Consider the following 125957-nt stretch of genomic DNA (forward strand, 5'->3'; position numbering starts at 1 on the left):
CTGCATCCCCCATGCTGCGCACTCCCAAACGTGCTCCATCTGCAATGCTGCGCACTCCCAAACGTGCTCCATCCGCCATGCTGCGCACTCCCAAACGTGCTCCATCTGCAATGCTGCGCACTCCCAAACGTGCTCCATCCGCCATGCTGCGCACTCCCAAACGTGCTCCATCCGCCATGCTGCGCACTCCCAAACGTGCTCCATCCGCCATACTGCGCACTCCCAAACGTGCTCCATCCGCCATGCTGCGCACTCCAAAACGTGCTCCATCCGCCATGCTGCGCACTCCCAAACGAGCTCCATCCGCCATGCTGCGCACTCCGCCATGCTGCGCACTCCCAAACGTGGTTCATCCGCCATGCTGCGCACTCCCAAACATGCTCCATCCGCCATGCTGCGCACTCCCAAACGTGCTCCATCCGCCATGCTGCGTACTCCCAAACGTGCTCCATCCGCGATGCTGCGCACTCCCAAACGTGGTCCATCCGCCATGCTGCGCACATCCCAAACTTACTCCATCCGCCATGCTGCGCACTCCCAAACGTGGTTCATCCGCCATGCTGCGCACTCCCAAATGTGCTCCATCCCCCATGCTGCGCACTCCCAAACGTGGGTCCATCCGCCATGCTGCGCACTCCCAAACGTGGTTCATCCGCCATGCTGCGCACTCCCAAATGTGCTCCATGCCCCATGCTGCGCACTCCCAAACGTGGTCATCCCCCATGTTGCGCACTCCACATCGTGCTCCATCCCCCATGCTGCGCACCCCCCATCGTGCTCCATCCCCCATGCTGCGCACCCCCCATCGTGCTCCATCCCCCATGCTGCGCACCCCCCATCGTGCTCCATCCCCCATGCTGCACCAGCATCAGCCTCTCTGCCCGCAGCATCAGCCTCTCTGCCCGCAGCATCAGCCTCTCTCCTTCCAGCCTACCCGAGCCTCAGCCTCCCCCAGCCTCTCTTCTCTCAGCCTCCCCCCTCCCCCTCCCAGCCTTCCCTAGGATCAGCCTCTCTCCTCCCAGCATCAGCCTTTTCTGTCCCCAGCATCAGCCTCTCTCCTTCCAGCCTCCCCCAGCCTCAGCCTCCCCCAGCCTCTCTTCTCTCATCCTCCCCCCTCCCAGCCTCCCCCTCCCAGCCTTCCCCAGGATCAGCCTAGCCTACCCCAGCCTCAGCCTCCCCCAGCATCAGCCTCTCTTCTCTCAGCCTCCCCCCTCCCCCTCCCAGCCTTCCCCAGGATCAGCCTCTCTCCTCCCAGCCTCCTCCAGCACGCCGTGCTCCTCTGCCGACACTCACAGATCCGATCGCATACACACACACACACACACGATCGCATACACTCACACACCCGATCGCATACACTCACACATACCCGATCGCATACACGCACACACGCGATCGCATACACTCACGCACACACACATTGACGATATCGCACATACGCGCTCATACTCACAACATCCGGAGATACCACATGCTTCTGGCCATGTGATCCTCTGGCAGGTCCTGGAAGCTCACAGCACAGTATCGGCGCAGAGAAGCAAGCGATATCCCAGGATGTTGTGAGTGTGTGGATGCGATGTGATGTGTGTGTGAGGTGTGTGTGAGAGTGAGTGTGATCTGATGTGTGTGTGTGTGTGCGCGTGTGTGTATGTTACGCCGCTGCAGTACCTTGATGCGCTGGTAACTATGCTAGCATGGTTACCAGCGTATCTCGTCCCCCGCTCGCACGGGAGCCCACACCAGCATACGCCGGCCAGGCCCAGCAATGCGAGGGTGTCGGCTGGTTTGGCGGCGTATGCTGATGTGGGCTCCCGGGGGTACAGTACTCACCTGGCTCCGTGACCGTGTCGGTTCGGGGAATGCGCGGGAGGGGGGGGGGCGGGGCCAGAGCTAGCGTGCATTGCGTGAGGGGGGCGGGGCGTGGCGTGGCCGAGTTGCCAATGCCTGCAGGGTGCCGGGGCGAGAGGCCAATCTGTGGGGGGGGGCGGAGCCTGGGCGAGCGGCTGGCCAATCCGTGTGGGGGCGCAGCCTGGGCGAGCGGCCAATCAGTGTGGGGGGGCGGGGCCATGGCGAGCCCAGCGGCCAATCAGCTTTGTGTCACCGTAAGGACACAATTTTGGAGCATGACAGACAGACAGACAGACAGACAGAATAAGGCAATTATATATATAGATATATATTTTTGTAGTTCATTTCTTTCTGACTGAGCACTCTGCCCTATAACCAGGGTGTATCAATCCTCCTTTATAGCTGGGTCCTTTCTACCCAGACATGTACAGTACAGTAGATTTTTAACCCAGATAGCAGCATTTCAAGTTAGGGTCCCGATATATATGAGATCACCTTGTCGTGGTTATCGGGCTCACATGCATTGGCCAATAGATAAGATAAGTATCTCTTTTTTTTCAAATGTTGCTATAGCAGTAATGCAATATCAGAGTTCCCTTATTCATTGTTAGCATTCTAGAGTGCAGCTGTATGTATCTTTGTAGTTATATTGTGTTTTCAGCTGGCAGCTCTTCACACCTTTTGGATGTGCGGGTCAGTCTTTTTTGATATATCATCAAAACACAGGACATATTTCCAGTAATCCATGTCTTTAGTCTGCTTGTCTTCAGCAAACTGTTTGCGGGTTTTTAGAAGAGGCTTCCTTCTGGGGCGACGACAGCCATGCAGACCAATCTGATGCAGTGTGCGGCGTATGGTCTGAGCACTGACAGGCTGACTGTACCACTGGCGTCTCTGCACTCTCCTCTCTCCTCCCCACAGGGACGCATCATGACTCACTTCCGCGGCCGGCTCTCACCATGTGTCCCGGCATCTCTGCGCTCCCTGCTTCCTCCTCCCGGGGCCTGTGCATGAGGCACAGGTCCTCCGAGAGTGTTTCTTGGACGCGCGTCGCTGCTCTTTTCTTAAAGGGACAGCACATCACTCCCAGAAAATGCTTCTCAGCTAATCACTGACGGTACTGAGTACAAAAGGCAGTCTCCCACTAGAGGACTTGCCTGGTGCTTGATCAACGTGTTTAGTTGGGGATTCTGTGCCCTAGCCAGCTAGTTGTCAGGTCCACGTGTCCGCTCTGCTTTTGTTTATACGTCCAGCCTTAGCTACCCTGCTATATTAGAGGCTGTGCCTGTCCAACCAGGCCGTGCCTCCAGCCTCAGCTACCCTGGTGGTCCTTGCTATACCAGAGACTGTGCCTGTCCATTCCGGCAGTGCATCCAGCCTTAGCTACCCCAATAGTCCTTGTATTCTGTCTCTTCCTGGTAGCAATGAATCCAACCACTCTAAGGGTATGTGCGCACGTTGCTTTTTACCTGCTTTTTTGCTGCTTTTTCTTCTGCGCTGTTTAATGCCAAAATGCATGTGTTCTTCTATTCAAGCAAAGTCTATGGGAATTTGGGTTTCTTGTTCACACTATGTTGTTCAAAATGCTGCCTTTTTGTGGCAGAACTTTGGTCAAAAACTCAGCTTTTCAAAGAAGCAACATGTCAATTGTTTTTGCCATTTGGGTTTTGCACTGCAAAGCTGAGTTTTTGACCAAAGTTCTGCCTCAAAAAGGCAGAATGTTGAACAACATAGTGTGAACAAGAAACCCAAATTCCCATAGACTTTGCTTGAATAGAAGAACACATCCATTTTGGCATTAAACAGCGCAGAAGAAAAAGCAGCAAAAAAGCAGGTAAAAAGCAGGTAAAAAGCAACGTGCGCACATACCCTCATTATCAGTCCCTTAGATAACTGTATGATTTTACTCACTCTACCGGCTTCCACAGATAGTGTTAGCTCAGCCCAACGATGACTTGTAGAAAGACAAGGAGAAACGCTGTAGTTTTCTTCTAGAATCTTGTATTAAGTACAAAGTAAAAGCAGGTGAAAAGGAATAATCTGTACAGGGTTGCATACAATGGTTCCTCTCTAGACTAAACTGAAGGAGAAGGGAGGAGCTTTCTATACAGAAGCCAACTAAGGGAGGTACATAGGGACAAACTTCATACAGTCTAAATCTACCTAGTAACAATAAAGGAATTTCCTGATAGGAGGAAAAATATGCAATGCAAGAATTATATACAACACGTTGTTCCCATTCATGGGACACAACACCTTGCTATACCAGAGACTGTGCCTGTCCATCCTGACAATGCCTCATCTATCCTGGTGGCTCATGCTACAGCAGAGACTGTCCCTGTCTATCCGGCCGTGCCTCCAGACTTAGCAACCCCGGTGGTTCTTGCAATACCAGAGACTGTGCCTGTCCAATGCACCCATGCCTCCAGCCTCAGCTACCTCGGTAATCCTTGCTATACCAGAGACTGTGCCTGTACATCCCAGCTGTGTGCCTCCAGCTTCAGCTACCCCGGTAGTCCTTGCTATACCAGAGATTGTGCCTGTCCATCCCGTCTGTGCCTCCAGCCTCAGCTACTCCGGTAGTCCTTGCTATACCAGAGACTGTGCCTGTCTATCCCGGCTGTGCCTCCAGCCTCAGCTACTCCAGTAGTCCTTGCGATACCAGAGATTGTGCCAGTCCATTCTGGCCGTGTCTCCAGCCTCAGCTATCCCGGTGGCTCTTGCTATAGCAGAGACTGTGCTTGTTCATTCCGGCGGTGCATCCAGCCTCAACCTGTCTGCTCCTGTACTCGTCCTTGCCCTGGGGGTCAACTGTCACAGTGCCGGTCACTGCCCTGAGAGTAGCACTTGACATCCGCCTCATGGTCAAGCCCCTCCCACTAAAGGGTCTGCAGGGTCCACCTTAGCTCGCTGTTTCACCATCTCCAGCGGCAAGCTTTACACTGACCCCATCCATACTCCTATAACATCTGCAGCAATGCTGGGAGCACTCATAGGTCTATTTTGAAAGATAACCTCTTAATGTCACTCTAAATGGGCACAATGTGGCCATTATCACTTAGGGCTGTACTGATTTTTGTTGCCAGTCTTTTTGACATTAATGGCTGTATATTGAGTTATTTAGAGGGCACCGAATTTACTCTGTTATACAAGCTGTACACTGACACTTCTTTTCATTGTATCAAAGTGTCAGATCTTCAGTGTTGTCCCATGGAAAGATTTAAGAAAATATTTACAGAAATGTGAGGGGTGTACTCACTTTTGTGATATACGGTATGTTTCCTTCCTTTTAAGTCCACACCTTTAGACTCTTCAAACGCTTCTCCCTACGAGTTGTGGTTGTGTATCGTCCTCAGGCCACACCAACCAGTTGCTTAATCACTATGCCAGCCCGCTTCCACACTTTCTATCCTGAGATATTATCACTTTCATCATCCCCATTAATAATCCACTCTCCCCATCTGTCGCTCATCTTCTGTCTCAATCCTCCTCTTTCGCCCTTACAAAGTTTACTAACTCTCTTACACATGAAGACTTGCCTACACAGTACATGGTCTTCTCCTGGCTCTACTGAGTGTATGACTTTACGAACTCCCCTCTCTTTTTCTCACAACTTTTTTGCTTTTTTTCTCCAAAACTATCTTCCCACTAAGAACATCTCCACTGACAGTGTGACGCCCTGGCCGGGCCAGGTAGTCACTGATAGGGCCCCGCATTACACCGCATAGTCACCCCCCTCAGTGCTGGAAGGACACACCAGGGGGCGGAGCCAGGCTGTTGGACACGCCCTCCGAGGAGTTCAGAGGGCCTGGGGCGGGAAAAGTAGTCAGTGTAGTCTGAGAGATCAGTTTTGGAGCTGAAGTAGAGTGGAAGCAGGCCTGTGTCTCAGGTCTGCATCTAACTGACAGGTGCCAGGGTTGGAGCCAGGACATTTTTGGCTAGGAGGCATACGGAGGCCTCTGTCTGCAGGAGTCGGGAAGAGGGCTCGGTGGAACCGTGGTGGACCGGGACAGGGTAGTGGCCCGCCGGTACAGACCCGGGGAACCGACTCGGAAACCGGAGCACAAAGGGGGTTACTCAGACCCTGAAGCTAGGTCCAGAAGCTATTGGGGGCTAGCTAATTAATTGATTGCGGCCAGGACTATAGGTTCTGTCCCACCCAAAGTCCCGACTGAAGACAACAGCCCAACGAGGGGGATAGAAAGCCACCGCCATGGCAGAGAGATCCCACGGGCCAGCGTCTGCAGGCAAAGGGCTCCTTGGGTGACCACAAGCCGGGGAGCGGACTCCTGACGTTGCAGGCACAGGTAGTCCACCATCACACAAACGGTGCCGGAGAAAGGCAGAGACCACCAACCGGGTGAGGGACAAGACTGCAGCCGGCTGCGGGCACCGACCACCATCACCTTGGTTTATCAGAGACTTGTGTGTGTTACTAATCGTGAGTACATCAGTGCCCTCCGGCCGCCCATCTCCCTGCACCGTCCAAATTTCCCCAACGGGTCCCGGGGCCACCATCCCTACCCACGGAGGGGTTAACAACATCTTCCCCGGATGCCCCATAACTGCAGCGGTGGTGTCCACCTTCACCACAACCAGTGGGTGGCGTCACAAACTCAAACACGGCTCCGGCCATACACCTACGTCCCCCCAAATCACCAACTCCTTTTAGATTGGAGTGACCGTGGACCCCCGAGTCCGGAGACTCTCGAGCCACCCACTGAAGGTCCGGACCCGAGCGGCTTGGCTGCCACTGAGCACGGGGGCGGCACAACCACACATACAGAATCTACATGGCATCAATGCAGAGCGGCTGATGAGCAATCTTTAGTCGGCCTTAGCTCCGATCTCTCCTGTCCATGCTCAGCATTGTCATATTATAATAATAAATTGTAGAGCGTCCTGAATGAAGCAGCTTTTGCTACACACAGAACAAGCTGCCACTGATGACAGCCCTGGCACATGTTGCAAACACATTTTCTCCAGTGGTGCTCTTAAGGGCGCTTTACACGCTACAATATATCTTATGATGTGTCGGTGGGGTCACGTGGTAAGTGACGCACATCCGGCATCGTAAGTTACATTGCAGTGTGTAACAGCTACGTGCGATTGAACGGTAAAACGTTCATCGCATATGTGACGCCCTGGACTAGCCAGGTAGTCACAAACATACCAACATACAGACCCCCACCTTAGGCAGATACACCAGCCAAACACAAAACCCTTGTTGCCTTCCTCCAGGGTTTGATATCCACACCAGGTGGGGCGGAGCCAGGCGGTTGGCCCCACCCACCGAGGAGATCACAGGCCTGGAGGCGGGAAAGGTGTCAGTTAGAGTTTAGTTTTGGAGGAGGAAGTGAGAGGAGTAAACACTTGGGTGTCTGGGTTGGAGCCCAGACACTAACAGCAAGGTTGGCAGATGGTGGTGGCCGTCTGCAGGAGTTAGTGGAACTCCACTGAGTCGTAAGGACCAGGGTCGGGCGACTGCCTGCCGGTACCGGACCGGGGAACGGAGTGAAGCTAAGCACACAGGCAAGGCCATCGGACCCCGACCAGGCTTGGAGCTGCCGTCAATAGTCAAATCTGAATGTGACAGGAACCCCAGAGGTTTCCCAACTACCAAGTCCCGATTGAAGGCAACCATCCACCCAGAGAGGATATACAGCCACCGCCACAGGCTAGAGATCCAAGGGCCAGCGCCTGCGGGCAACACAGGCTCCTACGGCACCTATACGCCGGGGAGCGGACTACCGGTGGGCAACCACAGGAGTCAAGAACTTACTAAAAGGTGCAGGGAAAGACAGCCACCATCAGCCGTCCGGGGAGAGCACAACAACAACACTGCAGCCGGCTGCGGGACCCGTCCATCCAGCCGTTTGGTTTACCAGAGACTCTGTCATTGTCTATCTGAGTGAGTACACCAGAGCCATCTGGCACCGCGCTACCCCTGCACCCTGCACCCCAGCCATCCGGCCTCCCCGTTACTACCACCGGGCCCCGGGATCACTAACCCCCTACCCACGGAGGGGACAACATCTCAGCTGCACCCTACCATCTCTCCCAGGATCCCCGTTATCAGCAGCGGTGGTGCCATCATCACCACGTCCCGTGGGTGGCGTCACGAACAATCTCCCTAAACAAACTACCCCTTTTCACTCACGGGTGAGGAGCACTGCTCGAGTTCCCGGGTCCAGTCCACCGCTCGAGCCACCGAGCAGTAACAGCAGAAGCCCCGGACCCGAGCATGGCGAGCGCATCCCCTCCGCCCGCAACAACTTGGCGTCTGCGAACAGGACAGAACTGATCTACCTACCGGTAGAAGTGCGCCTTGCAGTCTCCGGCGGCGGTGTCCGGCCGAAAAATTGAAAGCGCCGCCTTCTTTGGCGCGAAAATCTCCTGCTCGAGCGTCTTCCCTGAGTAGGGAAGGCACGAAAGCGAAGCCCCACCACCAACAAGCGGAAGTGCTAGAAAGAACCAAGGGGGGCGGGTGAAAGCCTGCCTAATGTAGCCGAGGGCATAAAAAGCGGGGACGCCAGGACTCTGCAACATATCCGGTTCCTGGAAGTCTGCCAATAAGCATGTCCGTCCCATCCGGTGATGCCGATATTCCCGAGCCCACGCCAGGAACGGCGGCGTGGGTGGAAGCCCGGACCGCACAAATGTGCTGTCACTTCCAAACCCAGGTCCGGTTCTTGATGGAGCGCTGGGTGGCCGAGATGGAGGAAGTGGCCTTGGCCGTGCGGAGACGCGAGGTGGAGGCAGTGTTGGAGGAGCGGGTAAGCGACCCACGCCCCTGTGTCCGAGAAGGACCGGCCGCTGCGGCTGAGGGGCCCAGCCTGCGTCCGCTCACCCTCCTGCCTCCCCCGCCATCCGTACCGGTTGCTGTTGCCCCTCCGCTCGGTCCGCTACCCCCAACATCGGTAGCGGAATCTAGCCCGTCCGCCCTAGGGGACCGGCCTGGGGGCATTGTCCGGGAACGGCCAGTATCCCTCCCGCTGCCATGGAAGATCCCGCGGGAAGTGGCCGACCGCGACGAGAAGCCGTCGGCCCCGGAAGTGGCCGCACCCGAGACCGTCCCGGCCCCGGCAGTCCGCCCGGCCGTGGAAGAACTGACCGCTGCGGGCCCGAAGGCCCAACCGGTGAGGTCAGCTGTCCCTGAGTCCCACGCCTCGGCTGAGGCTGCGCCGGGCCGCCACTGCAAAGCAGCAGTCCAGGCCACGTCACCGCAGGACCCCCACAAAAGAATACCGGTCGTGGCCAGTGTGGGTGCGGTTCAGCGGGGCCCGACCCGAGCGCAGGGGTCTGCCAACGCCCCTTATTGGGATAGCGAACCAAGCCAGTTGGGCCGGGAGTTTGCCGCCAGGGAACAGCAGAGGACCGAAGTGATGGCGCGAGTGATTAAGGAGAAGGATGCACTCCGCCATGCCACCTTTCAGGTGCGGGGCCCGGTGTATGAGGGCCAAGTCCGGCAGTTTGACACGCGGAGGGGGTTCGGATTCATCTACGAGCCGGGCCTGGAGGCCGAGGTGTTTGTGGCCCGCCGCGACGTAAACTCGCAACTTCCCACAGGCCACCCAGGTCGTGATCTGTTGCCTGGCGACCTGGTAACTTACTCCCGCGACTGCGGGGAGAGGGGCTGGTTCGCCCCGGACGTCAAACAAAGGGAGAGCCGCGGTATGCAGATGCGGCCCCAGTCCCCTCCTCCACCGTGCCGTCCGGATATCGAGCTGGAGGAGGTCCTGGACGAGTGTGACCTCAAATAGGGGCAGCGGCCCTCCGTTGCAACCAAGTTGTCCCCGTTGGGACCCTCAGCAGTTCAAATGAATGAATCAAAATCAACCGAAGTTTCACCTGATTATCTACATGATTATCCCGGCCGTTGCCGGCAAATTGTCCCTGGAGGGACTCTATGTGTTCACCACCCACATGAGAAACTGCTCATGGACATGGCCGAGAACTGGCAGGCCACCCACGAACTTGTGGGCATGTAAATAGTGTTGTGGGCTGGTTTCCGTCCGTGCCACCTCCGGAGAGGCAGATTGGAGGAAGGGCCCGCAGCAGAGCAGGCTGGGGCCCGGCCACCACCAGGACCGGTGGCCATCCTCCGGGGGTCAGGGGTCCCCCTGGACGTGGGGTCCCCTGAAGTGACAGTCGGGTGCAAGACACCGTACCCGTTCCTGCTCGGGTAACCTGGACCAGGACTGGGGTAAAGGGGTGCTGCCCGTTTCTTAGGGGCAGCATCAAGGATCAAGTTATTTGGGTGGGGGAGCGGATGACCACGAACCCGTCCGTTTGAATAAAGTTGTTCAATATTTGAAACGTTAAAGCAATGCACCTCCCATAAGGGAAGACCTGAATATACATATGTTGAATGTTTTAAATGTTATTTATCTTTTTCAGTTGAGAAAAATAAAACCGGTGATGGACGTGCAGCCCGCGGATGGTCTGCATTTTACCAAGGGGGAATGTGACGCCCTGGACTAGCCAGGTAGTCACAAACATACCAACATACACACCCCCACCCTAGGCAGATACACCAGCCAAACACAAAACCCTTGTTGCCTCCCTCCAGGGTCTGATGTCCACACCAGGTGGGGCGGAGCCAGGCGGTTGGCCCCTCCCACCGAGGAGTTCACAGGCCTGGAGGCAGGAAAGGTGTCAGTTAGAGTTTAGTTTTGGAGGAGGAAGTGAGAGGAGTAAACACTTGGGTGTCTGGGTTGGAGCCCAGACACTAACAGCAAGGTTGGCAGACGGTGGTGGCCATCTGCAGGAGTTAGTGGAACTCCACTGAGCCGTAAGGACCGGGGTCGGGCGACGGCCCGCCGGTACTGGACCGGGAAACGGAGTGAAGCTAAGCACACAGGCAGGGTCATCGGACCCCGACCAGGCTTGGAGCCGCCGTCAATAGTCAAATCTGAATGTGACAGGAACCCCAGGGGTTTCCCAACTACCAATTGAAGGCAACCGTCCACCCAGAGAGGATATACAGCCACCGCCACAGACTAGAGATCCAAGGGCCAGCGCCTGCGGGCAACACGGGCTCCTACGGCACCTATACGCAGGGGAGCGGACTACCGGTGGGCAACCACAGGAGTCAAGAACTTACTAAAAGGTGCAGGGAAAGACAGCCACCATCAGCCGTCTGGGGAGAGCACAACAACAACACTGTAGCCGGCTGCGGGACCCGTCCATCCAGCCGTTTGGTTTACCAGAGACTCTGTCATTGTCTATCTGAGTGAGTACACCAGAGCAGTCCAGCACCGCGCTGCTCCTGCACCCTGCACCCCAGCCATCCGGCCTCCCCGTTACTACCACCGGGCCCCGGGATCACCAACCCCCCCCCCCCACCGAGGGGACAACATCTCAGCTGCACCCTACCATCTCTCCCGGGATCCCCGTTATCAGCAGCGGTGGTGCCATCATCACCACGTCCCGTGGGTGGCGTCACGAACAATCTCCCTAAACAAACTACCCCTTTTCACTCACGGGTGAGGAGCGCTGCTCGAGTTCCTGGGTCCGGTCCACCGCTCGAGCCACCGAGCAGTAACAGCAGAAGCCCCGGACCCGAGCGTGGCGAGCGCGTCCCCTCCGCCCGTGGGGTGCAGATCCTCTGCGTCGTCACGGGATGGCCTGGCACGGTTTCGTGACCCCGAGGCGTACAGGAGGGAGGGAAGGCGGTGGACGGGAGGGAGGATGGAGGATGGGGGTGGTAGTGATGGTGAGGAAAGTCTTTTTAGATCGTGATGCCACCTGTGGTCTACGGCCAGAGATGGACCACCGCTCGGGTGCTGCTCTCCGGGGCTTATGGTGAAGTTCCCAGCCTGAATGGTGTCGCTCCCCACAGGTGGAGTGGGGTTACCCCGGGAGGATGATGGAGGACGGACGGGGGTGGTGGTAGTCCCCGTTGGCGCTGCAGTGCTGGGCAACGGCGACGACAAATGAGAGGCAGAGGCAGGGGCTGCTGTTCCAGGTCTTTTACTCATTGGTAGTTCAGGCGCTGCTCCATAGTACCGGTCTCTGCCACGATGGGCTCCAGCCTATCCCAGATAGTTGGCGGTCACCGCCAGTGCTCATGAAAGTCTTTCTAGTGATGTGTCCCTTGGTTGCTATCCGGAACCCGGGCTGAGCCTCCAGCTCCAAGCCAGGGGCCCACGAACAAAGAGAAACACTCGACTCCTGTTGTCTGTGTGAGATGTTATCCCAAGCTGTGCCTGGGAAAGTCTGCTCTAGTGAGATGATTGCTCCGACTTCTTACCCCAAGTGGTGCCCGCCCCCAGTGGTTGTCCTAGCGACCGGGGAAGTCCCATGCTTCGTGATGGCTAACCACCCTGTCTGCCCTAGTCCACCCCCCCTGTGGGAAAGCACCTTATTGTTTTATGTGTGTGGTTTTGTGAAGGCACTTGTAGTTAACCCCCTCCTAATACGGGATGGATATTACCCCTTAAAAGAGGTGCAATATCCTGTGGCGCCTGAAGCCCAGGGGCGCCACACGCACTTTATACCTATTGTGTCCCGCTATTTTCTTATAGATTATAAAATTGCGATGGGGACCTTCACTCCTCCTGTAACTGTTGAACTATTGTAATGTCTTCATTGTCTGTACATGTCCCCTCTCAATTGTAAAGTGCTATATGTTGACGCTATATAAATAAAACATTTAGGTTGAACTGTGAAATCCGCTTGAAGGAATGTACTTCTCAGGCCTAATGAGCATTAAAATCATTAAACAGGTTTCAATTCAAACATAATAAAACTTTTACAGTCTCTAAATAGCTACAATATTAACTACTGCAAATGTTTACTACCCTCCTCATATTAGGGTCCTGCTTCCCATCACTGTTTTATTCACCTCACTATTCCTATGTCCTTCTATGTATAATCAATATGACTCTTCAGGTTTTGCTGGAAGAAGGTGCCTAGGCAGTTGCAGAAATGTAGAAATGTGCCCCTTAGTAAGAGGCAGAAACCTGACCCCTCTGCCGAACTATTTCTCGGTTTGTTTGACCTCTGCTTGGAGGGCATTGCTGTGGGATGTCTCTGTCATCTCCTTACTGTAGCTTCCACTTTCCTTACTCTTTCTTCGGTCTCTGTTATTTCCTTTTTCCCTTGAGTGGTAAATTTTTAATTTGTGGTTTATGTCTAGAAAAAACAATACAGATTAATCTGCAAATTTCTATTTTAATGAAACTAATTTCAAACTCCGCATTGATTATTTTTTTTTATTTTTACTGCCGCAGATCAGTTTACAGAGTGTCTAAAAGAAGCACAGTGGGCATGCAATTTCTAAAAATCCCATCCACTGTGCTTGTACTGTACAACTTCATACGTACCGAGTCTCTGTCGCAGCTGTAACTGCTCCCGCGGCCGCTCATTCACTTCTGGGGCCGATCATTTACCTTCATGAATATGCACTTCTTCCCCCAACCACTGACTGTTACGCTCACCGAGGAGCGGCGAGCGTCCGGAGGTGGACCCACTGGACCGTGCACCGGACTCCCCTAAGAAGACGACCAGCAGCGAACCCCTATACAGGGACTGTGCGGTGCCTCCTCAAAGGGCCTAGATGCACGGCAGCCAGGAACCGGTAGTAGGAGTCTCTGTACGGCCAGGTGTAGTACGGGTGTGACGTCCGCAGCAAGCAGAACATGGTTGTGGCACCGGAGATGTTCACAGCAGGTGGCACGGAGACGTTCACTGTAGGTATGGCACGGTGACGTCCACTGCAGGTATGGCCGGTGACGTCCACAGTAGGTATGGCATGGTGACGTCCACAGCCGGAAAGGTACAGATGGCACTACGGCGAGACAGAAGATTAGCAACAGGTAGATGATGCATAGATACACACGGTAGTACACAGGGGCCTGGACACAAGCAATGCACTAGTAGGAGCGTTGCTCGGGCGCCTGCTGCCAGGGGAGGTGAACCTAAATACCCATATGATAACAGGTGACCTCTGAGGTCACTTCCAGATAATGGGGAGCTACCGCTTTAAGAAAGGGGGCGTGGCCTTGCGCGCAGCCTAGAATCACTTACTGCAGATCTGTGTGTGGACGGGAGACAGGAAGAGGCTGCAGCAGCTCCTGGAGCAGGGCGCCCGACCCGGGAGTGAGTAGGACGCACAGCAGGACTCGAACCAGGAGCAGAGCCTGCAGAGCCATGGGACCGGTAAGAGGAAGGACATTGCTGCCGGGGGCTGGGACCGGGAGTGCACGTGGGGACCATGCTGGGGCTGGGCAGATGTGAGGGAGAGCGCCCCCCTCGGGATCTGGCGGGACCAGGCGCTACACCGACGTCTGTGATTGGTTGCAGTCAGACACATCCTCACCCCGAGTGACAATGTGTCAGCTGTCCACTATGGTCGTCTATCGTGGTATAAAATTGAATTAATTAAAAAATTGGCGTAGGGTCCCCTCATATTATGATACCCAGCACAGATAAAGCATATGGATACAGGCTGCAGCCCCCAGCCATGCGCTTATCTTGGCTGTGTATCAAAACAGGAGGAAATGCATGGGGATTTAAATAAATCATTTAAAAAAACAGCATGCGGCCCCCCCCCCAATTTTGATACTCAGCCATGATTAAGCTGACAGATGGGGACTGGTATTCTCAGATTGGGGAGACCCATGGTTATTGAGCCCCCCAGCCTAAAAATAGCAGCCTGCAGACACCCAGAATTGTCTCATCCATTAGATGTGACAATACCAGCACTTTACCTGTCTCTTCCAGATTGTCCTGGTGCGGTGGAAATCGGGGTAATAAGGGGTTAATGCAACTCACAGCTGCCACTAAGCCCTAGATTAGTAATGGGAAGCATTTGAGCCCCCCTTCCATTACTAATCTGTAAGTGAAAGTAAATTAACACAAACACTGGAAAAAAATTTTTTTAAATAAAATATAAAAAAACACCCTATTTCACCACTTTATTAACCCCCCCAAACTCCCCTGCAGGTCCGACGTAATCCACATGAGGTTCCATGACGATTCCAGCTCTGCTACATCTGAATTTACAGTGAGCGCCATAGCACATGACTGCCCGCTGTGAGGTTCAGGCAGAGACTCAGTGAGCCACGCAATTAGTGGTGACATCACTCAGGTTAGTTGTGGTGACAGCTGGAGCTTCCCATGGCGCTCCACCTGTATCCGCAGGTAACCTGACCTCAAGTGATTTCAGTAAAGTCAGTGACCTCACCTGCATGGGGCTAATAAGCAGCCCTGGAAGTGAATGAGTGGCCGTGCGAGTATTTACAGCTGCCCCGAAGCTTCTGTAAGTATGAAGCACTTGTTTCATTCTTATTTTCTTTATTTTTCCTTTATCGGGTATGTTTGAAACCACGCAGATCCGGACTTTTACAGTCTGGGTCCGCCCATCACTAGTCCTGTCCTTTCCTGCATTAAGCAGACAACCAATTCAAATGAATTTACACTATGTCATGCCTAATTTACCCTGTTGTGGTGTTGCAGGGTAATCAAAGATTTACTTCCAGGTTCTTCCACAGATCACAGATGATCTCTGGGGTGATTCTTTCATCAAGAGTGTGTCCCCCTTTAATGGGGGTCAAAACTACTGTAACGGGGTGCCAGGGGTGCCTCCGGCCTTGTAGTCGTGGCCCTCGGTATCAGGCTTACCCCTGGTTCCACCGTCACTATGGGGACAGGAGCTAACTTGGTGGGGCAGAGTGTGGTCGTGGTGCAGATGTTGTCCGGCGCACAAACACTCTTCAGGCAGGGTACAATGCGATGAACAAACATTCTTTTATTCTTCACAGTTAAAAGTCCAGACAAAGCAATCCGGTCAGCAATAAATCTGGCAGATGACAATTCCTGTGGAGCTGGGGACACCCTGACCAAACGTCACCTCGGGTGGGGATATGCCCTCCGTACTCTACTTCCTTCGGGCACCCACTATTCAGCCAAGCATACACCGGACCCACACCGGCAGAATAGGCTCTGAGGTTACGTCCACCTCCTTATCTCCGGTGTCCCCTGCTGTTCTGCTCACACACTCTGCCCGACGTGCACACACTGCTGCCCCGGATGCTACTTCTCACAAAGTCCCGAACAAAGCCATAAAGGTGCTGAGACGCTTTCTTAGCTGGGGGAAGCCTGTCCTTGCGTCCCCTCCAGTGGTGATGTGCCTGACTACTCCACTTCGCCCGGCTCCCACTGCTGGCTACCCAGTCCGGACCCACACCGGACTGCTTCACACTATGAGGTTCCGCTCGCTCCTTTTCTCACCGGCTTCCCTGATTTCCAGCTCCCTTCTTTCTTTCTTGCTTTCTGCCCACTCAGCTCCACACTCTGCCCCGGCTCTGCTGCTCCGCTCCTGTCCCCGAGACAACTGCTTGTCTTACACACTTCCTTTTTTCCTCCTAAGCTGCCAGCTCCTCCCCCTTCCCTGTCACTGTTACCAGGGGAACCACTCACTACACTGGCACCTAGGGAGTACCCTGACTCAGCATACATGCATACAACATAAAACATTTTTATTAATAACATTTCCGGGTTAACTATGCTCCCTTTTGCAGAGGGGTCTGCTCACCCACTGCATACCTCCCCTCTTAAAACCCGAGCCTCCCGGCACGGCTCTTACTTAAAACACACAGAAGCACGTAAAAGTCTGCAATACCGTCCACAATAGGCGCAGCCCCCACACAGAGGGTACCAGTGTGCCCAGTTCTGCCCCTCCGGACGGCCACCAGTGTGCGCAACTCTCCTCCTCTGGACGGCCACCAGTCCCGCGCCCGGCGGTTTCTGCAGCGCTCCCGGTCCTTCTTTCAACTAGCGCCCGGAGGCTCAACAGCGCTCCCGGTCTTAGATGGGCGCCCGGAGGCTTGGCAACAGCGCTCCCGGTCTTAGATGGGGCGACTGCCCGTACAAACACACAGAAGGGAGCTCGTCCCGTGAAACTTTAAAAGAACTTCTGCCGGCTAAACGGCGCCGGACTTAAACAACAGATCAGCAGTGGTGACTTACTCTGGGGGCCAGGCCCTCTTCCATTCCTCCGCTTGGGCCTGGATGTATGCCCCCAGGGATTGTCCCGGCTGCCGACGGATCCTCTGGAAGGACGCAGGGGCGTAGGGTGGCTCCACAGGCGCAGCTGCTGCAGCTCCTCTCGGTGGTGAAGGCGTCGCTGCCCCTGACAATCTTGCTGGTAACGGCGGCGGTGTCAATGCTGAGACTGGGTAGAGTGGAGGCAGGTCTTCGTTTCCCGCTCTTGAACAGACTCCACCCCCACGCATCATCTTGACTCCTCCGCTGAGGTACTTCTTTTTCTTCTTCCGTGCCCTGGAGCTGGCGCCTCCCCTCTTTGGGCGGAGTACTCCATGCTTTCTCTTCGGCACCGGCCAGCCCCAGGCTCTTCTTTTGGCGCCAATTCTGCGCGCGCCTTCTGTGTCTTCCCAGACAATGGCCATCTTGCCGCCATCTTGTGCCCGGTCCTTCACCTCAGGCACCGTCTCCTCTTCCCACCATGGGACTGCAAATCTTCGCTGAGAGTCCGGATCAGGGGCCCTCGGCACCACTTGGTCTCCATCTTCTTGGAGCGGGTCCCCTGGCATACGATCCGGATCCTGCCGACTACGCCACATGTAACGGGGTGCCAGGGGTGCCTCCGGCCTTGTAGTCGTGGCCCTCGGTATCAGGCTTACCCCTGGTTCCACCGTCACTATGGGGACAGGAGCTAACTTGGTGGGGCAGAGTGTGGTCGTGGTGCAGATGTTGTCCGGCGCACAAACACTCTTCAGGCAGGGTACAATGCGATGAACAAACATTCTTTTATTCTTCACAGTTAAAAGTCCAGACAAAGCAATCCGGTCAGCAATAAATCTGGCAGATGACAATTCCTGTGGAGCTGGGGACACCCTGACCAAACGTCACCTCGGGTGGGGATATGCCCTCCGTACTCTACTTCCTTCGGGCACCCACTATTCAGCCAAGCATACACCGGACCCACACCGGCAGAATAGGCTCTGAGGTTACGTCCACCTCCTTATCTCCGGTGTCCCCTGCTGTTCTGCTCACACACTCTGCCCGACGTGCACACACTGCTGCCCCGGATGCTACTTCTCACAAAGTCCCGAACAAAGCCATAAAGGTGCTGAGACGCTTTCTTAGCTGGGGGAAGCCTGTCCTTGCGTCCCCTCCAGTGGTGATGTGCCTGACTACTCCACTTCGCCCGGCTCCCACTGCTGGCTACCCACAGTCCGGACCCACACCGGACTGCTTCACACTATGAGGTTCCGCTCGCTCCTTTTCTCACCGGCTTCCCTGATTTCCAGCTCCCTTCTTTCTTTCTTGCTTTCTGCCCACTCAGCTCCACACTCTGCCCCGGCTCTGCTGCTCCGCTCCTGTCCCCGAGACAACTGCTTGTCTTACACACTTCCTTTTTTCCTCCTAAGCTGCCAGCTCCTCCCCCTTCCCTGTCACTGTTACCAGGGGAACCACTCACTACACTGGCACCTAGGGAGTACCCTGACTCAGCATACATGCATACAACATAAAACATTTTTATTAATAACATTTCCGGGTTAACTATGCTCCCTTTTGCAGAGGGGTCTGCTCACCCACTGCACTACTATGATATTTTTCACTTTAAGGGATGTATGGACTACATTTATTTAAATGCACTGATTAAAATTGTTTCTACTGGTATTGGGTTCTGCATAAAGTTTAGATTTCTCCATTCTTAAGAACACTGGGCCTGACTAAAGGCCCCGTGACACGCAGCGACGTATCTAACAATATATCACCGGGGTCACGGATTCCGTGACGCACATCCGGCATCGTTAGCGACGTCTTTGCATGTGACACCAACGAACGGCCGTTAACAAAAATACTCATCTTATCGTTGATCGTTGACACGTCGTTCATTTTCATAAAATCGTTGATTGTTGAGGACCCAGGCTGTTCGTCGTTCCCGAGGCAGCACACCTCGCTACGTGTGACACCTCGGGAACGATGAACAGCAGTTTAACTGCAGCCGCCGGCAATGAGGAAGGAAGGAGGTGGGCGGGATGTTATGGCCGCTCATCTCCGTCCCTGCGCTTCTATTGGGTGGCCGCTTAGTGACGCCGCTGTGACGCCGCACGAACCACCCCCTTAGAAATGAGGCAGTTTGCCGGCAACAGCGACGCCGCTAGGCAGGTAAGTCCGTGTGACGGCTCCTAACGATTTTGTGCGCCACAGGCAGCGATTTGCCCGTGACGCACATATGACAGGGGCAGGTATGCTCGCTAGTGATATCGTTATCGATATCACTGCGTGTGACGAGGCCTTTAGTGCTAATATGCTTCTCTCAGACACCTCATACAGCGACTTATCCCCGGGAGAACAGAAGGATCAGGGGCTGAAATTCAAAAGGCTGGATCCTTCTCTTTTGGGTAGATTAAGGGGTACTTTGCACATTGCGACATTGCTACTGTGATGTTGTCGGGGTCAAATCGAAAGTGACGCACATCTGGCGCGAGAAACGACTTCGCAACGTGTAAAGCCTAGATGCACCGATAAACGATCGCAAAAGCGTTGTAAATCGGTGATCTGTGTAGTGTCGGTCATTTTCATAATTTCGCTGCAGCGACAGGTACGATGTTGTTCCTCGTTCTTGCGACAGCACACATCTCTGTGTATGAAGCCGCAGGAGCGAGGAACTTTTCCTTACCTGCCTCCACCAGCTATGCGGAAGGAAGCAGGTGGGCGGGATGTTTACGTCCCGCTCATCTCCGCCCCTCCGCTTCTATTGGCCGCCTGCCATGTGATGTCGCTGTGATGCCGCACGACCCGCCCCCTTAGGAAGGAGGCGAGTCGCAGGCCAGAGCGACGTCGCAGGGCAGGTAAGTGCGTGTGAAGCTGTCGTAGTGATAATGTTCGCTATGGCAGCTATCACAAGATATCGCATGTGCGACGGGGGCAGGGACTATCGCGATGTCACAGCGTGCAAAGTGCCCCAAGGAGTCCCCCATAAACGTTAGGCTGCTTTCACACTTGCGTTGTTTGGCATAAGTCACAATGTGTTGTGTGACGCATGTGACTGATGCGTTGTTAATAGTGTGATAATAAAGGCAACGGATTCCTGTGAAATAACGTTTTGCGTTTGTGTTTTTTTTGTTTTCTTGAGAGAAAGAGAGAGAGAGAGACTAGGATTGCTTTTACACGATTTGCTGGAAATGCTGGGCATGCGCAGTAAAACGTGACGGAATCCTGCACTGGAATCCATCGCCAGTCGCATGACGACGGAATCCAGCACCATAGACATTCATTAAGCCTCTTAACGGATCCCGATGGAATCCTGCGGAGTGCGTTTTTTTCACAGCATCAAAAACACTACATTGCGCGTTCAGCTGCTTTCACATTAGCGTTTATTTGAAGGACGTCTAGAAAACGCTAACCGCATGTGACTGGATCCTGTTGATTAAGTGTTTAACGCATGCAAATGCAAGTGTTATTTTACAGGATCCTTTCACTTGCAGTTTATGGGCGGGCATTGGAGTCTTATGATCGGGAGTCAGTGGAACTCGACGACGAGAGAGATAGAGAGCGCACTTCAGATGGTTTCTGGGCATGCTCACTAGAGGAAACAGGATCCTTTCTATCTCCAAACCACCGTTCACATGCGCTTGCGTGCAGTACAGTCAGGATCCAGTGAGATGCAGTATTTGGACACAGGTAAAAAACACTACAAGTCACGTGTTTGAAAGAAGGTAAAAAAAACGCAAAAGAACGGATCTGGTATATAACGCATGCAAGCGCATGTGAACGCATCCTAATACGATTCCATTGAAAATGCATTGCAATGCAAACGCATTTGTCAAGGATCCAGTCAGATGCGTTTTGCGTTTTTTTGACGTCCTTCAAAAAAACACTGATGTGGAAGCAGCCTTCCTCCCGCCCGATGGTCAGTCACTAAACGACTGATGCACCGCGGGGCGGATGCAACGCAAGACCATTAGTTGCAATCCACCCTTAATAGACGTCTATGAGGAATAAATGGATTCCTGCAACGGTTACCGTAAGGCTGAGGCCACACGGGGCACTAGTGCGATGCTCGCATGACACTCGGCTCGCCCTGGCAGCACAGCAGGAGCCGAGTGTCATGCTAGTATCCCTGTGACTGAGGTCCAACTGTGCGAGCGGACCTCAGCTGCGGAGGGGCGGGCCGGCACGGAGGTGAGAAGGGAGGGATTTCTCTCCCTCTCTCCTCCGTAGTCGGCTATTGCGATTCTCGCTCTGCACTCACAGTACACCGATGTACCGCGAGTGCAGTGCGATTTTTCTCTCGCCCCATTCACTTGAATGGGTGCGAGAGAAAAGAGTCTCGCATTACAATCGCAGCATGCTGCGATTGTTTTCTCGGTCCAATTAGGGCTGAGAAAATAATCGCTCATGTGCGCTGACACACAGGGTAAAATTGGTCCGACTGGAATGCGATGTCTTATCGCACTCCACTCGCACCGATTTTCTCGCCGTGTGGCTTAGGCCTAATTCCTCAAAGCGGCGGATTGCAACGTATGGAAAAAAACGCAAGTGTGAATGCCACAAAAAATGCAGCAAAAACGTCTAGTGCGCACAGGGCCTTAAACTGTTAGCTGATCCCGTTGTTATCAGCAGGTTCATCCAACTTTAGTCTAATGTTTTGGGGCCATCACCCTTCACACTTGTTCTAGACTGTGGTGAATTGACCACTTTAAAAACAAAAAAAAAGTTTTTTTGTTAGAAGAGTCTCCTGAAAATAAGCCGAAACCAGAGCTGCTGGAAACCAAAACGCTCCCTTATAGAGGAGACCAGCAAAGTGTTTTTAGTTCCCCTTCAGTGCCACCAGAGGTCAAATGAAGCATTAAATGGAGACCAGGGAGATTGTCTTGCTTCAAACTGCATGAGGATGGGGCTACAGATTGTAAAGGCGAAGGAGAGGTGGTGGTGGGGGGTTGTTTACATGATTACATGAACTAATCAATCAACATAGTTGATTTGAATAATGTATAGGATGTAAAGCATGTGGGAGAATATATTTTGGGTGGTAAAGGGCGGCCGAGGGGTTCCATACCTTCAGCCATTTTAGTTAAGATCATTCCCCCTAAAAATGTGCATTGCGTTTGGGTATAGGTAATGCGTAAGGGCATTGTTTTTGTTTATATCGTTGTTGTTCTCATTGAAGATGTCCCAGTTGGCAGTCTTTCTTTTCATCTATGAACTTTTACAAATGGTTGGTCCACAGACTCACTATCTCTTCAGACAACAAATTGTTTGACCTCATCAAGATATTGGACATGGATAAGAATGATTTTTAAGTTGTTGCTTATGTGCTAAATAAAGCTGTGGCCAACCCAATAAACTGACTAAAATTGTACACAGTTTTCTGTCTCGAATTTGGGAGGATGAAATCATTATGACAGTATAGGGGGTTGTCTGCGTAATGACAAAAACTCCCATGGCACCTATTTTCTAGTGCCAATAAATGGGGCAACCTATAAAAGTATGCCACTATATGGCCATGCATTCACTCATATGGAGTAAATGAAAACTCTTTGGTTGACATTTGCAGATTTTTACAGTTTTTAGGTTTAATTTTACACACTATTTAACAAGTCCCTTTAATAAACTAGTCTTAGTGGCCAAGTTAGGTCATGGAATATTCCTGGCTGTCCCGTGATTAATGAGTATATCAAGGCCCAGATCAGTGACTGTCATTCTCCATTAGAAGGTGTCATCTCACTACTTTATCCGATCTGATCCCTGAATATAGCATGTCTCTTCTGCTCTGGCCGTGAACATCTCATTGTGTCAGTAAGTTTGGCAGCTTCATCTCTGAAGGACAGACTAATTTCCCCTTGGTTTGACCTCCCAGGAATTCACACCCGCCATGTCAGAAGCTCTCCAGAATGTCTTGCACCTCCCTCCCCTTCCTGAGCTACCTTCAGGACTCTGTCACGACAGAGCAGTAACCAGATCCATTCAGGGGTGACTGGAGTGCCCTCATTTTTTACTTTTAGACACCGTGAAGGACACAGGTAGCATTACACTTTCATTAAGATCCTCAGTCAAACAATTAAAGGGGCATTTCCATGTCAGTAAATAATGGAATATTGCCAGAATATGGTCCAACTGACGGGACACCCACCGATATGAAGAATAAAGATTCAAAGCTGCATTCCTTCACAGTTCTTTCTCTTCACAGGAGCGACCACCAGCAGCACACTTCCATTTTACTGTAGTTGAACGGGGCTGGTGGTGTGGCGCCCTGGACTAGCCAGGTCGTCACAGGGACTACAACACAACACCCCCACCCCGAGATAGGCACATCAGTCAGACACAGATCCTTGTTGCCTCCCTCCAGGGGCTGATGTCCACACCAGGTGGGGTGGAGCCAGGCGGTTGGCCCCACCCACTGAGCAGTTCACAGTCCTGGAGGCGGGAAAGGAAGTTAGTTCAGTTTAGGGAAGGGAAAGAGTGAGAAGTAAAGTGGTAGTAGAGGAGCAAACTGACTATGTCCGGGTACGTGGCCCGGGCACCGAGAGCAAAGTTGGCAGACGGTGGTGGCCGTCTGCAGGAGAGGCAGATCAACGCGGAACCGTAGGACCGGGGACGGGCGGTGGCCCGCCGGTACCGAACTGGGGAGCGAAGTGAAGCCAGCACAAACCGGCAGGGCCTGCGGACCCCGACCAGGCTTGGAGTCGCCGTTAATAAAGTCAAATCCGTTAGTGACCGGAACCTCAGGGGTTTCCAAACAGCCAAGACACAATTGAAGGCAACCGTCCAAACAGCACAAGGGAAATACAGCTACCGCCACAGCTAGAGTTCCCAGGGCCAGAGCCTGCGGGCAAAAGGGCTCCTCCGGCCCATATACACGCTGGGGATCGGGTTACCGGTGGGAAACCATCGGGACCGAAGATACACAACAGGTACAGGGAAAGGCAGCCACCACCAACCGTCCGGGAGAAACCACAGCAGCCGGCTGCGGGACCCGTCCATCCAGCCGTTTGTTTTACCAGAGACTGTGCCTCCATTTGTGGCTGAGTGAATACTACCGTGCCGTCTGGCACCGCGCTGCGCAGTACAAGCGCCCCCCTGCACCTTGCCAACCCTGCTTCCCCGTCGCCTCACCGGGCCCCGGGACCACCAACCCCCTACCCACGGAGGGGGAAACAACATCCCAGCTGCTCCCTGCCATCGCTCCCGGGATCCCCGTCAACAGCAGCGGTGGTGTCCAACCTCACCACAACCCGTGGGTGGCGTCACGGACCAAATCCCCAAACCAAATCACCCCTTTCACTGACGGGCGAGGAGCGCCGCTCGAGTCCCCGGATCCGGCCCACCGCTCGAGCCACCGAGCAGCAGCAGCAGCGCCGGACCCGAGCGCCAGCGAGAGCGCAGCAGCGATGGCTCCCTCCCCGCCCGCGACAGTGGCACTTCACTGCACAGCCCACCCCCTCCACCCACTTCACCCCATACCTCATCTTCCACTCGGCACACACCCACCCACTTTCCCAGATGGGAGTTTCTATTAAAATTATGATTCTGTCTTATGTTGGGGGAAATCAAAATTTACTGGAAGACCAAATGTAGCTAGCAATAATACCACTATATAATGTTAAACAATACCACCAAACTGCGGCCACATAATACCACCACAAAGTGAAGAATGCCAATATTACCATGGCATTAGTATTCCAATATAAAATACAAATATTACTGCCAGACCTTAAACACATGTTACTACCATATATATATATATATATATATATATATATATATATATATATACCGACTGTGCCACCCCCGTGCCAGCAGCCGGGCTGCTTGGATCCGGATCCGCAGTGTGGCTCGAGGGATTCTACCGGACCCGGGGGTCGCACGGACATTTCAAATAAAAGTGGACGTATTTGTATGGGATTTGCCGTAAGCAGTCTGTGACGCCACCCACGGTGTGTGGTGAAGTGTGGCACCACTGCTGCTGTTGTGGGGCTCCCGGGGGTTATGGGATGGCAGCTGGAAGTTAACCCCTCCGTGGGTAGGGATGGATGCCCCGGGGCCCAGTGTCTCTGTGCCAAGGGTGGTGATTGCAGGGGCCGGCGCGCCCGGTCAGACCGGGGAATGTTAGTTTACTCACGATTGAATGAATCACACAAGTCCAATGGTAAACCAAGGTGCTGGTGGCCGGCTGCCGCGGCCGGGTGTATTCTGTTCCCACACCTGGGCTAATGGTCTGTGTCACTTTCCTCTGCACTGTGTTTTTGGTGTGGTGGACTTCCCGGTGTGAAACATGGGAGTCCGCTCCCGGTACTTTGGTTGGGAGCCATGCCCGCTGACGCTGGCCCTTGAGATCTACCGGGCCCTGGCGGATGCCCTATCCCCCGCGGTGGGCTGTTGTCTGCTTTTGGGACTTTAGTTGGGACAGGACCTAAAATCCTGCCCTCAATTGGTTAATTAGCTAGGCCGTTGGTTCCGGTCCTGGCTTCAGGGTCCTAGTACCCCCTCTGTGCACGGTTTCCGGGTCAGTTCTCTGGGTGTCGGTACCGGCGGGCTCCAACCCTGCCCCGGTCCACCTTGGATCTCCGGCAGCCGTATTCCTGTCTCCTGACAGACACGGACCACCGTCTGCCACCTAGTCAGTACGCCAGGGCTCCAACCCCAATGCCTTTCCTTTCTAACTCCACACTTCACTTTCTCCTCTCAACTCCTCCACTCCACTAGTCTGACTCCTCTCCACTTGAACTACCACCTTCAACTACTGATTTTCCCACCCCAGGTTCTCCAGACCCCAAGGTGGGCGTTCTCCATCGGCCTGGTCCTGCCCACTGGTGTGCCTTTCCTACCCTGGGGGGGGTGACTAGGGTTTTGTTGGCTGGTGTGACCCTGTGTGGGAAGGTGTTATGCGGGGGTCTATTTTGTGTGACCACCTGGCGGTGCCAGGGCGTCACATTCCCACTTGGTTAAATACAGACCGTCCGCGGGCTGTCCTATCATCAACATTTATTGTAACCGGAACCGTGGAATAAAATGGGTAACAAGTATAATAACATTTCAACAATTCTTCCCTTTACGGGAGGCACAATTTTTAAACGTTGCAATAACAAAGTAATGATCCCTTTAAGATTTTTATTCTATATGTAGCAGCTGAACCACTGGTATATAACAAAGAGTTTTATACAGCTTACACTGGATGATAATTTGTGAATTGAAGTTTATGTAACACAAAACCAATAATTTTGTGCACAAACTTCAAATTTTAAGAAATTAAAAATACTTGAGTCATAAAACAATTTTATTTTATAACCAAACATATAGCATTTGTATTACAAAATGACTTACATACACAGGAACATTTTGTAGAATGTGTTTCTGTATGATCAATTGGATATAAAAATACCTTGTTAAAAGGCAGAACATTCATTAAATCTTTATATGTGTTTCTAACTGGTAATGGTGTGCTAAATTGGAAAAACGTATTCAAGAACCAGCGCCACACCTGTGCATAGGTTGTTTCTGGTATTGCAGCTAAGCCCCATTGAAGTGAATAAGGTTAAGATGCAATAGCACGCACAATCTTTGGATGTGGGGCTTTTTTTGTTGTCTATTTAGTCTATATTCATCTAGAGTTAGGCCGGTGTCACACTTGCGATTGCCTCACGTGTATCTCGCGCGAGTCTCACGGTGCATCACCCGGCACGGACTCACACTCTCCTCACAGGAGCGGGTCGGCTGCATGTATATCTATGCAGCTGAGGCGCTCCTGAGAGGAGAGTGTGAGTCCATGCTGGGTGGTGCACCTCGAGACTCACGCGACATACACGCGAGGCAATCGCAAGTGTGACACCGGCTTTATGGTTATTCTCCCCACAATACTGTAAATGATGAGAACCAATCACTTAAAACAATGTTTCTTAACATAAAGTTTACTGTATTTTTAACATAACATGTAAAACATTATAGATCTTTATGTGATCTGAGAGGACAAGTAGTGGGAGACAATAGTTGTGTCGTGTTACAGGAATGGAGTAAGATCTCACATTTTCATTAAGAGATTGTCCACTACTTTCACATTGATGGCCTATCCTTAGGGGTACTTTGCACACTACGACATCGCAGCTGTGATGTCGGTGGGGTCAAATCGAAAGTGACGCACATCCGGCATCGCTGTCGATATCGGAGTGTGTAAATCGGTTTTGATACGATTAGCGAGCCCAAAAGCGTTGAAATCGTATCATCGGTGTAGCGTCGGTCATTTCCATAATTTCGGAAGGACCGATGTTACAATGTTGTTCCTCGTTCCTGCGGCAGCACACATCGCCTTGTGTGAAGCCGCGGGAGCGAGGAACATCTCCTACCTGCGACCTGCGGCTCACACCGGCTATGAGGAAGGAAGGAGGTGGGCGGGATGTTTACGTCCCGCTCATCTCCGCCCCTCCGCTTCTATTAGCTGCCTGCCGTGTGACGTCGCTGTGACGCCGCATGACCCGCCCCCTTAGTAAGGAGGCGGTTCGCCGGCCAGAGCAACATCGCAGGGCAGGTAAGTCCATGTGAAGCGATAATGTTCGCTACGGCAGCTATAACACAATATCGTATGTGCGACGGGGGCGGGTACTATCGCGCTCGGCATCGCAAGCATCGACTTGCGATGTCGTAGTGTGCAAAGTACCCCTAAGGATAAGGTCATCAATGTCTGATCGGCTGACACCCCACACCCCGCCGATCAGCTGTTCTCTGACCTGGCCGCAGCAGCAGGCAGCCGGAAATACTCAGTTCCAGGGCTGCTCCGTATTCTGATAGTGGCTGTGGCTGGGTACTGTACATCCACCTCCCTTTCTAATCAATAGGAGGCGGATGTACAGTACCCGGCAACGGCCACTATCAGAAGACGGAGCAGTGCCGAAAATGAGTATTTCCGGTTACCTGCTACCGCCGCCGACACTGAGAACAGTTAATCGGCGGGGTTGTGGGGTGTCGGACCACGGCCGATCAGACATCCTAAGGATAGGCCATCAATGTAAAAGTAGATGATAACCCCTATGTATCCTTAGGAAATTCCTTTTTTATATTCCATAGTCTGTTCTGTTATGTAGTGTCGGACTGGGGTACCAAAGACCCACCAGCAACAATAACTCCAGGGACCCCCTCTTAAGCTACGTTCAAGTATTACATTACTGTCATTTAGAAGTTTGCCTCTGCTTCTATATAATAATACATTTGGTAGTTTGTTGAATGATTGATGACATACTACTTCTCTCTATACATAGTGAATCCAGTGTGTGTGTGCTCCCTAATGAACAATGGCCCACCAGGAGATTCTCCTGCCCCCCCGGTGGGCCAGTCCAATCCTGTTGTAATGTGTTTCTTTGGAAAACTGAAGAATGAGAGCATCATGCAGAACAGACACAAAATGAAACCCAGACAGACCCGTATTAGTCTGTGTGGTTCTTTTGCTGGCATTTTCATCAATTATGCAACAAATCTCTTTTTTTCTTAATTATACCTTTTGTCTGTATATCAAAAAGGAGAAAAGAAAATGTAAAAACGTAAATGTGAACATAGTCAAACATGTCTCTGCAAGTGGTGCATAAACATCTGAAGTGTCTATATCCAATGAGTGCATATCCATACCTGTGTAGAAAGCATGTACGTATTTATAGGATTGCGCGCCTGTCTGCATGTATGTAAGTAGTATGTGTGTATATATGTAGTATGAATATGTTGTGCGCATATGTGTGTGTACTAGGTTTAAGTTCATGTTTGTATATAGTAATATGTGTGTGCCTTTATGCAGTGTGAACTGACTGTATGTCTGACTGTGTACACTCATTTTTAATTTGATGTTCTGGGCACAGCATAGCAGTTTAATTTGAGCTGTATATTGCAGCATTAATTAAAGGGATTATCCAGCTTGTTTTGACTTTTTTTTTATGACACTATGGGGCTACATTGGTGCAGGTAAGTAGATAATGACTACTTACCTGCCCTGCTGTCAGCCCCTCTCCCCGGCTCAAAGTGGTCATGTGACCACTCCTGCCGGGATTTTGCAGTTTCCTGTGATGTCACGACGACTGGGCATGAGCTTATGCTGCCTTATCGACGGGCATCCAGCCGATATCATGTAGCTGTCCTGCTGGGCGGGTACATGGCACCAGAGTCACCGCCCCCCCTCCCCACATTCCATAGTGCAGGGGTCTCGCTGCCTGTACGCTGCATGCAGCCCTTGATGCTGCTGGCGGCGTGCAGGCAGTGCCCCCTTGCTGAACGCTGCCTGTGCAGGAGCCCGTGCAGTCAGCGCTGTATAGCAGATGACTGATTCCCGGGCGCTTTGCAGATGGGAGCACTGTATACAGCGATGATCAGCGGCCGGTCAATCAGAGGCCAGCAGCGGATCATTGCACTAGCTGTATAGAGAGTTCGGCTCTGCAGAGTGCCCTGGAATCTGCATCTGATATAAAGCGCTGTCAGCGGCCTCTGCAGGGGGCTGTGCAGTCAGCGCTTTATAACAGATGACAGATTCCCGGGCGCTCTGCAGAGCCGAGCTCTGTATACCGCTATGATCAGCCGCCGGGCTATCAGAGGCCAGCAGCAGATCACTGGAGAAGCTGCATAGGAGCATGTCCTGCACAGCACCTGGAAATCAGTCCTCTGACTGCACGGCCCCTGCACCAACAGCGATCAGCAAGGTGGGGGCTGCGGCCGCAATAGGTAGAACACAGGGTACCGAGGGAACAGGACAGGTGATACAAATGTGTTTGTTTTTTTGTGTGTGAAGACTGGCAGACTAGAGGGCAATTCTACAGGAGAGAGCACTACTACAAGAAGAGGAGCCCAAAGGGACATTACTACAGGATGGGCACAAGAAAAGGGGACATTACTATACTGTAGTATGGGGACAGGGATGGGCACAGTACTATGGTATGGGGACAGGGATGGGCACAGTACTATAGTATATGGACAGGGATGGGCACAGTACTATAGTATGGGGACAGGGATGGGCACAGTACTACATTATATGTGCGGTGGATGTGAGGATCACTGCTCTGTACTATCAATGATTGGATATACAGAGCAGTGATATCTCATCTGTGACAGCACAATCACCGCACATATAATGTAGTAATGGTCAGTGCTGGGGCAGAATACTAACGGAATGTTTGTGCAGGGGGCGGGCAGAGGGCGGAGATGGACAGCGAGGCCGGGCGGTGCCAGCTCTGACTGTGTGGTTTGGCACAGGAAGATGTCATGTTAGGTTGAGCTGAAAGTAAACAAAGAGCTGCAAAGAATAAAGGGATAATTCAAGAGGAACAAAAGTTAGAAAACCAAAAAAAATGTAGGGGTGTTTTATATGACAATACAGCCTGGATTAGCTTAAACATTTTTTTGGAGTTTATGTCGGACAACTCCTTTAAGCACTTTACAATTTACCTCACTAATGTTTATTCAAGTATCTTTATGAAATCTGCAAATATACCGAATACAGCATGAAGGGGTTCAGTGAAAGTGGTATAGAAGGTGTAAATGTGTCTTTGATGTTCACACAACTCATAAAAGGAGATCTGTCCAGAATCGTAATCCAGGTATATTCTCAGTCTATCACAGGACACATTTCCAGGTAATGTAATTTCATTCTCGTTGTGTATCACTGTATATTGATGATTATTATTCTGACTGAGCAAACCCCAGGACTTTTTATTATTTCCAATGTATGACTGCTTTCCAATCCTGTCCATACTAGGGTAACAAACTCCCACCACCCACCTTGCAGATTTACTGGCCTCCACATCCCAATAATGTTGTCCTGAAGAAAAACTCACTGTGCTCAGAAGCTGAAAATCCCGAAACCTCTCTGTCCTGATTGGCCGATTCTGTATGATTCCGGTCACTGACGCTGTTTTCAGGTCCTCTGTTACATGGACATTATTAGCAGCTGAATTTATATCTAGAAATAAATCTGTTTTCTGCAAATCAATTCTTTTAAACAAACATGTTATAAAAGATAAATCTCGGTTTAACATTTCAGAGATCAGACCTTCATGAGGATCACCTAAATCAATGGCTGATCCCTCACTTTCTTCCTCATACTCCTCCTTATCATCTTGCAAGTCAATGGCATCTGACTCCTCCAGGACAGATACTGGATCCGTCATCCTACAGAGCTCCTCAATTTCACAAATATTGCTAGACAGCTCATCCGTCTTTATTTCTAACTCCTGTATCCGTTCACGGAGTGAGAGTGACACTTGCTCTTCGCGTCTGGAGAACACATTCATAATTCTGTGCTCTAGGTCTTCTAGTAGTCTTTTAATGTCTTGGAACAAGGAAGCCACTCTCTCCTTTTCATCAGTAACTCTTTTCTCTTTTTCTCTCTTGAGCTCCTTTAATTTCCAGATTCGATCCTCTGTCTCCTCTCTTCTCAGGTTTAGCTTATGAAGAACTTGCCTAAGTTCATCCTTTTTTATCTTCGCAGTCTCTTCCAGCTTGGTCACTTGGTGTCCCCGATGCTCTCCAACTGAGCAGTAAACACAGACACAGGTTGCGTCATCCATACAGTAATATTCAAGGACCTTCTTATGGATAAGGCATTTTCTTTTTGGAAGGAAGGTGGTGGGTTCCGTCAGGACATGTTCTGCTGACTTGTTGTGCACTTTCACATGATTAAAGCATAGGAAAGCTTCACAAAGTAGACAACACTTCGCTGCCGGTTCAGGTGAATGGATACAGTATGTACAGCAGATGCCAGACTCTTGCTGATCTGAATTTGTTGCTTGAAAACTCCCCACTATGTTGCATAGAGTTACATTCTTCTTTAATGCAGAACACTTTTTGAATTGTGCTCTGCATTGAGGGCAGTGATAAACTCCAGATCCTTCTTGGGTGTCCAGCACTTGGGTAATACAGTCCAGACAGAAGTTGTGTCCACACTTTAGTGTCACAGGATCTTTATAAATGTTGAGACAAATGGAGCAGCTCAGCTCATCCCTCAGATTTGAAGATGCCATTTCTCAAAAGCAGCAGTTCACAAATGAGAAAGAACAAAACTCCAAAGGTCATAAGTATCACACCTTGTATGAGCTTGGGAGAGCCTGAAGGTGAGGGTGAGGCCAGGGGCGGACGTATCAAGGGTGGACTAATTAAGGGTGAGGCTAAGAGCGAACGTTTTGAGGGTGAGGCCAGGGGCGGATGTATCGATTGTGCAAGCGGTTCAACTGCACAAAAGCAGTGGGGGGAGAGTGGCCCAGTCTCACTGCAGGTATCTCAGCCAGGACACTTTTGTTATTGTTGTGTTTTCCCCAGGTGTAGATTTCTTCTGCTCCGACTCAGGTCATTTTCCAGAGGCCCCACAGTATATGTCTGTCCTCAGTAAATTACTTCATACACTCACTCCTCAACATTGAGAATGCAATACTAGGAAGAAAAGTTGATGAATTATGGAAATCACATGACTTTGGTATAGTCGATGTTACGGTGACTTCTCCCCCAATATAAATCGACTTCAGAACCCCCTCCCCACCAAACCCCCCGCTAATTAACGCAAAATAATACACTGACACCAAGTTGGATGAAATGGCCGCAGCAGCCTTTTATTTAACAACATAAAAAACATTCATAAATAACTTGGATAGGGGTGGGGTCCTCAAAGCTAATAAATCTGGTGATTACATATAACAATAATAATAATAATAACAGTAGCCTCCCCCTGAACCACACTTACTCCCAGCCGTAACCACCAGCTCTGGACTATCCACGAACACCAAATAACGGGACCCAGCATTCCATTGCCGGAGGTTCAACCCAAAGCACCAGATCACCACCAAACCAGTAAATTAAGGGATCCATAACTTCATGAAATCCCTAAAACCAATTTAAACCATCTCCGAGGACCCACCCCAACTGCCACAATGAGAGCACTTTGAAACCTCAAATGCTCGAGACCCCCAAAATAGAAAAGCCATGGCCCTCTCTACCCCTTCCTGTATCCTCAATAACCATAGATCGATGGCCACCGCATTAAGGTGAACACCATCTGCCAACCAAAAATCCTCCTCCAATTCCTCCAGGTCAAAATGGTGAACAGTCACCCCCCCATTCCTCACCACAAATTTGGAAATCGCCCTGTTAACCTTAATCTGGGCTTTGTTAATCCTGTCAACCAAATGAGCCCTTAGCTACGTGCGCAGCGGGACAATCTCCGACCAGACCGTGTTAAGACCTGGAAACAACACCCAAAGTCTCAACAGGTCGGCTTCATATCCCTGATCAGCTCCCTGACCGGGGAAACCCCTAAATCATTTCCCCCAACATGCAGTGCCAAGATATCCGGCTCCCTATCCAAACAGGCGGCCCGGTGCACCTCTTGCAACACTCAGCCCCAACCCATATCAAGAAACCCAACCACCTGATTATCGCCGCACTCCTTGAAAAAACGATCTGCCTGCCCTCCACATGAACGTCAGCGCGGACCGCTGCCCAATGCACGGAGTGTCCGAAAATCCATACTAATCGAGGATCCCGACCTGAAATAAATACAAAGAAACACAAAACAATCAGGAGGGCACAGTACTCAGCAAAAATCCCCTAAGGCTGAATATAACTCTTGTAACGTGAGGACTCCCACCGGCCAATCCACTGCTACAATCCTAAAAGAATGGGTTGCGCAAAATGTAGTATCCAGGCCAAGGCCCTCCACACACCTACGGAAAACTGCCCCAAACTGGTGTTTGGACAGAAAGGAGCCATCCTCGTGGCACAGCAAAGCCCCATCTGCACGCGGCCCCCACAATCGAAAACTCCGCAAACACAACAGGCACATTGAAGAATCAGCAACACCCCCCCAATACCACCCACTTGCCCTTGTGTGTTTGATTAGTCTTTGACCTCCTGATCCAAAACTCCATTCTCTGCCTATTAGCCACCACGTCCCAAGCCAACACCCCAACGGAGGTTCGCCTGCTGGGAGATACAAGCTCCCCTATCCTTAATACACCAAAAAAGAAAGGGGAAAAAGTCAAACGAAACAATGTTACCTCAAACCGAGACTCACAATCCAACTCCAACTGCAAACCCAACTGTTCCAACAAGACAAAAGAAACTGGCCTCCTTCTATCCTGCTGCACTTTACCTTGGCGGAAACCCTTCAGGGCCTGCTTCACCAAAACATTCTTCGTTAAATCCCGCATGTTCAGCAGCTTGAAACCAAACTCCAGACCCGCCACCAATTGACTCACCTTTGACGGTGACCACCCTTCCACCGACCACTGACTAACTCACAACAACAGTACTCCTACCTGATCCTCCTCAGATAGACTAGGATTAAAAGAAGCCACCAAGCACTCCCATTGCCGCCACGTCTGATGATAAGAAGTCCACGTCGCATTGGCCAAAGATGCCCTGATCAAATGCCCAACGGCGTTGATACCACACTCCAAAGTTTGGGAGGGCATTCCACGCCCACTGCCTCTGCCTCCGGAACAAGGGTCCGAAAACGCTTCCAGTGAAAACGAGAGAACGCAACAGCTATGGCATTCTGGACACCTGGTACATGCGTAGCAGTAATAAAATAGTTAATCAACAAACACGCCAACAGCAGCCACCACAGAACATCTTCCACCGGGGGCAAAGAGGCTGAAACGTTATTTACTGCAAGGACCACACCCATATTGTCACATTGAAAACGAACACTCCTATTGTGGAGCTGATCCCCCCCACAACATCATGGCCCCCAAACCTCTGGCCAACGTGCCACACACCACTGCTCACCAAAGTAAGCTACAAAACAGAAACCAACAGCCGCATCCGTAATCAAATTAATTTCCGAATTCTCCACCAAGGGGTCCATCAACAAAGACCGATCATTATAATCCTCCAGGAAAGATCCCCAAACCGCCAAATCAGCCTTTAATTCCGCCGACAGGCGAGCGTAATGATGCGGAGCTGCCACGCCGGCCGTAGCGCCGGCGAGCCGCCGAGAAAAAAACTCTGCCCATGGGCATAATCCAGCGCGTGAAGATAAGCTTTCCCAGCAAGGACTGAACCTTCCACAAGGTAAACTTCCTGACCCTCCGCGCTCCAGCAACTTCGTCCCTCAATGCCACTACTTTATCATCGGGGAGTCAGAACTCCCAATGTACTGAATCAATAACAATCCCAAAAAAAGAAATGTACATCGAGGGGCCTTTCGTCTTTCTCGGGGCTAGCAGGATGCCAAACTGTTCCGCCACCCACTCCAAAGCCGCCACAGTACTATGACAAATACTAGAATCTGCAGGACCAACACAGAAAAAATCATCCAGATAATGAATAACAGATTCACACCTGTAAACGTACCTCACAACCCATTACAAAAAGGTGCTAAAAGCGTCAAATAGCGATCAAGACAATGAACAACCCACAGGAAGGCAACTAGGCACAAAATATGCACCATTCCAGTAACAACAGGACACTGTCCAGATGAACCGGCAACAACCGAAAACCCGATTCAAAGTCGGTTTTGGCCATCAGTGCCCCCTTACCATACCCCAGCACCCACCGCGCCACCTCGTCAAAAGACATAAACCACCAAACAAAGCTTGGGATCGATATTGTCATTCACCGCCCTGCGGATAAAATAAGTGCTGAATAAGCCGAAACTTGTTCGGCACCTTCTTAGGCACCATCCCCAGGGGAGAGACCACCAAGTTCGAAAAAGGTGGTGAGACAAAAGGCCCCACCGTACAGACCAGCGAAACCTACTTCAACAATTTTTCCTTCACAACCCCAGGGTACTGGTATGCAGATTTAAGATTCCTGAGGCTTGGCGGGATCACAAAACCCAGGGGGAATCTGAAAACAAACATCAAAACCGGCGAGCAACAACTCAGCCTTCCCCCGATCCGGAAACCTATTTAGATACAGGAGCATCGCGTGAAGTCTCACTGGTGTCACCCCCTTGGCTTCGCCTGGGTTTTTCTGAAGCATTTTGAAGCACCATGCAAGGTACCGCTGAAGTGTGAGCAAAGATGCTTGAACCTGCAACTGGCGCCGAACTTATGTGACACCCTGGCCTATCAGGTCGTCACAAGGGTTCCGTGCAATCTGCCCTTCTGCATGGTACCCGCTCCTCCTTGGTTACGGGTCCTGTCAATTTGGTGTTGCTACCAACAGGTGTACATAAATCCTGAGGAACACTCTGTAGCACACCCACCAACCACCCATTGGGCAGCCTGAGGGGAATAGGGCCACCCAGATGGGGGAATGGAAGAGGGAGGGCAGAGATATCAGTAGTGGAGTTGAGTAGAGTTGAGCAGTGAGACAGCGGTGACAGGAAAGGTCACGCTGTGGAGCTGGGCTCCTGTACCCGTCCTAGGTGCCAGACGTTGACCTGGCCAGAAGGAGCTGGAACCCCGGTCGCAGGGGGTAGTGACAGGGGGTACGGTGCTGCTACAGAGAGCAGGCTGGCTGCCTTGTGCTGCAACCGGGCAGGGGCCAGGGCATGACTGGGTACACAGACCCCATGCTGGGAAGTAGCTTCACGCAGCCCAGTAATTCACCCGATGGGAACAGAGTCTTCAGGAACCGTTCCCCACATGCTCCAGAATCTGGGTACTAGTGCAATGAAAGGGATAGGACTTCCCAAAATCGCCCAGAAAATCCCAAGCGTGAACCCTGAAAGCAGGCTCACCTTGCTAGCCATGCAGGTGAGCGGGACCCGAGTAGTCTTAGGCGAAAGGGATCCACCAAGTTACACACAGTGACAAGGGACAAGGCTTCAGAACAACCAGCAACACCAAAGGGCACGGACCCAGCGTGCTCAACCAAGAGAAACAGAGCATTCAAGAGTTTGGTTTACCTGGTGTCAGCGTCAGTGTCTTTGGACTGTGTGAGTACCCGATATCCCTTCACCTCCGACTGGTTCCCCACTCCATCCCATCACCGGGCCCCGGGACACCAGGCACCTACCCACGGAGGGGTTAAAGGGAACCTGTCAGCAGAAATTTCGACTTAAACCTAACAGATTCCCCCTCTGCAGCTCCTGGGCTGCATTCTAGCAAGGTCCCTGTTAGTATTGTGGCCCCTTTCTGACCCAAAAAAAGAGTTTATATCGAGGTACCTTTTTGGCTTCTGATTCTCTAAATGTGTCACGGGGGCGGGCTGCCTGATGGCCGTTATTCTGCCCCCTGTTCCTGTATGCCGCCCCCATCGCCGATTTCTATACTTCTGGACGCCGCCCACTGCTCCAGCCATCCCCGCGCATGCCCAGTGCTCATCTCTCGTGGATGAGCACTGTGCCCAGTGTCACCGGTGGTGACGTGCGCGCAGGGTTTAGATTATGGGCGGTGCTGTGATGTTAATTACCAAGCAACCGCCCATAATCGCGGGACTGCGCATTCCCCCTCGGCCTGCTTTCTGCGCAAGCGCGCTGCAGCTGAACTCACGTCACCTCCTTCCCATCTTGCCCTGAGGCAGGAAATAGATGGGAGGAGCGTGGAGCAGTGACTACACCGATCAGGAGGAGTTCAGCTGCAGCGCGCTTGCGCAGAAAGAAGCAGGCCGAGGGGGAATGCGCGGTCCCGCGATTATGGGCGGTTGCTTGGTAATTAACATCACAGCACCGCCCATAATCTAAACCCTGCGCGCACGTCACCACCGGTGACACTGGGCACAGTGCTCATCCACGAGAGATGAGCACTGGGCATGTGCGGGGATGGCTGGAGCAGTGGGCGGCGTCCAGAAGTATAGAAATCGGCGATGGGGGCGGCATACAGGAACAGGGGGCAGAATAACGGCCATCAGGCAGCCCGCCCCCGTGACACATTTAGAGAATCAAAAGCCAAAAAGGTACCTCGATATAAACTCTTTTTTTGGGTCAGAAAGGGGCCACAATACTAACAGGGACCTTGCTAGAATGCAGCCCAGGAGCTGCAGAGGGGGAATCTGTTAGGTTTAAGTCGAAATTTCTGCTGACAGGTTCCCTTTAAACATCCTGCTGCTTCAACATCGTCACCGGGCTCCCCAACAGCAGCGGTGGTCTCTCACATTACCACACACCGTGGGTGGCGTCACGAACATTATCCCATTCACCACCCAAAACACATATCCCCCTTGTTATTTCCGAGGTAGCCGCGCGACCCTGCCTCGGATCCGGAGACCCCTCGAGCCACTACGGATCCTGGTCCGAGCAGCCCGTCGGCTGTCGCGGGGGCGGCACACCTTAGGAAAACTTGGCGTCACGAACAGGATGCGAGCAGGACCCACTAACCTGGGTGACGTGTGCCTTGAGAAGTGAAGATCGCAATCCAAAAAAAACGTTTTCCAAGATGTCCGCCATTTTTCCGCTATTTCGCACCAAAAACGCCATCTTCTTGGAAAAGGGCGCGAATACGAAGCCCCACCCTTCGTTTTCAGCCTGAAACAGGAACCGGAAGTTCCTAGAGGGCCACAGCGCGTGAAAGAGTGCTGGGAGAAAACCGAGGGGGCGTGCCTGAATGTAGCGAAAGCGGAAAAAAAGCAGGGACGCCAGGACTCTGCAATACTGTTCCTGGATGTCGCAAAGGCAAGATGGCGGAGAAGTGGGACCACGATATCAAGGGTCTGGCGCCCAGCATGGCCTGGCGGAGGAGAGTGCAGCAAGCGACCGCGGCAGTGTGAGCACGCGAGGGGGAAGACCCGCGTGTGGAGCAGGTAAGCGGCGACCCAGTCCCTGATGATTTCACTGATCCGGACGATGCAGCTGAGGGATCTGGACCGCCCTCGCTCCTGGCCAGCACCTGCTCGCCGCTGCCTCCGCCTTCTTCCCCCGGCTGAACTGGGGATGCCGCCCGCTCCCTCGACAGTGGACCCCAAGGCCCCCGAGAGGGGTGATCAGTCTGAGGTCCCCGATCAAGCAGGTCCAGTTCCCGTGGATTTGGAACTGGAGGGGATAATCAAAGGAGACTCCAGATCCAGCACCCCAGAGGCCGCGTGGGTGCCACGTTATGGAGGCAATGGCTACAGAATGAGATTGACGTCATGAGCTCAAATGGAGTTAGAAATCATGGAGATGGAAATGGAGTCCACTTCCGATGAGGAAACTTCCTCTGGAGACATGGAAGTTGAAGTAGTGCCTAGTTGCCGTCGCTGTGGCCTACCGGGGCACTATGCAAGGATGTGCCCCAGAGGCATGTGGCGCTAAGGGGGCCAGAGCCTGTACGTCTAAAGTTACCAGATTACCACTTTTGTTAAACGTCCTCAGTGTTCAGATGAGTAGGCTGTCAGGAGGTCAACACCAGGGTCCCCGATGGAAGGTGGTAGTCAAAAAGTTCCTGCAAGTAGGTTGTGCCACCCTTGTTGAACCTCTCCCCGCTCTTTGTTCCAGGGGAGAGGCCATCGGGTCCTTGAGAGGTGCATGCTTGCAGATGGCACCAGGAGGTCCCGGTGGGGCAAGGCGCAGAGGGCGACCGCTGCCAGGTTGCTCAGGGCAAAAATGTGGTACCGTAACATTGTTAGGTATCTGTGTTTTCCGTTTGATATTTTCCCCAGTTTGTTATTTTTCATGTAGAAAAATGTTAGAAAGTGAGCGAATTAATGAAAGCTAATTGCATGGGAAAGTAACCTGATTTTCTCCTAGATTGACAGCAGTTGTACTACGGTACAGGGACTCTTATTGTGTTTTTCCAAAGACTTCCATGGTTTTATAGTTAAAAATGTACCACGGTCACAGGACTGGGTGTGACCAACACAAACTTGTGTCTTGTAAAAAGACTCCACCTGTTGTGCCAACCAGAGTCGTCTGGCACACCCCGGGACCCATCTAGGTTTCCAGGGAAACCAGGTTTTTTGGGAGGGGGGTTATTGGGATCTGGGACGTTGGGACTGGACTGTCGCAGGCAGGGACCGCAACGTGGAAGGTTGGGTCCCCGCTGTCACTATATCCGGTGGCGGTCCCTGTTGCCAGGCGAACTCATAATGTTAGTAATGGTTTAAGAAAGTGCCTCCCTAATGTGGGATGAATCTGTTAAATAAATGTTTATGTTAACCCCTTATCCTTCCTTTAAAAAAAATAAATAAATAAATAAATGCTTGGTGTTCTGTAGCTCGCGGACGAGCTACGTTTAAGCAAGGGAGAATGTGACGCCCTGGTTTATCAGGTCATCACAAGGGTTCCGTGCAATCTGCCCTTCTGCATGGTACCCACTCTTCCTTGGTTACGGGTCCTGTCAATTTGGTGTTGCTACCAACAGGTGTACATAAATCCTGAGGAACACTCTGTACCACACCCATCAACCACCCATTGGGCAGCCTGAGGGGAATAGGGCCACCCAGATGGGGGGATGGAAGAGGGAGGGCAGAGATGTCAGTAGTGGAGTTGAGTGGAGTTGAGCAGTGAGACAGCGGTGACAGTGCAGCTCACGCTGTGGAGCTGGGCTCCTGTACCTGTCCCAGGTGTCAGACGTTGGCCTGGCCAGAAGGAGCTGGAACCCCGGTCGCAGGGGGTAGTGAATCATAGAATCATAGAATATTAGAGTTGGAATGGACCTCCTGGGTCATCTAGTCCAACCCCCTGCTCAAAGTAGGATTCACTAAATCATCCCAGACAGATGTCCATCCAACCTCTTTTCAAAAACTTCCATTGAAGGAGAACTCACAACCTCTCGCGGCAGCCTGTTCCACTCATTGATCACCTTCACTGTCAAAAGGTTTTTTCTAATATCTAATCTGTGTCTCCTCCCCATCAGTTTCATCCCATTGCTTCTAGTCTTTCCTTGTGAAAATGAGAATAAAACTGATCCTTCTACAGTGTGACAGCCTTTAAGATATTTGTAGACAGCTATTAAGTCTCTCAGTCTTCTCTTTTGCAAGCTAAGCAATCCTAAATCCTGTAACCATTCCTCATAGGACATGGTTTGCAGACCAGTCACTATTCTGGTCACTCTTCTCTGAACTTGCTCCAGTTTGTTGATGTCTTTTTTAAAATGTGGTGCCCAGAACTGGACACAATATTCCAGATGAGGTCTGACCAAACAGGAGTAAAGGGGGATAATGACTTCACGTGATCTAGACTGTATGCTTCTGTTAATACATCCTAGAATAGTGTTTGCCTTTTTTGCTGCTGCGTCACACTGTTGACTCATGTTCAGTCTGTGATCTATTAGTATACCTAAGTCTTTTTCACACATGCTTTTGGATAGCTCTATTCCTCCCATGCTGTATATGCTCTTTTCATTATTCTTGCAAAGATGTATGACTTTGCATTTCTCCCTGTTAAAAACCATTCTATTAGTTGCTGCCCATTGTTCCAGCTTGTTAGATCTTGTTGAATCCTCCCTCTCTCTTCTCTAGTATTAGCTATTCCTCCTAGCTTTGTGTCATCAGCAAATTTAATCAGTTTACCCTTAATACCTTCATCTAAATCATTGATAAAGATGTTGAAAAACACAGGGCCCAGGACAGAGCCCTGTGGTACCCCACTTGAGACAGTCTTCCAACTGGATGTGCAGCCATTTATGACCACTCTTTGACTCCGATCACTAATCCAGTTACGAATTCATCTAACAGTTGCCTTGTCCATTCCACACTTGGTCATTTTTTCAATAAGGATTGTATGACATACTTTGTCAAATGCTTTACTGAAGTCAAGATATACTATGTCGACTGCATTTCCCTGATCCACCCAGTCAGTGATTTTGTCATAGAAGGAAATTAAGTTAGTTTGACATGACTTATTAGTTACAAAGCCATGCTGGCTCTGGTTAATCACTTCATTTTCATCCAGGTACTTGCATAAATGTTGTCTAATAATTTGTTCAAAGATTTTTCCTGGTATGGAAGTCAGGCTCACAGGTCTGTAGCCTGACAGGTTCCCCACTCCATCTCATCACCGGGCCCGGGACACCAGGCCCCTACCCACAGAGGGGTTAAACATCCTGCTGCTTCAACATCGTCACCGGGCTCCCCAACAGCAGCGGTGGTCTCTCACATTACTACACACCGTGGGCGGCGTCACGAACATTATCTCATTCACTACCCAAAACACATTTCCCCCTTGTTGTTGCCGAGGTAGCCGCGCGACCCCGCCTCGGATCCGGAGACCCCTCGAGCCACTGCGGATCCGGGTCCGAGCAGCCCGTCGGCTGTCGCGGCGGCACACTTACACTGGCCTTCGTTATATCGCCAGCACAGCCCCGGCTTCTGGGAATCGGCCTGCCCGGATGCACGCCCGAATACCTGTTGTCCAGATGTACTGGCTAGAAGAACCGCCCCCCCCCCCCCCCCCATGAAAGGGTTGCCCGTAACACGTCAGAGCCATAACCCGCAGTCAGAGACCAATGTCCTTTTGGTCCCACCGGATACAGGGGCAAATGGCCTTCCGCTGACGAAACTGTTCGTCGTACTGTAATCAAGCCTGCCCCCTGTAAACTCTATAGGCATCCCCAATGGAGTCCATATAACAAAACAGATGCGAGCAATTCTCTGGTGCCTTCTCTTCCTATAATGCTTGCCAATTTCGCAAATACCTGTAACCAGTTAGTAAACGTTTATGGGATCAAGCGCCACCGACGCTTTTCCTCATCCTCCGTCTTTCTTGTGCTTATCCAAATAAAACTTCTGTAAAGGCAACATTGAAAAAAATTTGACGTATTCATCTTTCCAAATTTTTTCCCTGACCTCCTTTTTAAGGTGAGACCCAAGCGGACCCTCAAAACAGACGTACACCTCACCCGGAGCCTTATCATCTAAATGAATCCTGTCCTCTTTTTCAGTCTGAACCAACACTGAAATCTGTTCCCCTGCCCCACGCAGGCCCACCGGGCCACCAACCACCACCCCTGACCCAGAGCCACTAGGACCCAGCCACGCAGACACGTGTCCAGGCCCTGGCCCACTCCCCTCTAAGCGAGTTAGCAACTCCTAAACTCGCAACAAAACTTCCGCCACTCGGCCCCAAGGGAATCCTCCTGCACTAACAAACTAGAACCACAGCCAAATCCAGCCAACCCCTGACTAAATATTCTACCCTGCACACCACCAGTAGATGGAGACAGACAAAACATAGAACTATAGTCACTGGGCTGCCCAGAATCCTGATGACCGTCTGCCATATCCTGGAATCCAACATTCGATGGCTGAGGGGCGAGCAGTTCCGTGAACAGTGATGAGGACCTTGGATCGGCCACACATAGGCCCGATTGCGGCGACACCAGCCTGGGCAATGTGGAGCCAGGACCAGCGGGCTGTGTGTGGAAGGAAGGGCCCGCAGAGGCAAGCCCCCTGTCTGCGGTGAGGGATCCCTGTGACCTCCAAGGGACCTCTGACGTGGGAGAACCAGGCCGCCCGACAGGCAAATCGCCGGAGCCGCCCATCACAAATCCTGGGACTTGTGGTTGAAAAGCAGTGGTAGGCCACACTCACTGGTGAGGTTGAGGCCTACCTACCGTCACAGGCCTCAGGTGGGTGCATGAATTCCTTCCAGGCTGGGACCGATCTGCATGGCCATGCTGCGGCCCTGTGCCTGAAGGGTCCCCGGAGGGGCTTCTGCACCACCGCTGAAGCTGTGCAGGTATCTCTGGAGAGAGCAGCGCCGGCGTCCCGGTCCTGCATGCAGGCCGCCGCACGCCGGGGAGAGGAGGATTAGGCACCTGTGCTGTAGCACCGCTCCCCAGGATCACATGGAGATGCTCGTCCAGCCACCCAGGAGGGCAACATTCAGCTTCAGCCCGCAAGCGCTCCAGAAGGCCATTGATAGAGGACATAATGCTGGTAACTGGAGGGGGGAACTTCACTATCCCTGGTAGCGAAAGGCTAAAAGGATGTCCCTACCCCCAAACTCCCCTATATAAGCCCAACGGTCCCTAACTCTCCACCCCTTATCAACTGTCAACTACCTCCCTAACCAAAGTCATGCCCAGCCTCCACCCACTCCAGGGGTGAGCTTCTGGCCTCAGACTGGATGGCTATGATGAAGAAAATGAAGACAACATTTTCTAAATATCTCAACTTATCCAGTATTGTAGATGAGCACCACATGCAGAAATACAAGCACCTACACACCTCAGCATGCTATCAATGGTTGTGTGAGGGTTGTTCTGCCATGCTGAGTGCACCTGCGCTTCTATAGGTCAATAGCAATGGCCTTAGACCCGCTGTTTATGCACCTTTTTATGCACCAGATTTTTATGTCTAAGTGAGTACCGCTGTTTTCATCTTTCACCTGGACTTCACCTGGACTTGTATTCTCCTTACAGCGAGCACCACTGGACAGGGTCCACAGGGAGCCTATACTTCCTTCCAGACAGCCGTGGCACAAGAACAGGTAATACGGTGGTGTAGTCCTTCATCTGCTTTCTTTGGTAATTATCTTGTAGCCCGGGGTCGGCAGGGATGGGCTGCATCCTCCCTCACTCACCATACTGAGTCTGCACCTATCCCTCCTCGCTCCCCATACTGTCCACACTCATCCCCCCTCCCACTCCAGGGGTGAGGTTCTGGCCTCAGACTGGATGGCTATGATGAAAAAAATGAAGACAATATTTTCTAAATATCTCAACTTATTCAGTATTGTAGATGAGCGCCACATGCAGAAATACAAGCACCTACACACCTCAGCATGCTATCAATAGTTGTGTGAGGGTTGTTCTGCCATGCTGAGTGCACTTGGGAATGCAAACCATCAAAAACAGCTGCTGGCAGGTCCCTTTGCAATAGCCAACCAATGACGTCCTAAATATGCTCAATTAGCGACAAGTCTGGACATGCTGCAGGCCATAGTGGCATGTTTAGACCATTCGGGTTTCTCACAGTAGCATGAGCAACATGCAGTTTGGCATTGACATATTAAAAAAAACAGCACCTGGGACTCTTTAAAGAAATGAGGAGAAGCAAGTATACGCATACCTCCCAACTTTTCAAGAAAGGAAAGAGGGACAAAGTATGCGGCGCACACAGCGCGCCGCGGCAAATTTTGACCACGCCCCTAGCCACACCCCTAGCCACACCCATTTGGAAGTAAGGGTCATTCAGCAGATGCCCCGGACTGTTCATTCATATTTATAGCAGTCAGAATTTTTTTATATTTCTGTGTCACTATATGACATGTTGCTTATTTGTGCCTATCAATCTGTGTTCACACGTTGCATAAATTCTGTTTCTTTTTGTTTCTGTCTGCACCAAACTACACAATAACAATCTTCTCTGTTTTTTCCATTTTTGCTGCATTTTGTCTGCCTTTTCTCCATTATTTAATGCGTTTTTGGTTCACATGTGAATCTGCGTTTTTAAGTGTTTTTATGTACAGAGAAGCTTTTTCCTGCATTTTTTTAAGCTCCACATAGAAACCTCCAGAGAAACCCCCCCCCCAAACACCGCAGAATTCAGCAGCGTCTTTTCATGGAATCACATCCACTTTACTTGGACAATTAAACACAGCAGAATAAATGTGCAAAGAAACAGCAGAAAAAAATGCAGCATTTACACTACATGTGAATATGGACTAATTGTCCAAGCAAAGTGGATGAGACGTCCTGAAATCTCCGCCCCTAGTGCGTGGAAAGACGCCGCTGAACTGTGCGCATTTGGTGTTTCTTTCTTTATAAGCTTCAGGATTCACATCAGCAACAAACATGTATCAAATAAGGCGACAATGTATAAAAAATACCGCAAACACGCAATAATCAGAGAACATTGTTATTGCACTCGTGGCGCGGACACCTGCAGAAAAAATGCCGCATTTACGCTATGTGTGAACACGGCCTCAGTGATCCATTTTAATTACATTTTTTATGGGTTTTAATAAAGAAAAATAATAAATTGCGCCTTTTTTTTCCCGCCATTTACCGATCCCCATAAATAATCTGATCGCTGTGTTGTTCAGGTCATTACGATTACAGGGACACCAAATATGTCCATGTTATTTGCTGATTTGTGATGTTTATTATTTTATAAAAAAGTGCAATAAAATTACATTATTCTATTTTTTTTTATTATTTTTAGTAACTTTATTAGAAGAAAAAAATCCTCTTTTCCTCTCCCTCTAGAATACAGGAGATAGAGATGCTGCTCTGTACAATGTAGCTGTGTCCTGTGTAATCTGCTGTGTAAGAGGCTGCATTGTAGGTTCATTTATGTGAAATCCTCCCTCTGACATCATCAATCCTAGTGGCTCAACAGCTAGAGCAGCTAGGAAAGCTAGGAGAGGCTGCTGGACACAAGTTTTGAACGTTGCTGGTTTGAATCCAAGGTGGTGAAGATAAAAAAAAAATTGTATTTGTATTTTTTTCCTCATTTCTTTATAGTAGTTTTATGGGAACAAATGAATCCGACTCTTTCACCAACATTGAGATACAGTATTTATCTATCTATCTATCTATCTATCTATCTATCTATCTATCTATCTCTATCCCTCTATCTATCTATCTATGATTCTATCTCTCTATGATTCTATCTATCTATGATTCTAGCTATCTATGATTCTATCCCTCTATCTATCTATTATCTGTCGTGTATCTATATATCCCTCTATCATCCATCCCTCTATCATCCATCCATCCCACTATCATCCATCCCTCCCTCTATCCCTCCCTCTATCTCTCCATTCATCCCTCCATTCATCCCTCCATTCATCCCTCTATCCCTCCCTCTATCCCTCCATTCATCCATCCATCCCTCCCTCTATCCCTCCATTCATCCCTCCATTCATCCCTCTATCATCCATCCATCCCTCCCTCTATCCCTCCATTCATCCCTCCCTCTATCCCTCCATTCATCCCTCTATCATCCATCCATCCCTCCCTCTATCCCTCCATTCATCCCTCTATCATCCATCCATCCCTCTATCCCTCCATTCATCCCTCTATCATCCATGCATCCATCCCTCCTTCTATCCCTCCATTCATCCCTCCATTCATCCCTCTATCATCCATCCATCCCTCCCTCTATCCCTCCATTCATCCCTCCCTCTATCCCTCCATTCATCCCTCTATCATCCATCCATCCCTCCCTCTATCCCTCCATTCATCCCTCCCTCTATCCCTCCATTCATCCCTCTATCATCCATCCATCCCTCCCTCTATCCCTCCATTCATCCCTCTATCATCCATCCATTCCTCTATCCCTCCATTCATCCCTCTATCATCCATGCATCCATCCCTCCTTCTATTCCTCCATTCATCCCTCCATTCATCCCTCTATCATCCATCCATCCCTCCCTCTATCCCTCCTTTCATCCCTCTATCCCTCCATTCATCCCTCCTTCTATCCCTCCTTTCATCCCTCCATTCATCCCTCTATCATCCATCCATCCCTCCCTCTATCCCTCCATTCATCCCTCCATTCATCCCTCCATTCATCCCTCTATCATCCATCCATCCCTCCCTCTATCCCTCCTTTCATCCCTCTATCCCTCCATTCATCCCTCCTTCTATCCCTCCATTCATGCCTCCATTCATCCCTCTATCATCCATCCATCCCTCCCTCTATCCCTCCATTCATCCCTCTATCATCCATCCATCCATCCATCCCTCTATCCCTCCATTCATCCCTCTATCATCCATGTATCCATCCCTTCTTCTATCCCTCCATTCATCCCTCCATTCATCCCTCTATCATCCATCCATCCCTCCCTCTATCCCTCCTTTCATCCCTCTATCCCTCCATTCATCCCTCCTTCTATCCCTCCATTCATCCCTCCATTCATCCCTCCATTCATCCCTCTATCATCCATCCATCCCTCCCTCTATCCCTCCATTCATCCCTCTGTCATCCATCCATCCCTGCCTCTATCACTCCATTCATCCCTCTATCCCTCCATGCATCCCTCCCTCTATCCCTCCATTCATCCCTCCATTCATCCCTCCATTCATCCCTCTATCATCCATCCATCCCTCCCTCTATCCCTCCATTCATCCCTCTATCATCCATCCATTCCTCTATCCCTCCATTCATCCCTCTATCATCCATGCATCCATCCCTCCTTCTATCCCTCCATTCATCCCTCCATTCATCCCTCTATCATCCATCCATCCCTCCCTCTATCCCTCCTTTCATCCCTCTATCCCTCCATTCATCCCTCCTTCTATCCCTCCTTTCATCCCTCCATTCATCCCTCTATCATCCATCCATCCCTCCCTCTATCCCTCCATTCATCCCTCCATTCATCCCTCTATCATCCATCCATCCCTCCCTCTATCCCTCCTTTCATCCCTCTATCCCTCCATTCATCCCTCCTTCTATCCCTCCATTCATGCCTCCATTCATCCCTCTATCATCCATCCATCCCTCCCTCTATCCCTCCATTCATCCCTCTATCATCCATCCATCCATCCCTCTATCCCTCCATTCATCCCTCTATCATCCATGTATCCATCCCTCCTTCTATCCCTCCATTCATCCTTCCATTCATCCCTCTATCATCCATCCATCCCTCCCTCTATCCCTCCTTTCATCCCTCTATCCCTCCATTCATCCCTCCTTCTATCCCTCCATTCATCCCTCCATTCATCCCTCCATTCATCCCTCCATTCATCCCTCTATCATCCATCCATCCCTCCCTCTATCCCTCCATTCATCCCTCTGTCATCCATCCATCCCTGCCTCTATCACTCCATTCATCCCTCTATCCCTCCATGCATCCCTCCCTCTATCCCTCCATTCATCCCTCTATCATCCATCCATCCCTCCATCCCTCCCTCTATACCTCCATTCATCCCTCTATCATCCATCCATCCCTCTATCCCTCCATTCATCCCTCTATCATCCATGCATCCATCCCTCCCTCTATCCCTCCATTCATCCCTCCATTCATCCCTCTATCCCTCCATTCATCCCTCCTTCTATCCCTCCATTCATCCCTCTATCATCCATCCATCCCTCCCTCTATCCCTCCATTCATCCCTCCATTTATCCCTCTATCATCCATCCATCCCTGCCTCTATCCCTCCATTCATCCCTCCCTCTATCCCTCCTTTCATCCCTCTATCCCTCCATTCATCCCTCCATTCATCCCTCTATCATCCATCCATCCCTCCCTCTATCCCTCCTTTCATCCCTCTATCCCTCCATTCATCCCTCCTTCTATCCCTCCATTCATCCCTCCATTCATCCCTCCATTCATCCCTCCATTCATCCCTCTATCATCCATCCATCCCTCCCTCTATCCCTCCATTCATCCCTCTGTCATCCATCCATCCATCTTTGCAGCTGAATAACCTGCTTCTGGTGTCTCACCTGCAGTATATAGGTCAAGATAACAAAATCTTCCTATTGGTTTCAATAGAGGCAGTAGCTCAGTGGTAAAGCTGCTGCCTTTGAAACAATGAACTCACAGTTCCACGAGTTCAAGTCCCGGCCGCCCCGAAAATACAGAGTGGATGATAATTTAATTTAATTTATTCACTCCACTGAGGGGAGGAGCTGGGACATCAGCTGTGAGCCGCGGGAGTGCGGGACAGCCCTGATAAATCGTGCAAGTCCCGCAGAATCCGGGACGGTTGGGAGGTATGTATACGTATTCAATCACAGTGGCCAGACGACTAAAGGGATGCATTAAACAAGATCAGGGTTGTATGCTACTACATGGGGGTTGCATAATACTATATGGGGGCGTCTAATACTATATGAGGGCTACATAATACTATATGGGGGCTACATAATACTATATGGAGGAATATGAGGTGAATTATAATACATGGCTGACTATGGGGAATGTATTATAATATATGGAGGACTATGGGGAGTGTATTATAATATATGCAGGATTATGGAGAGTGTACTGTAATATATGGAGGATTATAGGAAGTGTATTATACTATAAGGAGGAATATAGGGAGTGTATTATACTATATGGAGGACTATGGGGGTGCATTGTATGATATGAAGGACTATGGGGCTGCATTATAATACATGGAGGACTATGGGGGTGCATTAAACTATATGCAAGATATGCAAGACTATGGGGTTACATTATAATACATGAAGGACTATGGAGAGTGTATTATAATATATGGAGGACTATAAAATGCATTATATGATATGGACTATGGGGAATGCATTATAATACATGGATAACTATGTGGGGTGCATTATAATATATGGAGGACTATGAGATGCATTGTAATATAGGATATTATATCGGGATATTGGAGTATGGGACAGTTGGGTGCTAAGGGAAAGAGCCAAGTGTCAGTGTAATTATCCTATACAAGTCAAAAGATGTAAAAAGTGGCACTCGCTGAGACATAAAAATCCGGTCTATATTGAAAAAGGTGCATAAAAATCGTGTCTAAGGCTGGGTGCTGTCACTAAGGAGGATGACGATCGTTTTGCGCAGCTGCGCTTCTATAGGTCAATAGCAATGGCCTTAGACCCGCTGTTTATGCACCTTTTTTATGCACCAGATTTTTATGTCTCAGTGAGTACCACTGTTTTCATCCTTCACCTGGACTTCACCTGGACTTGTATTCTCCTTGCAGCGAGCACCACTGGACAGGGTCCACAGGGAGCCTCTACTTCCTTCCAGACAGCCGTGGCCCAAGAACAGGTAATACGGTGGTGTACCTTCATCTGCTTTCTTTGGTAATTATTTTGCAGCCTGGGGTCAGCATCCTCCCTCACTCACCATACTGAGTCTGCACCTATCCCCCCTCGCTCCCCATACTGTTTACATCCATCCCCCCCACTCCAGGGGTGAGGTTCTGGCCTCAGACTGGATGGCTATGATGAAAAAAATGAAGACAACATTTTCTAAATATCTCAACTTATTCAGTATTGTAGATGAGCGCCAAATGCAGAAATACAAGCACCTACACACCTCAGTATGCTATCAATGGTTGTGTGAGGGTTGTTCTGCCATGCTGAGTGCACTTGGGCATGCAAACCGTCAAAAACAGCTGCTGGCAGGTCCCTTTGTAATAGCCAACCAATGACGTCCTAAATATGCTCAATTAATGTCAAGTCTGGACACGCTGCAGGCCATAGTGGCATGTTTAGGCCACGCAGGTTTCTCACAGTAGCGTGAGCAACATGCAGTTTGGCATTGACATATTAAAAAAAACAGCACCTGGGACTCTTTAAAGAAACGAGGAGAAGTAAGTATACGTATTTAATCATGGTGGCCAGGCGACTAAAGGGGTGCATTAAACGAGATCAGGGTTGTATGCTACTACATGGGGGTTGTGACTCGCCCACCCCAGGGCTATGGGACACCCGGTGCCGGGCCGGACTAGTCCGGGGGACGTCAGTGGTGGCTGGGCCCGGCTCCGTGGCCCTGGTGGGTGTCAATGATAATATGGCTTCAGTGACTTGGGAGCAATTAAAGTATATGTTTCGTGACGCCACCTGTGGTATGCGGCTATAAAGCCGCCGCTGCTGTGTGAGGCCTCCGGGGGATGATATGGCAGCAATGGTGGTACTGCTCCCCACAGGTGGAGCGGTGTCCCGGGACACAGTTGGTGCTTGTGAGTGTCTATGCAGATGAAATAACAGAGGCAACTCCAAGGGTGCAGTTTCAAGTTCTTTACTCACAATTCTTGTCAAGGCCGGCAGGAACCCTTGGACTGCTGCGATCACTGTCAGGGACCTCCGCCGTTTCTGGGTGATTCTTGGAGCAAAACCCGGTACCCTTCTCTTAAGTGTCTCTGTCTTCAGCTGTCTTCCTAAGCCTTGCCTTTGTAGGATGAACCTGGCTTGGCTTCCACAACAGCCTCCAGGCTGGGGGGTCACCTGTCGGCTGATTATCCCTTTTCTAGAGGTTCTGCTGTGGGCTATGGCCCGGGGAGTTTACAACTTTCCCTGGGCCTCGGTTTTTACTGTTTGGAGATGATTTTGCACTCCTCCGGTTTCTAGGGACCGTCCCCTGTTGCAGCTTGATCCCTCCACCGATGTTCCTGTGGAACAGGCCACCGCAGCTCTACAGCTACCCGTGGCCCTGGGATCCCTTCTGTTCTCTGTTTGGTGTCACCTGGACCCTCTGAGTCCCAGGATCTTCACCAGGAAGCGTCTCTTCCTTCTTCTCAGCTCCTGACTGACTTGGAGCTCTCTTTCCTTTTACTTCCCCTCCTTGCCTGCCTCCTGCAGGCCTCCTCCTCCTTCCCCACTGTCTCTCGTTCTCCTACTCAAACTAGACTTTCCTTTTCCTGTCTGCTTTCTGGTGGCTCCTCCCACCTCCCCAGTTGCTCTGATCTACCCTATAGGAGCAGGGATGGGTCTTACGGCCCCTCCCAGCATGCAGCATGGGAGGGTAACTGCCACTATCCCTGGTCCCAGTGTGTTCCTAGCAATGGGTGTAGTGTAGATTTACCAGGGGACCGGTGTTCACTCCTTTCCTCACCCAGAATGGGGCATCACACCGCTGTGTGGGGTGCAATGTCCTGTGGCGACGGAAGCCTCAGGGGCGCCACACTCCCCCACAGCGAATCCCAGCACGTCCTCGGGCTGAAAAACAACAGAAAATGTGGAGAAACTGCAAAAACATTTTTACATGCATGTAACAAAAACAATAAAACATTTCTTCCCTTTATGGGAGGCACATATAGGTAAACGTTGCAAACTTCTTATAAAGAAAAACTCTAAGTGTGCACTTCCAGTCCATTGCACGCTTTGGGCACATCCCCCATAATTCTGGTAGGGGGCACAACAGGTGCAACTAATTACATTTTTGGCTACAACAAGTCCAGTAGCCTGGCAGTTTGTTTCTTTTCAAACAACAAAAGGACAAAACAAAACCAGCCACTAAGTCCAGTGGCCTGGTTACACAGACACATAATATATCACATTCACTTTCACCGGGGACCACATTCCAGTTCCGTGGCCCGGTACACATAAACAAAGGGGGGTGACTTCTTCAAAAAAGCACATGAGGCAGTAAGGCAGAAAAGGGTGTCATCTTCAAAAAGAACATTAGGGCAGCACAAAAGGGACATCTTCACAAAGAATGAGGGGCAGACAGGGGCTATATACAGTTCAGCATCTTCTTTTCTTTACTTGCAGAGGTCATGCTGCGGCAGGGCCCTGGACAGCATGCAGGCCGTGCTCAGACTGGTCTGAGTCCCTTGGTCCTGTTCTCCAGCCGTTGCGGGGCTGCTGCGGGATGATGGTATCGGAGCTGCGTCCTTGTCGTGGCGGGCCGCGCCTGGCATGGCGGCGGCCTGGATTGGAGTCGCTGCTATGACCGGTTCTTGATGGGCCGCACCTGGCGTGGCTGCGGCCTGGGCTTGGCGGGCCGAGCCTGGCGTGGCTGCGGCCTGGCTCAGCGTCACTCCTGTGGCGTGGATTAACGTCTCTGCTGCGGCGGGATCTTGCTTGCCCGAGCGGGGTATCGCTGCTGGGGCCTGAGCTGGATGGGCCGGGCTGGGCGTTGCTGCTGCGGTGTGGATGGGCATCGCTCCGGCGGCAAAATCTTGGCGGGCCGCACCTGGTGTGGCTGCGGCCCGGATCGGCGTCTCCGTGCCGGGCATCTTTCCAGGAACCGCGGGCATGGCAGCGGGGGTTGGGGCACTCGCACCGGCAGGGGCATTTAATGACTCACCCCTCAGTAGCATCTCCGGTGTTCTGGCGGTCGCTGCTCCGCGCGTCGCTTGCCGGATCTGCTGCATCACCTTCGCCAGCAGCCTTTCACACCACTGGTCCATCTCCCAGCCCCACCAGTCAGCGGACTCTAGCTCTGGATCGCTGCGTGTGGACGCCATCCTCTCTGCGTCTCCTTCTGCACGATCTCCCAGCAGCAGACTCGTCGCTTCTCCTAGTAGCAGACTTTTGATGTTGCTAAGCAGCAGGCTGGTAACTTCCCGCTCCTTCATCCTGTCAGCCATCCTCCCGACCTCAGCCTTCAGCTCAGCGGCAGTCACAGGCCTGATCCAGGTGAGCTCTTCCTGGCCTCCGCTTGCGATCAGGTACATTTTCTTCATCTGCTGGTCTGGCATTTAGACTCGTTCTGCCAGCCAGCCAGCTTTTCTAGGCGCCATATCTTCTTCCTTCGCTCTTCATGGCGGGCACCGCTTCGTGCTCTTTTCTCTAGACAAGGGGGCGGGGCTTCTCTTTGCGCCCTTTCTTCTGGCACGCCCCCCTTCTTCCCGCGCTCAGTGGCTTCAATGGCGGCAGTTTCTCACAGTAAAACACAGGCTATTTCACGATTCTTCAGGCGCACAGTACCCGGTGTGACTGGGCACGAAATCCTGTTCGTGACGCCAAAGTTGACTCGCCCACCCCAGGGCTATGGGACACCCGGTGCCGGGCCGGACTAGTCCGGGGGACGTCAGTGGTGGCTGGGCCCGGCTCCGTGGCCCTGGTGGGTGTCAATGATAATATGGCTTCAGTGACTTGGGAGCAATTAAAGTATATGTTTCGTGACGCCACCTGTGGTATGCGGCTATAAAGCCGCCGCTGCTGTGTGAGGCCTCCGGGGGATGATATGGCAGCAATGGTGGTACTGCTCCCCACAGGTGGAGCGCTGTCCCGGGGCACAGTTGGTGCTTGTGAGTGTCTATGCAGATGAAATAACAGAGGCAACTCCAAGGGTGCAGTTTCAAGTTCTTTACTCACAATTCTTGTCAAGGCCGGCAGGAACCCTTGGACTGCTGCGATCACTGTCAGGGACCTCCGCCGTTTCTGGGTGATTCTTGGAGCAAAACCCGGTACCCTTCTCTTAAGTGTCTCTGTCTTCAGCTGTCTTCCTAAGCCTTGCCTTTGTAGCATGAACCTGGCTTGGCTTCCACAACAGCCTCCAGGCTGGGGGGTCACCTGTCGGCTGATTATCCCTTTTCTAGAGGTTCTGCTGTGGGCTATGGCCCGGGGAGTTTACAACTTTCCCTGGGCCTCGGTTTTTACTGTTTGGAGATGATTTTGCACTCCTCCGGTTTCTAGGGACCGTCCCCTGTTGCAGCTTGATCCCTCCACCGATGTTCCTGTGGAACAGGCCACCGCAGCTCTACAGCTACCCGTGGCCCTGGGATCCCTTCTGTTCTCTGCTTGGTGTCACCTGGACCCTCTGAGTCCCAGGATCTTCACCAGGAAGCGTCTCTTCCTTCTTCTCAGCTCCTGACTGACTTGGAGCTCTCTTTCCTTTTACTTCTCCTCCTTGCCTGCCTCCTGCAGGCCTCCTCCTCCTTCCCCACTCTCTCTCGTTCTCCTACTCAAACTAGACTTTCCTTTTCCTGTCTGCTCTCTGGTGGCTCCTCCCACCTCCCCAGTTGCTCTGATCTACCCTATAGGAGCAGGGATGGGTCTTACGGCCCCTCCCAGCATGCAGCATGGGAGGGTTACTGCCACTATCCCTGGTCCCAGTGTGTTCCTAGCAATGGGTGTAGTGTAGATTTACCAGGGGACCGGTGTTCACTCCTTTCCTCACCCAGAATGGGGCATCACACCGCTGGGTGGGGTGCAATGTCCTGTGGCGACGGAAACCTCAGGGGCGCCACAGTTGCATAATACTAATAATAATAATAATACTATATGGAGGAATATAAGGTGCATTATAATACATGGCTGACTCTGGGGAATGTATTATAATATATGGAGGACTATGGGGAGTGTATTATAATATATGCAGGATTATGGAGAGTGTACTGTAATATATGGAGGATTATGGGAAGTGTAATATACTATAAGGAGGAATATGGGGAGTGTATTATACTATATGGAGGACTATGGGGGTGCATTATATGATATGAAGGACTATGGGGGCTGCATTATAATACATGGAGGACTATGGGGGTGCATTAAACTATATGCAAGACTATGGGTTTACATTATAATACATGAAGGACTATGGGGAGTGTATTATAATATATGGAGGACTATGGGAAGTGTATTATAATTTATGGAGGACTATAAAATGCATTATATAGAAAAAAGAAGAAGGCGCGCTCCTGTGTAAAACCAATGATAAAAAATTGGAAACAGTGTGCTGGACACACTCACCTGATTCTGTTGTACAACAGGTACAACGCTGGGGAAACAGCCGAAGGGAGATCCCGGGTGTACCACTAAGGCATCAGCGGGGAACCCGTCCTCTAGAGCCCGCAGGAGTTTCCAGCCCAGGCGGCCGCTCACACGATCGAAAGTCCACGTGGAGCGCTCAGCCGCCAGAACAGCGTTAGGCTGCAGCTCCTCCTCAGGGATGGACGGACCCGTAACCAAGATGCCAGTCATTCACCGGCCCTTCAGAAGCGTGGATGGAGTCAGGCAAATCCTCATTAGCTGCAGCAGCCCCATGAGCTCCAGCATGGAGATGAAAGATTTGGGGATGAAGAAAAAAAACCACGGTAACGGCTGCGCTGCTAGGAAAGTTCATAGGGATGATGGTATTATTTCAGAAGTTTTTATTTACAAATAAATATGCCACTAGTGGCATATTTATTTGTAAATAAAAACTTCTGAAATAATACCATCATCCCTATGAACTTTCCTAGCAGCGCAGCCGTTACCGTGGTTTTTTTTCTTCATCCCCAAAAATGCATTATATGATATGGACTATGGGGAATGCATTATAATATATGGATAACTATGTGGGGTGCATTATAATATATGGATAACTATGGGGGTGCATTATAATATATGGAGGACTATGAGATGCATTGTAATATAGGATATTATATCGGGATATTGGAGTATGGGACAGTTGGGTGCTAAGGGAAAGAGCCAAGTGTCAGTGTAATTATCCTATACAAGTCAAAAGATGTAAAAAGTGGCACTCGCTGAGACATAAAAATCTGGTCTATATTGAAAAAGGTGCATAAAAATCGTGTCTAAGGCCGGGTGCTGTCACTAAGGAGGATGACGATCGTTTTGCGCAGCTGCGCTTCTATAGGTCAATAGCAATGGCATTAGACCCGCTGTTTATGCACCTTTTTTATGCACCAGATTTTTATGTCTCAGTGAGTACCACTGTTTTCATCTTTCACCTGGACTTCACCTGGACTTGTATTCTCCTTGCAGCGAGCACCACTGGACAGGGTCCACAGGGAGCCTCTACTTCCTTCCAGACAGCCGTGGCCCAAGAACAGGTAATACGGTGGTGTAGTCCTTCATCTGCTTTCTTTGGTAATTATCTTGCAGCCCGGGGTCGGCAGGGATGGGCTGCATCCTCCCTCACTCACCATACTGAGTCTGCACCTATCCCCCCTCGCTCCCCATACTGTTTACATCCATCCCCCCCACTCCAGGGGTGAGGTTCTGGCCTCAGACTGGATGGCTATGATGAAAAAAATGAAGACAACATTTTCTAAATATCTCAACTTATTCAGTATTGTAGATGAGCGCCAAATGCAGAAATACAAGCACCTACACACCTCAGCATGCTATCAATGGTTGTGTGAGGGTTGTTCTGCCATGCTGAGTGCACTTGGGCATGCAAACCGTCAAAAACAGCTGCTGGCAGGTCCCTTTGCAATAGCCAATCAATGACGTCCTAAATATGCTCAATTAATGACAAGTCTGGACACGCTGCAGGCCATAGTGGCATGTTTAGGCCACGCAGGTTTCTCACAGTAGCATGAGCAACATGCAGTTTGGCATTGACATATTAAAAAACAGCACCTGGGACTCTTTAAAGAAACGAAGAGAAGTAAGTATACGTATTTAATCATGGTGGCCAGGTGACTAAAGGGGTGCATTAAACGAGATCAGGGTTGTATGCTACTACATGGGGGTTGCATAATACTATATGGGGGCGTCTAATACTATATGAGGGCTACATAATACTATATGGGGGCTACATAATACTATATGGAGGAATATAAGGTGCATTATAATACATGGCTGACTATGGGGAATGTATTATAATATATGGAGGACTATGGGGAGTGTATTATAATATATGCAGGATTATGGAGAGTGTACTGTAATAAATGGAGGATTATGGGAAGTGTAATATACTATAAGGAGGAATATGGGGAGTGTATTATACTATATGGAGGACTATGGGGGTGCATTATATGATATGAAGGACTATGGGGGCTGCATTATAATACATGGAGGACTATGGGGGTGCATTAAACTATATGCAAGATATGCAAGACTATGGGTTTACATTATAATACATGAAGGACTATGGGGAGTGTATTATAATATATGGAGGACTATGGGAAGTGTATTATAATTTATGGAGGACTATAAAATGCATTATATGATATGGACTATGGGGAATGCATTATAATATATGGATAACTATGTGGGGTGCATTATAATATATGGATAACTATGGGGGTGCATTATAATATATAGAGGACTATGAGATGCATTGTAATATAGGATATTATATCGGGATATTGGAGTATGGGAAAGTTGGGTGCTAAGGGAAAGAGCCAAGTGTCAGTGTAATTATCCTATACAAGTCAAAAGATGTAAAAAGTGGCACTCGCTGAGACATAAAAATCCGGTCTATATTGAAAAAGGTGCATAAAAATCGTGTCTAAGGCTGGGTGCTGTCACTAAGGAGGATGACGATCGTTTTGCGCAGCTGCGCTTCTATAGGTCAATAGCAATGGCCTTAGACACGCTGTTTATGCACCTTTTTTATCCAAGCATTTTTTATTGATTTTCCAAATTTTATAGAAACCATAACAAAACGAGTATGATTACAAGAGAAGGACAATCAATTGACAGAGAGTATAAAAGAAGAAAAAAAAGAGGGGCAAAACCCCCTCTTGCTAGTCCAAAGTGTTCTTCCATAAATGCACCTTTTTTATGCACCAGATTTTTATGTCTCAGTGAGTACCGCTGTTTTCATCTTTCACCTGGACTTCACCTGGACTTGTATTCTCCTTGCAGCGAGCACCACTGGACAGGGTCCACAGGGAGCCCCTACTTCCTTCCAGACAGCCGTGGCACAAGAACAGGTAATACGGTGGTGTAGTCCTTCATCTGCTTTCTTTGGTAATTATCCTGCAGCCCGGGGTCGGCGGGGATGGGCTGCATCCTCCCTCACTCACCATACTGAGTCTGCACCTATCCCCCCTCGCTCCCCATACTGTCCACACCCATTCCCCCTCACTCCCCATACTGTTTGCACCCATCCCCTTCTTCACTTCTCTAATTGTGCTCTCAAATTCCCTCCACCTCCACTCCTTATTCTGCATCTGCACCCAATCTTCCCCTCACCTCTCACATGTTAAAACCTATCCCCACCCCCTTGCTCCCCAAACTATGTCCTCAATCACCCCCCCCCCCCCCCAAATACAATAAATCTGTGATATCATCAGGTCCACTGGAGTACCTACAACCAATGCTGTGTGCACTTCATTTAGTAGCCTGTTTACACATGCCAACTGGGCTTAAGCTGGGTTCACACTAAGCGACAGCGACAATGACGTCGCTGTTACGTCACCATTTTCTGTGACGTATCAGCGACCTTGTAAGTCGCTGTTATGATCGCTGCTTAGCTGTCAAACACAGCAGCCGAAGCAGCGATCATAACGACACGCGTCGCTGTGCTGCAACATGTACAGAGAGCAGGGAGCCGCGCACACTGAGCGCTGGCTCCCTGCTCTCCTAGCTACAGTACACATCGGGTTAATTACCCGATGTGTACTGCAGCTACATGTGCAGAGTGCAGGGAGCCAGCACTGGCAGCGTGAGAGCGGCGGAGGCTGGTAATGAAGGTAAATATCGGGTAACCACCTTGGTTACCCGATGTTTACCTTAGTTACAGCTTACCGCAGGCTGTCAGACGCCGGCTCCTGCTCCCTGCACATTCAGATCGTTGCTATCTCGCTGTCACACACAGCGATGTGTGCTTATCAGCAGGAGAGCAACAATAAAAAAATGAACCAGGGCTGTGTATAACAAGCAGCGATTTCACAGCAGGGGCCAGATCGCTGCTCAGTGTCACACACAGCGAGATCGCTAATGAGGTCACTGCTGCGTCACAAAAACCGTGACTCAGCAGCGATCTCGCTGTGTGTGAAGCACCCCTTACAGTGTACACCGAATGATTGGCAATATATCATTCAGTGCACATAGGCTGCCATTGTTCTCCGCAGTACAGGTCTTGTTTACACAGAACATCGAGCTGCCAAGAACAATGTGTTTTGTAAAGCAAACCAACTGATCATTTCACCTGTTTTGCTTGTTTGTCAGGTAGCCGACAGCCTGTTTACACTGTATGACTATAGAAAAGTATGTTCTTAGGAAAACTCATTCCTGATAATCATGTACTGTGAACATACCTTAAAGGGTAACAATTATTTTATTTCTTTACTTAAAAAATCAATAGTACACATAAAAATAAGCAACTTTTTAATATATATTATCCAGGAAATCTAATTCTTTCTCCTTCTGGACTGATATTTCAATACATTTATGGGTAAAATCTGTATTCAGTGAACACAAACATTCCTGTTAGTGAGATAGGAGATGGCAATTTGTACTTGGAAGATTTGATGGAAAGTGAATGAGGAGGAGGGAAGAGCTGGAGGGAGACACATTTTCTGCCACCCATTCTGGGAGTGACAGTCACCTGGCAATCTCTTCCACCTTGTACAGCACCTGACCGCTGCATTCAGCCAGTGGAAGAGGCATATGACAACCATATTGAAGATCCATAAATGTGCAGTAGACAGTTGTCAGTTCCCTTCCACCACTGCTTTTTGCAGTTACTATAGGTGGCTTCACCCAACGGGGACAAAGAGCGTATTTCATGGAAAAACAGAATATAAATCTTGTCCCCATCATGACCGGTTTAGCATTGCATCCTCCTATGACTTGGTTCAGATTTGCATATTCTCTTTCCTATGCCAAAAGGGAAAAAGAATGAAGGTTGGAGTAGGACAAACATGACATGTCTTAATGATCTGCTTTGTACTGATGACTTGTGTATGAGAAATTTCACAAAGCAGTGTCACTGTCATCTAGGGAGTATCCTCATGGACTGTGAGCTTTGTCCTTTTTCTGACATACTGCCCGTATTAACTCATGTATTGCCATAAGGACAGAGGCACAATGTGAATGTTATCAGCTGTCGTGCAAAATCTATACCATTGATAATGCTTCGTATGGGTCAGATGGACCTTTTAGGGCTCAAAAGGCTTAATGACATGGTGCCTGTTCTCTCTGCACCCAATAGTGTTACACGTTGATGTGCAAATGCATACATATAAAAGTATTAATATACCTAAAGAGCCTATGTGGACAGACCAGACAGGCCAGAGCCTAAGGCGGCAAGAAGGTGGTAAGAAGCAACTCTTTAGTTATCTTGCTGCAAACATGTGAACCTATTATAATTGGATTTTGAGTTGATGGGAATAGTAGTTTTACAACAACCAGACAGTCACAAATTACAGTTCACTGACTGAGAGTTAAACAAATAGTTGTTCCCATCTTCTACCTCTTGCTCATAGTTGCTTGTAAAACTTCCAAAAGTTTCTTGCACTCTGCAAACATTTCAGAAATCACGTGCTTCTCTGGCAGAGGGGGGAGACGAGGAGGGTCTGGCTCAAGTCAACACTGTGCAAGGATGCACTAAACCTGGGACTGTCCTGTGCTCAATCATCACATATCTTAGCATGGACGAGGTCTTCTGGGCAACAGCAAAACTTGTGACTCTGTTAGCTGTTTTCTTCTCCACCACATGGGCAGCGGTGAGTACGATCAATGCCATGAGATCGGATGAGGTTGGCAGAATAGTGGGTATATCTGAATGAATGGGAGTTCTCCTGTCTAATAGTTACATAGCTACATACAGTCACAATTCACAAAAATCTCTATATATCCTCTCCGTGTCTGCGTGGGTTTCCTCCTGGTTCTGCAGTTTACTTCAACACTCCTAAAACCATACTGATAGGGAATTTAGATTGTGAGTCCCAATGGGGACAGTGATGACGATGTCTGTAAATCGCTGTGGAATATGATGGCGCTATATATGCAAACATAATAAATAAAAAATAAGGTTGAAAAACTGGTGCACCAACTTGATTTTCTTAGTAGAGGGGTTTTTTACATTTTAACAGTGATCTGATATTTCTTAACTGAAGGAAAAAGTGGACAAAAATGATAAAGGACGGTATTCAAGTAAAACGATGAATGATGACCCTATGGATTTAGGTACGTGACCCTCAGTGTGGTGTAATTGTGCATTAGACAGGACAGAAGTCAGAGGTATAAAGGGGTAAAGGTATTTGCTGTTGACCTTGAATTCAGAGGATTTATTAAGCAGGAGATACATGGTGAGGATGACTCACGTACCATCCTTATTAGTAGGTTTATCTTGACTTCCTCTATGTATATTTGTGTGTATAACGTTTCTTTATGTAGAGACAATGAAAAAAAATGCCAAATGTCAAGGAAATACACTTAATTTCCTCCATGTCTAAGTTCCCACGGTACAAAAACCTAGTGGATTTTCCACTGCGTTTTCACTTGAGGAAAATTTGACGCGTTTTACAGCACAATTCTAATGCATGTTAAGAAATTTCATACACTTGCTCCAAAATGAATCTGCAGTGTAAATTGACACGAGCTCCAGGCTTGAGATCCGCGTCATGGCAAGTAATGCTGCGGTTGTAGATGCGAATTTCCTCCTTTGCCATGATAGGAAGTCCGCAATGGAGGACCTGCCTGGAAATGTAGCCTAAGGGAAGGGTCACACAAAAAAATGGCTGTCAAAAGAAGTCAACTTCAGGATGGAATCTATCATTTATTTTTTTTATGAGGGTTTCAGATCTGACGTGTTTTTTTTGAAGAGGGTTTTGAAGCAGGTCTTCTTCCACAGCGTATTTTTTCAGCCTTTTGACTAGTATCACATTTGGAGCAAATTCCACAAGGAAACCGCTTTAAAGAAAGTCAATAGATGGAGAAGGAAAAACCGGGCACAGCTTCCAATTAGTGCAAAGTATCACCTGTCTCAATAGACGGCAACAATGTTCGCTAGTGTGGAGCTGCCACAAGGGGTGCATCTCAGAGGAAAACTGGAAAGCGGTACATCAAAAAAATAGAATGGAGGGCACTCACCAATTGAAGGCAGAAATTTTGTGTTTATTATTTATATGGAGCAGGCATAAAAGGACGGAGAGGAGAGAGGGACCGACCACCCACAGACGACACAGGTCATCCGTGGGTGGTCGGTCCCTCTCCCCTCCGTCCTTTTATGCCTGCTCCATGTAAATATTAAACACAAGATTTCTGCCTTCAATTGGTGAGTGCCCTCCGTTCTATTTTTTTGATGTACCGCTTTAAAGAAAGTGACATATGACTTCTTCGTTTCTGTGGCGAGGTTTTCAATCCCCCGAACGGTAAAAAACTTACTGTGCTGAACAGCAATGTGGATTACCCATTGAAATAAATAGGATTGAAAGAGTATTTGAATTTATGTTTAATGTCGATTATTTTGATCCGTTACAAAATCGCTGTTAATAAACACACCCTAAGGCTATGTTCACACCCTGCATCTTCTGTTAACCACAAAGATGCAGCATTTTTGGCCCCAAAAAACGCACCCGCATCAAAAATGCATAAAAAAAACGCTTGCGGTTTTGACGCAGTTTTTTTTTACCGCATTTTTCCCCAATGCATTTTTTAAGTCAAAGCTATTGACTGGAAGGGCTCAAAAACGCTGGCAAAAATGCAAAAAGAATTGACATGCTGCATCTTCAAAAACGCAGCCAACAATAGATGCCCAGTGTGGACAGCAAAATCGAAATCTCATAGACTTTGCTGGGAGAAGGAAATGCATGCATTTAAGTGCATCTTTGTGACCTCAAAAACGCAGTAAAAGACGCAGTGTGTGAACATAGCCTGACGGCATTCACACATCTATTGATCTTGTCCTTGTGCCTTCGGTTTTTTAATGGACCCATACACTTTTGAAAACAGATCAATTTCTCTGATCCATGAGACTAAAGGCAAGATTATTGTGAACAAGTGTAGGAACTCATGTTTATCAGGTAAAATGATCATTTGTACAGCGTAAGGCTAGGTTCGCACACTGCGTCTTTTTGGCGCTGCGTTTTTGTGCGTTTTTGGCCGCTAAAAACGCACAAAAACGCACCTGCGTCGAAAAAACGCATCAAAAAACGTATGCGATTTGGTGCGTTTTTGGCTGCGTTTTGCTGCGTTTTTGATCTCTGCGTTTTGCTGCGTTTTTCAAATGCATTGCATGGGCGGAAAACACAGAAAAACGCAGGAAAGAACTGACATGTCCATTTTTTTTTTTAACTCAAAAACGCAGGTAAAAAAAACAGATGTGTGCGGACAGCAAAAATGAAAACTCATAGACTTTGCTGGGGAAGCAAAGTCCTGCAGTTTTGAGGCCAAAAACGCACCCGAAAAACGCGCAAAAACGCCGCGAAAAACGCACTGTGCGCACATAGCCTAAGAGATCATAGTTCTCAGAGATACACCGTCCTCTGTAAACAGGATCTGCGCTGCAGAGAACAATTGCTGCCTGGGTGCACTAAGCAAACTGAGCGCTCTAATACAGATTGTTTACTGCCCAGAACTAAGCGCGACCTGCCTGTATTGAAAGACCGCTAATCAGTAAATATTTACCTATGAACAGTCATTTAACGCTGTAAAATTGGGTAATGTCGCTCTCCTAAAGAACATGCCGAATTCTCCTCCGTTTTGCGGCTCAGACTCAGCCCTTAAAGTCTATGGGAATCTTTTAGAAATGGAACAAATGCTTCATAAGCCAGTTTTCCATCCGTTTTTCATTTGTTTTTAACTGATCAATTGCTAGGAGTCAACGAATAAAGAAGTTCAGTTTTTAAAAATGTATGAGAAAAAAAACGGAAACAGGTATGTGAACTGAATGCAAACAGGAGAGAAAAGCCGTCCATTTTACAAGAAAGAAGAATGGAAACAGATGTGTGAATGTAGCCGTAGAGTCATCTGCGTCAGGAAAAAAACCTTTTAGGACATTTGAACCTCCATCAAGTAGCTTTGAAGTTATTAAGGGCCTCTGTGACTGGAGGACCCAGCACATCAAGGACAAGGCATTGAATTATATAAAAATATAATATTTATTCACTTATATAGCGCTATTAATTCCACAGCGCTAATGTGTCGCCCGGGGACCAGGGGTACTCAGAACCGGGCCACGGGGTCACTTCTGTGGGTATCACGGTGGCGTGACCCGGTCTGTGATCCCAGGCTCCACAGTAAAAGGGGATTTGGTAAGGGAGATTGTCCGTGACGCCACCCACGGTTGTGGTGATTGTGTGGACACCACCGCTGCTCTTTATGGGGATCCCGGGAGCGGTGACAGGGAGCAGCTTGGTTATTTCTCCCCTCCGTGGGTAGGGGGTTGGTTGTCCCGGGGCCCGGTGATGGGGTAAGCAGGGAGCAGGGCGCAGTGCTGCGGTGCGGTGCCCGAGGGCACGGGCGTACTCAGAGTACCGCTGACAGTCCAGAACAAGGCGCACTTCCTCCAGTTAACTGGATGGGTTCGATCCTGTTCGTGACGCCAAAGTTGACTCGCCCACCCCAGGGCTATGGGACACCCGATGCCGGGCCGGACTAGTCCGGAGGTAGTCAGTGGTGGCGGGGTCCGACTCCGTGGCCCTGGTGGGTGTCAGTTAAATATGGCTGATGACTTGGTGATGAATAAAGTTTGTGTTCGTGACGCCACCTGTGGTATGCGGCTATTAAGCCGCCGCTGCTGTGTAAGGCCTCCGGGGTGATGATACGGCAGCAATGGTGGTACTGCTCCCCACAGGTGGAGCGGTACCCCGGGGCACAGTTGGTGCTCGTGAGAGTCTATGGTGTGATGTTGTGTGAATAATACGGTGCAGGGCCGACAGGCAGTGAAAGAAACAGGCACAAACAGTAGTCTCTTTACCTTCTCCTCTTTTACTTGGCAACAGTTTAGTCCAGGGAGACCGTCACAGGTGGTAAAGATGATCTGGCCGGCCTGGAAGTGCCTGGGGGTGATATCCTTGGCCAGTTGAGTATGAGGCCTACTCCCTGATCTTTCTTTTCTTCTACAGGACCCTGCACTCTGAATTTAGCAATGGCCCTCTTGCTGCTGGGACCGGTGGTTCATCCCTTTTTCTGTGTGGTAGACGGCGCAGGCCCTCTCTGGTGCTTCTCTGCTGGAGTCCACACCGGGCCCTTGGAATGCGGCTGTACCTTCAGATTGCTGATGGGCCAGGGGGCTTGCAGCTCTCCTGCCCTCCGGATTCGGCCACCAGGGAAGGATTTTATACCCTGGCAACCACAGACTCCGATGTCTAAAGGCTACTTTACACACTGCGATATCGGTCCCGATATCGCTAGTGTGGGTACCCGCCCCCATCTGTTGCGCGACACGGGCATATCGCTGCCCGTGCCGCACAACATCGCCCAGAGCCGTCACACATACTTACCTGTCCGGCGACGTCGCTGTGACGGGCGAACCGCCTCCTTTCTAAGGGGGCGGTCCATGCGGCGTCACAGCGACGTCACTGAAACGTCACTGAACCGCCGCCCAATCGCAGCGGAGGGGCGGAGATGAGCGGGACGTAACATCCCGCCCACCTCCTTCCTTCCGCATAGCGGCCGGGAGGCAGGTAGGGAGAGCTTCCTCGCTCCTGCGGCGTCACACGCAGCGATGTGTGCTGCCGCAGGAACGAGGAACAACCTCGTTACTGCTGAAGTAACGATAATTGGGAATGGACCCCCGTGTCGCCGATTAGCGATTTTTCACTGTTTTGCAACGATGCAAAATCGCTAATCGATGTCACACGCAACGGCATCGCTAATGCGGCCGGATGTGCGTCACGAATTCCGTGACCCCAACGACTCCGCATTAGCGATGTCGTAGCGTGTAAAGCCCGCTTGAGTCTCTTCTGTGCCTCTCTGCAAATCTTGCTTCACTGGGCCAAGCTACTCCAGCTCTAGGCCCCAGTTCCACAAGACAGCACACTCTGCGTCTGCTTTCTCTGCTTTCTCTACACACTGACCACTAACCCCTCCCTCAGGTCAGGTTTAAGGAATGCTCCCTGGACTTCCAGGTTCAGAGCTCCCCCTGCTGGCCTGAGGGAGGAACTGCGTTGGATGTTAAACTTACTGGCCAAAGATTCCCCCAATTACCTCCAGGCTCAGCATTAACCCTTTGATGGGGCAATGCTGTTGTGGCGACCAGGTCCTGGGGCGTCACACTTTACATACATTGGCAACACTGTCCTCATTGGGGCTCACAATCTATATTCCCTAACAGTATGTTTTTGGAGTGTGGGAGGAAACCCACGCAAACACAGGGAGAACATACAAACTCTTTGCAGATGTTGTCCTTGGTGGGACTAGAGCCCAGGACCCCAGCACTGCAAGACTGCAGTGCTAACCACTGAGCCACCGTGCTGCCCATTGAATTCACTGCAATGCTTAGTTTCTCTACTCAGGGCACTACATTGCCATAATAATATAATATTTATTAATTTATATAGCACTATTAGTTCCACAGCGCTTTACATACATTGACAACACTGTCCTTATTGTGGCTCACAATCTAAAGTCCCTATCTGTATTTCTTTGGAGTGTAGGAGGAAACCGGAGAACCTGGAGGAAACCCACACAAACATGAGGAGAACATACAAACTCCTTGCAGATGTTGTTTGTCCTTGGTGGGATTTGAACCTAGGACCCCAGCATTGCAAGACTGCAGTTCTAACCACTGAGCCACCATGCCGCCCAATAATAATAATAATAGTCACTCAATCATTGTATGGAACACTATCTCACTATGCCACAATACAGAGTGAGAGCGTATTTCTTGGATACATCATCACTCCCCAATTGATGGGAGTCCCGTAATATTCTAGGATATTTGGGCAGCTCATGCATAATGGCTAGATTGTCATAGTGCATTAGTGTCACAGTGAATAAATAGTGCAGGGGTATAGAGCAGAGCTGTATGGCCATAGACTGACTGCTGACAGGCCATTCTGGCGCCTGGTCAGGGCACCGTGGACTAGCTTGCACCCTGGCTCCATTGCCTGTCTGAGTCTCTATAGAGATCACTGATCTATTGTTCCATGTGGACCTCTGGACGGGAAGGGGTGTCACTGACATTGTGATGTGAAATGTGCCATGTACCTGCAGAACACAGACTGTCTGCGGTGTGAGCCAGGGAATCCAGATCTGGGTAACACTAGGCACGGTCTTCTGAGGGCACATAACATGCAGACATCAAATTTCTGCAGATACCGCTCCGCAGCCGGTGGCTTTCGTAATGTTGAGGAATTTTGTAAAATACCTATCATGTAGTCATACTGATGACATTATTACACTATATGAAAAAGAGTATCAGGACGCCTACATGTTACAAATCATCACTGTCCCCATTGGGGCTCACAATCTAAAATACCTAGCAGTTATGTCTTGGAGTGTGGGAGGTAAACACAGGGAGGATAAAACTCCTTAAGCTGGTGTCACACATAACGACGACGACAACGACGTCGCTGCTACGTCACCATTTTCTGTGACGTTGCAGCGACGTCCCGTCGCTGTCGCTGTGTGTGACATCCAGCAACGACCTGGCCCCTGCTGTGAGGTCGCCGGTCGTTGCTGAATGTCCAGCTTCATTTTTTGGTCGTCACTCTCCCGCTGTGACACACACATCGCTGTGTGTGACAGCGAGAGAGCGACGAAATGAAGCGATCAGGAGCCGGCACTGGCAGCTGCGGTAAGCTGTAACCAGCGTAAACATCGGGTAACCAAGGGAAGACCTTTCCCTGGTTACCCGATGTTTACGCTGGTTACCAGCCTCCGCTCTTGCTGCCAGTGCCGGCTCCTGCACTGTGACATGTGGCTGCAGTACGCATCGGGTAATTAACCCGATGTATACTGTAGCAAGGAGAGCAAGGAGCCAGCGCTAAGCAGTGCGCGCGGCTCCCTGCTCTCTGCACTGTGACATGTAGCTGCAGCACACATCGGGTTAATTAACCCGATGTGTGCTGCAGGAGAGCAAGGAGCCAGCGCTAAGCGCGGCTCCCTGCTCTCTGAACATGTAGCACAGCGACCTTATGATCGCTGCTTCTGCTGTGTTTGACAGCTAAGCAGCGATCATAACAGCGACTTACAAGGTCGCTGTTACGTCACCGAAAATGGTGACGTAACAGCGACGTCGTTGTCGCTGTCGTTTAGTGTGACACCAGCTTTACAGATGTTGTCCTTAGTGGGATTTGAGCACAGGACCCCTTGCTGCAAATCTACAGTGCTAACCTCTGAGCCCCTGTGCTGCCCCATTATGCAGTATGGATTTGGTTTCTCCTTTGAAGCTATAAGAAGATTTTAGAGGTGTCTGTGGTAATTTTTACCTGTTAATCGAAAAGAGCGTGATGTCAGACACTAATGTTGGATGAGAGGGTCAGGCTTGCACTATCCAAGCCTGACGAGACCTTCCACACCAAATTCCACCAACCATGTCTTTATGGATCTTGCGATGTACATGGGCACTGTGATGGGGAACACAAAAGATCTTTCACCTAACTGTTCCAGTTGGAGCCTACAATTGTCCAAAATTTCTCGGTATACGAAAGATCAGGATTTCAATGGAGCAAAGGTGCTGGGTAGGACCCCTGAAAAACAAATTCATAAAACTATCTGTCGCGGGCGGAGGAGTGGACGCTGCGCTCACCCACTGCTCGGGTCCGGCTGCTGCTCGGTGGTGGCTCGAGCGGTGGGCCGGATCCCGGGGACTCGAGCGGCGTTCCTCGCCCGTGAGTGAAAAGGGAAATGGTTTGGGTTTAGGGATATTGTCCGTGACGCCACCCACGGTTGTGGTGAGGTTGGTGACACCACCGCTGCTCTGGACGGGGATCCCGGGAGCGATGACAGGGAGCAGCTTGGATGTTGGTTCTTCCCTCCGTGGGTAGGGGAGTTGGTTGTCCCGGGGACCGGTGAGGGAGGTAGGGATGTATGGCAGGCGGGTTATGGAGCCTGGTGAGGTGCAGGGTCGCGGGGGCAGCGCTGTGCCGCACGGCACGGTGGTACTCACTCAGCCAATGACGAATGCAAAGTCTCCGGTAAAACAAACGGCTGGATGGACGGGTCCCACAGACGGCTGCGGTGTTTCTCCTCCCGGCAGGTTGATGGTGACTGCCTTTCCCTGCACCTGTGTTGTGTTACGGTTCCAATGGCTTCCCACCGGTAACCCGCTCCCCAGCTTGGATGGAGGCTGAGGGAGCCCCTTTTGCCCGCAGGCTCTGGCCCTGGGAACTGTAACCTTGGCGGTGACTGTGTTTCCCTCTACGGTTTGAGCGGTTGCCTTCAATTGGGTCTTGACTGCTGTGAAACTCCGGAGGTTCCATTCGCTATCGGATTTGACAAATTCAACGGCGACTCCTAGCCTTGTCGGATGGTGCTGGCTTCTCTTTACTCTCCGATCCGGTACCGCCGGGCCACCGCCCGTCCACGGTCCATACGGTTTGCTCCAATCAGCCTCTCCTGCAGACGGTCACCACCGTTTGCCAACCTTGCTGTTCCGTCCGGGCCACACACCCGGACCACCTTCAGACTGCTCCTCTACCACTTTACTTCCTCTCACTTCCACTTCAAACTCTAATCTAATCTGCCTCCTTTTCCCGCCTCCAGGACTGTAAACTCCTCGGTGGGCGAGACCAACCACCTGGCCCACCCCCTGGTGTGGACATCAGCCCCTGGGGGAAGGCAACAAGGATTTTGTGTTTGGCTTCGGTGTGCCTAGCCGGGGTGTGGGGTGTGTTGGTGTAGTTCTGTGACGACCTGGCTTGTCCAGGGCGCCACATATCCACCAAACTTTACAGCTGGCACAGTGCCGTCAGGCAGGTAACGTTGTCCTGTTATTCACCCAGACTCGTCCATCAGACACCAGATAGAGAAGTGGGACCCTTCCCTCCATAGAACACTTGACACAACCAGAGAGTCTAGTGGTGACTGCCTTAAGGCCGCTTTACACGCTACGATTTATCTGACAATCTCAGTAGCAATGTGACACGACCAGATCGTAGTTAGGATTTGCCGAGATCACACATAGGTCGTTTATTAGCGGTCACACGTAACAACCTCAAAAAGGACGCAACATTGTTCAGCGATATATTGTTTGACCAAGGCGGTCGTGTGGATGTTGTTCGTCATTGGCAGGGTGTCAAACGTACCAATATGTCTGCTGTGATCCAAACGACGAACAATATTTTGAAAATGAACAACGTGTCAACGATCAACAATTTTCAACCTATTTGCGATCGTTCGGAGTCGCACGTAGGTGTCACACGCAACGGCGTCGCTAACGATGCCGGATGTGCGTCACGGAAACCGTGACCACGCTAACATATCGTCAGATAAATCGTAGCGTGCAACACCTCCTTTACACCACTCCATCTGACACTTGGTATTGTGCTTGGTGATGTAAGGCTGCATGCAGCTGCTCAGCCATGGAAACCCCCATCATGAAAAGACCACCTAAGACAAACCTCTAAAACAATAGTCTTTATTAATATTAAAGGTAAAAACAAATAAGACACCAAGTGTCTAATAAACATAGAGGACAAAGGACAATCATGAAACTCCTATTCACTGATTTTGTGCAGTTATGGAGTCAGCAGTGTTGGTATCTTTTATGATCTCTGCTCCTCAGCACTCAGTGACCCCGCTCTGTACCTTTAAGTGGATCTATACTTTGTGGCTGGTTTCTGTGGTTCCTAAATGCTTCCACTTTCCAAGAATACCACTCACATGTGACAGTAGAATATTTAAGTCACTGTGCAAGAGAGGAGTATGTGACGCCCTGGCCAGCCAGGTAGTCACAGATAGGGCCCCGCATTATACCGTTCCCTAACAAGGTGACAGCAGCCAAACATATAAAACCCTAGTCACCCTCTCAGTGCTGGATGGACACACCAGGGGGGCAGAACCAGGCGGTTGGAAGACGCCCACCGAGGAGTCTCAGACAGCCTGGGGCGGGAAAGTTTAGTCGAGTCGTGAAGTTCAAGTCTAGAGGTCGAGAGGAGAGGTGTGTGGGCTGGAGCTGTGTGCAGCTCCAGCAAAGGAAAGACCTAAACTGAACCGGTGCCAGGGTAGGAGCCCTGGTACTGCTGGCTAGGAGGCAGACGGAAGCCTCTGTCTGCAAGAGCCAGGAAGACTGCTCGGTGGAACCGTGGTGGACCGGGACAGGGTAGTGGCCTGCCGGTACCGACCCGGGGAACCGACCCGGAAACCAAAGCACAAAGGGGGGTACTCAGACCCTGAAGCTAGGTCCAGAAGCTACTGGGGGCTAGCTAATTAACTGATTGCGGCCATGACTAGAGGTTCTGTCCCACCCAAAGTCCTGACTGAAGGCAACAGCCCAACGAGGGGGATAGAAAGCCACCGCCACGGCACAGAGATCCCATGGGCCAGCGTCTGCGGGCAAAGGGCTCCTCAGGCAACCAAAAGCCGGGAGCGGACTCCTGAAGTTGCAAGTACAGGTAGTCCACCATCGCAAACAGGTGCAAGAGAAAGGCAGAAACCACCAACCGGGTGGGGGACCAGACTGCGGCCGGCTGCGGGCACCGACCCCCATCACCTTGGTTTACCAGAGACTCGTGTGTCTGCTAATCGTGAGTACATCAGTGCCCTCCAGCCGCCCATCTCCCTGCACCGCCAAACACCCCCAACGGGTCCCGGGGCAACCATCCCTGCCCACGGAGGGGTTAACAACTTGCTGCCAAGCATCTCCCCCGGGTGCCCCGTAACTGCAGCGGTGGTGTTTACCTTCACCACATCCCGTGGGTGGCGTCACGAACTTAAACACGGCTCCGGCCGTACACATACATCCCCAAACCGCAAACCCCTTTTTGATCGACGTGACCGCAGGACCCCCGGGGTTCGGAGACCCTCGAGCCACCCACTGAAGGTCCAGATCCGAGCGGCTCGGCTGCCGAGCACGGGGCGGTACAAGTATAATGCAGTATAATTTTAATACTGTAATATTACTTCCCTTCCCAACAATCTCTCACAAATTGCCACCAAATGTATATTATGGACTGCACAATGGAGAAGAGATGAGACTTTAAGAAGCAACAGGATTTCTAATAGCAGCCATAGCTGCTGCTGTTGTACCCCACAGAGATAGATTAGACTGATACATTGTAGCAAATAATGAACTGTGAAAAGTGATTAAAAAAAAGCCTGAAAACAATGCTTCCAGTCCATGCCAGCAATCAGGCATTTTTAGAATGATAAGCCATTATGAACCTTTGTCTCATTGTGTACAGGTGGATACTGATGATGTGATCACCAGAGATGAACAGATCTTCCTGCTGTCTCAAGCAATGCGTCGCTGTCAGACTGAGATCGTAGCCCACAAAGCCAAATGGAAACAGCAGCCTTCAAATGGTGAATAGTGCAGCCATTGTTTCCGCGGTCATACTCCTTGCCAAAGAGGCGCGAACCACATGTGGGATGATGTCCTCTTACTATTTTCCTCAGGCTTGAAGCTAAGTTTCAGGGGCACCTGCTTTGGTGGGTCTGGCCCAACAATGTATGACATGGACAACCATTAGGCCAAAACTTCAGTTGGCAATGAAAGACGTTTCTGCATTGATCCACTAATTGCCAGGGAATTTCATATAAAAAAGTTGTTATTCTATGACAATAGCTTAAAGGATGTATATTCCAATGTATCTACTTTTTTATACAGTGTATGTTGGCATGTTAAAGTAGGGGATATATAGAAGGGGAAAAAAAAAGACTACAAAATCTGTTAAACAAGGTTTATTTGTAGTCTCTTACCATATTGACACATTGGCAAAGAATCATATCTTTAAAAAATTTAGAGACAAAGGGGCAGTTTGAGGAGATATTTTGGAGAGGGGGAGTGTGTGTGTGTGTGTGTGTGTGTGTGTGTGTATGGGGGGTGATATTATGGAATGGCTGAGTATGGGGTGGATGAAGAGGAGCAGTGTGTGGGGATAGTAGGGAGAGGGGCTGTGTGTGGGGGAGGTATATTATGGAGGGGCAATGTGGGGAGGGTTATTATGGAGAGGGGCAATTTAGGAGGAGGAATATTATGGAGGGGCAGTGTGAGGGATATTATGGAGAGGCAGAAGTTGGGAAGGATATTATGGGGAGTGGCATTGTGGCAGGATGCCATTATGGAGAGGAGCAGTGTGGGGGAAATTACACTATGGAGAGGGACAATGTGGGGGAGATTTAAAGGAGAGTCACAGTGTGGAGGGATATTATGGAGAGGAGCAATGTGAGACAACATTGTGGAAAGGGGCAATGTGGGATAACATTATAGAGAGAGGTAGTGTGGAGGGATGACATTATGAAGAGGGTTAGTGTGAGGGATAATATGGAAATGGAGAGTGTGAGGAGGATGACATTATGAAGAGGGGCAGTGTGGTGGGATATTATGGAGAGGGGCAGTTAGAATAGCATAACATGGTTCTGTTAAAGCTAATCTCAAATCTCTAAGTTTTGAGTATTTGATGAGGAGAATTTATTGAGTTTCTGCTCCAAAAACTCAGTTTAATTTAGCACATGTTCACACTAATGTTTTTGGAACAGAAACTCTACAAATCCTCCTAAAATGTGCTTTGGTGATGTAGTCATGTTCTGATGGTGGTTCTGGTGATTTATTCATGCAAGTACCCCTTTAAATATTTTTGGGGCCCTTGGGATTGGTCCAGTATGGAAATTTGGCCCTTAGACCAAAAAATGTTGCGTACCCCTGCATTAGAGCAATATTTAAGGTTGTATTGCCATCTGAGGCACTTATAGCCAATATAACGGATATACCGTACCATAAATATCTGATTGATGACTATCCCACCTATTTACTTCTATGGTAGATATGAAAATTGCTAACCATGCTTGCTAGGACAATGCCACTACAATCTGGAAGTTGCATTGCATTTTTTTCTTGCTTCTAGGATCTATTTGCTCTCCACAGTGGGATGGGATAATATGCTGGCCAAAGGGATCACACAATCAGTTGATATCTGTTTCCTGCCCAGACTACATCTACGACTTCAACCACCAAGGTAATTATATTCATCCAGGGCTTCTGATCCCATCTTCAAATATCAATATTCGCAAAGTAATATTGGTCAGTTGATACACTTTAAAAGTATAAAATGTTACAATTTTGTGTTTTGCTGCCCAAACTGGCATGTTAATTCCCAAAATAAAGCCATATTTTAGAGCCTCAGTGCCGTGGCTTCTTAAGGGTCTGTTTGGTTTGAAGATTAGGCTACTGAATAGTGTTACACTTCTTTGTTAGTACCAACATGAGAACCAAAATATTAGGATATGACAGACTCCTTGTTTATTTTTCACCTCCTTTTCAGGATTTGCCCATCGAAGATGTGGAGCTCTGGGCATGTGGCTTCAAGTGCCAGGCACCAACAGGACCTGGGCCAACTACAGTGAATGTGTCACCTTGGTGAGCCCAGGGGAAAGGATCCAGGAGAAGGTACCGAACAAATTCTGGAAACCCAGTACTGGATTTATGATGTAGATCAGTAGTCTCCAGCCTGTGGCTTCAACAACTCCCAGCATGCGATGACAGCCACAGACTGGTTTTATGCTGGATCTAAATGGGATTTGTTCTCTCTACAGAAGGTGTTTGACCGGCTGAGGGTGATTTACACTATAGGATATTCGATTTCTTTGGCAACGCTCCTGATTGCTCTCTGCATCTTATGTTACTTCAAGTATGATCCTAAAGTTTACAGTACAGGTTATCAACCTTAACCCAATGTGTTGGACTGTATTAATGGTTTCTACCTGTTAACATGTTTTTTTTCTTTTAATTATTCCATCAGTAATACTTTGGTTTTATAAACCAATTAGCTGTAGTACCTGGCATTGCCCGGGATAGTAACTAAGTGTCTCTCTGTCTCTCTCCCACTCTCCCTCTCTGTGTGTTAGTCTCTCTCTCTGTCTGTCACTCCCTCTCTGTCGCTCCCTTTCTCTCCCTGTCTCTCTGTCCCTTTCGCCACCAAAATCATATTAACTGACACATAAGCTTCTTATACTATGAATGTCCTTCATTGCCTATAGGAACCAATCAGAGCTCCTTGACTTGTAACAAAATAGAAGAATTTCCTCTACTGTGAAATATTCCTCATGCCATTGGTAACACAACCCCAAAGCATGATTAAAACACCCCCATACTTAATGGTTGGCGAGATATTCTCTTCCTCAAAATTCTGTTCTCTTTTTTTTTCTCCACACATACCCTGGACCATTGTGGCCAAAGAGTTCTGTTGTTACCTCATCGGTTCACAGGACTTGTTTCCAAAATGCATCATGTATATTTTGTTGTTCTGCATACTTCTGAAGATAAATTCTATGGTGAGGATGCAGGAGAGGTTTTCTTCTGATAATTCTTCCATGAAGGGCATATTTGTGCAGGTTTCTCTGAACAGCAGAACAATGTACCACAAATCCAGAATCTTCTAAATCCTCCTGAAGGTCTTTTGCAGTCTCTAGCAATCACAGAAACTTTGCTTGGTCTTCCAGACATTATCTTGACCTCCACTGTTCCTGGTAACTGCCATTTCTTAATTACATTTTGTACTGAAGAAAGGGCAACTTGAAAATGCTTTGCTATCTTCTTATAGCCTTTGTCCTGCTTTGTGGGCCTGGGTTTTTATAAAGCTGTGAAATTTGCATCACCTGGCATTTCCTAATGATGGTCAGCGAACAAGCCATAACACTAACAGCCTAATTAAGGCCTGAAACCTTGGTCAAAGTAATGTGAGCACACAAATCTCCAAGGCTGTCAAAACTTTTGCATAGGCCCATTTTCCTTTTTGTAATTTTTAAAATGTAAAAATGAAAAGATATACAGTACAGACCAAAAGTTTGGACACACTTCATTCAAAGAGTTTTCTTTATTTTCAGGACTCTGAAAATTGTAGATTCACATTGAAGGCATGAAAACTATGAATTAAAACTTGTGGAATGAAATACTTAAAAAAGTGTGAAACAACTGAAAATATGTCTTATATTCTAGGTTCTTCAAAGTAGCCACCTTTTGCTTTGATTACTGCTTTGCACACTCTTGTCATTCTCTTGATGAGCTTCAAGAGGTAGTCACCGATAATGGTTTTCCAACAGTCTTGAAGGAGTTCCCAGAGATGCTTAGCACTTGTTGGCCCTTTTGCCTTCACTCTGCGGACCAGCTCACCCCAAACCATCTCGATTGGGTTCAGGTCTGGTGACTGTGTAGACCAGGTCATCTGGCGTAGCACCCCATCACTCTCCTTCTTAGTCAAATAGCCCTTACACAGCCTGGAGGTGTGTTTTGGGTCATTGTCCTGTTGAAAAATAAATGATGGTCCAACTAAACGCAAACCAGATGGAATAGCACGCCACTGCAAGATGCTGTGGTAGGCATGCCGGTTCTGTATGCTTTCAATTTTGAATAAATCCCCAACAGTGTCACCAGCAAAGCACCCCCACACCATCACACCTCCTCCTCCATGCTTCATGGTGGGAACCAGCCATGTAGAGTCCATCCGTTCACCTTTTCTACAAAGACACGATTGTTGGATCCAAAGATCTCAAATTTGGACTCATCAGACCAAAGCACAGATTTCCACTGGTCTAATGTCCATTCCTTGTGTTCTTTAGCCCAAACAAGTCTCTTCTGCTTGTTGCCTGTCTTTAGCAGTGGTTTCCTAGCAGCTATTTTACCATGAAGGCCTGCTGCACAAAGTCTCCTCTTAACAGCTGTTCTAGAGATGAGAAGGTGTGTCCAAACTTTTGGCCTGCACTGTATATTTTTTGCCTAAAATACAAAGGGAATGTGTAATCTTTAACTTTATGCCTTCAAGAGATCATTTCATCTTCAACTTGCTTAACACTAGAAGTCCCAGAGAGGGGTCATTTAACATTTCTACCTTTGGAACCCAGAGACGGGTCGAATGACCTGAAGGATTTTAGCTAACATCCTATAATCACCGTCTTTTGTGCTTTAATTAAGGCCATTACTGTCGCACCACAGGAGGTTGTTGTTTTCAATTGAGTTTAGCCATTTAGTTTCTAGTTAGTTCTATTCAGTTTATTGTATTATGATAATATAATTGACTAAAGGCCGCTTTACACACTGCAATATCGGTACTGATATCGCCATCGTGCGTACCCGCCCCATCTGTTGTGCGACATGGGCAAATCGCTGCCCGTGTCGCACAACATCGCCCGGACCCATCACACTACTTACCTGCCCGCGACGTCGCTGTGACCGGCGATCCGCCTCCTTTCTAAGGGGGGCGATTCGTTCAGCGTCACAGCAACGTCACTGCAGCGTCACTGAACCGCCGCCCAATAGAAGCGGAGGGGCGGAGATAAGCGGGACGAACATCCCGCCCACCTCATTCCTTCCGCATTGTGGCCGGGAGCCAGCTTCCTCGTTCCTGCTGTGTCACACAGAGCGATGTGTGCTGCCGCAGGGACGAGGAACAACTTCGTTACTGCTGCAGTAACGATATTTGAGAATGGACCCCCATGTCACCGATGAGCGATTTTGCACGTTTTTGTGACGATGCAAAATCGCTCATAGGTGTCACATGCAACGGCATCGCTACAGCGGCCGGATGTGCGTCACAAAACCGTGACCCCAACGAGATCGCTGTAGCGATCTCGTAGCGTGTAAAGTCCGCTTAAGGGTCATTTGACCCTCTTTCGGGACTTCAGGGGGAGCTCCAAATTTCTGGGACTTCTAGTGTTAACAGGTCACATTAACAGTCATTTTTACCAGGGGTGCCAAAACTTTTGCATGCCACTATAAGGCTATGTGCGCACGTGTGCGCTCTGCACCGCACACAAAAGGTCCGCTTCGGAGCGCAGCTGAAAAGCTCCGTTCTGAAGTGCCTGGTGCCTGCAGAATTCGTGCGCTCTGCATGCTGCCTCTCCCTATAGACAGCATACAAAGCGCACGAAAGAAGGAACATGTCACTTCTTAGAACGCGCGCTTCGGGCAGCAGCCGAATCGCTGCGTTCTAATACGCCACGTGCGCACGTCTCATGCACAATCTTCATAGATTGTGCTGGGGATGCAGGACACATACAGTTACACTGCGGTGCAGAGCGCAGCGTAACTGCATGTAATATGCACACGTGCGCACATAGCCTAAAAATCATGGTCAAGGCAGAGTCATCTATTGGTGCCCCTTGGCACCTAATACACAGGGCAAAGGTCTTGTCTAGTAGCCCTAATTATACCCCTGTGAAGGAGCTTTCCCACCACAATGTTTTATGACTTATCAGGAAGGTAGGTTATAAAACATTTATCAGCAAGGACCCGTATTTCTGAAGACATCTCTTCTATGCCTAGCCTCAGTAAAGGAATATTGGTCCAGATGCATATAAACAATTGCCAGAGGTGTCATGCCTACCATGCATCGGATTAGATTTTTTATTTTATTATAGGCTCTAGGCAGGGCTGTATTTTGCCTTCATGCTGCCCTAGGCACTTTAAGTGGTCGCGCCCCTTAGTGACAACGTAAAACTGAGTTTTCGCACACGACATCTGTTTAAGGCAGATCTACTCTGTAGCACACTTTAAAAAGTATCAATGAGAAACGAACCCCCCCCCAATGGGAATCACCACAGGCACATCAAAACATAGCATGAGTATAAAATATTCCCACCACACCGTCCCCACTTATATACTGTGACTGTGACACTGCCCCTAATAAACTAAAACACCACACTGCCCTCCCTTATAAACTACTGTATATGCACCACACCTTCCTCGATTATGAAATATGATCTGTACACTGTGAGGAGGGAGCAGCATGATGTGAGGACAATGTCCCATGCATGCTGCCCCCTCCTCACAATGTCCCATGCATGCTGCCCCCTCCTCACAATGTCCCATGCATGCTGCTCCCTCCTCACAATGTCCCATGCATGCTGCCCCCTCTTCACAATGTCCCATGCATGCTGCTCCCTCCTCACAATGTCCCTTGCATGCTGCCCCCTCCTCACAATGTCCCATGCATGCTGCTCTCTCTTCACAATGTCCCATGCATGCTGCGCCCTCTTCACAATGTCCCATGCATGCTGCTCCCTCCTCACAATGTCCCATGCATGCTGCCCCCTCCTCACAATGTCCCATGCATGCTGCCCCCTCCTCACAATGTCCCATGCATGCTGCCCCCTCTTCACAATGTCCCATGCATGCTGCTCCCTCCTCACAATGTCCCATGCATGCTGCCCCTCCTCACAATGTCCCATGCATGCTGCTCCCTCCTCACAATATCCCATGAATGCTGCTCCCTCCTCACAATGTCTCATGCATGCTGCTCCCTCCTCACAATGTCTCATGTATGCTGCTCCCGCCTCACAATGTCCCATGCATGCTGCTCCCTCAGCACAATGTCTCATGCTTGATGCTCCCTCCTCAGTGTCCCATGCATGCTGCTCTCTTCTCACAATGTCCCATGCATGCTGCTCCCTCCTCACAATGTCCCATGCATGCTGCGCCCTCTTCACAATGTCCCATGCATGCTGCTCCCTCCTCACAATGTCCCATGCATGCTGCCCCCTCCTCACAATGTCCCATGCATGCTGCCCCCTCCTCACAATGTCCCATGCATGCTGCTCTCTTCTCACAATGTCCCATGCATGCTGCCCCCTCTTCACAATGTCCCATGCATGCTGCTCCCTCCTCACAATGTCCCATGCATGCTGCCCCTCCTCACAATGTCCCATGCATGCTGCTCCCTCCTCACAATATCCCATGAATGCTGCTCCCTCCTCACAATGTCTCATGCATGCTGCTCCCTCCTCACAATGTCTCATGTATGCTGCTCCCGCCTCACAATGTCCCATGCATGCTGCTCCCTCAGCACAATGTCTCATGCTTGATGCTCCCTCCTCACAGTGTCCCATGCATGCTGCTCCCTCCTCACAATGTCCCATGCATGCTGCCCCCTCCTCACAATGTCTCATGCATGCTGCCCCCTCCTCAGTGTCCCATGCATGCTGCCCCCTTCTCACAATGTCCCATGCATGCTGCCCCCTCCTCACAATGTTTCATGCATGCTGCCCCCTCCTCAGTGTCCCATGCATGCTGCCCCCTTCTCACAATGTCCCATGCATGCTGTCCCTCTCCATGAGCTCCTAATGCTGCCTTCCTCTTTTCCATAATGAGACCTTCATGTTGCCCCACTCATGCTAAGACCACCACACTAACGCTTATGCTGAGACCCCCACACACACACACTACCCCACTCTTGATATTGACTCCCCTACATTGCTCCACTCCATACTGATCCCACACATGGTGCCCCTTCTTCACAATGAGCTCCCAATGCTGCCCCCTCTTATTCTGAGTCCTTACACTCCCCCCAACCAATCGATTTTGTCATTGCCCTATCCCTCATCCCTTGTCCTCTGTCTCTAGCATTAGCCCCTCTCTCCCACTCCCCCAGCATCAGCCTCTCTCCCCCAGCATCAGCCTCTATCTTCCCTCAGCATCAGCCTCTCTCCCCCAGTCTCAGCCTTTGCCTCCCTCCAGCCTCAGCCTGCCCCAGTCTCCGCCTCAGCCTCCCTCCAACCTCCCTCCAGTCTCAGCCTCAGCCTCCCTCAAGTCTCAGCCTCCCTCCAGTCTCAGCCTCAGCCTCCCTCCAGCCTCCCCCCAGTCTCAGCCTCAGCCTCCCTCCAGTCTCAGCCTCAGCCTCCCTCCAGCCTCCCCCCAGTCTCAGCCTCAGCCTCCCTCCAGTCTCAGCCTCAGCCTCCCTCCAGCCTCCCCCCAGTCTCAGCCTCAGTCTCCCTCCAGCCTCCCCCCAGTCTCAGCCTCCCCCCAGTCTCAGCCTCCCTCCAGCCTCCCCCCAGTCTCAGCCTCCCTCCAGCCTCCCCCCAGTCTCAGCCTCCCTCCAGCCTCCCTCCAGTCTCAGCCTCCCTCCAGCCTCACCCCAGTCTCAGCCTCACCCCAGTCTCAGCCTCCTTCCAGCCTCCCCACAGTCCCAGCCTCTGCCTCCCTCCAGCCTCCCCCAAGTCTCAGCCTCTGCCTCCCTCCAGACTCCCCCCAGTCTCTGCCTCTGCCTCCCTCCAGCCTCCCCCCAGTCTCTGCCTCTGCCTCCCTCCAGCCTCCCCCCAGTCTCTGCCTCTGCCTCCCTCCAGCCTCCCCCCAGTCTCTGCCTCTGCCTCCCTCCAGCCTCCCCCCAGTCTCTGCCTCACTCCAGCCTCCCCCCAGTCTCTGCCTCTGCCTCCCTCCAGCCTCCCCCCAGTCTCTGCCTCTGCCTCTCTCCAGCCTCCCCCCAGTCTCTGCCTCTGCCTCCCTCCAGCCTCCCCCCAGTCTCAGCCTCTGCCTCTCTCCAGCCTCCCCCCAGTCTCTGCCTCTGCCTCCCTCCAGCCTCCCCCCAGTCTCTGCCTCTGCCTCCCTCCAGCCTCCCCACAGTCTCTGCCTCTGCCTCCCTCCAGCCACCCCCCAGTCTCTGCCTCTGCCTCCCTCCAGCCTCCCCCCAGTCTCAGCCTCTGCCTCTCTCCAGCCTCCCCCCAGTCTCTGCCTCTGCCTCTCTCCAGCCTCCCCCCAGTTTCTGCCTCTGCCTCCCTCCAGCCTCCCCCCAGTCTCTGCCTCTGCCTCCCTCCAGCCTCTCCCCAGTCTCTGCCTCTGCCACCCTCCAGCCTCCCCCAGTCTCTGCCTCTGTCTCCCTCCAGCCTCCCCCCAGTCTCAGCCTCTGCCTCCCTCAAGCCTCCCCCCAGTCTCAGCCTCTGCCTCCCTCCAGCCTCCCCCCAGTTTCTGCCTCTGCCTCCCTCCAGCCTCCCCCCAGTCTCTGCCTCTGCCTCCCTCCAGCCTCCCTCCAGTCTCTGCCTCTGCCTCCCTCCATTCTCCCCCCAGTCTCTGCCTCTGCCTCCCTCCAGCCTCCCTCCAGTCTCTGCCTCTGCCTCCCTCCATTCTCCCCCCAGTCTCTGCCTCTGCCTCCCTCCAGCCTCCCCCCAGTCTCTGCCTCTGCCTCCCTCCAGCCTCCCCCCAGTCTCTGCCTCTGCCTCCCTCCAGCCTCCCCCCAGTCTCAGCCTCTGCCTCCCTCCAGCCTCCCCCCAGTCTCAGCCTCTGCCTCCCTCCAGACTCCCCCCAGTCTCTTCCTCTGCCTCCCTCCAGCCTCCCCCCAGTCTCTGCCTCTGCCTCCCTCCAGCCTCCCCCAGTCTCAGCCTCTGCCTCCCTCCAGCCTCCCCACAGTCTCAGCCTCTGCCTCCCTCCAGTCTCAGCCTCTGCCTCCCTACAACCTCCCCCCAGTCTCAGCCTCTGCCTCTCTCCAGTCTCAGCCTCTGCCTCCCTCCAGCCTCCCCCCAGTCTCAGCCTCTGCCTCCCTCCAGTCTCTGCCTCTGCCTCCCTCCAGCCTCCCCCCAGTCTCTGCCTCTGCCTCCCTCCAGCCTCCCCCCAGTCTCAGCCTCTGCCTCCCTCCAGCCTCCCCACAGTCTCTGCCTCTGCCTCCCTCCAGCCTCCCCACAGTCTCTGCCTCTGCCTCCCTCCAGCCTCCCCACAGTCTCTGCCTCCCTCCAGCCTCCCCCCAGTCTCAGCCTCTGCCTCCCTCCAGCCTCCCCCCAGTCTCAGCCTCTGCCTCCCTCCAGCCTCCCCCCAGTCTCAGCCTCTGCCTCCCTCCAGCCTCCCCCCAGTCTCTGCCTCTGCCTCCCTCCAGCCTCCCTCCAGTCTCTGCCTCTGCCTCCCTCCAGCCTCCCCACAGTCTCAGCCTCTGCCTCCCTCCAGTCTCAGCCTCTGCCTCCCTCCAGTCTCAGCCTCTGCCTCTCTCCAGTCTCAGCCTCTGCCTCCCTCCAGCCTCCCTCCAGTCTCAGCCTCTGCCTCCCTCCAGTCTCAGCCTCTGCCTCCCTCCAGCCTCCCCCCAGTCTCAGCCTCTGCCTCCCTCCAGCCTCCCTCCAGTCTCAGCTTCTGCCTCCCTCCAGCCTCCCCCCAGTCTCAGCCTCTGCCTCCCTCCAGTATCTGCCTTTGCCGCCTCCCCCCCCCGCATGCGCAGATCTCCGGTCTGCATTAGAGACACTCCCACGCTCCTTATGAATCCACTTACCTGCTCCAGTGCCCGCCGCCATCTTCCTGGCTCACGTGAGTATCCTCTTCTGACACCGGATTCCATCACGGCTTCCTCCGCGGCGTCCTGCTGTGAGCTCTGCATGTGACGTCCACACAGCAGTGGACGCAGCACAGAGGAAGGAGCTGATTGGCGCGCGCCTGTGACCCCGGAAGTGCAGGCGCCGGCAGTTCCGGGGTCAATCAGCTCCCTGTGCTCGGCGGCCACAAAAAAAAATGTAAAAAAAAAAAAAATTTTTTTTTTTTTTTTTTTTTTTTTTTTTTTTTTGCTGCCAGAAGGTGCCGCCCCTCACAATCTGCCGCCCTAGGCACCGGACCACGGGTGCCTAATGGTAAATACGGCCCTGGCTCTAGGAAGATGAAAGTTAATAGAACATTCATTTACTAGACTTTTAATTGATGTGTTTTTTAATTGTCTCTGTTTTAAGGGTAATTCTCCTCCTTTTTTTCCTTTACCTATTCCAAACACAATTGTCTTCTAAAGAAAAACAAACGGATTACTTGATCATATGCTCCAAAGATCATCATAAACCATCAGTCTGGTCTTTTGAGTTTGAATTTAAAAATTTGGCTTTATTTGGTTGAGTATATTTTGCTTTCAGCAGTCACAAAGGCGGCAATTATTGGCTCAGCTGATATCTTTAAATAGCATCTGTTGGTAGGATAAACCCTCCTAAGCAGTCTATGTGAGCATGTAATAGGAAGCTGAAAAAAATGATACCTTGATATCTGCAATCTGATGGCTTATTCCAGATAGATTCATATTTTTTTTCAGATGTAAATGAGCTGTTAAGATCTATGGGCCGATGATAGATCTCACTGAGAATATGCCTCAAGAAGCTTATTTATATGACAGGGGGCATTACCAGTATGAGATATGTAGATCAGGAGAGCAGACTGTCAGTCATTACATGTCTCACACTGTTAACACCCCCTTTCATTTAAGATAAGCTGTGGAGGCAGATTTTCAGGGGAATCTACTGTATATCCGGCCCATAGATCTTAATACAGTAGTTCATTTACACATTAAGAAAAATGTGTATTTCTCTGAAATAAGACATCGGATCACAAATAATGATATATCATTTCATTCAGTTTCCTATGAGCTACATGTCCATATAGATGACTTAGGAAGTTGATCCTACTGACAGACTTCCTTTAAAACCCAGCTTTGACACTCATAAGGATGGGTTGTTCTTTGACTTCCTTGAAGTCTTTTTTGTCTTCCATACTCAGTTCTACTCCTACTTATGATCCCTTTGATATACTGGTGTAAGGGGTAGTCGGACCCCTGGTAGTGAAGGAGCGGTTTTTACCCCCCTGAAGACGCCACAGTAGTATGGTGGCAAATTGTAAATGTTGAAGGTAAAATGTTACATGTCATAAAATGTTTCCCCACTAGGTGCCAGTGTAGAGCAGTGGTTCCCCTGGTAACAGTGGCAGGGAAGGAAGGGGCAGGGCAGCCTAGGTGGGGAATGAAGGGTTCTGAATAGAGTTGAGCGCGGTTCGAGGTTCGAGGTTCTCCAGTTCTAGGCTCAAGTGATTTTGGGGCCTGTTCTAGATCGAACTAGAACTCGAGCTTTTTGCAAAAGCTCGATAGTTCTAGAAACGTTCGAGAACAGTTCTAGCAGCAAAAAAAACAGCTAATTCCTAGCTGGCTTTCCGCTGTAATAGTGTAAGTCACTCTGTGACTCACACTATTATGACATTTCAGTGTATAGTGTGCGTGAACAGCGCCTTCAGATCACTCCTGTTTGTATAAAGGCGATCGCCATTTTTTTTTTTTTTTCCCTTGTGTTCCTTCCCTAAGCGCGTGCGTCTTGTGGGGCGGGCCAGCATGTCAGCCAATCCCAGACACACACACAGCTAAGTGGACTTTTAGCCAGAGAAGCAACGGCATGTGTGATAGGATGTCCATGTCACATGTCCCTGCATTATAAAAACGGACATTTTCCTCCAGGACGCCATTATCTCTTCTGCGTCCTTGGTGTCAGACATCACTGGCGCAGCTCCGTCCTGAGTCCTATCGCTGATACAGCTGTATGCGCTCCATACACAGCGCTGGACAGCATAGGGATAGCACTTTCCATCAAGGGCTCGTACCGGCAGGGTCAGAGCCATAGGTGACAGGTCCTGAAAACAGCGACAGCGTCTGTGTAGCAAAGGTCAGGGATTTCCTCCCTGCATTTCCCTATTAGGAGGGAATAGAAAGGCAGGCTTCCATTCCTCTACCCAGAGCCCCACAATCCTGGCACTGTACCCTCCTGTCCTCTGCACACTCCAACTCATTATAACTAAGCCATTATACTAGCAAACACTCAGTGTACGTAGTGTCATCCTAAACGTGGCTATTGGACTTTGCTATAGTCCCACTAGTGCAAAGACATTTGCAGCACGTCTGCCTGCATTGCACACTCCAACTCATTATAACTAAGCCATTATACTAGCAAACACTCAGTGTACCTAGTGGCATCCTAAACGTGGCTATTGGACTTTGCTATAGTCCCACTAGTGCAAAGACATTTGCAGCACCTCTGCCTGCATTGCACACTCCAACTCATTATAACTAAGCCATTATACTAGCAAACACTCAGTGTACCTAGTGGCATCCTAAACTTGGCTATTGGACTTTGCTATAGTCCCACTAGTGCAAAGACATTTGCAGCACCTCTGCCTGCATTGCACACTCCAACTCATTATAACTAAGCCATTATACTAGCAAACACTCAGTGTACCTAGTGGCATCCTAAACGTGGCTATTGGACTTTGCTATAGTCCCACTAGTGCAAAGACATTTGCAGCACCTCTGCCTGCATTGCACACTCCAACTCATTATAACTAAGCCATTATACTAGCAAACACTCAGTGTACCTAGTGGCATCCTAAACGTGGCTATTGGACTTTGCTATAGTCCCACTAGTGCAAAGACATTTGCAGCACCTCTGCCTGCATTGCACACTCCAACTCATTATAACTAAGCCATTATACTAGCAAACACTCAGTGTACCTAGTGGCATCCTAAACGTGGCTATTGGACTTTTGTCTAGTCACACTAGTGCAAAGACATTTGCAGCACCTTTGCCTGCATTGCACACTCCAACTCATTATAACTAAGCCATTATACTAGCAAACACTCAGTGTACCTAGTGGCATCCTAAACGTGGCTATTGGACTTTGCTATAGTCACACTAGTGCAAAGACATTTGCAGCACCTCTGCCTGCATTGCACACTCCAACTCATTATAACTAAGCCATTATACTAGCAAACACTCAGTGTACCTAGTGGCATCCTAAACGTGGCTATTGGACTTTGCTATAGTCCCACTAGTGCAAAGACATTTGCAGCACCTCTGCCTGCATTGCACACTCCAACTCATTATAACTAAGCCATTATACTAGCAAACACTCAGTGTACCTAGTAGCATCCTAAACGTGGCTATTGGACTTTTGTCTAGTCACACTAGTGCAAAGACATTTGCAGCACCTCTGCCTGCATTGCACATTCCAACTCATTATAACTAAGCCATTATACTAGCAAACACTCAGTGTACCTAGTGGCATCCTAAACGTGGCTATTGGACTTTGCTATAGTCCCACTAGTGCAAAGACATTTGCAGCACCTCTGCCTGCATTGCACACTCCAACTCATTATAACTAAGCCATTATACTAGCAAACACTCAGTGTACCTAGTGGCATCCTAAACGTGGCTATTGGACTTTGCTATAGTCCCACTAGTGCAAAGACATTTGCAGCACCTCTGCCTGCATTGCACACTCCAACTCATTATAACTAAGCCATTATACTAGCAAACACTCAGTGTACCTAGTGGCATCCTAAACGTGGCTATTGGACTTTGCTATAGTCCCACTAGTGCAAAGACATTTGCAGCACCTCTGCCTGCATTGCACACTCCAACTCATTATAACTAAGCCATTATACTAGCAAACACTCAGTGTACCTAGTGGCATCCTAAACGTGGCTATTGGACTTTGCTATAGTCCCACTAGTGCAAAGACATTTGCAGCACCTCTGCCTGCATTGCACACTCCAACTCATTATAACTAAGCCATTATACTAGCAAACACTCAGTGTACCTAGTGGCATCCTAAACGTGGCTATTGGACTTTGCTATAGTCCCACTAGTGCAAAGACATTTGCAGCACCTCTGCCTGCATTGCACACTCCAACTCATTATAACTAAGCCATTATACTAGCAAACACTCAGTGTACCTAGTGGCATCCTAAACGTGGCTATTGGACTTTGCTATAGTCCCACTAGTGCAAAGACATTTGCAGCACCTCTGCCTGCATTGCACACTCCAACTCATTATAACTAAGCCATTATACTAGCAAACACTCAGTGTACCTAGTGGCATCCTAAACGTGGCTATTGGACTTTGCTATAGTCCCACTAGTGCAAAGACATTTGCAGCACCTCTGCCTGCATTGCACACTCCAACTCATTATAACTAAGCCATTATACTAGCAAACACTCAGTGTACCTAGTGGCATCCTAAACGTGGCTATTGGACTTTGCTATAGTCCCACTAGTGCAAAGACATTTGCAGCACCTCTGCCTGCATTGCACACTCCAACTCATTATAACTAAGCCATTATAATAGCAAACACTCAGTGTACCTAGTGGCATCCTAAACGTGGCTATTGGACATTTGTCTAGTCCCACTAGTGCAAAGACATTTGCAGCACCTCTGCCTGCATTGCACACTCCAACTCATTATAACTAAGCCATTATACTAGCAAACACTCAGTGTACCTAGTGGCATCCTAAACGTGGCTATTGGACTTTGCTATAGTCCCACTAGTGCAAAGACATTTGCAGCACTTCTGCCTGCATTGCACACTCCAACTCATTATAACTAAGCCATTATACTAGCAAACACTCAGTGTACCTAGTGGCATCCTAAACGTGGCTATTGGACTTTGCTATAGTCCCACTAGTGCAAAGACATTTGCAGCACCTCTGCCTGCATTGCACACTCCAACTCATTATAACTAAGCCATTATACTAGCAAACACTCAGTGTACCTAGTGGCATCCTAAACGTGGCTATTGGACTTTGCTATAGTCCCACTAGTGCAAAGACATTTGCAGCACCTCTGCCTGCATTGCACACTCCAACTCATTATAACTAAGCCATTATACTAGCAAACACTCAGTGTACCTAGTGGCATCCTAAACGTGGCTATTGGACTTTGCTATAGTCCCACTAGTGCAAAGACATTTGCAGCACCTCTGCCTGCATTGCACACTCCAACTCATTATAACTAAGCCATTATACTAGCAAACACTCAGTGTACCTAGTGGCATCCTAAACGTGGCTATTGGACTTTGCTATAGTCCCACTAGTGCAAAGACATTTGCAGCACCTCTGCCTGCATTGCACACTCCAACTCATTATAACTAAGCCATTATACTAGCAAACACTCAGTGTACCTAGTGGCATCCTAAACGTGGCTATTGGACTTTGCTATAGTCCCACTAGTGCAAAGACATTTGCAGCACCTCTGCCTGCATTGCACACTCCAACTCATTATAACTAAGCCATTATACTAGCAAACACTCAGTGTACCTAGTGGCATCCTAAACGTGGCTATTGGACTTTGCTATAGTCCCACTAGTGCAAAGACATTTGCAGCACCTCTGCCTGCATTGCACACTCCAACTCATTATAACTAAGCCATTATACTAGCAAACACTCAGTGTACCTAGTGGCATCCTAAACGTGGCTATTGGACTTTGCTATAGTCCCACTAGTGCAAAGACATTTGCAGCACCTCTGCCTGCATTGCACACTCCAACTCATTATAACTAAGCCATTATACTAGCAAACACTCAGTGTACCTAGTGGCATCCTAAACGTGGCTATTGGACTTTGCTATAGTCCCACTAGTGCAAAGACATTTGCAGCACCTCTGCCTGCATTGCACACTCCAACTCATTATAACTAAGCCATTATACTAGCAAACACTCAGTGTACCTAGTGGCATCCTAAACGTGGCTATTGGACTTTGCTATAGTCCCACTAGTGCAAAGACATTTGCAGCACCTCTGCCTGCATTGCACACTCCAACTCATTATAACTAAGCCATTATAATAGCAAACACTCAGTGTACCTAGTGGCATCCTAAACGTGGCTATTGGACATTTGTCTAGTCCCACTAGTGCAAAGACATTTGCAGCACCTCTGCCTGCATTGCACACTCCAACTCATTATAACTAAGCCATTATACTAGCAAACACTCAGTGTACCTAGTGGCATCCTAAACGTGGCTATTGGACTTTGCTATAGTCCCACTAGTGCAAAGACATTTGCAGCACTTCTGCCTGCATTGCACACTCCAACTCATTATAACTAAGCCATTATACTAGCAAACACTCAGTGTACCTAGTGGCATCCTAAACGTGGCTATTGGACTTTGCTATAGTCCCACTAGTGCAAAGACATTTGCAGCACCTCTGCCTGCATTGCACACTCCAACTCATTATAACTAAGCCATTATACTAGCAAACACTCAGTGTACCTAGTGGCATCCTAAACGTGGCTATTGGACTTTGCTATAGTCCCACTAGTGCAAAGACATTTGCAGCACCTCTGCCTGCATTGCACACTCCAACTCATTATAACTAAGCCATTATACTAGCAAACACTCAGTGTACCTAGTGGCATCCTAAACGTGGCTATTGGACTTTGCTATAGTCCCACTAGTGCAAAGACATTTGCAGCACCTCTGCCTGCATTGCACACTCCAACTCATTATAACTAAGCCATTATACTAGCAAACACTCAGTGTACCTAGTGGCATCCTAAACGTGGCTATTGGACTTTGCTATAGTCCCACTAGTGCAAAGACATTTGCAGCACCTCTGCCTGCATTGCACACTCCAACTCATTATAACTAAGCCATTATACTAGCAAACACTCAGTGTACCTAGTGGCATCCTAAACGTGGCTATTGGACTTTGCTATAGTCCCACTAGTGCAAAGACATTTGCAGCACCTCTGCCTGCATTGCACACTCCAACTCATTATAACTAAGCCATTATACTAGCAAACACTCAGTGTACCTAGTGGCATCCTAAACGTGGCTATTGGACTTTGCTATAGTCCCACTAGTGCAAAGACATTTGCAGCACCTCTGCCTGCATTGCACACTCCAACTCATTATAACTAAGCCATTATACTAGCAAACACTCAGTGTACCTAGTGGCATCCTAAACGTGGCTATTGGACATTTGTCTAGTCCCACTAGTGCAAAGACATTTGCAGCACCTCTGCCTGCATTGCACACTCCAACTCATTATAACTAAGCCATTATACTAGCAAACACTCAGTGTACCTAGTGGCATCCTAAACGTGGCTATTGGACTTTGCTATAGTCCCACTAGTGCAAAGACATTTGCAGCACCTCTGCCTGCATTGCACACTCCAACTCATTATAACTAAGCCATTATACTAGCAAACACTCAGTGTACCTAGTGGCATCCTAAACGTGGCTATTGGACTTTGCTATAGTCCCACTAGTGCAAAGACATTTGCAGCACTTCTGCCTGCATTGCACACTCCAACTCATTATAACTAAGCCATTATACTAGCAAACACTCAGTGTACCTAGTGGCATCCTAAACGTGGCTATTGGACTTTGCTATAGTCCCACTAGTGCAAAGACATTTGCAGCACCTCTGCCTGCATTGCACACTCCAACTCATTATAACTAAGCCATTATACTAGCAAACACTCAGTGTACCTAGTGGCATCCTAAACGTGGCTATTGGACTTTGCTATAGTCCCACTAGTGCAAAGACATTTGCAGCACCTCTGCCTGCATTGCACACTCCAACTCATTATAACTAAGCCATTATACTAGCAAACACTCAGTGTACCTAGTGGCATCCTAAACGTGGCTATTGGACTTTGCTATAGTCACACTAGTGCAAAGACATTTGCAGCACCTCTGCCTGCATTGCACACTCCAACTCATTATAACTAAGCCATTATACTAGCAAACACTCAGTGTACTTAGTGGCATCCTAAATGTGGCTTTTGGACATTTGTCTAGTCACACTATTGCAAAGACATTTGCAGCACCTCTGCCTGCATTGCACACTCCAACTCATTATAACTAAGCCATTATACTAGCAAACACTCAGTGTACCTAGTGGCATCCTAAACGTGGCTATTGGACATTTGTCTAGTCACACTAGTGCAAAGACATTTGCAGCACCTCTGCCTGCATTGCACACTCCAACTCATTATAACTAAGCCATTATACTAGCAAACACTCAGTGTACCTAGTGGCATCCTAAACGTGGCTATTGGACTTTGCTATAGTCCCACTAGTGCAAAGACATTTGCAGCACCTCTGCCTGCATTGCACACTCCAACTCATTATAACTAAGCCATTATACTAGCAAACACTCAGTGTACCTAGTGGCATCCTAAACGTGGCTATTGGACTTTGCTATAGTCCCACTAGTGCAAAGACATTTGCAGCACCTCTGCCTGCATTGCACACTCCAACTCATTATAACTAAGCCATTATACTAGCAAACACTCAGTGTACCTAGTGGCATCCTAAACGTGGCTATTGGACTTTGCTATAGTCCCACTAGTGCAAAGATATTTGCAGCACCTCTGCCTGCATTGCACACTCCAACTCATTATAACTAAGCCATTATACTAGCAAACACTCAGTGTACCTAGTGGCATCCTAAACGTGGCTATTGGACATTTGTCTAGTCACACTAGTGCAAAGACATTTGCAGCACCTCTGCCTGCATTGCACACTCCAACTCATTATAACTAAGCCATTATACTAGCAAACACTCAGTGTACCTAGTGGCATCCTAAACGTGGCTATTGGACTTTGCTATAGTCCCACTAGTGCAAAGACATTTGCAGCACCTCTGCCTGCATTGCACACTCCAACTCATTATAACTAAGCCATTATACTAGCAAACACTCAGTGTACCTAGTGGCATCCTAAACGTGGCTATTGGACTTTGCTATAGTCCCACTAGTGCAAAGACATTTGCAGCACCTCTGCCTGCATTGCACACTCCAACTCATTATAACTAAGCCATTATACTAGCAAACACTCAGTGTACCTAGTGGCATCCTAAACGTGGCTATTGAACTTTGCTATAGTCCCACTAGTGCAAAGACATTTGCAGCACCTCTGCCTGCATTGCACACTCCAACTCATTATAACTAAGCCATTATACTAGCAAACACTCAGTATACCTAGTGGCATCCTAAACGTGGCTATTGGACTTTGCTATAGTCCCACTAGTGCAAAGACATTTGCAGCACCTCTGCCTGCATTGCACACTCCAACTCATTATAACTAAGCCATTATACTAGCAAACACTCAGTGTACCTAGTGGCATCCTAAACGTGGCTATTGGACTTTCCTATAGTCCCACTAGTGCAAAGACATTTGCAGCACTTCTGCCTGCATTGCACACTCCAACTCATTATAACTAAGCCATTATACTAGCAAACACTCAGTGTACCTAGTGGCATCCTAAACGTGGCTATTGGACTTTGCTATAGTCCCACTAGTGCAAAGACATTTGCAGCACCTCTGCCTGCATTGCACACTCCAACTCATTATAACTAAGCGATTATACTAGCAAACACTCAGTGTACCTAGTGGCATCCTAAACGTGGCTATTGGACTTTGCTATAGTCCCACTAGTGCAAAGACATTTGCAGCACCTCTGCCTGCATTGCACACTCCAACTCATTATAACTAAGCCATTATACTAGCAAACACTCAGTGTACCTAGTGGCATCCTAAACGTGGCTATTGGACTTTTGTCTAGTCACACTAGTGCAAAGACATTTGCAGCACCTCTGCCAGCATTGCACATTCCAACTCATTATAACTAAGCCATTATACTAGCAAACACTCAGTGTACCTAGTGGCATCCTAAACGTGGCTATTGGACTTTGCTATAGTCCCACTAGTGCAAAGACATTTGCAGCACCTCTGCCTGCATTGCACACTCCAACTCATTATAACTAAGCCATTATACTAGCAAACACTCAGTGTACCCAGTGGCATCCTAAACGTGGCTATTGAACTTTGCTATAGTCCCACTAGTGCAAAGACATTTGCAGCACCTCTGCCTGCATTGCACACTCCAACTCATTATAACTAAGCCATTATACTAGCAAACACTCAGTATACCTAGTGGCATCCTAAACGTGGCTATTGGACTTTGCTATAGTCCCACTAGTGCAAAGACATTTGCAGCACCTCTGCCTGCATTGCACACTCCAACTCATTATAACTAAGCCATTATACTAGCAAACACTCAGTGTACCTAGTGGCATCCTAAACGTGGCTATTGGACTTTCCTATAGTCCCACTAGTGCAAAGACATTTGCAGCACTTCTGCCTGCATTGCACACTCCAACTCATTATAACTAAGCCATTATACTAGCAAACACTCAGTGTACCTAGTGGCATCCTAAACGTGGCTATTGGACTTTGCTATAGTCCCACTAGTGCAAAGACATTTGCAGCACCTCTGCCTGCATTGCACACTCCAACTCATTATAACTAAGCCATTATACTAGCAAACACTCAGTGTACCTAGTGGCATCCTAAACGTGGCTATTGGACTTTGCTATAGTCACACTAGTGCAAAGACATTTGCAGCACCTCTGCCTGCATTGCACACTCCAACTCATTATAACTAAGCCATTATACTAGCAAACACTCAGTGTACTTAGTGGCATCCTAAATGTGGCTTTTGGACATTTGTCTAGTCACACTATTGCAAAGACATTTGCAGCACCTCTGCCTGCATTGCACACTCCAACTCATTATAACTAAGCCATTATACTAGCAAACACTCAGTGTACCTAGTGGCATCCTAAACGTGGCTATTGGACTTTGCTATAGTCCCACTAGTGCAAAGACATTTGCAGCACCTCTGCCTGCATTGCACACTCCAACTCATTATAACTAAGCCATTATACTAGCAAACACTCAGTGTACCTAGTGGCATCCTAAACGTGGCTATTGGACTTTGCTATAGTCCCACTAGTGCAAAGACATTTGCAGCACCTCTGCCTGCATTGCACACTCCAACTCATTATAACTAAGCCATTATACTAGCAAACACTCAGTGTACCTAGTGGCATCCTAAACGTGGCTATTGGACTTTTGTCTAGTCACACTAGTGCAAAGACATTTGCAGCACCTCTGCCTGCATTGCACACTCCAACTCATTATAACTAAGCCATTATACTAGCAAACACTCAGTGTACCTAGTGGCATCCTAAACGTGGCTATTGGACTTTGCTATAGTCCCACTAGTGCAAAGACATTTGCAGCACCTCTGCCTGCATTGCACACTCCAACTCATTATAACTAAGCCATTATACTAGCAAACACTCAGTGTACCTAGTGGCATCCTAAACGTGGCTATTGGACTTTACTATAGTCCCACTAGTGCAAAGACATTTGCAGCACCTCTGCCTGCATTGCACACTCCAACTCATTATAACTAAGCCATTATACTAGCAAACACTCAGTGTACCTAGTGGCATCCTAAACGTGGCTATTGGACTTTGCTATAGTCCCACTAGTGCAAAGACATTTGCAGCACCTCTGCCTGCATTGCACACTCCAACTCATTATAACTAAGCCATTATACTAGCAAACACTCAGTGTACCTAGTGGCATCCTAAACGTGGCTATTGGACTTTGCTATAGTCCCACTAGTGCAAAGACATTTGCAGAACCTCTGCCTGCATTGCACACTCCAACTCATTATAACTAAGCCATTATACTATCAATTTTTGCTGCCAGTTTAAGGGCTGTAGTTGCATTGTCAGGGATATTTATTCTTTATTATTCTGCTGTTAATAAAGCTAGACCACCACTGCAATCTACACCACCTCTCAATTTTTACTACCACATTTTCAGTGCACAATCTTGTCGCAATCAACATCAGTGGCAAAATGACAGATGCTGGTGGAAAGGGGAAGAGGCGTGGTGGAAAAGGCAAAAAAGGTTTTGTCCGTGGGGAAGGTGGCAAAGCTCCATTATCATCTGCTGAAGATAGACCATCTACCAGCAAAAGTAAGATGTCTACTACTTACCGTGGACAATCCGATGTGCTCCCTTTTTTACGGACACGAACAACAGGAACAAAGATAGCTGATGGCCAAAAAAGGAAAATGCTTGAATGGATCTCAAGTGGTCCAACAAGTGCCCTCTCAGCCACTTCAAGTACCGCATCCAAAAAACACCAGTCCTCTGAGTTGTCATCCCAATCAAACTTGATTTCTCCCAGCTCTGAAGTCTCCATCAGCCCTGCACAGTATGGTGGAACTGAGATGGCTGAGTCTGCAGAGCTGTTCAGTCACACTATAGCCTGGGAATCAGAGGTCTGCTCCCAAGTTACAGTGAGTACAGAACAGGAAATGGTCTGCAGTGATGCCCAGAACCTTTGTGACTCTGATTCAGGCCTTGAGGACCAAGTTTCTGAGCATAATGTTGACCCTTTGTCACAAACTGTAACACCTGTGGTTATAGACAATGAGGAACATACTGATGAAGATGAGACTCAGATACCCGATTGGGATGACAACTTAAATATTCGGTCAGGGCAAGAAGAGGCTCGGTCTGAGGGGGAGGGGAGTGCAAACACAACAATTGATGATGAAGTTCTAGATCCCACCTACTGTCAACCCACAGTCAGGCACTCGAGGAGGTCAACAGAGGTGGTGGAGGAGGATGCAACTGATGACGAAGTTACCTTGCGCCTTCTTGGACACAGTCGGAGTACTGGTAGCACGTCTACAACTGCATCCTCAGCCACCACTCTGCCTCTGAGCATTATTTGGGGTGTATCAACAGGTCGCATGGCCTCTAAGCCTTGCCTAGCCTGGTCCTTTTTTGACATAGAAAAAGATCGCCCAAATTATATGATCTGTAAAATTTGTCATGGTTCTCTTAGTAGAGGTCAAAACCTCAGCAGTTTGACAACTTCTTCCATGAATCGTCACATGAATAAATATCATATGGCCCGGTGGGAAGCTCACCATGCTGCAATGCGGCCTAGCGGAGCGAACCATCCACCGCCTGCCCCTTCCAGTGCATCCGCGCGCTCGTCATCTTCTAGGACTGTGGGGACAGCTGTCACACCTGTTTTTCCACCCACAACTTCCACCACTGTAACCGCAACAGGCAGTTTGCTTGGTAGGTCGTCAGTTGGTTTGGAAGGGGAAACAAGTGAGTGTGTACAGCTCTCTCAGACATCGATAGCACCAACGTTGGATGAAGGCAACATCATGTCTCCGCCTGCACTTTCCTCACAAACCTGCATTTTTCCAGGGACACCCTACTCAACACCGTCTACACACAGCAGCCAGATCTCTGGCCCTCAGATGTGGTCAAATAAAAGGCCATTGCCTGCGACCCATGACAAAGCTAAGAGGTTGACTCTAGCCCTCTGTAAGCTCTTGGCTACCGAAATGCTGCCTTTCCGCCTAGTGGACACACAGGATTTTAGAGACCTTATGTCTGTCGCTGTGCCCCAGTTCCAGATGCCTAGTCGCCACTACTTCTCTAAGAAAGGTGTGCCCGCGCTACACCAGCATGTCGCACACAACATCACCGCTTCCTTGAGAAACTCTGTGTGTGAACGGGTGCATTTCACCACCGATACTTGGACCAGTAAGCATGGACAGGGACGTTACATGTCGCTGACTGGGCACTGGGTAACTATGGTGATAGATGGTGAAGGGTCTGCTGCACAAGTCTTGCCGTCCCCACGACTTGTGTGTCAATCCTCTGTCTGTCCAAGTTCCGCCACTGCTTCTGCCTCCTCCACCTCATCTGGGTCCTCCACCTCCGCCCCAAGCCTGCCTGGTCAGGCCACCAGCGTTCTCACTGCGCAGAAGGAATCATGCACCCCTCATTACTATGCTGGCAGCAGAGCGCAACGGCATCAGGCGGTCTTTAGCTTGACATGTCTTGGGAATAAGAGTCACACAGCTGAGGAGTTGTGGTCAGCTCTGCGGTCCGAGTTTAATAAATGGTTGTCTCCGCTCAACCTGCAGCCTGGTAAGGCCGTGTGCGACAATGCTGCAAACCTGGGTGCGGCCCTTCGCCTGGGCAAGGTGACACACGTACCTTGTATGGCTCACGTGTTGAACCTTGTCGTCCAGCAATTTTTAACACACTATCCCGGCCTAGATGGCCTTCTGAACAGGGCACGAAAACTGTCTGCTCACTTCCGCCGTTCAAGCGCCGCAGCTGAGCGACTTGCATCGCTCCAGAAGTCTTTCGGCCTGCCGGTTCATCGCCTGAAATGCGATGTGGCGACACGCTGGAATTCAACTCTCCACATGTTACAGCGACTGTGGCAGCACCACCGAGCCCTGGTGCAATACGTCATGACGTATAGCCTGGGCCAACGAGATGCAGAGGTGGGGCAGATCACCCTGATGGAGTGGTCTCAGATCAAGGACCTATGCACCCTTCTGCACAGTTTCGACATGGCGACGAATATGTTTAGCGCTGACAATGCCATTATCAGCATGACGATTCCAGTCATTTACATGCTGGAGCACACGTTAAACACTATTCGGAGTCAGGGGGTGGGACAACAGGAAGGGGAGGAACTACAGGAGGATTCATATGCGCAAGGGACAACAACATCACCAAGGTCCAGACGTTCATCATCACCAACGCAGCAGGCATGGGACCATGGGGGACAGGGATCAACAAGGGCGCATAGTAGCAGGCGAAATGTTGAGGAAGGTGCAGGAGAACATGAAGAAATGGAGGACGAACTGTCCATGGACATGGAAGACTCAGCGGATGAGGGAGACCTTGGTCAAATTTCAGTTGAAAGAGGTTGGGGCGAGATGTCAGAGGAAGACACCTCTATGCCACAAACACAGCGTGGACTTGGTCCGCATGGCTGCGCAAGACACATGAGTGCCTTTTTGTTGCACTACCTCCAACATGACACTCGTATTGTCAAAATTAGAAGTGATGATGACTACTGGATTGCCACACTATTAGATCCCCGGTACAAGTCCAAATTTTGTGACATAATTCCAGCCATAGAAAGGGACGCACGTATGCAGGAGTATCAGCAGAAGCTGTTACTCGATCTTAGCTCGGCTTTTCCACCAAACAACCGTGCAGGTGCAGGGAGTGAATCTCCCAGTTGTAACTTGCCAAACATGGGACGGTCTCGTCATCTTCAACAGTCTACCCATACCAGTAGGACCGTATCTGGTGCTGGTAACAGCAATTTTATTGAATCTTTTCATAATTTTTTTAGACCCTCTTTTGCAAGGCCACCAGAGACAACAAGTCTGACACATAGTCAACGGCTGGAGAGGATGATACAGGAGTATCTCCAAATGAACATCGATGCCATGACTTTGCAAATGGATCCTTGCTCCTTTTGGGCTTCAAATCTAGAAAAATGGCCAGAGCTCTCCAGTTACGCCTTGGAGATTTTGTCGTGTCCAGCTGCCAGCGTTGTCTCTGAACGTGTCTTCAGTGCTGCTGGGTGTGTGCTGACAGATAAGCGCACGCGTCTGTCCAGTGACAATGTGGACAGACTGACGTTCATCAAAATGAACAACTCATGGATCCAGAAGGAATTTACTACACCTGTGTCATCCTGGGGAGAGTAAATGCTTGTGGATTTGGAATGTGCTTGATGCAAATCAAAACATCCTGTTTGCAACTAGGGCACAAGTGCTGCCACTGAAAGGGGTGGGTGTGTGTGGGGCCCAATTTTTGGAAAAAAGGGAGGCTCCGCTTGGAGTAACCCTTGCTTGATGTGTTTTTAAAAGAAGCCAAGATGAACAGAGCTGGGATCAGGAAAGACTTTGCTACCTACCACGGTGTCATCCTGGGGACGGTTAATTATGGCGTATTTTTGAATGTGCTTGATGCAAATCTAGCTGTGAAGTGTACAACTAGGGCACAAGTGCTGCCACTGAATGGGTGGGTGTGTGTGGGGCCCAATTTTTGGAAAAAAGGGAGGCTCCGCTTGGAGTAACCCTTGCTTGATGTGTTTTTAAAAGAAGCCAAGATGAACAGAGCTGGGATCAGGAAAGACTTTGCTACCTACCCCGGTGTCATCCTGGGGACGGTTAATTATGGCGTATTTTTGAATGTGCTTGATGCAAATCTAGCTGTGAATTGTACAACTGGGGCACAACTGCTGCCACTGAAGGGGTGGGTGTGTGTGGGGCCCAATTTTTGGAAAAAAGGGAGACTCCGCTTGGAGTAACCCTTGCTTGCTGTGTTTTTTAAAAATGATCCAAGATGAACAGAGCTGGGATCAGGAAAGACTTTGCTACCTACCCTGGTGTCATCCTGGGGACGGTTAACTAGGCCGTATTTTTGAATGTACTTGATGCAAATCTAGCTGTGAAGTGCACAACTAGGGCACAAGTGCTGCCACTGAATGGGTGGGTGTGTGTGGGGCACAATTTTTGGAAAAAAAGGGAGACTCCGCTTGGAGTAACCCTTGCTTGCTGTGTTTTTTAAAAGGAGCCAAGATGAACAAGTCATGGTTCAGCAAAGACTTTGCTACCTACCCCGGAGTCATCCTGGGGACGGTTAAGTATGGCGTATTTTTGAATGTGCTTGATGCAAATCTAGCTGTGAAGTGTACAACTAGGGCACAAGTGCTGCCACTGAATGGGTGGGTGTGTGTGGGGCCCAATTTTTGGAAAAAAAGGGAGACTACGCTTGGAGTCACCTTGCGGTGTTTTACATGATTTTAGAAGGGCGTGCCATGCCTATATCTGTGTGTCCTCCTCTTTTTCCTTGTCCAGCTGTTTTGTTTTCGCATGAGTATATGTCCTTGTCACTTTCCCATGTGTTTGTGTTGTGAGTTGTTTGTCACCTTTTGGACACCTTTGAGGGTGTTTTCTAGGTGTTTTTATGTGTTTGTGATTGCCTGCCATTGTTTCCTATGCAGTTCGAGTTCGGTTCGTCGAACGTTCGACGAGCCGAACTCGAACGGGACCTCCGTTCGGCGAACTGACCTCGAGCCGAACCGGGACCGGTGCGCTCATCTCTAGTTCTGAATGCAGAGTCCAGTGAGATGTGAGAGGCGAGCAAGCTCGGTCTGAGGTGACGGGGCAGAGTGTGGGAGTGAGATGAGGCAGTCAGCCTGAGTGAGTACTCTTGGCTAGAAAGCAGAGGAAACCCATGAGAAACGGTGGAAGAGTTGGGACTAGTCCGGAGCCAGTGTTGTGTACTAGAGTGGAGTGCAGCTATCAGGGGGATAACAAGTGGCCCCTGCAGGCGAAGGTTAGTGCCCTGACAAAGAAGTGCAGAGGTGAGAACTTATCCAGAGCCGGTAGTGTGTGCTGGATCTGCCCTACAGTAAATCCGGGTTAGAGTGCAGCTACTAGGGGGTTAACGTATGTCCCCTGCAGGCAAAGGAAAGTGCCCGTAGAGAAAAAGGAAACCGTTTTTGTACAAAAGGACCTGTAACTTGGAACGTACTAAAGTAAACCTGCTGCAAACAAAAAGATGGAAGCTTTGTTTAATAAATCGTTGTTTGGTTTACCCGCTGCCTGCAATTGTCTCTTTCCTGAAAGTGAAAAAGGAGCTGGAGAGCTGAGAAAGAACGCTGTCATGAATGGGCCCCATGCATCCACACTCTGCCCCAACAAGACACCTGTTTTGCAAGTAACGGCCGGGCCGGGGTTCAGCCTGCGGCCCACAAGGCGAGGGGACCCGACTACACCCCCTGAGGCGTCCCCTGCCCCCATTACACTGGCATATTTCATAGGGTCGAGTCGATATATCACAACAACGTGAACTTCTGCAAAGTTGTCATTATGGAGTGGGGCAATATTTTTTTTTTATCTAGGTTGCAGTTCTTTACAACGTGCAAGTCAAAAGTTAATCTTATCTAAGAGCCATCTTGGTTTATGTACACTAAACGTAACCTGTGTTTATATTGTTGCCTCCACTTATTTAGACGACTGCACTGTACTCGAAATTACATCCATATCCACCTCTTCACATCCTTCATTTGCCGAGCTGGAAGCATATTTCTTAAAGATGCTGTACTGTATTCAAAAGACGATGAAGAGATACCAGGGAGTGAAGGCGTAGAGATCGGGGCTTCAAGGATAACAGAGGTCCACTGGGTAAGCCTTCTAGGCACCATGTGTTCATTATGCATATTCTAAGTAGAACACATTATCTGTCATAGTGGACAGTATGGTGGAAACAGCTGTTTGTCGGTAAGCAATGTTCAGAAGATACATTAGGTTCCAGATATTTTGTTCACAGTTGAATATTCCATAATATCTCGATTTGATGCACAATATTAGAGGATGTTCTTTATCTGTCACAGGCTGGATGTAAAGTGGTCGTCACCTTATTCCTTTATTTCCTGGCCACAAATCACTTCTGGATCCTGGTGGAAGGTCTCTACCTGCACAGTCTCATCTTCATGGCCTACCTGTCTGACCGCAGCTACTTCTGGGCACTGACCATCATTGGTTGGGGTGAGATATTTGATGGATTCTATTTTTGGTACTTAGGGAATTGTTTTATGATAGGATCATTGTGTGACCTGCATGTATATGGAGATGATATATCATGACTTTTTTTTTTTCCTTTCCAGGACTCCCAGCAGTGTTTGTGTCTGTGTGGGCAAGTGTACGGGTGTCTCTAGCAGATACACAGTATGTAAAAAGTACAACCCATTGCCTTCCATACATGTCAATCAGACCCTAGAACTCCAAGCTTTGTACCTAATGCTTGTTTAAAAGCCACAATTCATTATATTCCAGTACGCACATTATGCTCTGCTCAATGTTAATGCAGAGGATTGCATCTGCAACATAGACTTATTAGCCAATTATTGTTGGTCTGTAGGTTTATTTGTTGATTGGCAATTGTCGCGGGCGGAGGAGGGGACGCTGCGCTCTCCCACTGCTCGGGTCCGGCTGCCGCTGCTGCTGCGGCCTCTGCTGCTCGGTGGCTCGAGCGATGGGCCGGATCCCGGGGACTCGAGCGGCGCTCCTCGCCCATGAGTGAAAAGGGGATTGGTTTGGGAGTTTATTGTCCGTGACGCCACCCACGGTTGTGGTGATTGTGTGGACACCACCGCTGCTCTGTATGGGGATCCCGGGAGCGGTGACAGGGAGCAGCAGAGTTGTTAGTTCTCCCCTCCGTGGGTAGGGGTTGGTTGTCCCGGGGCCCAGTGATGGGGTGGAGGATGAGGGATGGCAGGCCAGGTGCGGGGCCTGGTGAGGTGCAGGGTCGCGGGGGCAGCGCTGTGCCTCACGGCACGGTGGTACTCACTCAGCCTGAGACGGTGACACAGTTCTCGGTAAAACACACAGCTGGAAAGACGGTTCCCACGGACGGCTGCTGTTGCTTTTCCCCGGTAGTTAACGGTGACTGTCTCTTTCCCTGCACCTTGTGTAATGTTGGTAGCGATGGGTTCCCACCGGTAACCCGCTCCCCGACTTGGATATGGGCCGGAGGAGCCCCTCTTTGCCCGCAGGCGCTGGCCCTGAGAAACTGGTGCCTTGGCGGTGGCGGTGTCTCTCTCATACGGTTGGACGGTTGCCTTCAATCGGGACTTAGTTGTTTGGAGACCCGGAGGTCCCCTTCACTGACGGATTTGGCAAATTCACGGCGACTCCTAGCCTTGCCGGGATCCGAAAGGCCCCTGCCAATGGTGCTGGCTTCTCCTTGTTTACCGGTCCGGTACCGCCGGGCCACCACCCGTCCACGGTCCTAACGACACCTTCGATAGGCCACTCCTGCAGACGGTCACCGCCGTCTGCTAACCTTGCTGTTTCTGTCCAGGGCACACACCCGGACCAACTTCAGGCTGCTCTGTTACTACTTTCCTAGCTTCACTCCCACTCCTCTCACTTGCTCCTCTACCACTCAACTCCCACTTCAAAACTCATCTGCCCGGTTTTCCCGCCTCCAGGACTGTGAACTCCTCGGTGGGCGGAGCCAACCGCCTGGCCCACCCCCTGGTGTGGACATCAGCCCCTGGAGGAAGGCAACAAGGATTTCTGGTCTAGCTTAGGTGTACCTAACCGGGGTGTAGGGTGTGGTGATGTTATTACCTGTGACCCCTGGCTTGCCCAGGGAGTCACATTCCCCCTTAGCAAAATGCAGACCGTCCGCGGGCTGCCCGTCCAACACCGGTTTTATTTTTCTGAAAAAGATAAGAAAACAATACAAGTAGAAGAACATCATCCCACAACGGGAGACACTTTTCTTAAACGTTGCAAACGGTTTTAAACGGTTACGGATTCCGCTCTCACCCACCCAAGTAACCTGGCCCTGATGCTGCCCCTAAGAAAACAGGGAGCACCCCTTGACCCCAGTTCTGCACCAAGTTACCCGAGCGGGATCTGTCCTTTCCAGGGGACCCACGTCCATGGGGAGCCCCTAGACCACCAGAGGGTAGCCACCGGTTCCGGTGGTGGCTGGGCCCCAGCCTGCTCCACTGCGGGCCCTCCCTCCAATCTGCCTCTCCGGAGGCGGCAACGGTGGAAGCTGCAGCAACATTTTTATTTACATCCCACAAGTTTGTGGTTGCCCTGCAAGTTCACGGGCTTGTCCGTAAGGAGTCCCTTACGCAACTTTAAACGGTCCCCACGGGGACAACGGTGCCAGCAACGACTGGTTTCATCAGCGGTAGTAGATAATCAGGTGAACTTCGGTTAATCACTCATTTTTATTCTTCAAAAACTTTTAAACACATACAGATGGTCCCAATGGGGACAACTTTTAGGCGGAGGACCGCCAGCTTAACAGTCCATCCTCAATCGCGGGGCTCTAGTGCCACCTTCACATGGTGCACCGCTGTGGACCCCGATGGTAGCTCGCTGCGGGTCATCTTCTTCCATATTCATGCGGGCATGCACATCCGCTCTACACCCCTCTCGGGCATCGATCTCCCTGCGCAGCTGCCGTTGCCGCCGCTCCCAGCCGGGAGCACTTTCTGTTTGCTCCGGTTCAGCGTGTGCGGGGGACGGACCCAGCCAGAGTCCCTCCGTGTCGGCTACGACCGGCACCTTCAGTAATGAGGGACCCCGCTGTGACATGGCCTGCTCTGCCTCCTGGCAGCTGCATCCCCGCCGTGCCTCCGGTGCATCTTTGCTGACGGCCTCAGCCTTCGGCTTCTTCCATGGAAGCGGATCAGGGCGGTCACGAGCTTCTGCTGCAGGTCGGTCCGCCGGGGCGGATTGGCAGGGTACCGCTACCGGTGGTGGTGGTAGCGGGCCTAGTGGCGGGGCAGCAGCAGCCAACACGGGTAGCGGGGGAGGTAGCAGGGCGAGCGGGTATGGACCGGGTCCCTCAGCCGCGATGACCGACCCACTAGGGGTACAGGGGCGTGGGTCACTTACCCTCCCTTCCAAGACTCCCTCCACCTCGCTTCTCCGTATGGCCGCCACCACTTCCGCCATGTCGGCCTCCCACTCCTCCAGGAGGAGCTGCATGCGGACCTGCAGACGGCTGCTTAGCTGGACGGTCCGGACTTCCACCCACGCTGCAGTGCCAGGTGCGGGGACCACGGTGTTGCTGGTCAGACTCAGCATCTTTAGCAGCGGCCTCTTCCAGGAACCACTAAATGGCCGCAGGGTCCTGGCGTCCCCGCTTCCACAGCCGCGCTCACATGCGGCCAGCCGCCATTTCGTCCCCCTTAGCCTCTTTCCGGCTCCTCCTCACTCGGGGCGGTATTTTGGCCTTCGAGCCTCCACTACTTGAGGAGACGCTCGAGCGGGAACTTTTTGCGCAAAAGATGGCGGCTTCTGAAATTTTTCGGCCGGACACCTCCGGCGGTAACAAGGCGCACCTCCACCAGACGGCAGAGCGGTAAGATCCTGTTCGTGACGCCAAGTTGTCGCGGGCGGAGGAGGGGACGCTGCGCTCTCCCACTGCTCGGGTCCGGCTGCCGCTGCGGCCTCCGCTGCTCGGTGGCTCGAGCGATGGGCCGGATCCCGGGGACTCGAGCGGCGCTCGTCGCCCGTGAGAGAAAAGGGGATTGGTTTTGGGGGTTTATTGTCCGTGACGCCACCCACGGTTGTGGTGATTGTGTGGACACCACCGCTGCTCTGTATGGGGATCCCGGGAGCGGTGACAGGGAGCAGCAGAGTTGTTAGTTCTCCCCTTTGTGGGTAGGGGTTGGTTGTCCCGGGGCCCAGTGATGGGGTGGAGGAGGAGAAATGGCAGGCCAGGTGCGGGGCCTGGTGAGGTGCAGGGTCGCGGGGGCAGCGCTGTGCCTCACGGCACGGTGGTACTCACTCAGCCTGAGACAGTGACACAGTTCTCGGTAAAACACACGGCTGGAAAGACGGTTCCCACGGACGGCTGCTGTTGCTTTTCCCCGGTAGTTAACGGTGACTGTCTCTTTCCCTGCACCTTGTGTAATGTTGGTAGCGATGGGTTCCCACCGGTAACCCGCTCCCCGACTTGGATATGGGGCGGAGGAGCCCCTCTTTGCCCGCAGGCGCTGGCCCTGAGAAACTGGTGCCTTGGCGGTGGCGGTGTCTCTCTCATATGGTTGGACGGTTGCCTTCAATCGGGACTTAGTTGTTTGGAGACCCGGAGGTCCCCTTCACTGACGGATTTGGCAAATTCACGGCGACTCCTAGCCTTGCCGGGATCCGAAAGGCCCCTGCCAATGGTGCTGGCTTCTCCTTGTGTACCGGTCCGGTACCGCCGGGCCACCACCCGTCCACGGTCCTTACGGCACCTTCGATAGGCCACTCCTGCAGACGGTCACCGCCGTCTGCTAACCTTGCTGTTTCTGTCCGGGGCACACACCCGGACCAACTTCAGGCTGCTCTGTTACTACTTTCCTAGCTTCACTCCCACTCCTCTCACTTGCTCCTCTACCACTCAACTCCCACTTCAAAACTCATCTGCCCGGTTTTCCCGCCTCCAGGACTGTGAACTCCTCGGTGGGTGGAGCCAACCGCCTGGCCCACCCCCTGGTGTGGACATCAGCCCCTGAAGGAAGGCAACAAGGATTTCTGGTCTAGCTTAGGTGTACCTAACCGGGGTGTTGGGTGTGGTGATGTTATTACCTGTGACCCCTGGCTTGCCCAGGGCATCACAAATCTTTAGGCCTCATTCACACCTCAGTATTTGCTCATCAATGTTTGTATGCCAAAGCCAGGAGTGGAACTTACAGAGAAAAACTAATTAAAAGATTGACACCTGTTCCATGTTTTGGTGACTCTCCTGGTTTTGGCATACAAATACTGATGAAAAACAATGGTGTGAATGAGGCCTAAAAATAAGTCTTCGGGGGCGTGGCTTGCTGATGGCCGAGTGAGCTGCACTTGCTGGGAGCTCTGTCCTGAACTTCCCCCATTAGCCTCCATTAGAGCACATTAACATCTCCCTGCTTATGGGCAGATCCAGGAAAGTCACCCGACACCGAGGTGAGATAAAGGAGACAGTGAGCAGCATGGATCGTTTCCTCAGCCAGAGTACCTCAGCAGCCGTCAGGAACACTAGATCAATGATGGCGTCTGCCTCCCTCATGGAAAACTCACAGCCCCGGGAAAGTCAAACACAGACACAGCAGGAGCTGGGGAAATCACAGCAGGACTTCTCCAGCGAGGAGGACAATGAGGGAGATCTGCCTAATCTACATGAGATAAGTAAATCTATCAAGGCTTTGCCTACAAAAAAAGATTTGGACAGATTTGCTAGCAGGCTTGAGAATACTTATAAGAAAGAGCTGCAGGCACTGAAATCTGAATTCACATACAGGGTTGAGGAAGTGGAGAAGTCCCAGGAAGCCATCACTGCTGAGTTGTCCCTACAAAGGAAAATATTACTTAGCCACTCAGCAAAGATTGATGAGCTCACTTCAGGGCAAGAGGACTTAGAGAACCGCAATCGGCGAAATAATGTCCGTATCCGTGGCATCCCTGAAAGTATTGGCATGCCTGAACTGGAGGCCATGGCACAGAAGCTCTTTGCTCAAATTCTGGGAGAACAAAGCTCTGGGCCGATTGAGTTAGACCGCATACATAGGGCCCTGGGTCCCAAATCCCCTCCAGATTCACGTCCAAGGGACATAATATGTAGAGTCCACTTTTATAAGGTAAAGGACTCCATCATGTCCGCGGTGCGGCAGGCAGGATCCATCAACTACCAGGGGTCCCAGGTCCAGATATTACCGGATCTGGCTAGACGCACTCTGCAGCTGCGAAGAGCATTAAAACCCCTGCTCCAACACCTCCAGGACAGAAACATTCCATATAGATGGGGTTTCCCCTTCCAGCTGACAGCGCATAAGGATGGGAAATCAGCAATCTTTCGCAAACTCGGAGATCTGGCTAAGTTCTTGGGGACTTTCGAGCTTCCTATGGTAGCACTGCCGGATTGGCCCTCAGGCCCCCAACTCCCTGTGGAACCCCCAGTATGGCAGCCAGTCCGTCGCCATGGGAGACAAAGAGGTCCTGACAAGAGCAATCCGACAGGGTAGCGGTCCTGTGTAGCATCCCTGTTTCCTACTGGGGATAACCTTCATGGGCCCTTCCAGCATGATAGCCAATTATCCCTGGAGCCACAGGGGAGGGCCTTACCATGAAACTGCATCAAAGGCTTCGTTGCAAGTTACTGTGATTTGTTGAAAGTCTTTCTCCTGTCACCTAATATTGCTTCTTTCCAGACTAGCATTGTGTTATTTTACAGGTGTTATCAGAGGTTCTGACATTGGGTCAAGTACTACTTAAACCTCATAGGAGGAAGCAGTAAACTGTTTGTGTTATACATCCACTTGGACCCTCCACCTGGTGGACCTGGTTTGGAGTGTCTTCCCCTAGCCTTTACTGACTGGACCCTGTGGGGCTGGACCGTCTAGAGGCGAAGATTTGGGCCTTTTGAGAAATAAGCCCGGGAGACCCATGTGATTTTCTTGTTTTTTACAATTACTAGAATCTTGTCCCTGATCTGAACACTTTGCTTACCTACCGGGAATGCTGATCGGGGTCAATGCCTAGAAAAATAGCCTGTTATGATGTTTACTTTTCTTTAGATGATAAAGTTTTAGCGGGAGCATATAGTTAGTGCGCTTTATAATGATATATCATATTGTATTAGAGGCGGGGGGTAAGGAACGGACTCGCTGCCGTTCTTGGCTTCCTCTAACCCCCCTTAGTGCAAATGGCAATCCATTGCCATGGAAATTTTGCACCACTTAATACTAGGGTTCCTTACCCACCTTTTAGGTCCTTTGACCTAAACCTTGCTCTTTCTTTTCTATGTCTTTCTTTCTTCTCTATCCTTCCCTCTCACCTGACTGGACCAGCCCCCAGATACCACATCATGCTTCCAGCTGACCTGCATTATGGATAGTGTCAAGTTTTGCTCCTTCAATGTTAAAGGTTTGAATGTCCCTGAAAAAAGAAAACAGATAGCATATTCCTGTCATAAGCAACGGGTGGCCATCTTGATGCTTCAGGAAACTCACTTTAGGTCAGATGCAATTCCTAAGTGTTCCTCGGCTTACTACCCGATTTGGCACCATAGCTCGAATCCTGATGCTAAGTCTAAGGGGGTTTCCGTGGCATTTCATAGGTCCTTCATACCAGAGGTGTTAGACTCCTGTATCGACCCCAAGGGAAGATATATTTTCTTAAAGCTTTCTTGGAAAACCAATATCTTTGTTATTGCTAACATGTACTTTCCTAACCAGGGGCAGGACAGATTCTGTGCAGACGGGAGGAAAATTCTGGAAGATTTTGCGGACTCCTCTCCGGTGATATTAGGAGGCGATTTTAATCTACCAATGAACCCGGCCCTCGATGTGTCCTCGGGTAAGTCGTCCTATCCGGCCTCAGTCATACAAAGGGTCAAAAAGCACATGCATGGTCTGAGATTGGTGGACATATGGAGGATTCTTCATCCGGACACCAAAGATTACAGCTTCTATTCCTCGGTCCATTCTGTCTATAGCAGAATTGACTCCTTCCACATTTCTCATGCCCTCCTAGACATGACAGTAGAAGCGACCATAGGTAATATAATATGGTCAGACCACGCTCCCATTTACTTATCGATTCAGTTAGGGCCTCGTGTCAAATCAAATTTCACCTGGCGACTGAATGAAAACCTATTACAGGATCAGTTATGCAAAGCGGACCTTACCCAGTCAATTCATAACTTTATTAGAGATCATGAATGTGATACCACTTCTCCTGCAATCCAGTGGGAATCACTGAAATGTGTATTAAGGGGCATTTTGATCTCACATGTTACCCGCCTGAAAAAAGAAAGAGCCATTGAAATAACGCAGTTATCTAACCAGATTGCCTCACTAGAAAGCAAACACAAACGGGACTCATCTCCTACAACCTACGCACAACTCTCTACAACCAGACATAAATTACTAGAGGTATTAGACCAGAAATCCAGGGGCTTAAGAGAACATCTCAAAAGCCGCTTTTATCAACTGGGAAATAGAAGTGGGAAGCTTCTTGCAAGGGCCCTCCATCCCCGCTCCATGAATACTTACATCCCTTTCATAAAAGACCCAGGAAGTGATGGTCATTTGCATAGCAACCAGGACATTTTAGCAGGCTTCCGCACATACTACAAGGCGCTTTATGATATTAGGGGACAATCGGGACACATAGCGACATATGGGACTCAAGATGATGTTAAAGCTTACCTGAAATCCCATAATCTCCCTTCCATCTCAAATGATACCTTACTGGGGCTGGAAGAGGACTTCTCCCTGGAGGAGGTCAATGCTGTAGTCTCAGATGTGAAGTCAGGGAAAAGCCCAGGTCCAGACGGGTTCTCAGCGGGTTTCTATAAACAATTTTCAGAACTTCTAAATCCTCTGTTCCTATCGGTCTGTAGATATATATCTGCAGGGGGTGCGTTCCCTCCCCAGGCGTTGATGGCCCACATCACAGTTATACCAAAACCAGGGAAGGACGCATCTCTTTGCTGCAACTATAGACCGATCTCGCTCATAAATCTAGATATCAAGCTTTATTCTAAAATGATATCAAATAGGTTACGAGACCTTCTTCCCAGACTGGTAAATCCAGACCAGGTGGGTTTCGTGCTCAGAAGAGAAGCCAGGGACAACACCCTGAGGACCATCTCCCTGATTGACGGCGCAAGACGTCACAGGATCCCCATGTGCATCCTGTCGGTAGATGCAGAGAAGGCGTTTGACAGGGTGCACTGGGGTTTCATGTTTCAGGTCCTTAAAAACATAGGGTTGGGAGAGCACATGATGAACAGAGTTACAGCACTCTACTCTTCGCCCACAGCACAAATCAAAATAAATGGCTCCCTCTCAGATTCCTTTACAATATGTAATGGAACAAGACAAGGGTGCCCCCTTTCCCCATTATTATATATTCTGACCATGGAACATCTGGCGGTGGCATTGAGGAGCAATATATCAATTAAAGGGGTTACATTTCACAAACAGGACCATAAATTAGCTTTATTCGCAGATGATCTGCTCCTGTACGTTACCTCTCCACTCATTAGTCTACCCAACATAATGGCTGAATTGCGGAGGTTCGGATCTCTGAGTAATTTTAAAATAAATACTCATAAATCCGAAATACTGAATATATCTCTTCCTCCAATGCTGGTGACTCAGCTCAAAGCCTCTCTCCCCTTCAAATGGCAGGTGGATTCATTGACATACCTAGGAATTAAACTGACGGCAGATCCCCTTGACCTCTTTAAATCAAATCACCGCCACATTTCCAGGAAGTTAGAATTAGACCTCAATAACTGGAACAAACTCCAGCTTTCATGGTTTGGGAGGATAAATGCGATCAAAATGGACCTGTTACCGAAGCTGCTTTATTACTTCCAAACCATCCCCTTAGTATTGCCGGCCTCTTTTTTCTCACGTCTGAAATCTAGCATAACCAAATTTGTCTGGGCACATAAACGCCCACGTATTTCCCACAAAATATTGAGTAGATCAAGGGATATGGGAGGAACTGGACTCCCTAATCTCCTTTTGTATAGCTACGCCTCTTTAGGGACGTGCGTTCTGGATCTATTTAACTCAGGTGAAACGAAAAGATGGGTGGAAGCCGAAAGCGCGCAATCTGATGTTGATCCGAAGGTAGTTATTTGGACCAGAGCACCACCCAGCTCCAGCTCTATCACAGTACCCTTTATCACAAAGCAATTGCGGAATTTTATGTCCTGAGGTAATAAATATCTTGACTTGTCCTCCATTCCAGGCCCATTGACACCGGTCCATAGTAATTCAGATTTTCAGGCGGGTTTCCATAGATCAACATTCCTCCATAAAAGGAAGAGTGACCATCCTATTATTCGTGACTTTATCTCAGACACAGGTATTACACCCCTAGATAATTACTCTTCAGATATCACCAAATCTCAAGATATGTGGTTCTTCTTCGAACAGCTGAAAAGTTTTATAGTGTCTATGGCTAGGAGGGTAGACATCTATAGGGCACTCACACCCTTTGAGGCCCTTTGCCTAGCGAAGGATCCTCCAGGCCATACCATTTCGACCTTGTATGACTTGTTTCTCAGATGCAGAGGTGCGAGGGACGGCTTGCCTGGGTACTTTGGGAAATGGGAGAGAGAGTGGGGGAGGTCATTCTCGGCTGAGGAGCGGACCAAAATCCTTCTCTTTATTTGTAAAACTTCGCTGAATGTGATATCACAGGAGAGGTGCTACAAGATCCTATCTAGGTGGTATAGGTGTCCTGTGAGTATCCATGCTGCCTTTCCATCAGCCTCTGATGTGTGCTGGAGATGCCAAAAGGAGAGGGGAACCCTCACTCATATCTGGTGGTCATGTCCCCCAGTGAGATCATTCTGGGAGAGCATTTTCCAGTTACTCAATAAACTCTCCTTGAGGCAGATCCGACCCACAAAAGAGTTAGCTCTCCTGTCCCTCGGGAATGTTTCTGCTTCAGGGTTTAGGAAAGGTTTATTAAGACATTTTTTAACAGCTGCCAGAAACCTAATTCCAAGATATTGGAAGCAAACTAGAATCCCATCACGGGATGAATTCATAGCAGAGTGCAACGAGATCTTCAGGATGGAGACCTTGATAGGTCAGACACTCGGCAACAAGGACAAAGTTGATGCTACGTGGGCCCCGTGGATCATGTTCAGGGACTCACCGGATATGGGTCTATGGATTCACGGGGGGGCAGGTATGTAGGTAATTTTCCATTCTCTTATTTCTGTACCTATAAGGTTAGCCTTGAAAATGTGGTTTTGATGTAGGAGGGCGCGTCCACTCGGGTGGGAACTCTTTGTACCCTTCCCCTTTCATCTTACTTTCCCACGTTTCTGTTGTCTTTACTGTCTCTAAATTCTTCTTCCACCTCCTCTTCTTTAGCTCTTTTTTTTCAACTTGTTCTTCCTATTTCAAACACATACGAATTGTACTTGTTATTTTTGGTCGCCAGTGGCGCAGGTGTAGTCAAAGAACTGTTGTGTTTTTAGCAGCTAGCTTGGATATATACCCTCAGCCTGCGCGCTGTGCAATTGTTTGATTATCTTCTTCTATTCTAATAAACTTTGATTTGAACAAAATAAGTCTTCATAACATTGACCTAATATCATATTACAGTTGTAAATACATTAGTTACTCTCAGTCCATATTCTTCACCATACTGCCAAAGGGTTTAAAAGGGTTTTCCAGGCATAAAGCATTATAAAGTCTATAAGATATTAAGAAACATAATCATAATTTAATTTACTTGCTGTTAAAAGTCTGCTGTGCTCCTGAGCGGTCATCTGTGGTGATGGATGTCACTTCCAACTCCTTAATTCCTATTAGGCCTGTTTCACATATCAGTGAAAAACACAGACATTTTTCAATGATGTGTTAAAAACGCCTATGTCGCTCCGTGTGCTGTCCATGTGCAATCCATGATCCGTGCTCTGGTATCCGTGATTGCACATTGACTTATACCAGGGGTGGGATTCATATTTTTAACCACAGGTTCTCTGTAAACCCCGCTCAGTTGAAAACCACACCCATTCTGAAACCACACCCATTTTGTTAGCCACACTCATTTTCACACACTTTCCTCAACAAAAAAATACAAGTAATTTAAAGTAAAATCTCTTTCCCCTTCTTCCCCTCCTCTACCTTTACTCTCCTGTTCAGTACCAGTTGTTCCAGTCACTGTCAGTCATATTGTATTAAACATTTTTTTTTTACAATTTTTAAAAATCATTACTAAAAGAGCCCTGCTAAAATTGGAACAGACGACCTTCCCGATACAGATCTTATTCCATGTGGTATCTTTCCCCTGCAGATCCCATCCCATAATGGCCCCTTTCCCCCTAAAGATCCCATCCAATCATTGCTTCTTTTCCCAGCAGATCTTATCCCATGTGCTCCTTTTCCCATATAGCTGCCATCTTATGTGGCCTCCTCTCCTCATATAGCTCCCATCTTATGTGGTCTCCTCTCCCCATATAGATCCCATCTTCTGTGGCCTCCTCTCCCCATATAGCTCCCATCTATGTGGCCTCTCCCCATATAGCTCCCATCTTATGTGGCCTCCTCTCCCCATATAGCTCCCATTTATGTGGCCTCCTCTCCCCATATAGCTCCCATCCATATATGCAGCCTCCTAACCCCATATAGTTCCCATCTATGTGGCCTCCTCTCCCCATATAGCTCCCATCTATGCAGCCTCCTCTCCCCATATAGCTCCCATCTATGCGGCCTCCTCTCCCCATATAGCTCCCATTTATGTGGCATCCTCTCCCCATATAGCTCCCATCTATGTGGCCTCCTCTTCCCATATAGCTCCCATCTATGTGGCCTCTTCTCCCCATATAACTCCCATCTAGGTGGCCTCCTCTCCCAGAAAGCTCCCATCTATGTGGCCTTCTCTCCCCATATAGCTCCCATCTATGTGGCCTCCTCTCCCCATATAGTTCCCATTTATGTGGCCTCCTCTCTCCATAGAGCTCCAATCTATGCGGCCTCCTCTCCCCATATAGCTGCCATCTTTATGCGGCTCCTCTACCCATATAGCTGCCATCTTTATGCGGCTCCTCTCCCCATATAGCTGCCATCTTTATGCGACTCCTCTCCCCATATAGCTGCCATCTTTATGCGGCTCCTCTCCCCATAGAACTGCCATCTTTATGCGGCCCCTGTCCCCATATAGCTGCCATCTTTATGCGGCCCCTCTCCCCATATAGCTGCCATCTTTATGTGGCCCCTCTCCCCATATAGCTGCCATCTTTATGTGGCTCCTCTCCCCATATAGCTGCCATCTTTATGCGGCTCCTCTCCCCATATAGCTGCCATCTTTATGCGGCCCCTGTCCCCATATAGCTGCCCTCTTATGCAGCCCCTCTCCCTGCATCTTCGGCTCACTGAGCGCTTACCTGTTCCAAGCACCGGTGGCCTCTCCTCTGTCTTCCATCCTCCTCCGCGGCTCGTCTCTGCACACTGACGCTGAGAGGCGGCAGTAGGGGGAGCTACCTCCTCACACTGCTGTGACCTCTGCAGCGTCAGCGCGTCGCTGAACGCCGGGTCAGGGAGCAGACAGGCTCCACTGAACCCGAAAGTGCGGCGCGGAGGTACGGGGATTCATTTGTGCTAGTGTCTTAAAGAGACTAACACAGATGAATACAGGGAACCGGATCGCCGGAGCTGTTTCTTGCCGGTTCGGGGAACCGGCTGCTATTTTAACAATCGGTTCGCCCGAACCGGACAGATCCGGCTGAATCCCACCCCTGACTTATACTCACCTGTCCCCGCTCCTGCTGTCCGTGGTGCTGAACTTTCTGACTCTGCTGTTTTCTGTCACCGCTGACTCGCTGCAGCTACTTCTGGGTCAGCTGTAGCTTCATACATGAATATGCATGAGAATAAGCAGCCGGCTCTCAAGCAGAGGCAGCTGAGGCCGGACATAAGCGCTGGAGAAGGTGAGTTTTTAAAGCTTTTTATTTTCAATGTTCATGTTTTTCTGGTACGTGTTTCATAGATCACAACATAGTGTGGTCCATGGGACATCAGTGATGCCAGAAAAAACGGACATGTCTCCATGCGGAGAACACGGACACGCGCGTATGCCGCACAGCGACACGGTCAGTGAAAAATCACTGATGTGTGAGCAGACCCATTGATTACAATGAGTCTGCGTATGTCCGTGATTCTGGCACGTATAAAAAGTAGCACATACGTACCAGAATCACTGACGTGTGAAGGGACCTTACAGTCAGTTCAAAGCACAGAGGAGAGATTTTAATTCTGTGCTGAAGTAAGGTCTCAATGTTGCTTGTAGGGCATGGCCTGTGACCCTCAGCAAGATTAGCGTGTCTGGGGATGTGCACTTTACATGCAGCACATAGGACAAGTAATCTTATAAATTTCAGACCTTAGAGGGAATGGAGTATATTATTATAAATTATTGGACTATTCGTTCGCTTACAGTACACTGAGCCTGTGTGATGCCAGTGTTGGTACCTGGAACATTACAGATTGCAGTGTCAGGACAGCGCATACTAGGTGAAGTGGAAGGAGAGTTGGGAAGTTTATACTGTGCGCCATGATTTATCCATCTTGAGACTGCACGGCAGTACCTAGATGGTGTGTTGTATGTAGTGTGAGTGGTCACTGGGGGGGGGGTCAGGGAGCTATCAGTCAGATACAGCTTTGCCTTTTGGGATATGTAGTCTAGAGGCACAGAGGGAGAGCTGGCAAGAGGTTCAGTCCATAAACAAACCATAAGAATGTCTGCAGTGGGCTGAAAGGGAGCTACAAAAACAAAAAAAAAGCAACAGGAGTTTGGGATCAGGTTTTTTTGGTTGACCAGAAAACCCCTTTAAGGATAAAGTAAAAAGTTAACAACCTCTACAACTGACCAACCTGGAAAAAGCCATGTTGTAATGAATGAGAAGGGGTTGGACAGGGGCTCATTCATGTACTGTGCTCATCGTGGTCCTACTTCAGTGGGAATTGAGGTACCATCTTCATTGTATTTCTTTCTGTCTAGGTGTTGGGACCTCAGCGCTGGTCATATGAAGTGGATTTATCAGACGCCGATTCTGGCGGCCACATTGGTGCGTTGAAGATTTTTTTCCTCCCTATACAATACACTCGTTGATCTATATCGATATCATACTCCTGTCCAATCATACTGCTCACATATATTTATGTGATCATAAAGAAAATAAGAAATGTCGCACCAATGTAAGCTAACAGAACGGGACTACAGCCATTATCTAAAGTGACAGTAATCTCACTCTTTCTAGGTCAATTTCATCTTGTTTCTAAACATCGTCAGAGTCTTGGCCTCAAAACTGTGGGAAACCAACACAGGAAAATTAGACCCCCGGCAACAATATGGGTGGGTATTCGGAAGACAACGTCTGCATAATGCAGTAGGGTTAGAGCCTATGCTGGTGTGTGCCAATGTCTTACCAGACACCACCGCTGGACAAGATGGCCCTGTTCTGTTCCTAGAACAAAGCCACCACGCTTTAACAATTGTGCACAATCCCTTTGTGATCCAGAACATAGTCTAGAAGGTTTATCTCTCTTTTTACAGGAAACTCCTCAAGTCAACATTAGTCCTGATGCCACTCTTTGGCGTCCATTATGTGGTTTTCATGGCGATTCCTTACACGGAGGTGACCGGGCTCCTGTGGCAAATACAGATGCATTATGAGATGGTTTTTAACTCCTCGCAGGTAACTTTGCGCCTTGTACGGCTGTAGACAATACAGTTTTATAGCAAATTGTAGCAGTGGGATGGTATGGTAAAGATGATCCATTTCCAGAATTGAAACCCAGCAAGACAAGACCTATTAAAATTAAATCTACTTCTTAGACACTTACCGTAGGATTATGCGTTTCAGGTCTCTACAGGGGATAGAATTGCTTATGTGATATATACTACACATTGCTTACACTTCGTTTTCCTCCGTAGGGATTCTTTGTGGCAATCATCTACTGTTTCTGCAATGGCGAGGTAAGAAAGCATTGCAACAATAAGAAGCCATGAAAGGAACTTATATTAGTCCATCAGCATCTTGACGTTACCCAGATTTGTAGACGTTTGCATGGCAATACGGTCGGCTCAGCGCCAAACCTGCAGTCTAAGGGCAAAGTAATCCCATCAAATATTGTCTCTTGGAGGCTTTGGGCACCTTATGGCCATTTACACAGATTGCATGAATGTATGGTATGTCGGCCCCTGGTATTATCAGTTTTCATTGCATGCCAATATATTTCTTCATAACTACTAAAATAGATACTTTGGCAGCACAGTCAGAAATATGCATGTGTGAGTAATCCCTTAATTTGGTCATACACCCCCTTTGCCTGACTGATCCCTCTCCAAACCCTCACACACATGGGGATACACACTGCCACTGACACTGACAGCTGCTTATTAACAAATATCAAAAACCTAATGATTTGGGGGTGCAGGTCTTATTCAGATTAATGTGTCTCCATGGTAACAGTCTATAAACAAAAATGTAGGTATACAAAAACCTAAACGCACAAAACAGCAACATTTCCAACTATTCAAAATTGCTTTATTTTCAAACCCAAAACTATTAATATGTGCACGGAGCTGTCTCAAAGACAAGTCCAGGAATACCTTTACATGGCCAGTCCTTGCCTCGGTTAGCGAGAAACTGGCAATTGAATTACTAAGCAAATGAGGCTGAAGAGCTATTTGTAGAGCTGAAGCCTCTGCCACTCCAGCTCTTTTCCCCACTCATCACCCCCTGCTAGACTGACAGCCTTTATGCTGTGACTTCAAGAAAAGGAGTCTTCAGTCAAGCAGGAGGCAGCACTGGGCTGGAAATAGAGCTGGAGTGACAGAGGCTTCAGATTTTCAAATAGCCTTTCAGCCTCATTTACCTATCACATGCTGATAATTCAGTAACTGAGGAATGGACGGGCCATACAATGCTAATGCTGAACTTGTCTTTGAAAGAGCTTCAAGCACAAATAAAGAGAATTTTGTTACTTACCGTAAATTCTTTTTCATAGTTCCGTATTGGGAGACCCAGACCATGGGTGTTTAGCTTCTGCCTCCGGAGGACACACAAAGTACTACACTTAAAAGTGTAGCTCCTCCCTCTGAGCTTATACACCCCCTGGTAGCCAGTCCTAGCCAGTTTAGTGCAAAAGCTGAAGGAGAATAGCCACCCACAAGTAGAACCGAGTAAGAACCGGAACAACCGGAGACTCTGTCCACGACAACAGCCGGTGATAACACACGGAACAAGAAAATTGCCAACAGGCAACAGGGAGGGAGTTGGGTCTCCCAATACGGAACTATAAGAAAAAGAATTTACGGTAAGTAACAAAATTCTCTTTTTCTTTATCATTCCTTTGGGAGACCCAGACCATGGGACGTTCCAAAGCTGTCCCTGGGTGGGAATAAACAGAAAAAACTAAGAAGTAGGTGGAGCCTAACTTCACAAGTGGGCGACAGCCGCCTGAAGGATGCGTCTGCCCAAGCTCGCATCTGCCGAAGCATGAGCATGCACTTGGTAGTGCTTCGAAAAGGTATGCAGGCTAGTCCAAGTGGCAGCCTGACAGACTTGTTGAGCCGTAGCCTGGTGCCTAAAAGCCCAAGAGGCACCGACAGCTCTGGTCGAGTGTGCTTTGATCCCCGGCGGGGGAAGCACCTGAGTACTCTGGTAGGCATCCGAAATGGTCGATCTAATCCAACGGGCCAAGGTCGGCTTAGAAGCAGAGAGACCCTTGCGCCGCCCTGTGGTTAGCACAAAAAAAGAGGTGCACCGCCTAAGCGCAGCGGTGCGAGACACATAGATCCGGAGAGCACGCACCAGATCTAGAGTATGCAGTGCTTTCTCAAAGCGATGAACAGGGGCCGGACAGAAGGAAGGCAAGGAAATATCCTGGTTAAGGTGGAAGGGAGAGACCACCTTAGGAAGAAAGTCCGGGGTCTGACGGAGAACTACCTTGTCTTGGTGAAAAACCAAAAAAGGTGACTCCGAGGAGAGCGCAGCCAAATCAGAGACTCTCCTGAGAGAAGTTATGGCAACTAGAAAGGCCACCTTTTGAGAAAGACGATACAAAGAAACCTCCCTAAGGGGCTCGAAAGGGGGTTTCTGCAATACCGTGAGGACCAAGTTAAGGTCCCAGGGATCCAAGGGCCACCGATAAGGCGGAATGATGTGAGACGCACCTTGCATGAAGGTGCGGACCTGAGCCAGCCGGGCGAGACTCCGCTGGAACAGCACTGATAGAGCTGAGACTTGTCCCTTGAGAGAGTTGAGGGACAGTCCTAGCTGCAGACCGGACTGTAAAAAAGACAGAAGGGTCGGCAACGAGAATGGCCAAGGAGAATGGCCGGAAGAGCGACACCAGGACAGGAACATTTTCCAAGTCCTGTGATAGATCTTGACGGAGGAAGACTTACGGGCCCGAGTCATAGTGGAGATGACTTCAGGAGGAATACCAGAAGCCGTCAAAATCCAGGACTCAAGAGCCACGCCGTCAATTTGAGTGCCGCAGAATTCGGGCGGAAAAACGGACCTTGCGAGAGCAGGTCTGGACGGTCCGGAAGATGCCACGGCATCTCCACGGACAGTTGGAGCAGGTCCGGATACCAAGCTCGCCTGGGCCAGTCCGGTGCAATGAGGATGACTCGACGGCCCTCCATTCTGATCTTGCGCAGGACTCTGGGCAAGAGAGCTAGAGGGGGAAACACGTAGGACAGACGAAACTGGGACCAGTCTTGAACCAGAGCGTCCGCGGCGAAGGCCTGAGGATCGTGGGAGCGAGCCACGTAAACCGGAACCTTGTTGTTGTGACGGGATGCCATTAGGTCCACGTCCGGAGTGCCCCACTTGCGGCAGATTGACTGAAACACTGCCGGGTGCAGGGACCACTCGCCACCGTCCACGGATTGACGGCTGAGATAATCTGCCTCCCAGTTTTCTACGCCAGGGATGTGGACTGCGGATATGGTGGACTTGAAGTCCTCCGCCCATTGAAGAATGCGTTGGACCTCCAACATTGCCAGGCGGCTGCGTGTCCCGCCTTGGTGATTGATGTAGGCAACCGCTGTCGCGTTGTCTGACTGGACTCGAATGTGCCTGCCCGCCAACAGGTGGTGAAAGGCTAGGAGAGCTAGAAGCACAGCTCTGGTTTTCAGCACATTGATTGAAAGGGCTGACTCGGACGGAGTCCAAGTGCCCTGTGCTCTGTGGTGGAGATGTACCGCTCCCCAGCCGGATAGGCTGGCATCCGTGGTGAGAATCACCCAGGACGCAGTCAGGAAGGAGCGCCCTTGGGACAGGGAGAGGGGTCGAAGCCACCACTGAAGAGAGCTCCTGGTCCGTGGCGACAGAGCCACTAACCTCTGTAAGGAGGAAGGCCGCTTGTCCCAACAGCGGAGAATGTCCAGCTGCAAAGGACGCAGATGGAACTGGGCAAAGGGAACCGCCTCCATGGAGGCCACCATTTGACCCAGCACCTGCATCAGACGCCTGAGGGTATAACGGCGGGGCCTCAGGAGAGAGCGCACCGCCAACCGGAGTGACAGCTGTTTGTCTAAGGGCAACTTCACAAGTGCCGGCAAAGTCTCGAACTGCATCCCTAGGTACGTGAGACTCTGGGTCGGAGTCAGAGTGGATTTGGGAAGATTGACAATCCACCCGAATTGAGCTAGGGTGGCGAGAGTGAGCGAAACACTCCGCTGACAGTTTGCGCTGGATGTACCCTTGACCAGAAGGTCGTCCAGATAAGGAAGCACTGCTAACCCCTGGAGGTGCAGGACCGCAATCACTGCCACCATGACCTTGGTGAATACCCGAGGGGCCGTGGCTAACCCGAAGGGGAGAGCCACGAATTGGAAATGATCCTCTCCTATCGCAAAACGTAACCAACGCTGATGTGACACTGCGATTGGCACATGTAGATAGGCATCTCTGATGTCGATGGACGCCAGGAACTCCCCTTGGGTCATAGAGGCAATGACTGATCGCAGAGACTCCATGCGAAAATGCCGCACCCGGACAGGCTTGTTGAGAAGCTTGAGATCCAGGATGGTCCGGAAGGTGCCATCCTTTTTTGGAACTAGGAAGAGATTTGAGTAAAAACCTCTGAACCGTTCCTGAGCGGGAACTGGGACAATCACTCCGTTTGCCGGCAAGGACGCCACGGCCTGCGAGAAGGCGGCGACCTTGGAGCAGGGGGGAGTTGAGAGAAAAAATCTGTTTGGAGGGCTGGAAGAGAATTCTATCCTGTAGCCGTGAGATATGATGTCTCTCACCCACTGATCGGAGACTTGCTTTAACCAAGCGTCGCCAAAGTGGGAGAGCCTGCCACCGACTAAGGACGTGGCTGGAGCGGGCCGAGAGTCATGAGGAAGCTGCCTTAGTGGCAGAACCTCCTGCGGTCTTCTGCGGACGCGCTTTTGGGCGCCAGTTGGATTTCTGATCCTTGGCTGAGTTAGCGGACGAGGCGGAAGGCTTAGAGGATGACCAGTTGGAGGAACGAAAGGAACGAAACCTCGATTGATTCCTACCCTGGGCGGGTTTCCTGGTCTTGGTTTGTGGCATGGAAGTACTCTTCCCGCCAGTAGCTTCTTTAATGATTTCATCCAGCTGTTCACCAAACAGCCGTGAACCAGCAAAAGGGAGCCCAGCAAGAAACTTCTTGGACGAAGCATCTGCCTTACACTCTCGAAGCCAGAAAATCCTGCGGATAACAAGAGAATTAGCTGAAGCCACCGCAGTGCGGTGAGCAGCCTCTAGCATGGCAGACATGGCATAGGATGAAAAAGCTGAAGCCTGAGCAGTTAAGGTAACCATCTCAGGCATAGATTCCTTGGTGAGGGAATGCATCTCCTCTAGAGAAGCAGAGATGGCTTTGAGAGCCCACACTGCTGCAAAAGTCGGGGAAAACGCGGCCCCCGCAGCTTCATACACAGATTTGGCCAGAAGGTCAATCTGACGGTCAGTGGAATCCTTAAGTGAGGTGCCGTCAGCCACCGACACAACGGTCCGGGCTGAGAGCCTAGACACCGGAGGGTCTACCTTTGGGGAGTGAGACCACTCCTTGACCACCTCAGGTGGAAATGGAAACCGGTCATCAGAACCACGCTTTGGAAAGCGTTTGTCAGGGCAGGCCCTGGGCTTGGTCACAGCGGCCTGAAAACTGGAGTGGTTAAAGAACACACTCTTCACTCTCTTAGGCGAGGTAAACTGATGTTTTTCTGCCAAAGAGAGTTGCTACTCTGACACTGGCGGATTGAGATCCAGCACAGAATTAGTAGAAGCAATCAAATCACTAAGATCTGAGTCACCCTCAGAGAAATCGATAGGATACATAGCCTCCGAGCCCCCAGTGAGGGCATCCTCCTCATCTTGAGAGTCAGCTCTTGAGGCAGAGCCGTGGGATGGGGAGGGGGAGGAAACCCTGCGCCTTCTCTTAGAAGGACGGGGTCTGGGATCAGATGATGAATCCTCCTTGAGCTCCGATGGACGGAGGTCAGAGGATAGGAGTCCTCTGTCAAGAGTATTAGAGGCACCCTGTGAGGGGGCTGATGCATATTCATCAAAGTCCTGGACAAAAGCCCCATGGACTCAGCAAATGACTGGGATATGGACCTAGAAAGGACTCTAGCCAGGCCGGGGGTTCAGACACAGGTGCAGCAGCAGCAGCCTGAGAGACCACTAGGGGTGAGACTCCAGGCTGTGGCACCGTCAAGTTAGAGCAACCATCACAGTGTGGATAAATGCTCGGCTCAGGCAGCAGGAGCTTACATGCAGTGCATACAGAATCAAGCTTTGGAGCCTTGCTCCTTGTGTGAGACATGCTGCTGGAGTGGGGGCTTTGCAGAGAATGAACACCAGGGAGAATATACAGAGGTCCACAACCGGAGACCGGCTGTGGCTTACCAGACCGCTGAGCGCGGTGTTATGTGCCCTCCAGATCCCGAAGCCCGGTCCCCCAGTCGTAGCACCTCAGCAGAGATGCAGAATGCAGGATGTCCCAGAGCAGAGTGAACTCTGCCTGAGAAGAGGGCGTTCCTATAAAAGAGCGGGAACTGGAGGGCTAGAGAGACCTGCAGGGAAGGAGGGACGCCCCAGCAGTGGGGAGTGTCCCTCCCCTGTGTAGAACGGCCGCCGGGAGGAGCCGAACCTGTCCCTCTGCATGAGTGACATGCGAGGGCAGGAAAATGAAACTAGGCCTCCGGCGAAGCCAGGGCCTAAATTTAAACGGCGAGGCCGACAAGCAGGCACCATCGGCGCGGTTCTCAGGCAAAAGCTAGAGAACCCGCCGGAAAAGTTAAAACAATCACATACAGCATACTCTCCCCTTACAATAAAGAACCGGGACCCCCAACATAAACGTCTCAGGTACTTAGCTGCTGAGACGCAGGGCCATGTCCCTGGAGATGAGTGCTCCGGTCCAACAGAATCCTCAAGGGGCTGTGGATGGAGACCGGACTCCTGCCAGGCATGGAGACCGTGCTGGCTCCCACTTCAAGCCAGAGCCCAGAAGGGATGGTGAAGGAGCGCGGCATGTAAGGCTGCAGCCTTGTAAATCAACCTTAATAACACCGCCGACACAGTGGGGTGAGAAGGGACATGCCGGGAGTCCAGACATGGACCCGCTTTTCTTCAAACTCTTTCCAAAAGTCAAACAAATCAGATGAGAATGCATGTGTGGATGTATGCCTCCTGACACAAAGCAATAAACTGGCTAGGACTGGCTACCAGGGGGTGTATAAGCTCAGAGGGAGGAGCTACACTTTTAAGTGTAGTACTTTGTGTGTCCTCCGGAGGCAGAAGCTAAACACCCATGGTCTGGGTCTCCCAAAGGAACGATAAAGAAAAATAGATTGGGGTGTGAAATCTTGCTGAGAGATTCCCTTTAAATTTGGATTATATACACACACACACACACACACACACACACACACACACACACACACACACACACACACACACACACACACACACACACACACACACACACACACACACACACACACACACACACACATATTATATTACGGGCAGCACGGTGGCTCAGTGGTTAGCACTGCAGTCTTGCAGCGCTGGGGTCCTGGGTTCAAATCCCACCAAGGACACTATCTGCAAGGAGTTTGTATGTTCTCCCCGTGTTTGCGTGGGTTTCCTCCGGGTACTCCGGTTTCCTCCCACACTCCAAAGACATACAGATAGGGACTCGAGATTGTGAGCCCCAAATGGGGACAGTGTTGCCAATGTATGTAAAGCGCTGTGGAATTAATAGCGCTATATAAATGAATAAAATTATTATTATTATTATTATTATTATATTTATATATACACACATATACATACACACAGGGCCGTATTTGCCACTAGGCACCCGTGGTCCCGTGCCTAGGGCGTCACGTTGCGGGGGGCGGCACTTTCTGGCAGCAAAAAAAAAAATATATATAAATTTATTTATTTTTTTTTTTTTTTACATCCCCGCCCCCCGTCCCTCCCTCCGTTACACTCGGCTGTGTTCCGGGGGCAAGGGGGGGGGGGGGAGGACAGGCGCACTTCTGCTGTCTATTTAAATACATGGCGGGCGCCAGGCATAGTGAGCTGACTAACCCCGGAAGTTCCATGGCCTGCACTTCCGGGGTCAGAGGCGCGCGCGACAGTCAGCTCACTGCCCCGTGCTGCAGCGTCCAATCCTGCAGATGACACACGCCGCGGAGGAGGACGCGTCTGCAGCTGGAGCAAGCCAGAAGAGGAGCCAGCCAGAGCAGGGCGGCGAGCACAGGAGCAGGTAAGGCAGAGGCAGAGCCTAGACTGTATGGGCTCCTTACAGGTTAGTTGATGATCGTTGCAAATTGCGATGCCTCTTTTTGTCCACTGTAATCATGCAAGGGGAGGCTGGGGGGAGAGAGGCTGAGGCTGGGGGAGGCTGGGAAGAGAGAGAGGCTGGGGGGAGGCTGGGAAGAGAGAGAGAGGCTGAGGCTGGGAAGAGAGAGGCTGGGAAGAGAGAGAGGCTGGGGGGAGGCTGGGAAGAGAGAGAGAGGCTGAGGCTGGGAAGAGAGAGGCTGGGAAGAGAGAGAGGCTGAGGCTGGGAAGAGAGAGAGACTGAGACTGGGGGGAGGCTGGGAAGAGAGAGGCTGAGGCTGGGGGGGAGGCTGGGAAGAGAGAGAGGCTGAGGCTGGGGGGAGGCTGGGAAGAGAGAGAGGCTGGGAAGAGAAAGACTGAGGCTGGGGGGGGAGTCTGG

The 125957-nt window shown here is 49.9% G+C and overlaps 2 protein-coding genes across 2 annotated transcripts; one reads left to right on the forward strand and one right to left on the reverse strand.

Annotated features, from left to right (window-relative positions):
• Window positions 1-13182: 13182 nt before the first annotated feature.
• Window positions 13183-31814, reverse strand: LOC142312783 (nuclear factor 7, ovary-like). The gene is made up of 2 exons (XM_075351772.1): window positions 30630-31814; window positions 13183-13642 (listed from the first exon to the last, which is right to left on the reverse strand). Exons 1-2 carry the CDS (start codon window positions 31812-31814, stop codon window positions 13373-13375), a joined length of 1455 nt encoding a protein of 484 aa, XP_075207887.1. The 3' UTR covers window positions 13183-13372.
• A 26722-nt stretch (window positions 31815-58536) lies between these two features.
• On the forward strand, window positions 58537-117741 carry LOC142312784 (parathyroid hormone/parathyroid hormone-related peptide receptor-like). The gene is made up of 12 exons (XM_075351773.1): window positions 58537-58592; window positions 72900-73020; window positions 74562-74672; window positions 74979-75103; window positions 75250-75344; window positions 101706-101877; window positions 102087-102240; window positions 102360-102420; window positions 116731-116797; window positions 116990-117084; window positions 117286-117427; window positions 117667-117741. Exons 2-12 carry the CDS (start codon window positions 72957-72959, stop codon window positions 117739-117741), a joined length of 1161 nt encoding a protein of 386 aa, XP_075207888.1. The 5' UTR covers window positions 58537-58592; window positions 72900-72956.
• Window positions 117742-125957: the final 8216 nt, after the last annotated feature.

The sequence above is a fragment of the Anomaloglossus baeobatrachus genome, chromosome 5 (assembly GCF_048569485.1).
Source record: "Anomaloglossus baeobatrachus isolate aAnoBae1 chromosome 5, aAnoBae1.hap1, whole genome shotgun sequence".
NCBI lineage: Eukaryota > Metazoa > Chordata > Amphibia > Anura > Aromobatidae > Anomaloglossus > Anomaloglossus baeobatrachus.

Coding starts and splice junctions, on each gene's coding strand:
- LOC142312784 (XM_075351773.1), top strand. CDS start 72,957: ATGCGTCGCTGTCAGACTGAGATCGTAGCCCACAAAGCCAAATGGAAA. Junction 74,673..74,978: donor CTACGACTTCAACCACCAAG/GTAATTATATTC, acceptor CCTCCTTTTCAG/GATTTGCCCATCGAAGATGT. Junction 102,421..116,730: donor GTGTCTCTAGCAGATACACA/GTATGTAAAAAG, acceptor CTTTCTGTCTAG/GTGTTGGGACCTCAGCGCTG.
- LOC142312783 (XM_075351772.1), bottom strand. CDS start 31,814: ATGGCATCTTCAAATCTGAGGGATGAGCTGAGCTGCTCCATTTGTCTC. Junction 13,643..30,629: donor ATTTTCAGCTTCTGAGCACA/GTGAGTTTTTCT, acceptor GTCTCGCCGTAG/TGCCATCTGTACCTTTCCGG.